General features: G+C 40.0%; 11 protein-coding genes, 1 long non-coding RNA gene and 3 other non-coding genes across 19 annotated transcripts; 7 read left to right on the plus strand and 8 right to left on the minus strand.

Moving 5' to 3' along the window:
• Nucleotides 1–18,675: 18,675 nt before the first annotated feature.
• On the plus strand, nt 18,676–23,455 carry LOC105038250 (uncharacterized). Its single transcript, XM_010913994.4, has one exon. It carries the CDS (start codon nt 19,080–19,082, stop codon nt 21,399–21,401), a length of 2,322 nt encoding a protein of 773 aa, XP_010912296.1. The 5' UTR covers nt 18,676–19,079; the 3' UTR covers nt 21,402–23,455.
• Nucleotides 23,456–24,351: 896 nt separating this feature from the next.
• LOC105038251 (uncharacterized) lies at nt 24,352–25,091 on the minus strand. Its single transcript, XM_010913995.3, has one exon. The coding sequence runs from the start codon at nt 24,984–24,986 to the stop codon at nt 24,540–24,542; it is 447 nt and encodes a 148-aa protein (XP_010912297.1). The 5' UTR covers nt 24,987–25,091; the 3' UTR covers nt 24,352–24,539.
• Nucleotides 25,092–41,711: 16,620 nt separating this feature from the next.
• LOC105038255 (alpha carbonic anhydrase 1, chloroplastic) lies at nt 41,712–45,359 on the plus strand. 2 transcript variants are annotated; one of them, XM_010913999.3, is made up of 6 exons: nt 41,712–42,049; nt 42,655–42,866; nt 43,775–43,881; nt 44,442–44,544; nt 44,703–44,885; nt 44,977–45,359. In XM_010913999.3, exons 1-6 carry the CDS (start codon nt 41,971–41,973, stop codon nt 45,124–45,126), a joined length of 834 nt encoding a protein of 277 aa, XP_010912301.1. In that variant the 5' UTR covers nt 41,712–41,970; the 3' UTR covers nt 45,127–45,359. The 2 variants fall into 2 exon arrangements, with proteins under 2 accessions (XP_010912301.1, XP_010912303.1); XM_010914001.3 differs by having other exon boundaries at nt 41,720–42,049; nt 42,658–42,866.
• Nucleotides 45,360–45,506: 147 nt separating this feature from the next.
• On the plus strand, nt 45,507–47,198 carry LOC105038254 (uncharacterized). The gene has a single exon (XM_010913998.4). The coding sequence runs from the start codon at nt 45,610–45,612 to the stop codon at nt 46,915–46,917; it is 1,308 nt and encodes a 435-aa protein (XP_010912300.2). The 5' UTR covers nt 45,507–45,609; the 3' UTR covers nt 46,918–47,198.
• A 2,739-nt stretch (nt 47,199–49,937) lies between these two features.
• Nucleotides 49,938–53,719, minus strand: LOC105038253 (small ribosomal subunit protein eS25). The gene is made up of 4 exons (XM_010913997.4): nt 53,564–53,719; nt 53,393–53,467; nt 53,169–53,303; nt 49,938–50,238 (listed from the first exon to the last, which is right to left on the minus strand). Exons 1-4 carry the CDS (start codon nt 53,564–53,566, stop codon nt 50,125–50,127), a joined length of 327 nt encoding a protein of 108 aa, XP_010912299.1. The 5' UTR covers nt 53,567–53,719; the 3' UTR covers nt 49,938–50,124.
• On the minus strand, nt 52,241–52,365 carry LOC114913944 (small nucleolar RNA snoR86). Its single transcript, XR_003800072.1, has one exon. It is a non-coding gene; the product is annotated as a small nucleolar RNA snoR86 (small nucleolar RNA).
• Nucleotides 52,393–52,512, minus strand: LOC114913945 (small nucleolar RNA snoR86). The gene has a single exon (XR_003800073.1). It is a non-coding gene; the product is annotated as a small nucleolar RNA snoR86 (small nucleolar RNA).
• An 895-nt stretch (nt 53,720–54,614) lies between the features above and the next one.
• On the minus strand, nt 54,615–62,208 carry LOC105038252 (signal recognition particle subunit SRP54, chloroplastic). Its single transcript, XM_010913996.4, has 15 exons — nt 61,975–62,208; nt 61,743–61,875; nt 61,302–61,369; nt 61,095–61,196; nt 59,489–59,641; nt 59,318–59,395; nt 58,889–59,014; nt 57,935–58,037; nt 57,631–57,731; nt 56,727–56,864; nt 56,489–56,632; nt 56,215–56,290; nt 55,599–55,684; nt 55,318–55,443; nt 54,615–54,959 (listed from the first exon to the last, which is right to left on the minus strand). The coding sequence occupies exons 1-15, from the start codon at nt 62,158–62,160 to the stop codon at nt 54,852–54,854; spliced, it is 1,728 nt and encodes a 575-aa protein (XP_010912298.1). The 5' UTR covers nt 62,161–62,208; the 3' UTR covers nt 54,615–54,851.
• An 84-nt stretch (nt 62,209–62,292) lies between these two features.
• Nucleotides 62,293–66,384, plus strand: LOC105038256 (uncharacterized). Of its 4 annotated transcripts, XR_012141610.1 has the most exons (4): nt 62,296–64,549; nt 64,942–65,101; nt 65,287–65,373; nt 65,499–66,384. It is a non-coding gene; the product is annotated as an uncharacterized lncRNA (long non-coding RNA). The 4 variants fall into 4 exon arrangements; XR_012141616.1 differs by having other exon boundaries at nt 62,293–64,549; nt 64,942–65,373; nt 65,952–66,384; XR_012141608.1 differs by having other exon boundaries at nt 62,294–64,549; nt 64,942–65,373.
• A 774-nt stretch (nt 66,385–67,158) lies between these two features.
• LOC105038257 (uncharacterized) lies at nt 67,159–68,265 on the minus strand. The gene has a single exon (XM_010914002.3). The coding sequence runs from the start codon at nt 68,113–68,115 to the stop codon at nt 67,372–67,374; it is 744 nt and encodes a 247-aa protein (XP_010912304.1). The 5' UTR covers nt 68,116–68,265; the 3' UTR covers nt 67,159–67,371.
• A 1,957-nt stretch (nt 68,266–70,222) lies between these two features.
• LOC105038259 (rho GTPase-activating protein 1) lies at nt 70,223–76,408 on the minus strand. The gene is made up of 5 exons (XM_010914003.4): nt 75,735–76,408; nt 72,571–72,691; nt 72,373–72,492; nt 71,208–71,438; nt 70,223–71,025 (listed from the first exon to the last, which is right to left on the minus strand). The coding sequence occupies exons 1-5, from the start codon at nt 76,163–76,165 to the stop codon at nt 70,423–70,425; spliced, it is 1,506 nt and encodes a 501-aa protein (XP_010912305.1). The 5' UTR covers nt 76,166–76,408; the 3' UTR covers nt 70,223–70,422.
• Nucleotides 76,409–78,720: 2,312 nt separating this feature from the next.
• TRNAP-CGG (transfer RNA proline (anticodon CGG)) lies at nt 78,721–78,792 on the minus strand. Its single transcript has one exon. It is a non-coding gene; the product is annotated as a tRNA-Pro (tRNA).
• A 23,853-nt stretch (nt 78,793–102,645) lies between these two features.
• Nucleotides 102,646–107,974, plus strand: LOC105038260 (beta-fructofuranosidase, insoluble isoenzyme 4). Its single transcript, XM_073258349.1, has 7 exons — nt 102,646–102,873; nt 105,097–105,105; nt 105,196–106,052; nt 106,530–106,692; nt 106,833–107,070; nt 107,353–107,446; nt 107,602–107,974. The coding sequence occupies exons 1-7, from the start codon at nt 102,696–102,698 to the stop codon at nt 107,791–107,793; spliced, it is 1,731 nt and encodes a 576-aa protein (XP_073114450.1). The 5' UTR covers nt 102,646–102,695; the 3' UTR covers nt 107,794–107,974.
• A 15,453-nt stretch (nt 107,975–123,427) lies between these two features.
• Nucleotides 123,428–126,227, plus strand: LOC105038442 (beta-fructofuranosidase, insoluble isoenzyme 4). Its single transcript, XM_073258354.1, has 5 exons — nt 123,428–124,284; nt 124,762–124,924; nt 125,067–125,307; nt 125,591–125,684; nt 125,837–126,227. The coding sequence occupies exons 1-5, from the start codon at nt 123,433–123,435 to the stop codon at nt 126,026–126,028; spliced, it is 1,542 nt and encodes a 513-aa protein (XP_073114455.1). The 5' UTR covers nt 123,428–123,432; the 3' UTR covers nt 126,029–126,227.
• Nucleotides 126,228–127,509: 1,282 nt separating this feature from the next.
• LOC105038261 (beta-fructofuranosidase, insoluble isoenzyme 4-like) lies at nt 127,510–135,163 on the plus strand. Its single transcript, XM_073258357.1, has 7 exons — nt 127,510–127,817; nt 131,557–131,565; nt 132,383–133,239; nt 133,662–133,824; nt 133,967–134,204; nt 134,487–134,580; nt 134,736–135,163. The coding sequence occupies exons 1-7, from the start codon at nt 127,637–127,639 to the stop codon at nt 134,925–134,927; spliced, it is 1,734 nt and encodes a 577-aa protein (XP_073114458.1). The 5' UTR covers nt 127,510–127,636; the 3' UTR covers nt 134,928–135,163.
• The last annotated feature ends 8,149 nt before the right edge of the window (nt 135,164–143,312 follow it).

A 143,312-nucleotide genomic window follows, 5' to 3' on the forward strand; every position in this document is an offset into this window, starting at 1 on the left:
AGAATCCACACAGACTGTATATAAGTCCGAGGATGGCTCGATCAACTCATATGCACCTATAGGTAGGTTCTTAACTAATTATTTCTTCAAATAATTTTTAATATTTAATTTAGCTCCAGATTTTATTTCAGTAGGTGATGGGCCTTCACTGAAAGTTTTGGTTAGGTCCCACCATTAATATGAACCTACTCAGTGATTCTAGTCAAAGAATGATCAGGCTTGAGGATGGCTTGATCAACCCAACCATTCATCAGATAGTTTAACAGAGTTATCATATAATGAATGATAATTCCATCATTTAAAGAGAATACCAGATGAATGGTGCCTGCAATGTCAATTAGAAATAATGGACCCATTATCATTCATCTTAATGAGAGGCTATGATCTAGTTATCCCCATAACCAGCTCATTTTATGGACCTAATAATTTAAAAGATTTGATTAAATCTTTTAAAAGATATCAGTCGACCTACAAGTAATAAATCCTTCCACTGACTTCATCAACCCATAGAAAAGATTAGTAACTAGCGAGTCCAATCGGCATGTCATAAATCCTTCCACTGATTTCATCAAATCATGTGAAAGACTAGAGACAAGTTGATCCAGAGCACCTAAATCAGTCATACTGATTAATCTTTATGGCATGGGCTAACTCGAATCACTTAGCAATCTAATCAAAATCTAATTCACCAAATTGGTCAGGTAAGTGAGATCGGTGGGAGGATTTGCTAAGCTTGTTTTAGACACAATCGAAATTGTTAGATAAGCCGCTCTCAATTAAAAATCATCGATCAAAATGTCAAACTTACCTTAAGTACCAATTGGTTAACTAGTTTCAATTTGACTAACTTAATGATTCAGATTCAATTACTGAGCTACAATCAAGGTCCATTTGGTCTAATCAAAGATATGGACTTGACCATTTACAGATATTATATTAGAAAAATTTTGATTAATCTAATTCAATATTTGATTAGACTTAATCAATTTCTCTGCATGGTCAATCAATTCGTTGATTCTAACCTTAGGTCTATCCCAATTAAAGAGAAGGACCTGATTTGAGCTAATCCATGCCCCATGTTTTATGCAACGTCATTTGATCTCAAATCATAATTTTAGATCTATTCAGTTTAATACTTAATTCTCAATTAAGTTTTTGCATCAACATGATTAAGGTTTTGAAATAATTTTTTATATAAACCTTTTAGATTAAATCATAAAATCTTTTAGATCAAATCTAAATTTTTATAATGTTAAATCAAAATAATTTTGATTAATCAAGTTTAGATGTAACTAGTTTCTTCGTAACTTGTATCGCATACAACAACATCTAGGATTTCAAGATCTAGAGTTTTATAAGAAAGTAAGTTTTTTTCTTTCGCTTTCTTCTTCATGGGACCTCACAGTGGCACCCCTACATGCCATAAGAGCACCTCATTGAATGGGAAGAAAGGGTCATGTAATCCTACTTGCTTTTATGACCGGACGGTCTGGTAATTACCCAATCCGAATACTTTGCTACTCAGAATATCTAATCTAATTCACATATCATATATGCAAAAATTTAGATCTAATCTAAATTATATTAGATCTGAGTTTATATTAAATTATATCTAAAATCAGATCATAACATATCTCATGTATTACTAAATCTAGATTTCAACTCTACATGCATAAATGTTCATATCATAATGAACATTCACTTTGATATCATTTGAAGGGAAGCGTGGTGGTTTTGTACATGTATTTTTAAAAAATTTATAGTGAAACATACATAGATTAAATAATTTAATCTACAATGCATGCATAGATCAAATCTAAAATTACCATAAAGGAATAATAACATGAACTAATATGCATGTATGTAAATTTGAAATCTAAAATTCAGCAAGTATAGATTATATCTATATGTAATTAGATCACATCTAAATTATATTTAGATCATATCTAAATATAAATTGAGTTCAAAACTTTATACCTGAGCACGGATAGCAGATCATCATATTCAAAATCTATAGTAGTTGGTTCTTCATGTTGCTCAATAACTGCACACTTGTCCGACCTCTACAAGTATCCACACGAGCCCTTATACTGATCGATCTCTTCGAAAGTGCTAGCTCGTGAAGACACCATGCTTTGACTGATCTAAGAGAAATATGAAGAAGATGAAGAATAAGGAGACTCTTTCCTTTTTTTTTTAGATTCATGTATCAGATCTCTATAATAGAGATCAAGAGAAGAATCCTTTCTTCTCAATTTTCTCACGCATAAGAGAGAATCTTTCTCTGTTTCTTTCATGCCTTTTAGAAGAATTTTTTTTTTAATTTTTTATGATAAAAATTAAATCTAATCTAATTTTTTATACTAAAAATTATATAAAATTTTAAGCTTTAGAAGAATCCAAAAGAGAGACCCAAAAGAAGAACCATTCTTCTCTCTTTTTCTCTATTTTTTTCCTTGATCTAGAACTCTGAGAAGCTCCAAACACACAATCAAATTTTTTTAATATTTTTTCTCTAGATTTTCATGTTAAGAATTTGATCCAATCTAATTTTTAGCCTAAAAAAAATTAAAAAAAAAATCTAGAAGAAGAACTCCTTCTCCAAGGTTGCGCATAAGGAAGAAGACCCTTCTTCTTCCTTTTCTTGCTCTCGTTGAGAAGAACTTTTCTTCTCTAATTTTTTGCTGTATAACCAGCAGAAGAGCCTCTCTTTGATGCCTAAGAATCAGCAGTCAAACTCTCACAAAATTACTCCAAGATGGGAAGGAGAAGAGGGGGTTGGCGTGTGGAGTTTGGGGCGTCCAACTCTTGGGTGCCCCAACCCTTTTTGCGATCACAAGAGGGGACACCTCTTATTTTCATGGAAGAGAAGAGAAAGGGGGTGCAGCATTTTATGCGGCATGAGATTTCAACGTGAAGAGAGGTGGGGCATGAGGAATCAATAAATAGATGGGGTTTAAGAATTGGTTCAGTCCTATTCCAAATAGGACTCATGAATCTCGTTCCAACTCTAAGTAATCTTTGGATCCAATCCTAACCAGTTTAGGGATTAGTTATAACAAACTAACTAATTAGATTCTAGCCCAATTATGAAACTAATTAGGCCCTAATCCAATTGGAAAATTAGTTAGATTAAAATCCCATTGATCCAGGGATTGATTTTTGATGGATATCAAGAAAGTTATTTGATAATAGGGCTTGATCCAATCAAGCCTGTTATCCAACAAGATTTGATCCAATCAAAATCTATATAAAATTAATTAAATCCTATTCAACTTAGAATTTGATTTGCATCCCTGAGATCAATTAGAATAAGCCCTATTATCCAATAGGGATGCATCTAATCAATCTAAAGCTAATCTAATTGAATCCAATTCAATTAAATTTGATCCAATCCCTATTACTTAATCAAATTAAGCCAATTAACAATATATTGTTAATTAATTATTTTTTTAATTTATTAACTATTAGTAAATAATTTATTACAATCTTTACAAAAAATTAATTATCAATCAAATTGATAATTAAATCCTTCAATGATTCATAATCATCAATCAGTCATTTGATCAGACAGGTACTTCTATGTGTATGGCTGCCTAAGTTTGAACCTAAGTCGGTAGTACAAGAATAATTTTTATACTAATTGCTGTTACTATATAACAATGGTTTTTGATGTTCGAATAGACCAAATATATGTCCTGCAATACTCTAGAATCTATGTGGATATAGTTACCGTATAATTCATCCTGTTGACACTTGATGCTCAAGGATGACTAAGGGTTAAACTGTCAATCCAGAAAAAGTGGTCCATATTATGTCTCAACTTCAAAAATTCTGTGACTCCTCACTCGGACTACTTTGGTCAAAATTTTGCTAAATTGAAATACAGTGATGCATCATCTCTAATTTTACTTAGAGCAGTCAATTCCATCTTGACTCACTCTCAGATTTCATAAGTACTTGACTATATCCAGTAACCTTCCATCACTAAATTAAAAATTTAGATAATTCAATATTAAAGTATAGTGAGTTACTTGCAAGTCACCAAGGGAGCCTCAGGTCAGAGGGACACTTATACCCATATCTCATCAAAGCAACCCTTGATAGCAGAGTGCTCCAAAAGTGATCACGCTCAGTAAAATATACTCCTACATATCACTCATATGCCATATCCGTGTCACCACATGCTTTGATTAAGAGGACAACCAACTAATATGGCACACAATAACCTACACTTGATACAATTATCATCTTTGTAACAATTGTATTATTTGATCGCGAGTAAGATTTAAGAACCACACGATAAATCCTTCTTTATCATTTTGGAAGTAGCTCTAAGGACTTCATTATAACATATGAGTTCTATTTAGAAGGATGTATTCCTTATGATGAATCTGTTAGATAATATTAATCATTTTATAATTCATATCATGTATGGAGTACAATCATCTACAATCTAGATGCTTGGCTTTAGGACATAATTTTCAACAGCAGTAGAATGAGAATTAAATGATCGAGATCGCATTCTATGCTTGCTTCAGGAGAATCTTAATGAAGCTCAAGTTTGAATGAAGCTATATACTGACAAATACCATTTAAAGAAAGAATTTAATATGGGAGATATAGTATATCTCTGATTACAAGCTTATCGACAAACTACTGTCACTATTGCAATGATCTGAAGTTATCTCCATGATTTTATGATCCTACAAGGTTCTCGAGAAGATTGGATGGGGTGCTTACAGGCTTGAATTACCTCTTGGATCAAAAATTCATCCTCTCTCATGTCTCATTTCTAAAGAAGGTGGGCTTAAATGGAGTAACTGTATCACAACTATCAGATCTGGAAGATGGTATATCAAACATTCAATTCGTTGCTATTTTGGGCCGGCGCATGGACAAGCACAAGTATCAGAATCATGCTATAATTAAGGTGCTAGTCCAATGGGCTCACTTGCCACCCGAAGATGCAACTTGGAAAAGCTGGCACTAATTGTAAGAGCACTTTCCAGATTTTCAACCTTGAGAACAAGGTCAAAATCGAGAAGGTTGGAATGATACGAATCTTTTGATTCATTTTGCTTTTAAGTCTTTTTTCTTAATTATTTTGCTCGGACATTAAGAAAAAGCTAGTTTAGGGCCTCTTGATCAATTTTCTTATCTTCTTGATCCACTTCTTTATTTAGTTTGTTTGTACTGCAAGAAAAAGACGGTCATAGGCCTATAAGTATGTAACCCCTGAGATTTTTTATTAGAAAATAGGTAGGGTTGCATGCATAGATTTCAAAACCTTTTTAAAGTAGCAGTGAAAATGATCTAGATTAAATCTTTTAACCCCACATACAATATATCTAATCTATATCTACCCAAGTCCTGAATCTAATATATATATATATAATATAAAAATATAATAGAAAAAATTGAGATCGGATCTCAATACCTTGCACAGGTTGAAATACACCGTAATCGATGATCCTAGATCTGAAAGTTTCTGAGCCGCACACATGTTCGATCTTTACAAGTATCCATCAGAATTAATCTTAAACATTTCTTCTCATTATAGATTCATCTTCTCTAATATGAATCTTAGCCTTTTGAATCTTTAATCAACTCTTGATCTTTGACCTCAATCTCAATGCTTGAAATATAGCCTTTCTCCTTATTTCTTACTGTAGAAGAGATCACCCTCAACTCGAACGTGTGGGAAGATGGGACATCCAACCTTTGGGCATTAGAAAGAGAGGAGGAAGGAAAGATGGTGTGGCGATGGAGAGAGAATGGATATCTAAATTCATAATTCAATTTTTTTTTTTTGAAATCTTAGGAGACCATCTCTTAAATAGATATTTTCTTGATTCCAAATCAATTTTCTATCTATCTAAAAAGACTAGCCCTTATCTCATAAAGATTTTTACCTTTTAATTTAATTTTTTTAAAAAAAAATCAAATCCAATTAGAAAGGTCCTTACCTCTTACGGTAAGTGGATAGGACGTCCCACATCCCATAAGGCAGATAGAGGGATAGGACGCCCATATCAAACTAGGTAAGCAGTTGGGGCACCGACTCTTGGTGCCCCTTAGGGTTTTATGCACACAAGAGAGGGGGCGTAGCCCCTCTCTCTCTCCTTCCACACCAAGGCAAAAGAGGGGCGGGCCCCTCTCTCTTCTATCCATCCACTCTAAGGGGTTTGCTCCCCTTGGATTTTTCAAAATGGGAGGCATGCGCCTCCTCTCCTCTTTCCAAATATTCCATGCCATAGAAGAAAATAACAAGGGAGAAAATAAAGAGATTTGCTTGCTAACTATTTGGCTTGATCGAATCCTTTTGGGCCCTTAAATAGGTGCCCCTTTAAACCCAAATTAAAATAGATCTAGTTAAGGTTCCAGGGTATAAACTTGATCCAATCCTTATCTAATAAAGAACCCAAGTCTAGAGAAAAATTGGGTTTAACTATGTGCTAACATGACTCTCTTAAACTCAATAGGATTTCATTAAATCCTAATCCAATTAGAACTTTATAAGTCCAATTGATTAATTCAAGATTAAATCTCTTAACGTGTGATCCTATTGGTTTCATTCTATCTGGTAATGAGATATATTATGATCTCCATTACAACCACTCATACTACTACAGCATCGAGACAACCACTGATGAACAACTAGATATCTAAGCAGTTTCTCATATTGATCATGCTCGGTGCAAGTTATTCTCTAACAACTACATGCACTCTCATTCTAGTGTTCCTATACTACAGATCCAATACTCATCTGCCTATAAAGGAGGTGATCTGTACACTGATTATTAAATAGATTGATCACTATCCTCCATAACGATCCTTTGATCGAGAGCATTTAGAGACTAACTACTAATTAATATATGTCTCAAATTCTCGATACCTTGAGAATATACAAATCATCTTTATTAATTTTTAGGACAAATCATAGACACTTAAATATAATTAAAAATAAAAATATCTTTTATTAATAATAAAAATATTATAAGTATAAAGTTAAGTCTTGAAATTATAAAATGTGTCAGCCAACAATTGACTTCTAGGATACTCATCTAACAAACTCCAACTCGACCTAAAGCCAATTGGCCATATACCTAAGATCCATTTTCTTAAAGTGAGCTTCGATCTTTTACTGGCTGACAGGCTTGGTCAGCAGATCCGTCATGTTCTGTATAGAGTCAACTCTCTACACCTCGACGGACTTCTTCTCGAGATATTCACGTATGATATGGAACCACCGCTTTATATGCTTGGACTTCTAGTGAGACCTGGACTTCTTAGCAAGGGCTATAGCATCGTTGTTGTCGTAGTACAGTGCAATGATATCTGATGGCATTACATCCAGTTTCGCGATAAATTTTTTAAACCAGAAAGCTTCCTCAGTAGCTTTAGAGGTAGCAATGTACTCAACTTTCATGGTCGAATCTATAGTGACCGACTGTTTGAAACTCTTCCAGCTAATCGATTCTTCATTACACAAGAAAATACACATTGATGTAGACTTTCATCATTGACATCAGTCATGAAGTCTAAATCGATGTATCCCTCCACTTTCAGCTTTAATCCTCTATCAAAGATCAAGAATAAATCCTTAGTTCTTCTTAAGTACTTAAGGAAGTTCTTCACAGCAATCCAATATTCTTCATCTGGATTCGCCTGATATCTATTCGTAACACTCACGGCAAGGACTATATCAGATCATGTATATAACGTGACATATATGAGATTTTCTATTATTGAAGCTTAAGAAATCTTACTCATGCACTGAACTCCTTAGGTATATCAGGGCACATCTTCTTGGAGAGATGAATGCCATGTCTAAGGGGCAAGAGATCCCTCTTGGAGTTTTTTATGCTGAACCTCTTCAACACCTCCTCTATGTACATCTACTGTGAGAGTCCTATCATTCCCTTAGATCTATCCCTATACACCTTTATATCAAGAATGTAGGAAGCTTTTCCTAGATCTTGCATGATGAATTCTTTTGACAATCATACTTTGATCGATGTCAGCATGAAAATATCATTCTCAATTAGGATAATATCATCCACATACAATACGAAAAATATGATAGCGCTGCCACTGATCTTTTTATATACACATGGCTCCTCTTCATTTTTGATGAAATCAAATATTTTGATCACATTATTAAAGCAAGTATTCCAACTTCAAGATGCTTGCTTGAGTCCATATATGGACCTTTTCAGCTTGCAGACCTTATGATCACTATCACTGGATGTGAAATCCAAAAGCTACTCTATATAGATATCTTCCTCAAGATATCTATTTAGAAAAGTAGTTTTCACATCCATCTATCAAATTTCATAATCACAAAAAGCTGCAATCGCAAGTAGAGTCTGGATAGATTTTAGCATGGTCATGGGTGAAAAAATTTTTTGATAGTCATTGCCTTCGTATTAATTATAATCTTTCACAATCAGCTCTGCCTTATAGGTTTCTACCTAGCCATCCGACCTAATTTTTCTTTTATAGATCTATTTACATCCAATAAATACAATATCTTCAGATGGATCTACTAAGGTCCAAACCTGGTTGGAATGCATGGAGTCAATTTTAACTTCATCGTTTTCATCCATCTCTCAGAGTCAACATCTAACATTGCCTCATCATAGGTCTTGAGATCATTCCTGATGTTCCTATCTTCCATAAGGAATGCTTTCTCTAAATCCTCTATAAAAATACCTAAGTACCTTTCAAGAGGATGGAAGATCCTACATGATCTATGAGATGAAGGAGGCACCACATCTACTGGCTCATTACTGGATTTAGCTTCTTGGACTCAATGCTCTTCAGAGATCTTTCCTTCGAGCTCAATCTTCCTCCCACTACCTCCGTCTTGGATAAACTCTTTTTTCAAGAAGACAGCATGATGGCTCACAATCACATTATGATTCTCAGAAAGATAGAAGTAGTATCCTATGGATTCCTTAGGATACCCTATAAAATGAGCCCTAAAAGATCTAGTCCCTAACTTATCCGTCTACTGTCACTTGACATGAGCCGGACATTCCTAAATCTTGAGATATACAAGAGCTGGCTTCTTATCATGCCATAACTCGTATGGTATAGTAGAAACAGATTTAGAGAGAATTTGATTCAAAAGATGAATTGCAAAAAGTAATACATGTCCTCAGAGAAAGATAGGAAGATCTATGAAGCTCATCATGAATCAGACATATCTAATAGGGTTTGATTTCTCTTTTTGGATACTCTATTGAGCTGAGGCATCTCTAAATGTGTCCACTATGAGATTATATCATTATCCCTGAGATAGGCCTGTAATTTCTCGCTAAGATATTTTCTTCTCGATTAGATCGAAGAATCTTTATAGATTTTTCGATCTATTTTTCTATTTCATATTTGAACTCATTGAACTTTTCAAAGGAATCAGACTTTCAATACATCAAATGCACAAAATGATACTGTAAATAATTATCAATAAAAGTTATGAAGTAGATATAGTCATCTCTAGCTTGTACATCAAATAGACCACACACATCAGTGTGTATCAAGGCTAATATCTTAATGGCCCTTTCCTCTTATCCCACAAAAGATTGCTTATCCATTTTTTTTGAAGACATGACTCACAAATATGATAAGATTCGAAAGTCAATGGCCCGAGAAGGCCATCTTTCTCTAGTTTGTTGAGTCGTTCTCTCTTATATGGCCTAGCTTAAGGTGCCATAGATATTATTGGCTAATCCTATCTCTATGTCTCTTAGACCCTATGACATTCACAATTTGCTCGTTAATATTAATACTCGCATCCATATGCAAATGATAAAGACCATCGATCAAGAAAGCATGTGCAATAACTTTATTTTTAAAATAAATTATACATATATCTTTATTGAAATAAAAATTATAGTTATCCTGTGCCAGCATAGATATAAAAATTAAATTTCTACTGGCTATAGGTACACAATAGCAATCTTTTAATGATAATCTATGTCTCAATGGTAGTCGCAGAGGGTAGGTTCTGACGGTCATAGTAGCAACTCTTGCTCCATTGTCGATTCAGAGAGTGATCTCGCCTTCCCTCAGTCCCTTAATTTCTTCAAGATCCTGCATAGAAGTGCACAAGTGAGCACTTGAACCAGAATCTAAAGTCCAACTAGAAGAGGAGGAAACCATTAGATTAGATTCTATTATGAGCAAATCAGATGTACCTTCAGAAGGCCCATCCTTCTTTCTGTTCTTCACAGTCGCTAAGTAGGCCGGACAGTTCCTTCTCCAAAGACCTTCGATATTACAATGAAAATACTTTTTCTTATCATCGACTTTCTTTAGAACCTACCTCTTGGACTTGACCTTATTTTTTTGCTTCTTTGTAGGATTTTTTTTCTTAAAAAAAAATTCTTAAAGGAAGCCCACTCCACAGTCAGAACTATATCCCTTGAATTTTTTAAGGTGCCCTCAGCTGTCACCAACATGTTCAGCAATTCAAACAAAGTGCTATCAATTTTATTCATATGGTAGTTCATAATGAACTGCCCATATGAATCAGGAAGAGATTATAGGATCAAATCTACCTATAATTCCTTATCCATGATCATCTCGAGCTTCTGAAGCTCTTCGATGTCTTTGATCATTGTCAAACAATGATCATTGACGGACTGTCCATCATGCATTTTTACTCTGAATAGTTTTTGAAAGACTTCAAAACAAGCTGCGTGACTCTGCTCACCATACAACTCTTGTAGATGAGTCAGCATCTCCTTGGCAGTCCTCATGTCTTTATACTGATGTTGAAGATCATTGGACATGGATGCTAAAATATAGCACTTCGCCTTATTGTCCCGATCCATCCACTTCTCAAGTGCAGCTTATTGATCAAGAGATGGACGAGCTAGTAACACAAGTGCATCCTGGTTTAGGACATGACTTACCTTTTCGAACTGAGAATGATACTCAAATTTTGGAGCCAGTCTTTATAGTTTATCCTGATCAACCTATTTGTGTTAAGGATACGAGCTAAAAGATTTGAACTCGACATGATTATCTGTAAAGAGAACAGTTTCTAATTAGATATTTATACTTATTAAATATTTATTCTTAAAATTTTTAAAATCAAATAAGGCTCCCACTATTTTTTTGAATTTCTTACGCTCCTCGAGAGGGGAAACAAAAATCTATACGTGATGATTTCTAGTGGATACTGCGGTCCCATTGATCTATACACATCTCACCTAACAGTTATTAGTGAGCACAGACCAATGAGTGGATAACTTCTTGTCCATTGCTTCGCGTAGCAAGATGCAGCAGGTTCAGTCTCTAAGTCCTGTAGCCACCTAATAGTTATTGGCATATTTCTTAGTTAAGTCAGACCCACCGTTTACCAGCAGACGTAAAGTCATCATTGGATTCCTCATCTAATAGTTATTGGTTCCAACTCCATCTCTATCATGGGACATCTAATGCTAATAAAATGATTGTACCATTTCGATGCAACTAAATCACTGTAACAAGTCGAGAACGATCAATGCCAGGAAGGCAACCGCATTTCTACAATGATGGAAGACCGCTAGACTTAATATTTAGTGAGAAAATTTAAGTTTAGATCTCTTCTAAGTCATCAGATTTGATATCTAGCTGATCAAGTTTACGTCAGCACATTCACATGTCTGATCTACCTAGTCGGCATGGGTGAACTCGAATCGACAAGTAACCTAATTCAAAACTTAATCTTCCAAAATGATCGGTAAGTTAAGACGAGTGGAGATCCCCTGTTGCTTTTTTTAGACACCAACAAATTGATTAAATCAGACAATAGAACCAATTAAATAACCACCATCTAGATACTTGTCTGAGACACCAAATTGATCGATTAGAATCGATCAGATTAACCTATTGACCCGAGTCCGAACCACTGAGCCAAATTAGGTCTTGAGTCAATCAATTTACATCAAAATATGAATCGATGCGATCAACTACAACTAAACTTGACTTTGAGCTTTTTCGACCTAATCCTAACCAATAATTGATTAGGTTCAATCAATTGCTCAAAATCGATAATCGATTCTGGCTAGATCTAATCAATTGATCCTAATTATAGTTTGATCACTAGATCTAATTTATTCAACCCATACCCACATACAATAATATAATTTTTAAATTAAAAAATATTTTAGATTATATTTCATTGCATACATGAGTAGCTTATGATCTTGAAATAGTTTCTGATCTAAACCTAATGTCATATATCACATATATAAAGTTTTAGATCTAAACTATAAGTATATATCACATATATATTTAATTTTATATCTAAAATAAAAAATACACATATCAAATACATGCATAATCAGATCTAAAATAATGATTAAAATATTTTAAAAATATTTTTTTTTTAAAAATGGTTCACATCAAACTAGGACAATCTTTTTAATATAGGAGGTAAATCCTATATCAGAACAACCTTATACCAATCTGATGCGAACTTTTAATTATTCTAATTTTAGATCTAACATGAATAAAGATATATCACATATATCTATTTTTAGATCTAAAAGATTGATTCAAATATTTTAAAAATAGATCTTAAAATCGATCAATCTCGTGCTAAGATAATCTTTTCAATATATGAGATTAATCCTATATCAGGATAATCTTATACCAGCATAAGATCAATATTAAATCATTCAAACTTTCAGATCTAATATGAAAATCAGATTATATATATCTTAAAAAATTAGTGGTTCTGATACCACTATTAAGAAATGGATAGGGTTGTATACATAGATTTTAAATTTTTTTTGAAGTAACAGCAGAAACGATCTAGGTTAAACTCTTTAACCCCACATGCAATATATCTAATTTATATCTGTCCGAGCTTTGGATCTAAGACATATATATAATCTAAAAATAAAATTAAAAACTTGAGATCGGATCTCAATATCTTGCGCGAGTTGAAATACACCGCAATCAATGATCCTAGATCTGAAGGTTTCTGAGCCGCACACATGTCCGATCTCTATAAGTATCCATCGAGATCAATCTTGAACCTTTCTTCTCATTATAAATCCATCTTCTCTAAGATGAATCTTAGCTTTTTGGACTTTTAATCAACTCTTGATCTTTAACCGCGATCTCAATGCTTGAACTGCAGTATTTTTTCCTGTTCCTTACTGTAGAAGAGATCACCCTCAACTCGGGCATGTGGGAAGATGGGATGCCCAACCTTTGGGCATTGGAAAGAGAGGAAGAAGGGAAGATTTCATGGAGATGGAGAGACGATAGAGATCTGAATTCACAATTCAAAATTTTTTTTTGAAACCCGAGGAGACCATCTCTTAAATAGACTTTTTCTTGATTCCAAATCAATCTCCAATCTATCTAAAAAGGTTAGTTCTTATCTTATAAGAATTTTTATCTTTTAATTTGATTATTTTTTTAAAAAAATTAGATTCAATTAGAAAGATCCTTACCTCTTATGGCAAGTAGATGGGACGCCCTACATCCCATAAGGCAGATAGAGGGGGCACCTACATCAAAATTGGTAAGTAGTTGGGGCGCCAACTCTTGGTGCCCCTTAGGATTTTATGCACACAAAAGAGGGGGCATAGCCCCTCTCTCTCTCCTTCTATGCCAAAGCAAAAGAGGGGCGGGCCCCTATCTCTTCTATTCGTCCACTCCAAGGGGTTTGCGCTCCTTGGACTTTCCAAAAAGAGAGTAATGCACCTCCTCTCCTCTTTCCAAATATTCCATACCACAAAAGAAAATAACAAGGAAGAAAATAAGAAGATTTGCTTGCTAACTAATTGGCTTGATCCAATCTTTTTAGACCCTCAAATAGGTATCCCTCTAAACCCAAATCAAAATGGATCAAGTTAAGGTTTAAGCTATAGACTTAATCCAATCATTATTTAATAAGGAACCCAAGTTCAGAGAAGAATTGGGTTTAACCATGTGCTAGCATGGTTCTCTTAAACCCAATAGGATTTCATTAAATCCTAATCTAATTAGAATTTTATAAGTCTAATTGGTTAATTCAAGATTAAATCCTTTAATGTGTGACTTTATAGGTTCCATTCTATCTGGTAGTGAGATATATTGTGATTTTCATCACAATATCATCGAAACTCCTTTCGATGGGTTAGAACAATTCTAACTCTACCCTTCGAGGGTCATCGATCATCAAGACGACGTTCGATAAGTCTCATAATCCAGCAGTGACATCTAGCAGTATGTAGTGGCAACTCAGTAGAATAAAAGTATGAATTCCTGAGTGTAGTTATCGTGTGATTTAGTCCTTTTATTATGAGTCTCAACTTGATGGAGGTCATGAAAAACTCACCAGACCCCATCATCGATCATATACCAGATTAGCTCGATTCGGGTTCATTTGTGAATCTCGTGAAAATTCTTTTTCAGTATTCATACTTGCTTTGGCCCAAGAATTTCTGAACTCAGTCTCGCAAATCATATAAAAATTCTCTTTTCTATCAAGATTTAAAGATTCCATCTAGGTGTATCCTTCTCCTAACAGCGAATTTGAACCTACTGTAGCCAACATACATAGTAAGAACTCAAATGATTAGGAACCAAGAGAACATACAGTCAAACTCAGTAGTCTCGCTGCGAATAGCCGATGACACCGCAAGTCAAAGGACCACTCATATTACTGCAGCATTAAAACAACTACTGACGAGTGAGTAGATATCCAAATGATTTTTCATATTAGTCACACTCAGTGTAAGTTATTCTCTAACAATCACCTGCACTCTCATCCCAGCGTCTCTACACTGCAGACCTGAGACTCATCTGCCCAGAAGGATGGTGATCCATGCATTGAATGGATTGATCACTATCTTTCATGATGATCCTTTGATCGGGAGTATTTAGAAACTAATCACTAATTAATGTAATATACAAAATCATCTTTGTTAATTTCTAGGACAAATCATGGACAAATAAATATGATTGGAAATAAAAATATTCTTTATTGATAATAAAAGTATTACAAGTACAAAGTTAAGTCTTAGAATTACAAAATATGTCAGCCAACAATTGACTTTTAGGATGCTCATCTAATATCTTTTTGAATCAATCAAGAATTATTTTCTTTCCATCTATCTCCTATTCTCTTTCTTCTTTAGAGGTTTGATCCCTTCGAAGTGATCAATGGAGGCCTCCAATCCCCTCGAAGTGATTGGTATCTCTCTGATCTTTGGATACGATTCGGATTCGTAGCATCATCTGAATCAGATTCATACCAGTCTACGTCACCTTCGTAGTTGCCGACGGGTGGGTCCTCTTCTCCCTTTTTCCCCGAATCTCTTCTCCGATACTTGTATCTCATCCTTTTCTCTATTAAAATTTCTATTTTTATGAGGCTGCTTCTGTTTCTCTTGTCGATTGCCCTTTCTTTGAATGCAACCAGGGTTTGGAATTCAGAATTTGTTTCCGTGTCGATTGTTCCCTGATTTTTTTTTTTTTTTTGATATTGCACGGAAAAATTGTTTCTTTAGGAAATCATATGGATTTGATAACACGGATTCTATTATTGTTTTATTTGACACCAGCGATCAAACATTGATGCTCGCAAGAAAATCATAGCCACCAATTTGGGCCAATAGATAACTTCTGATACTGATTTGGAATCGCAAAGAATTACTGGATACTTATGAAATATGCTTGTTTTCCTGTGATATCATAAAACAGGAAAAGTTTCTTTTGTTTTTTTTTTTTTTTGGAAATTGTCTAGCTCTCTCTTTAGTGTGTCAATCTCAGGAATAGGATGATGGGCTTGTAGGATAGATTCTGGAGTCCGAATCAGTAATTCTATTTCGACATTTTATATTGATCAATGTGTATTGATCCTTGCCATCAGCCAAAAGCGTGTCGAATGCCTTAGGCTTGACTTATGAACTGATTATTGGTTGCAGGTAGTGGATTATGGTGTTCACAAGCTATGGGACTACAATAATGTTGGGGTAATAATTTTTTTCTAAAGTTTCTGTTTTTCGAATATACTTAACCATATTTTTTTTCCCCATATACACACACATATATGCATGAAATGTACATATCGTAATCATGATGAGTTATGCCACTGAAAATGTTATTAATACCTAAATATTGAATGTTAAAAAGTTTATGCATCAAATTAAGGTGTAATTTTTAGTTGGACCAAGCCCATAGCTGAGTTGGTGGACCAATCCAACCATGAAGCAACATGTACTAATGGGGATGTATTGTGCTCTTTTCATTTTCGTTTGCCATTGTATGTATCCCTTCATGGTTGAACTGGTCCACCAGCTCAGTGGTGGAGATGGTCCAAATAATAATTACTCCAACTTAAGACTCATATTTGCCAACATCCTCAAAAAGCAAAAAACAGTTGTTTGTTTTATTTTTTATTTTAAAAAAATAAGAACTCAATAAATACTTGTTTGGTTGTGAGTCAGAGGTTATGGTTCATGCATAGAAGCCGGTTACCAACCAAACATTTTATTGATATTCAAATGTTGAATGCCTGAGAAATATATTCTTTGGCTGTGATTTAGTGGTTATGGTTCATATTCGAAAACTCAGTGTCTCATAATCTTGTTCAGGACAAGTGGCATTGAGCGTCTTGACCTTTTATTTTAAAATTAGTTAATTATATTTTTTGAAGGGGCAGAAAAGGGATATAACTCAGCGGTAGAGTATAAGCTTAATATGGTGGCACTTACATGGCTTAATTATGCTAGATTGAAAATTTGGCTAGCAAAGTCATGCGATATTTCCCTAATGCTAGGAATTCTCTTAATCCACTGATATTTTAGCATTTATACATTACATAACGCCAACCTGCTATATCAAGGTAACAATTTGGCTGGTATTGCGTATGTTTCACTGTTGCAACCTCCAATTGGCTTCTACTTTCTTTTCCTTGCTATCATGTTTGCACACTTTGCATTCTGCTTCTGTAGGCATATCAAAATTGAGTGATTATAATTAAGCTTGCCATTCAGAAAATGATAATAAAAGGAAAGTTCTATGTCAGCTGTATGCATGGCTACGAGCTTTATTTCAACTGTTCCGTTCAACTCTATGAATCTTTTCAAAATCTTTGACTGAGATATTTAGTCTATCAAAAAAGAACAAAACAAACGATGTAAAGAAAGGAGACCAATCCCTGCATACAAGCCTGTTCTATCCAGGGTTTTTTTTTGGTCGAACATCAACGAGTGTTTACAAATTTTTTTTCCTTGGAAATTCCAATGAATAATGTCTTTTACGGCGAAAATTTTCAAATAAAGGAAATCCAAAGCTCACTGGTGCAATATGTTTGGGATCAAGAATGCAAGCGGTTTACATATCATCTTGTCTCTCTCTCTCACTAGACAAATTTCATGTCATCCCATGAAAACAATGGTGACGGTTTTTAAGATGTTTATTTTTAAACATGTATTAGGTCACCATTGTCACCAGCAGGTGCTTTCTTTGAAGAAATAACTGTGCTAATTCCATTTCTTCTGGCACTTCCTGCAGAAGAAGTTTGAGGATATTCCAGCATTGGGGCAAGAACAGGTGGAATGATCACCATGGAGCTGCATCTGTTTTTCCAGTTTTTTTTTAGTTTTAACTGAACTATTATAGTTTCTAGAAAGTATTCATATTTCTCTCAAATAAACACTTCTGAGGCTGCAAATCTTATTATTTGCTGAGTTAAGACTTAGTAGATATTGTTATTCTGGGATGTATACCACTCCATTTTTTGAACAGTCAATGTTTAAATTTTTGAATGGCAAGCGAGGTTGTTTGTGCAGCCTTGCATCATAATTTGTTCTACTTGATATTCAAGTATTGTATCATCTGTTTGAGGTGATGAATTTGGCTATGATCTTTAGTTAAATTTTTCCGAACAAATGTGCAGACCATGAAGAGCAAACCAAGGTTTAGTGCATTATATGAAATAACTAATAAATCAGAATATATAAGTTCAGTGACAAAACTTCAGAATACTCCATAATTTAGTAGCATCCTTCCATTTCAAGTATGATAGTCTTTGTTTGGTTGTAAACCTGATCATGGGCCGAGCTTGGGGTCAGAAAATATCAAATTTTAAATAGATCAGGCCTGAAGCTTAATTAAAAATGAATAGAGTTTAGGTCCAAGGCTTAGGAACAGCTCTATTTAGTTGCTAGTAGTTGAAGTTGTTAAAGTGATTATAGCTGCATGGTTCCAGAATTGCTACAGTACCATTTTTAACAATTTTAGAGGCAAACAAGAATGTTTATACCTGCTGCCTTCAGCTGTTTTGACTAGAGGAGTCATTTTTGCATAGGTCAAGTAGCAAGTTTTCAGGTTCATTTTGAATTTGGATTTGCCTGTTATCAAAAACTACCATCTTTTTTACTAGTCATAAACCTATGTAGCACCCTTTTTTTTTTTTTGATTAGCCAATGTGGAATCATAACAATCTTCTCATGGTTGGCTCTTCCACCTCGATGGTGTTGCTATTGGATCCTTCTCGACTCTACCATCCATTGGGGAGAAGTCTACTTGACTAGTAAAATTTGTGATGCATAATGAATTTACCTCTGATACCATTTGTATTATAGATTTACAATATAAGAACTTAAGCTGTTAGAAGGACTAGTCTAGACTAATTTTTATTATTATTATTAGTTGGGACTATAAGACCATGCACTCGTTGCAAACTCCATATTGTTCTCTTCAAATGCTAATACAAAGGTGAGGCCACTTGAAATTTGTGATACACAATGAATTAAGCCCTGATATCATTTGTACCATGGATTTGCGATCCAAAAACTTAAGTTGTTGGGATGAGGGCCAGTCTAGGCTAATACAACCATATGGCATTTTTTTTTTTTTTTTTTTGTTGGGACTATAGGACCAAGCAGTCCTTGCAAACTTCATATTATTTTCTCCAAATGCTAATGCGAAGGAGAGGCTACTCGAACGTTTTAATCATGGCTAACCTGGATGGTGGTAACCGGTGAGGATTGAAGCAGAGTGCTTTGTGTGCGAGCTTGGCAGAAAACCGAACTAAAAAACCCCGGTGCTCCACGCTCTCTCCCATTATCTTCTTCATGGCTCTCACCAGACGCCTTTTCCTCTCCACCACCACCTCTCTCCCATCTCCCCTCCTCCATCGAACCTACGACGAATCCTTAGTAGAAGTAGAAGAAAAGGAGTTGGAAGCAGAAGGGATAACCAATCGCTCCTACTGGACGAAGCGCATCCACTTCCTCTGCTCCGCCGCCGGCGACCCCGACGCAGCCCTCCGCCTCCTCCATCGCCTTCGCCTCCGAGGCTTCGTCCCTGACTCCCTCAACCTCGCCAGTATAATCCACTCCCTCTGCGACGCCGGCCGCTCCGACGAGGCCCACCGCCGCCTCCTTCTCTCCACCGCAGCCGGCTGGCTCCCCGATGACCGCACCGCCAACGTCCTTCTCGCTCGCCTCCTCGACGCCCGCACCCCCTCCCTCACCCTCGCCGTCCTCCGCCGCCTCGCCGACGCCAAGCCCGCCTTCGCTCCCTCCCTCACCAACTACAACCGCCTCGCCGACGAGCTCTGCTCCCAACGTAAACCCTTCGAGGCCGTCAGTCTCTTATCCGACATGAAGGCCCGTGGCCGCCTCCCGGACGTCGTCACCTACACAACCCTCATCAATGGCTTCAGCCGGGCTGGAGAACTGGACGAGGCCCGCCGCCTGTTTGACAAAATGCTTAAAGGTGGCATCTTGCCCAATTCTCTCACCTACAGTGTCCTAATTAAAGGAGTCTTAAGGAAGCGGAGGGTCGACGAGGCGAGGGAGTTGATGATGGAACTTTGGCTGAAGATGGAAGAGGAGAAGGACCCATTGGTTAACAGTGCGGCATTTGCCAATTTGATTGACTCCCTGTGCCGAGAAGGATTCTTTCATGAGGTCTTTAGAATTGCAGAAGAGATGCCACATAGGAAGAGCCTCCAAGAGAAGTTCGCCTATGGACAGATGATAGATTCACTCTGCAGGGCTGGAAGGCATCACGGGGCTTCAAGAATTGTGTATATAATGAGGAAAAGGGGCTTCTTTCCAAGCTTGGTTTCCTACAATTGTATTGTCCATGGTCTAAGCAACAATCGAGGTTGTATGAGGGCTTATCAATTGTTTAAGGAAGGAATTGAGTTTGGATACTCACCTTCGGAACCTACTTACAAGGTCCTCGTCGAGGCTCTTTGCAAAGAAATGGATCTCCACAAGGCCAAGGATGTAGCCGAATTCATGTTACAAAGAGATAGCATTGATAATACGAGGATCTACAATATATTACTGAGTGCTCTGCGTCTTGCAGACAATCCAAGCGAGCAGCTTAATGTTCTCATCTCAATGCTTCAGAAGCAATGCCGTCCCAATGCAATTACTCTTAATACTGTTATCCATGGTTTTTGCAAGATCGGCAAAGTCACCGAAGCTAAAAAGATCATGAGTGACATGTTGAATGGGAAGTTCTGTGCTCCAAATGTGGTGACTTTTACTACCATTATTTGTGGGTTGCTGGATATTGGGAATTCAGAGGAAGCCCTTGATATATTGCAAAGGACAATGCCCGAATGCCATTGCTCTCCAAATGTTGTGACTTACAATGTGGTTCTACATGGCTTAGTTAAGCTTCAGAAGGTGGACAAAGCAATGGAAATTTTCAATGATATGGTCAGCAAGGGCATTACTGCTGATAGCACGACTTACACAGTGATAATTGAAGGCTTGTGTAAAATTGGTCGGCTTGAAGATGTAAAGAGGTTTTGGGATGAGATAGTTTGGCCTTCAAAGATCCACGACAATTATGTTTATGCTGCGATCCTTAGAGGTCTTTGTCGCTTGGGGAAACTGGATCAGGCATGTGATTTTTTGTATGAACTGGTGGATTGTGGGGTTGCTCCAGGGATCATGAACTACAACATCCTCATTGACAGTGCTTGCAAACAAGGTTTAAAGAAAGAGGCTTATCAGATCATGGGTGAGATGAGAAAGAATGGGTTGAAGCCTGATGCTGTAACTTGGAGGATTTTAGATAAGTTGCATGAGAAACAAAGTGAGGAACTAACCTTTGATGGACAAAGTTTAGAATCTAAAGGTCTCAAAGAGGAGACCGTGATGCCAGTAGAATTTGAGGATGAAACTATTTCAGAGATGATTGATGAAGAGAAGGAATACATCAATAAGGTCGAGAATCATGGAGACCCATTGGAAGGCCTTGTAGATCCAAGCCTTTCTTCTAAACTAGTTGGAGAGGATAAGACCAGTGAGGACCATAAATTTATCAATAAAATTGATTCAACTGGAGGTATGGGTAGAGAAAAACCTGTACCACCAGATCTGCAAGAACCACTGTCGAAGATTGCTAAGAGGGTGTTTGGGCTACTCTAAGAAAGCTAGAGATTATGCTAAAATGAGATAAAAGAGAAGTTTGGAGCAAAATGGTTTGCAGAGAGAAGATAAGTCAACATATGAAGGAGAAGTGTGGATACTAACAGCCCTATTTTTCACATTTCCATATTGCAGATTTGATTGGTTTGATTTTTCCTCCCTCAAATGATGAACAGTTTGATGCTGAAAATCTTAAAAGAACAGTTGTTCCAAATGTTATGTGGCAGTACAATGTGGTCTTATGCCATCGTATACAAATTCACAATGTTGATGGAGCAATAAAATTTCCACTGAGGACAAAGGTGCCTGCACTGATAAGACAACCCAGACATTGATCATGTATGGTTTCTGCAGATCGGTTAGATTCAACGAAGCAAAAGAGGATTTCAGATGACATGGTTTTGAACTTCAAAGATCCATGTGAATATGTGGCCTCTTGCTCCATGGATCGAGTTGCAGCATATGCATGCCACTGTTTAGTGCTTTCCAGATGGCCAATGAGTTGAGAACAACTTGGTGGAGACAGATGTGGTGACTGGGAGGTTCAGGTAAGCTTCATGAGATGCTGTTGATCAAAATTCAGGAATTGATGGAACAACAAAAGTTGGAGCAGTAATGCGGAATCTACTGAGATTGAATTTGAAAAATACACCTATCATATTTGAAGTGCATCTGTTCCACAGTTGGACCAACAAGCATGGAGAGCAGGAAGAAATTGTTCCAGATACATTCCTTATGAAAAAAAAAATGTAATAGGACAGCCATGGTGATCACACCATCAGTAAGAGTGATTTTGTTGGATACATCCCGGGAAAAGCCCACAACATCCAGAAAAAATAGAAAAACCATCAAGGATGTCCTCTGAACATTTATGCAGGCTGTCTAGTAGAAGATTTTCCTCTCTTTACCTTGCATAGATGCTTGACAACAGGAGAAACCTCTTGCATGGATGTTATTTTTGACACTCACACTAGATGCAAAGAGAGAAACTGTGTTGAATTCATCTTTCCTCATCACAAATAGGGAGATCTAGTGATCGCATGATAGCAGATTTTCACAGATAGCATGGATTTCTGATTGTGGATTTTGACCTGCGCTGTACTTCTGCAGTTTAACCCCCCCATTTGCACTTCCTTTTACATGTTGCACCGAAATAACACTGAAAGTTAGAAGGAAGACCAAATAGAGCTCTATGACATATGCAAATGTACAGTCCTTCAGATGTCATGGTTGGAGTAATGTCAGGATGCTCCAGATGTGCCCAACTCTGTAGCAAGAAGCAGGTAAAGAAGTTTCCGTGTACAGCTATTATCTGATTGTGTACAATTAAATATACAGTTATATATTGTTGTGAACAGCTGTGGTTCAAATTATTCCAAGCATAATTATATAATGACATCTAGTTGTGGAGAACAGCTCACTAGCGACACCTTTTGAAGATATTTCAGCCCATAATTTCATCCAGATTTCCATAATGGCTAGCTTTGGCATTTATTTTATCCTATTTTCTGTTTCTAATTTGCGCTCTACATGATTTTCACATGATTAATTTGTTAATCCGTGCGAGTATATACATGTTTGTTCGGAATTTGGTTCTGAACTTCAGAGACTAAACTGCAATTGGCATCCTACAATTATAAAATCGCTAATTTTCTCGTCCCCAGCTTATATGCAGCTGATTTAAATAATTTATCAGTTCTATTTCTTTTGCTTTTAACAAGAAAAACTTTTGCAGGGTTACCCCTTTTTTTGGTTTTGATAAGGATTTTGTCTATTGTCTCCCTTGCGGGGCCTCTGAATGCAGAAACTTGCTAGAAACTGAAAGCACATGGAGTTCTTCATTAGAGAGAATGTACTTATATTATGCATGCCTTTTTTTTTTTTTGAGAGAGAGAAAATTATATTTACTTATTATATTGGTTTAAATTGTAAATGCCATAAAGTGGCATTGGTATCTATAAGTTTTTGAACCGAGAAGGGACAAAGCGTGACACTGGCAAATAAAGATCAGACCGAAGTCAGCATATCATGATGGAGGTTAAATATTTTTGTTACATTATTCTTATTCTAATGTTAGGAGCCCATCCACCACAAGTCACGCTTAATCCTCCTATTGGTCAGAAGAGCGGTGTCAGACCAGAGAACCCGAGATTTTCTACCAATCATATTAATTTATTGTTAACTTGTTTCTTATTAGTTCTTTTTGGGCCCACGAGATACGAATCTAAAGTTTGCGGTCTTCACCTTTGCCGACCAGACAGCCACTAAACGCAAAGTGGATATTTTAAGAGCACTAAAAGGTACATCAAACACTACTTTGCCGATAGATAGAGATGAAGAACAAACCAAGTTTAGAAATATCTCTTACCCTTGTCTATTTTGATCTTTAGCGGTGTTCCTAAGATAATTCGTTGTACCAATCTTTAAGTAGAAGGAAATGCATCTGTTTCCACGCTAGAGACCTTTAATTGTTTTTTTTTTTCTCTCTTTCTCTTACAACTAGGGAAAATTACAATTAACTAAATTTTTTTGGCCAGAATTAGATAAGCTCTGGATCAAGTCAATCCAATCACAACTCGATTCACAAGATCAATCTGTCCTTGTCACCACCGCCTGGTGCATGAACGTAGCTACAATTTTCAGAATACAGGCAATAAGTGACACATGGTGGAAGGTAAACCAAATGGTTAAAAACACACAGGACCTCATGAGAAACCAAAGTAAATTATAGGGTAAGTGGTTCATAATAATCACCCAATTGTTTATTATACGTCTAACTATTTTTCCTGGCTAGGTGGGAAACTATTCAGTTAGTTTTTAAACTCGTTTCCCAATGACCAGGTGTGCAAGTACATGCACAATGAAATCTTTATACTTGCTATGGAAAACTTAAAAACGAAGAACTTCATGTAACAATTTCCAGTAACCATACATCAAAAACAATTTCCAGTGACTAACAAGATTTTCATTCAAAAGCTCTGAAGGAGATGGAGTTGAGATAATTTAACTATATGGTTCATGGTTTATCCTCGCCTTTTCTAGACAATCAAGGTAAAGAAAAGAAGAGGAGAACCCCTACCCAGAGCTCATCAGTGTACATGTAAGTTGGCAGGCAAAGCAAAAGCACAGTAGTTCTAACTAGCAATCATTCCCTTCTGGTATGCTCTCTAAAGCAGGCCTCCACCCGATGCACTTCTCTTCACCATCACCACTTGTGCTATTATTATTGCTTGGTCCTCTCTGAACAAGAGATATCATGCTGTCGAAGGTGACCCCTCCCTTCAGTAGTAAGTCCTTCAACTCCTGCTTACTGATAACCAGCTTGATCCTAACAACTCCAGTTCCAGTTCCTCCAGTCTCCTTGATTGGTGTCTTGGAAGGGATGAGATAGTAGAGCTGCCCGCATCTCATGTCGGTTGCAGGATCGAGATGGTCGATCGCAGGAAGTGTATCGGAGATGGCGTGGCCGGGGAATTCAGATAGCACTTGATGAACTATCAAGGGTGATTGGTAGCTAAGGATCTTTCCATCCATTCTCATGATCTTGATCACCTTCTTCTCCTGAAGAACTAGGCAATTCCCCATCAATGCTATATTTTTCTTAGATGCCTGTAAGTTCTGCTGCTGGACTAGAAGGATTTATAAAAGGATGTTGGGTTGTGAGTGAAGAAGGCCTGAAGGGTGGGATGGTGGAGGAGAGGGTTGGTATTTAAAAGAAGAGATTAGAGAAAAAGACCCTAACTTGGTGAAATATTCCAGGGATGCCCTAGACAAAGTATTCCAGTAGACCCCCCGGTATCTTACTCTCTTTTTTTTTTTTTTTTTTGATGGTCCCCATATCTTACTTTTGTTTCACAGGAACTGAATTTAATGGTTCGGACCTAGGGATGGCAAAATCGATCCGATCTGATGGGTATGTACCCTACTCAAATCCGATCAAACTCAAAAAATAGAGTTTGATCGAATTTGGATAAAATCCGAAAACTATAGCATGGATATGGGTAGGATATGGGTTGTGCTATTTTCTACCCAAATCCGAACCCGAATCCGACCCGAACCTATAGGTATGGGTAATATCCGAATCCATACCCGAATATATATGTTTATAATTCTGTTTTGGTTGATAATATGCATAAAATTATTTTAATTATTTATATATTTTATGTTGAATTGTAATCCTATTTCTATGTTTGATTTCTATAAATCTGAACTTGTAAATTATGTTCTATATTGAATTGATAATTTTATTTTGATTGATAATATGCATAAAATTATTTATTTTTTTTAGTATGGGATAAGCATGGGACGGGTATGGGTTGGGTATGAAAAAATGGGTTATCCATGGATATCTTCGAACCCATTGGCTATGGGAATGGATATATCTTTTCTTATCCGATCGGGTATCGAGTAGAATTTGAGTATAGAGTATTAAGATCGGATTTGAAGATGGATAGTACAATATCCGATTCAAACCTTACCCATTGCCATCTCTACTCGGACTTTTTTTGCTTTTTATTTCTTTTTTTTTGAGAAAATCTTGTAAGTTCAGTATAGTAAAATTTCTGACCTATTATATTTATTTTGGTACTGCTGCAGCTCATGTATGACTCGGCACGTAAGATATTATCCGTTTTGATTTATAGTCCATATCCCGAAGGATGTATGGACCGTTTTTGAATCTTACGGTTTTATTTCTTAAAAAGCATTTCACATGGAAATTAAGAATGATCTCCTCCTATATAAGTCAGAGTTTTTCTTGACTTCAACTAATGTGAGAATAATAATGTCCTTCCTTCTACATCATAATAGATATCAATCTAAGTAGAAATTCATGAAGATGAGATCAATTTATATCCGACTCTTGAGAGAGTAAGAAAAGTGCATCAAAGAGAACAACATTTTGCTTTTCTATTCTTTTTTTGTTTAAAGCACTAAGAACACTTGTTAACTACTCATAATTAAACAAGGCCAAGGTCATCAGTGACTTGCAATGTAAAGAAACAAAAGACAATAAACCAATGAGTGGGTCTACCTTTCAATCTCCATTTGCCTTAGTGGGAAGATGGTTGGGCGAAGAGGGACCACTCATCGCGCGCACGGCTAGTGCTTTGACCGACAATATACGAATGGGGCACTAGTGTTGACCAGTCATCATTGATTTTTTTTTTTTTTTTTTTTGATAAGAGTCATGCTTGATGTGGACTTCTAGACCGATCCATTTGATCTCTTAAAAGACATCTAAATGCTTGTTTTGCATTATAAAGGAAGTAATTCCTTTTTGGTTTGAAGGAGTGTTATAGCAGTGTTACAAAGTTAATTAGGGCCAGCACTATTATCAAAAATAATTAAAAAAAAAGTGTTAGGATCAGCACTACTATCAAATTGTTAATACTACTAGGGGTTGGTTATTCTGATATTGGAACATTTTTTCAGATAACAAACAAGAGACATACATTACAGAAGTGTGATAAATTATGTGTACCAATCATGTCAAATTCTAAAACACTTCTGAAATCATTTCGATGGATTGGTAATTTCCTCTCCCATTCCTTTGTTCGCTTTCACTTTCAATTTTGCACCTACAGTATAAAATACTTTCCTCGTGCTTCTTTTTTTTCATCATGCCCAATTTCGTCAAGTGTGGTCCACATAGATTATTCGACAAGGATACTGCCTGTCACCCTCGAAAGATGATGATTTAGAGCTTATCTTTTTTTTTAGAAATTATGATTTAGAGCTTATCAAATGACTTGAAATATGGCAATGTGAGAGCTATATATATATATATATATATGTGGGTATAATGGAAAGATGGGGGAGTGGTATGAGGTTATAAGGTGGTCCAGATGAGATCAGCATGATTCCTGGTGAATTTGTTGGAAGATGGTTCTGAGTGGATGGTGGGATTATCTTGTCAACAGACAGCACGCATGCCTCAAAGAGGCTGCTTAGTGGAGGCAGAAAACGATTCCCTAATAATTTATAATAATTTATCTACCATTCAATGAACGCTCTCATCTTCCATGGTTTGGCTGATTCAGTAGTTATCTTTTATATCAATCATCTATAGAACTGACATCAAATAATAAGATTCATAGCACAAGAGATAATCTATATTGCAGAGCTAACTAATCAAATAATATATCATCATAACATGAAAAATAATATTATCGTGATACTATATGCATCAAAATATATGACTGATTGAATGGATCAAGCATATTTTGCCAGTCACCATATTTGCAAAACCTGCAAGAGAATCAAAAGTCCACGAGTGAGGAAAGACAGGGATTCTACATTTTGTCCTCTTGCTTAATGGACTGCTACGCCACACACTTCACTTTTATTTAAAGTCTCCAAAGCTCAATTAATTTCTATACACCATTCATCTTTACCAATGTCTGCATGTTTTTGTTTTTTCTTATTGAAAGGGTGGAGTAGAAGGATATGCTATCCGGCTTTCGTTAAATGTTTGCATGTTTAAACAAATTTAATCAGAAACAGTTCAGAAGTAACCCTTTGCTATCATTAAAAAAAGTTAAAAGTGTCATCGATGTTGGATCTCCTTCTAGCCTACCCTGGCTTCCCAGCCTTTAACCACACTCCAAAGATTTCATTTTTTTTCTCCTTTCATTAGAACAAAGCAAACTATATTGAGACAAGGTGATGGAATTCATGACGTTGGTACAACGCATTCAAGGAAGTTTCTTGTTTCAGCAAGCACAAAAATACGTGAAAAAGCATCTCCCCTTTCCAGCCCCCCTAAGAATTTTAAGTTTTCTTATCATTGTCCCGTTAAGAAACCTCTGCGGTACCAAAGACTTCAACAATGGCCCTCCCCACCGTTACTTTAAGAGCATAGATCTTCTGTGGTGCATGTGGCACACACATACAATACCCTACCGCCGTGGATGACTCCTATCAAAAGATAGATAGCCATCAAACGAGATAATAGATGAATGCATACCGTGTCAGTATATTTTGTTTGATAACCATCCATCTCTTGATAGCAATCATCCATGGATGCACAGCATCCTGCGTTGCATGGGCCGCACAGCAGAGGATCCTGCGCATAACTTTAAATGGTGAGCTTTTGGCCATATGGACCCTGTGGGGCCATGAATACCTGATGTGGCATCTCATCTATGGATGTTTCCTCTGTGGTAGTGGGGCGGCACCGCCTGATAGACTTTGGTAAGCTTGCATGTCACAGTCAGGACTGAAAAGAACCATACAAGCATGAAACTGAGTTCTAAATTCACCTGCTATACCTACCAAAAGATCACAAGCGTGCACCACCACTTGTTCAATTTTGGTTTCTCCCGAAGACTTACCTACCCATACACTTTATAATCTCCATACTAACAGCTGAATTGTGAGGCAGGTTATGGCTATGCCTAGTTGCCACAGACCTAAAAAGATTTCTTTGGTACAGATCGTAGTCATGCAAATTCCTTGACACATAAGTTATGCCACTCTTCTTTTGCATTGAACCCTGCTCTAAACTTCCGAGCAACTTCTTGTTCTTGTTCTTTTTTCGTTTTATTTATTTATTTATTTATTTTTTCTGCATATGGTTCAGTCCTTAGGAACACTGCATAAACCCACGTACAGGACCATCCGAGGTTTGAAGTGAAGATCTATTTTTATTTATTTAGTTATTGGGCTAGGCTGATGATAAATTCTGGGGAATTTTTGTCTATGATCTAGGCTTCCCTGGGTCCTCCGGCTTGCTTGCCTTGGAACCCCTCGCCGGCATCATGCATAACATGCCTTGATCAAAAGCTATGTCAACAGTGCATCCAAGATGATGAGCATGAATCCCTACATGATGCTTGTCCTACAACATGTTCCAAATAAAATGGCATTTTCTGCATGCTATCATTCATAACTCAAAATTTAGCATTTATCTTAAAATTGTTATGAGCAGAACATTGGGAAAAACTCACTACATATTTTATTTCGTGGCATGAAATGAATAAAACACTAGAGTCAAGAGATGAGAGAAAACAAGAGCAAAGAATAAAAGCAATTCAAAGGACAGAGGAGCCCAGGCCATGTAAGCCAACCATCCGGCCCGCCTCCAACAAAACCGACCACACCCACCGACCCACAATTGTTTCAAGAGCAATTCTTTGTGCACCGCGCACAGTGCAGAAAACCGAACATCATACACGGTGATTCGCTCACATATGGGCCTGGGGACGTTAGTAAAATTTTTTTTTTGCCGGTCCCACGTGAGAGCAAATCACCATGCTTGGTGCATGGTTTTCTGCATCGCACGCGGTGCACAAAGAATTTTGCTTGTTTCAAAACCATTTCAATTCGAAAATGGGCGACATCCAAACTGGGCAGCCCATCTTCAATCCAATAGAACTCCTCACTCACTGGTCTTGCTGCATCGCATCAAGAAATTATTTATGCACCATTCACGGTGTAGAAAATCTAATATAGAGCACATCACTTCATCTTATTAGATCACATAGTCACTACTTTTTAATATATATTTAATATCTGTAGTCACTACAACAAAACAAGTTATAAGTGATGAAAATTTTTCGTCGCTAATAACATATTTTCGTCGTTAATAGTTATTAGCGGTGAAATTTTCATTGCTAATATTTTATCGTCAATAATCACATCGTCGATAATATTTTACGAGAGAAAAAAATTTTCATCGTTAAAAAAATTTATCTTTTCGAAAACTATTTATGATAAAAAATTTTAATCATAAAAAAAATATTTACGATGAAATTTAACGTTGCTAATAAATAATAGATTAATAGCGATGAAAATATTTTCATCGCTATTAATTTAATTAAAAATTTTTATGAAAATTAAATTTTTAAAAATTTTTAGCGACGAAAATATTTTTATCGCTAATAAGAACATTTATGATGAAAATTTTTTATCGTTATTAATTTAATTAAAAATATTTATAAAAATTAAATTTATAAAAATATTAGCGACGAAAATTTTTCATCGCAAATGTCCTTATTAGCGACGAAAATAATTTCATCGTTATTAATTTAATATAAAATTTTAATATTTTTAAATTTGTTAAAAATTTTATTTATGATCAATTTTTCATCATAGTAAAATATTTTTGACGATCAATATTTCATCGAAAATAATTCCATCTCTAATAATTTATAAATATTTTTTTAAAAAGATAATTTATAAATATATATTTTTAATTTATATTTATAATATTTTTTATAAATAAAAAATAAAAAATAAATTATACAATAAACTCACAAATAAATTTTATTATTTTATTATATTAAATTAAAATTATAAGAGATTTGAAATGAAAATAAAAAACTACATAAAGAGGCTGTCAAGTGTTGGCATTTGCAGAAGGAGAACGAGCTGGAGAAGGAAAGCGCTTGAAAGAGTTCGGACCGGCCTGTTGCTATCTCATCAGCTGTATCGTCTGCTCTATCTATGCCATCTGCTCCATCATCTGAATTTGGAGCCGCTGATGTTTGTCGATGCATGTAGCCAACTCATGAGCTCGCTGTCGATCCTCAGTAGCCTGTCTTTACACCTTCGTCAGTCGAGCATCACAGACAGCATGGATGTCAGCCCTAGACGAGCGTGAAAATGAGGGAGCAGTGATCCCATATCCTAGACCCCTAACATAATAGGATCTCGTACCAAGCATCTGTGGGTGCGGTTGAGCCCTCAGAGATAGGCTGGGATCTCATGTCTGTCATACGGTCTTGAAAATTAAAGTTATAGCTATTTTAATTTTATAATAAAAATTAGATAGTGAATAAAAAATATAATTGAAAAAATTTACAAAGAGCTCCTGCCTCCCCGTCCTCCACTCTTCTGACCGTCGCTGGTGGGTCCAATGATAGATATCGATCCTATCAGGAAGTTTGCCACTCTCAGCATCTCTCTGTAATTTGAGAATAATTAATTAAAAAAAATTTAAATAGCTAGAGAATTATGTACTAATTAAAAATTACTCACCATTTGCTCCATGTGATGAGTGAATGATCTCGAACCTTCATAATGTGATATGGTCTGTCTCGTCTGATTCGCGACGTTCTGGACACATCTTCTCTGTACAATTACTAGTCAAATCAGTAGATAACAAATTTAATTTAAAAATAAATAATTCAATAATTAAATAAAAAAAAAGTTTGGATGTCTCCAATGCTCTAGAGCGAGGTTCTTCGATGGATCTCGCCCTCGCCTCACTACCGGTGGAGATTAATCTGAAACAACAATAAATAAATCATTAATATGATAGCTATCCAAATAAAAAAAATTAAATTTATTATATAAAAAAATAATAATATCATTCGGATCCATCTCACTTGAACCTGTCTCATTGGGACCTACCAGTGCAGGACCTTCTGATGATGGAAATAGTGCGGCAGTAGAAATCGGTGAAAGCACCTCAGCCTCCAAGGTAGACAGCGAACAGGAATATTGTCGTCTGTCTCCTAGTGCCATACCTACAATTTTTGATAAATAAATTAATATAATATTAAATAATAATAATGAAAATTATAAGTAGTTGAGCATGCAATAAATATAAAATAAATTTATGTAACAAATATAAAATAAACTATAAGCAGTTGAGCATGTAAAATAATATTAACGTAAAATAATAATACGAAACCTAATCCCGATGACTCGATGGTTTTTTATTTTTTTCTAAAATATTTTTAACCTAAATTTTATTTTATAATTTTTTACTTTTTTAAAATATCTTTTATCTAAAAATATTTTTTTTCTAAATATTTTTTTTTTGAACAAGCTTCGGATTCGTTCTCCCATGGCCCCTACTCCCACGATGCCGGCATCGTCACACATCCTGTACCACCCGGACTCGACCCCCGCGACTTTCGCTCCCATGGTGTCGGTGCCGGTGCTGCCACACACCCCATGCCGCTCGAACTTGGCTTCCCACGGCCCCGTTCTCACGGTGCTGGCACTGTCACAGACCCTGCGCCACCCGGATCAAATCTCGATCTGGATCCTAATCCAAATCGAGGTCTCAACCCGGATCCCAACCTCAATCCAATTCGGATCGTAATTCAGATTTTATTTTTATTAATAAAATAATAAAATATTTGATTTATTTTTTATTTTTTTTATTTTTTATTTTTTCTCTTTTTTCTTTCATTTTTTTCTTTTTTTCCCCTCCTTTCTCTCTTCCCTTCCTCTCTCCCCATTGTGCAAACCCCTCCCCGTTGCCGCCCCCTCTTTGGCCCCATCTCCCTCGGCCACCGGCCGCCCCTTCCCCGGCCCCATCTTCGCAGGCGACAGCCTCCCTGGCCCCGTCTCCGTCGCCACCGGCCGCCCCCTCTCCGGCCCCATCTCCCATGGCCCCATCCCACCCCCCACCCCATCCCACGTGCCTATGCCCCAGACCCCCTCCCCGCCGACTGACCCCCTCCTCGGCTGCATCTCCGTCACCGCCAGCCGCCCCCTTTCCGGCCCCATGCCCCCCTCTGGCCCCATTCCGCCCCGCCCCCTCCCTGTCAACCGACCCCTCCCCGACCCCACGGCGCCATCGGCGGCCCACGGCACCCCCCCCCCCACCGTGGATGGCTTCGCCCCTCGGTGGCCCGATTAACACAAAAGAAAAAAGTTGAAAACCTTACCTCCAGTGGACGGCGGATGGTGGGCGGCATGGTTGGCGGACGCAGTCGGACAGTGGGCGGCGCGATCGGATGGCGGACGGCGGCGATGAAGAAGGGCTTGTTGGCGGGAAGAGACAGAGGGGAGAGCACGGAGAGAGGAGAGCTCAGGGAGAGGGAGAGAGATCAGGGAAAGAAGAGGGGGGAATAAGGGATTCGCATGGTTTCGCGCGAAGAGACATCGATTTGATATTGATTGAAAGCAGGAGTATTAGCGATGTAATTTTTCGTTGCTAATAACGTTATTAGCGATGGAAGCTAATTTTTATCGCTAATAATTCAAAAAAAATTCTTCGATAAAAAAAATTTTATCATAAAAAAAATTATTTGCGACGAAACATAATTTTTCATCACTAATAACCTTATTAGCGACGGAAAAATAATTTTCATCGCTAATAATTTTCATCAAAATTTTTTTTTTATTTTTTTGCTAAAAAAATTTCCTTCCCACCAAAAAAATTTCTTGGGTAAAAAAATTTTGCCATAAAAAAAATTATTTATGATGAAAAAAATTATCATCGCTAATAACATTATTAGCGATGAAAAAATAATTTTCATCGCTAATAATTTCTGCCAAAAAAAATTACCTCCATTTTTCAAAAAATTATTTGCGATGAAAATGAAATATTTCATCATTAATTATCTTATTAGCAACGAAAAATAATTTTCGTCGCTAATAATTTCTATCAAAAAATAAAAAATTATTTACGATAAAAAATATTCATCGTCAATAATGTTATTAGCAATGAAAACTAAAATTTCATCACCAATAATTCTATCACAAAAATAAAAAATTCTTCACTAAAAATTTTTTCCTCTTAAAAAATTTTGTAAAAAAATTTATTTATGATAAAAATTAAATTTTAGTCGTTAATAATCTTATTAGATTATTAACTAACAATCAAACATAATTTATAATTAAAAAAATTCAACTAATTAGATTTACTTTTTTGGTGGCAACACTGCCATGAGTTGATCGAAAGATTTGAATGGACATCCGAACTCAAATTTAATCTGCGAGTAGCTAAGACTCTTAAGATCCGATGCAAAAGGAGCATAGTAGAAAGGATAATACCTGCTTAAGAGTATGTCAATCTTAGGATAAATCTTGAGTTGGGTAGCAACAATAAGAATTCAGCTAGTTAGAGAGTATCTGCGGCAAACAATCATCGTATACTAATTAAGACCATAAATGCACTCTTGAAAAATAATACTGAAGAACCCAGCAAAGGCCTTCCGCATACAGTTTAGAAATATATGACACAATTTAGTCCATCGAATAATTGATAAAGTCTTATTCTTTATACAGTTGGAAGTTGAAGTATATGAAGTATTTACGACGTTTCTAGCATTTCATCGCAAAAAATCTATAATTTTTATAATTTTTATTTTTTAAAAAATATTAGTAATGAAAATTTAATTTTTGTCATAAATAATCAGTAATTTTTAAATTTTTTATTTTTTTTAAATATTAGCGATGAAAATTTTTTATCGTAAATAATTGAGATCCAGTATTATGTTTTAACATATAAAGATCAAGTACCATGTAAATAACCTTTTTGTAGATCATGTTTTCACGTATAAAGATCCATTATCATCTTCTTTCTATGTTCTTGGGTAGATACAAAGTCTTTGTACTTTATGATCTTTGTCGGTCTATAGAACCAACAACCTATACAAAATTGAGCAATGAGACAGATTCAGAGAAACTTAGAGACGAAAAGTATTATCGTAAATAATGATCAACTTTTAATTTTTTTATTATAAATAATAGATTTTTTATGATGAAAAATATATTTTCATCGCAAACACTAAGTTATTTACGACTCAATATTTTCATCGCAAATAATCTATAATTTTTATATTTTTTAAATTTTTTTATTTTTTTTCAAATATTAGCGATGAAAATTTTTCATCGTAAATAGTAGAGTATTGGTGACGAAAAATAATTTTTCATTGCCAATACTCTAGTATTTACGATGTAATATTTTTATCACAAATAATCTATAATTTTTAATTTTTTATTTATTTTATTTTTTTTACGTATTAGCGATGAAAATTTTTCATCGTAAATAATAGATATTGGTGACGAAAATTTAGTTTTCATCATCAATACTCCATTATTTACGACACAATATTTTCATCACACATAATCTATAATTTTTAAATTTTTTAAATTTTTTATTTTCTTTCAAATATTAGTGACAAAAATATTACATCGTAAATACTCGAGTATTGATGACAGAAAATTACTTTCCATCATCAATACTCAAGTATTTACGACGTAATATTTTCATCATAAATAATCTGTAATTTTTAATTTATTTTATTTTTTCACATATCAGTGATAAAAAAATTTCGTCATAAATAATAGGTATTTACGATGAAAATTTAGTTTTTATCACCAATACTCTATTATTTATGACGTAATATTTTTATCATAAATAATCTATAATTTTTTTATTTTTTTTATTTTTTTCAAATATTAGTGACGAAAATTTTTTATCGTAAATAACTAGTGTTTGCGACAAAAAATGAGCTTTCATCACAAATACTTGTATTATTTATGATGAAACTATTTTCATCACTAATATTTAAAAATTTAAAATTAAAATAAATATTTTATTATTTACGATGATTAATGTCGTCGCAAATAATAGGTATTTACGATGAAATTTTTTTTTGATCGCAGATATGAAACTATTTGCGATGAAAACTAATTTTCGTAGTAAATATTTCATTATTAGCGATAAATTTAATTTTTTATCGTAAATAGTCTTATTGACGAAGAAAATATTTTCGTCGTCAATAAATTTATCGCAAAAACTCTCTTTTCGTGTAATGGGTTCTACTTTTTTATTTGAAATTTTGAATAACGAAAATGTCCTTCTTAAAAATTATGACATTCTTTCTTAAAAATTATGACACCCTTTCATAAAAATTATGACACTCCTTTCTTTCCGAAAAATTATGACATCCCTTCACAAAATTATGATACCCCTTCATAAAAATTATGATATTCTTTCACAAAATTATGATATCCTGTAAAAAAATTATGACATCTTGTGCAAAAAGTCATAATTTTAACGCAAGATGCTATAATATCAGCACAGAATATCATAATCTTTTTTGGATGAGAAAGAATGTCATAATTTTTGTGAAAAAATAGAGTATTTTCATCGTTCAAAATTTTAAACAAAAAAATAAAATTATGGACATTAAATATACGCTAGAAAGCGATAGCTACGTGATCTAATAGAGCGAAGTGGTGCACTCCACATCAGATTTTCTACACCACGGACGGTGCACAAGGAATCTCTAGCATCGCATATCTATTTTACTTGCATAAAATTTATGAATCTGTCCTAATGGAATATCTTCTCCTTTGAACTTTCCCTTCGTCAGGCATAAAATGTGCAAAGAGAAGAATAAAAAAAAATGTTTGTTTCCTGCATGTGTATAGGGGTGTGCTTTTTTCTTGTGTGGGAAAACCTTCACTACAATCATTTTCAATATGAGTTTCATAAACGTTTGACCTAGGCATTTAATTTGTTCAGGAAAGTTTGTATGGATAAGCTTGAGAAGGGTTTAGGCTCCAGGAAATTAAAAGCTTGCCAAATAAAGCAGCTCCTGCAATCCAAAGTCTGGAATAACCCTTGATTTTTAAAGAAGACAAATAGACTATAACATTTCAGTTATGAACCTTTTTCTATTTTTTATCAAGGGTTTGAGTTTCTGCAAGTTGGTTTAGATAGGTAAACGGTAGTGAATATTCAAACTGTCTCTCTTGTTCTATTTACTTCACTATCTTGATATTGGATACTGCACTAGTATCAGCTACTACAGTATCAGTACGATCGGTATGGGCCAGTTTGGCATGTTGAGACTTGATATGCTTTTCGTAATTCGTACTAAGTTGCAATTTGGTATCATTATGGTACAATAAATTACGTCCGATATGGATAATATGCACAATTACAGTGAAGCTTGCTGCTAAGTTGTATATTGTATAGTGGTAGTTATAGCTTCTTGAGTTAGGTTGGCTTAACAAAGGACTAAACAGATTGCTTGATGACTCTCCATATATACTATCTTTAATGATATTTACTGATCTAAAATTTTTGCTGCTTTAAATAGAAAGAATTCTGGTTTGAACCTCACCCTGCAGCAAAGACATCTGAACAATCTCTCTCTTAAATCACTTCTTGGCCGAGATTTTCCTACTTCTCAATTAGTGGATACAAAGTATATATTGTTAAAAGAGTTTTTTAGCAGCACAAACTATAATTATATATATTCTAGCCGTTGGGTAAGGTCTTACAGATTTAATTGTATTTAGAACTTGCTTAAACATCTCCACCGCATCCCTGATTTCACCAAGGATACTGAACAATAAACAGGTCCAGCCCCTAGTTATCGTCCAATAATAGGATGGGCCGCCGTAGACCGAAAATGATAGGATCAATCTATTGTTTTAGACAAAAAAGGAATTTCAAGGCCATGTGAATTGGTAAAATTAATATGTGAAGGCATATACTTGCTAAGGCTATGCAATATTGTAGACTGTTGCCATAGAAAATTTATGAATTAAACAATCAAGAATAGATTGATGCAGGAATAGGTGCTTATAAATCCTATATGAAGTGTCAGAAAGGAGTTTTGTAGTCATAAACGGGACTGATTAGAAGTCTCATTTAAGGATCTGATCGAAAAGGTTAATTTCCATGGACATATGACAAGGATTCACACATGAGACCCTAAGAATATAGGATAAGCTTTGTTAGGTAATGCTTGTGGCATTTTTCCCTGATGACTTAGTTAAGACATGAACATTGGTTCAGTATAAACTAGTACCAATAGATTGTGATAATTCAAATCTCAAAACAGCCAAAATAAAATAAAATAAAATAAAATAAAATAAAAAAGAGAAAGAAGACTCCCGATAGGAGTCTTCTTCTCTGGTGAATCCCAAAGGAATGGGAGTCCTAGGACCACCGAAGCCCTAAGGTTCTCTATAAATAAGTCCTTCCCCTCCTAAGATCTTCCATCGACGATCTTCGAGCTCGATTTCTCCCTCTTTTCTTCTGTTGAAGCTGCGACTTCCCTTATGCCCATTGAAAATCGACGTCGAAGATCCATCGAAGCCTGAGGTAAGCTCCGGCCCTCCTTCCTCTCTTCCTTCTCCTTCTTTCCATGGCGTCGTGCACTCCCGCCAGTCGTCGAATTTGTCGGAAAACCTACAAAAAAAAATGCCCTACTTTTTTTCCTATTCGGTCGAGCCCTCTCTTCCTCATTTTCGACCACCAACGCCACCGCTCATGGTGCCGCACCCCATGGGTCGTGACCCCCACCTACCTGCTACCTTCTCCAAAGGTCTTGACCGTCGATGATCGGCCGATGAGTGGAGAAAAATTGAAAAGGAGTGGATCCCTTATTTTTCATGATTTTTTTATGATTTTTTTCATCGATCGATTCTCGCTGCCGACTGTCCTCTATCCCATCATCGTCGGTCGCCTGCTACCGCTACCCATTTCTAGTCATCCGGCCAAGAACCACCAACCCCCACACATATTCCTCCCTATTCGGCCAAGAGAAGAAAAGAAAAGAAAGAAGAAGGAGAAAAGAAAAAGAAAAAGAGAGAAAAAATTTCTATCTCCTCTCTTGTTTTCCCTCTCTCCTTCTATCTCTAGGGTTTTTCTCCCTCTATTCTCTCTCCATCTGATTCATGAACCCTCGTATGAACTTAAGATGATGTATCCAAAAATATTCGAAACTGGTTTAATATCCGTGCAAGATGTCGGACCCCATCTTGGTCATGTCGAATGCCCTTAAAATCCATATTGATTAACTATATGATTGATTTGACTTTGATTCCAATTCATGCCTCATGATTTCTTGATTAAGTCACCTAGATTTGATTTTCGTTTGAAAAATCTTGAATTATCCCAGCATCCGGACTACTTGTCGAACTGACCATCGATCTACAGTATTCTTTCTTTATGATTGAATTAATAAATAAAAATTAATGATGTTTTTAATATGTTAAATAGGTTTGATAAATTCATCTATCAAAGTTTGAAGAGTTAGGACGAAAAAGATAAGTAATCCCGATATTTCTTATTTACTTTTGAAATTATCGACTATTTTATCATGAAAAGAATTATTCTATATTTTCATAAAATAAGGATCGAACATATGCATTATAAAATTCATGATTTATCATAAAATAATAATTTATAAATATTTTAATATAAATAACTTTTTATGAATATGAACTCCATATTTATGAAATGTATGCCTTGTTATGAAAGAATGATTTCACGATTGTTTTACTGTTAAAGGTTATTTATGAATTATGAACTTTATAAAATTATCTAGTATCTTATTTATGTATGATTTAAGAAAATGTGATTTGATGGAATATGATTTAAGAATGTCTATCTAAAGAAATATGAAAAAAATCTCTCAAATAGCTATATATGACTATGCCTGTAGGTAATAGTAATTGGCATATGATCCTACCAACGGGTAATAGTAGTTGGTATACGATCCTGCCAATGGGTAATAGCAGTTGGTGCATGATTATGGTCCTGTCATAGGTATAATAGTGACCTTAGCATTTACTGTGAAAGAATTATTAAGAATCATGATATGAAAAAAATGACAAATGATTTATGACTTTATATACGAAGTTGATATAATTTATGAATTTATTTATACTATATATTAAAAATTATATTTATGTAAATTATATGATTTATACATATGCAAGAGCAACATTAATTTATAATATATTATTATTTTGAAAATCTTATGTTGCAATGATAATCATTTTTTCTAAATGATTTATTGATACATGTATAAACTTATGCTTGATTTGGATAAGATAGTATAATGTTTACTTATTAAGCTGGTGTAACTCATATCTTTTTCTTTTTTTTTTTCTGTCCAGATAAATAAGATTAGGAAGCAAGGATGATCTAGACTGGAGGGTCTACATCGGTGAGCGTGAAGATTTGTAGTTGAAATTGAATTTATAGGATTGTTATGGACTTGTAATCAACTACTAATGAATTTTGAATACGAATTTGGTATTATCTTTTAGATTTATTCGCTCTGAACCAATATTGATTTATTTACTTAATGAATAACGGAATTGAATCTTTTATTATAACTTATTTTTGATGAATTTTAATTGATTTTGATTGATTGGCTTTATATTATCATTGGCCGATAATATGACTGTGTTATACCTCGAATTTTAAAAAAGAAAACAGTTTTTATTCATGTTCTCTCAACATTCCTATCTGCATTACCAAAGGAAGTTGTGAGATATCGCACTTGGATTATTTCAGTTATCTGTGTTAGAGTGTTCGACCACGAAGATCTCATATCCATGCACTCAATGACTTCTGTGGTGGTAATGGTAGTGCTGCCGCTGTACAACATCTGACACATGCGTGTCACCTATCATAAAAAGTATGCAGGTTTCCTGGAGCCTTATTGCTTGGATCCACATATTTAGTGGCTTTCACTCTAACTTGCAAAGCTAGTGGTCCTCATGTGGGATCAAGTGGGATGTCCCTCGAGTCCACATCTCGACCTCCCAAGCAACCTGTGCCAGGTAAAGCCTTCTGGAAAAATGCATATCTCCTGGAAAAGCTGACCTCTCGATCTATGGTTGGCTGTCAGTCCTCCCGCTTTTAGCTTTGGAGAAGGAATAAATCTTTTGGTGAATGACAAGAAAAGATGTGGTATCTATCAATGTTGTTTTTGTCCTCCAAACATCAATTCGTCTGCTCGTTATAATGAAATGATTAGCCATAGATGAACAATGGTTTTATTGTTGACTTCTGTAGTATAATTCACTCACTTACCTACTTTAAGTCTATCTATTTCCGATCTTTACCCACCATGCATCATGCCAAGGTGTTATATCTGATCTATATTAAGCTCTTATTTTCATGAAAGTGGGATGTGTCCAAACAAAGCAAATTGAAGGAATACGTTGACAAATGTGGCTTCTCCCATCGGTTACCTCTTTGCGATTCTGAACTAACAACAGTTTTGATTCCTAAGATGATATGTATCATGAAGGATCAAACAATATTTCAGATTACAGTATCCAGGAAGCTCATCTTGATAAAGAATTTTAGATCATGTTTACCATTTCATATTTTTGTTCTCTTGATAACAAGAGACCCCAGTGGAGTATGTTTTCCCAGTTTCAGTTCTTCAACTTTTCCTTGTCTAGTGTCTTGTCATGGCATTACAGCTATATCTTTCATCTATCACGTTGCAATCAAAGCATTTTGACGTGGCTTCTCTTAAAACCATCTTTACTGATAAAGTGAACCTGCATGTCATGTTGTCGGTTTATACGTGCATCAATCCATCCAAGTCACTGTGTGGAAAAGAAAAAGCTTGATGAGAATCTAGTCACACATCCGCACACCCAAGAAGCTTTGGCTCTAATCAAGGAACCAGAGGAGACTGTCCAAATCTATGTTCTTTCTCTTTACCAAAGTAGAAGCATCAATATTCTTGCCAAGATGCTTTGGATATTTTCAAAATAATAAAAGAAATGAACTTCTGTTTTAAATCAAAAGCTGCAGCGTGGCGTCATCACAACTTGGCTAATATAAAGAACACCCAGAGTTGTCTTGTGAAGTGGAAAGCCCACAACCATTTTTAGTGTTCCTTCCTTCCTATTGAGGTGGGAGAAGGGAGGGAGAAGTGGGGGATAAACCTTTACTATAAAACAACACCCTTAGATTAAGTGCTTTTTTTAGCTTCAAATAAACCAACCCACACTCCTTTCTTTCCCTTCCTCCTCCGAGAAAGGTTACATATAGATAAGGCCACCCTCACAAGGACAAGGGAAGAGAGATAAAGAGGGAAAAGAGATGATAATGGCTGCCTGGAGAGCTATCTCTGCACTGGCATTAGCATCCGTTCTTCTGGCGGATGCTGACGATACACATGGTATGAGACCTCATTACACGCACGCACGCACGCACACACACACACACACACTTTGGGTTGCATGTTCTTCTGATTTTGTCATGAAAGAATGAATGAACTGGTGGAGGATAAAAGTTATTTGGTTTTTATTTTTTATTTTTATCCTCCAAATAAGTGGGTGCCATGTTTCAGCTTCCACGTTACATTTGTTGTTTACTCTGGATTCTTACTTATGATCCTCTCTGTTTATAGAGATGCCTTTCCCTCACTTCAGTAGAGAGAAGAGTTTATAGTCATACTGTTGATTTATAGAAGACACTGTTTTAAATATTATGAGCCCTTCTTGCTTCTGATGATTTTTTTATAAATCTGGATATAGTAGATTGGTTGTCGTTAATGTGACATTATTAATTGATATCATCATTGTTGAATCTGGATATAGTGGTTAAAAAAAATCTGTGATTCATACCATATTTGCTGTTGTTTTTGGAAGAAACAGTCATTGTCATTGATTTTATAGTAAGTGTTAACCATAATTAAAAGAAAAAGAAACTGTTTTACACAGTTAACATCTATTTATTTCTCTTGATTTACCATTGTTTGTTCTGTTTTCATTTTATGGTCAGCAGGAGCAGTTAAGTTTGGATATAGTGGATCAAATAGTCCTGACAAATGGGGGAGCTTGAGCCCTGACTATCGAATGTGCTCAAAAGGAGAACGCCAATCTCCAATCAACATCGAAAAGAGTAAATTGGCTTATAACCCGGGTTTGGAAGCTCTGGAGAGGAATTATGTTCCTGCAAGTGCCACCCTTGTTAACAAGGGCTACCAAATTGGGGTTTGTTCCTAAAACTGATCGTTTTTTTCCTCAACTGATGATATAAAAACAAGAACCTAAAAGGGGAACAATGAAGACCTCAGTGATGATTCCTGTGAAAGCAATGCATGTTTTAACTAAAGAACAGCATATTAGATATTCTGTATTAGTTATTCTTTGGGTCTCCATTTTTGGGCACGTAATTGATTCGGCAAAAGTTTGAGGTAACTCCAGGGCCAGCTGCACAAGTTATAGGTCTCATTAAGGTCTCATTTTGTTTCTTGAAGTTCTTGAATCATTATTATGTTTTCATTCTTTTGATTATGTGGAGAACAATTTTGTGTAATTAGTTTCCAACCAACTACCAATTAATAACAAACATTACATGGTAGACATTAATCATCCACAACTTATCCTCACAACTAATCCATGGTATACTAATGAAAAGCTGCAGTTTTCACCATTAAATGTCATGTTATTTAGAGTTATTCTTGTCTCTCCCATCCCAGGCCTACTACAAGTGCATGCACTTATCGGTTATTATTTGTGCTCTCTAGAGCTTTTTTAAAATTGTTAATTTCCTGAACTGTTTCTAATGTTGGGTGTTCTTCCCCAAATGTCAAACCTGAACATTTACATAGGTGCAGGACTTGGCTTAGGACTTGCAGTCCATTGGCCCTGTGTTGCTGCATTAGTGTAATATATAAATGAAAGCTTCTTTGTACAATTACTCTTTACATATTCTGCTACATAGTCACCATGTACATATGCTTGATATGGGTGGATCATTAAGTCTTTAGGATCCTAATATTGCAGCCTTTTTAAAGGGGACAAATCCGGCTTCTTCGATCTATGTTTGACGTTTGTTAATCGTACTGGAAAACAAAGTTAATCGACTGTAGTACTAAGATATCTGTTCTTTCTTGTAGCTGCTATTTGACAAAAATGTGGGGACTGTGCTGGTAGATGGAAAGAACTACAGCCTGAAATCTGTGCATTGGCATTCACCTTCTGAGCACACCATTGATGGTAAACGGTATGTACTGCCTTTGAAAAATGATAACAAACTTGATGTCGTGTTAAAAGAGGATAATTACCAGGTTTATTTCTCTTTGTGAGAAGTGTAGTTTCGGATCAAACTGTAGATGTGCCCGCCGACAGCTATTGTCTTAGCTGGTTGGCACTCTTCTGTTAAAGGCTTGCTCATGGGAGAAATCCAGAAATTGCAGAACCCTGAAGCATATGCAGATAAATCCTAACGGGAAAAGAATCATACACAGTTGAAATGCTGTAACTTTTGAGTGGAAATACTGGTGAGGAATGGACCAAGTCCTAATTTCACAATCCTTTTCTTTTGTCCTATCGAACTCAAAGGCCATGATAAAGAGCAAGAAAACAAAGTGAAGAGCTATTGTGTTCTTCTAATAAAAGAGGACTATGATGGAAAATTCAAACTGCACCCTTATCAACAGTAAACATTAATGAGTTAAAACTCTTCTTAGGTACCTCTGGCATACCAAATGACATAACAAATCTTGATTTGGTTTTTCCTACGCTGCTGCTTTTCTTCATCATGTTATAACCATTTCAATACAGATTCCCCGTAGAGCTTCACATGGTCCACATGAGTGACAATGGTAAAATTGCTGTGGTGGCAATTCTGTATCAGATCGGCCGACATGATCCTTTTGTTGTCCAGGTATAAGTACCTCTAATGAGTTACAAGTACTTAAAAACCAACTTATGCTCAAAATATCAAAGGTTGGAGAAGATGCATTGAGAGAGATTTTGATCAGAGCACTGGTTCCTCTCTGATGGTTGTAATTTGTAACCGACCCGATTTGTGGCGGATTGCAGATAGAGAGGAAGCTGAAGGAATTGGCCAAGGAGGCTTGGAAAGGAGATAAAGAGGCACACATTCCAGTTAGAGTTGTGCATACAAGGTCCCTAAAACTCCACAGCAGCAAGTATTACAGATATTTTGGATCCCTCACCACACCACCATGCACCGAGAATGTCATCTGGAGCATCCTTGCAAGGGTACGTGTCTCCCACCTCCAACACAGTAGAAATAAGTGGTTCCCCTTCCACTAATTTGCATGTTTGTTGAACTATGTTTTGCTTGTCATAGGTGAGAGGGATGACCGAGGAACAAGTAGCTGCACTGCAAGCACCACTGAGTCAGGAGAACCGAAACAATTCGAGACCCATACAGCCATTGAATTACAGGGCTGTGCAGCTCTATCATGAGTCAAGAAAACATAATGAAGACTCTCACTAATCATATGATGATTATAATGTTGTGAGACATAACATGCAGCATTAAACACACAAGGGTGCTATATCTACGTCGACCGGAATCTTCTTTGTGGATTAGCTTGTATTTGGTTCTTGCATGGACTACTCTTGGAATGATGCACAAGTGTTAAACCATTTTGATCCAAATGGATTAATAGCTCTTGATCTGCAGCTCTTTTGTTGTCAGTAATAAAGCGTCTGTGGGGATTTGTTTCATTTGATTCTTCCATACATTTTGATTTTCTTGTAATTGTGGTGCCAGCCACATTTTTCATTAGAAATAGCCTCAAAGAAGCCATACCCAACCTCCAAGGCCCAAGCCTCTGTGCAAATTTTACGTCAAGCTTTTGAGCGATCGGACGGCCAGCCCATTGGGACCCATCCCACCGAGACCGAGGAACAGCACGAAGAAATTTCTGACCGTTGGAAGGCATCATTACAAAAGTAATATAAAAAGACAAACCCCATGACCGTTACATTTCAAACATATAAAAGATCGCCACCAAAGAACACGGAGAGAGAGGAAAAAAAAAGAGCCACAGGTAAAAACATGGGTTGCATCTCCTCCAAACTTCTGGCCACAGCCGATCTAGATAGCGAGGTCCGCTGTTATGGCAGCAAGGCAGCCGCCGGCGATTCCCCAAACCACGTCGTCTCGCTCACTTCAAGCACCTATGGACTACTAAATCTCGACAGGAACGAAGCCAAGGGGAAAGAAGAAGAAGAAGAAGAGGCTGCGACAAAGAAATGGAACAGATCTCCTCCTGCTTCAATCATTCCTCCATTCAAGAGAAGTGTTCTGAAGGAAGAGCCCTCGGAGATCATCAATGCATGGGAACTGATGGGGGATCTCGACGAGGAGATGTCCATTTGGTCTCCATTGAAGAAATGCACGAAATCCCACGCCCCGATGCGTCTATTTTCTCCGGCTAAGGTCACGGCGTCGCCCAGGAAGCAGAAGAAGAAATCTATAGGGAAGGAGAATAGCCCACTTGGACAGGGTTCAGAAAGGTTGGATCTTGATTCCAACAGGGTCTTGAGACCCTTCAGTTCCGTTGAGAATACGCAATGGATTGGATCAGTTTCAACAATTTCGAAGAAAAACACCCCCACTGCCAACATGCAGAAATCAGGGAGAGATCGTGGGGGTTCGGGGTCGAGACGAAGTCTTAGTCCTTTGTTCGATCCGGAGCTTCTTGCTTCCCTTGAAAAAGAGCACCATGAAGAGGGAGAGCAGATCAAGAAGATCATCGATCCTGTTCGAAGACGCCAAAAAGGCCATGATTTGGGCTTGTTGGTACAGTCCTTTGAAGAGAAATGCCCGCCAGGTGGGGAGAACATTGTGGTTTTGTATACAACGACTCTAAGGGGAATCAGGAAAACCTTCGAAGATTGCAATGCTGTGAGGTGCGCAATAGAGTCTCATGATGTTAAGATTGTGGAGAGGGACATCTCGATGGACTCGGGATACAGGGAGGAACTAAGGTTGCTGATGGGGATAAAGGAGGTGAGGGTCCCTGTGGTCTTTGTGAAGGGGAGGTTGATTGGTGGCGCCGAGGAGGTCTTAATGTTGGAAGAGGAAGGGAAATTGGGATTGTTATTGGAGGGGATCCCGAGGGCAGAGGTGTGCTGTAAGGGCTGTGGAGGGATGAGGTTCGTTATGTGCATGGATTGCAATGGCAGCTGCAAGGTGTTGGACAGGGAGCAGAAGAAGATGGTGAGGTGTGAGCAGTGCAATGAGAATGGATTGATTCACTGCCCCCTATGCTGCTAAGAAATTGATGGACAATATACCTCTGTTTTGCTATTTTGATAGGTTTGTTTAATCCAACTTACCAATTCTTCTGTCATTTCTTAATTCATTATGTATTTTGTAAGACCAATAGACTGTCAGATTGGGTCGATGTAATGCCCGCCCTCAAAAGAGATCAGATATCTCTGTTGTACATCAAGAGGGATCAGGTATCTCTGTGGTATGTGTTTGATTAATTCTGTGTTACTTTCAAGTATTCCATATAATTCTCCTTCTATAAATATTGCTATTTGCATTGATTATCTAGTTTACTGTTCTTTGTCAGTATGACGGTTTAGAAAGGCAATGATAATGGTGGAATTCCTTCTTGTGTCTTTCATTCTTTCCTTTGGTGTAGGGGAGAAAGAACTGCTATGGCACATCTCATTTATAGTGAAATTAGACCATTTTCATTGCACACTCAGCATTACATAGTTCACCACTTTGCAATAATTCTTGAATCTCTATCCATTTTTCAAAGTTAAAACTCAATCCTCTTCTCAGAAAAAGAAAGTAAAAATTAAAATAATGTTTGATGGGGTTTTTGCAGTGATTTGGCTTATTTTATTGCATCATTCAACATTGCATTCACCGACCAGCAATGCTCACTTTTACTTTTTCACCCTTAATTTTTAAGGGAATATCATTTTGCCCTTGTTTATTCTTTCTTTGTTTATCTTTTTGATTGAATTTATGTGGTGGTGATTACTTACCGATAAACTAGATTAAATATATCCTTTGTAATATTTTCTCAATTCTTTCCTCATACCTGTTTGTTCCTATCATAAGATGAGTAAGACAAATAATGAGCATGTATCAGAAACTCCGAGTCACATAGTGTAATGTTGAATGTTGTTGGTATGTTATCTGTTTTCTACGAGTAAATAAACATGTAATCTTTAATGTAGAGCATTGATCTGCCACTCTCATATGACTGCCTTATTTTTTGAGCAAGAACATGAATGTAAAGTTGATGTTCTTATAATCTTTATGAACTGCTTAGATATATGAAAGTACATTAACAAGCTTGCACTAAGAATGACTTTGCTGTTGCATTTGGTAGCCTATTGTCACTAAGAAACTGAAAGAAACCTCAGAAATGGAAGAAAATTAATATTTCATGTGTAACATCTGAAGAGCAATATTCTATGTCAGCAGAAGAGATGTTCTTTGCCTACAAGTACTAGTAGTGGATTTCAGCAGGTGAAGTATTAGGTCATAAGGCTTGTCCATGCAACATGCGCACACATTTTCTCTTTTGCCTATTTGGTGCGGATTCAGTGCTGATGTCGCAAGTCAGTTGCACCAATCTAGTATTCCATCTCAATATTGGCATAAGTTGACCAATAGTAATCAATCTACTATAGAATACTATGGGGCTAGATGTGCCTTTTGATGAGATGCCTGAAAGAAACATAGTTTCATGGAATGCAATGATTAATGCTTTTAGGATCCATTGCCAGGGGAGGAAGGGATGCAGTAGAATGGTTCACAGTGATGCAACTCAATGAAATGATGCCAAATGGTAGCACATCTGTTTCAGCGATCTCTGCCTGCAGTCATGCAGGGCATGGTGGCAGAGGGATTGGAGTGTTTTTTTAAGTCCATGAGCAAGGATCACAATCATATTTCCTGAAATGAAGCATTATACATGTGTGATGGATCCACTTAGGTGTGTCCGGATGATCAAAGAAGCTTGTGAGTTTATAAAAGCCATGCCTTTTGAACCTGATGATTCTGATTGGGGCTCATTGCTTGGTGCTTGTAGAATTCACTAGGATGTCGAACTTGAGGAAATGCAGCATGGAAGGCTCTCAAGCTAAAGCTAAGTGAACTTTGGGTATTATGTTCTATAGAAGGGAGATTATTTATTGAACATTTTCAATAAAACTTTTGCATAGAAATATTTTAATAATGTTTTTAGTAATATTAGTAGATGCTTTTTGAACCGTTGGACTTATATTGGTTTCATTGATTTGAAGGTGGCAAATGTTCATGCCAGGATTACTGGTGAAGGGAAATTGCAGGATGGACAAAACTGTAAAATCCAGCAAATAACTGTAAAATCCAGCAAATTAACGTTGCCCAACCATCTACCACTAATCCCAGGTCAAAGTAGTTGATAACATGGCATGTAAATTGGCATCGTGTTGCACTTTTAGAGATTATGAGCCACTGGCTCACGTTTCTATCATTAAATTATGTTAAAGTCAGATCAAGAACAACACCGGAGCCATGCAGCATAACAACAAACTGCAATTCCGTGTGCCCTCACACGCCTTAAAAGATACAGACGCTATGAAAAACTAGTCTTCAGGCATTGGTTATGGATGACACTTCCAAACACTACAGGAAGCTGGTGCCCTCCATCACCCAATCAATGTATGATAAGTAATTCTCCATAACCAGTTAATTATCTCATAGATGCTGATGAGAGACCAAACCGAAGCAGCCAGATGAAGTCTTCTGCCCTCATTTCAAGATTATTTTCTGTATTATTACTTATAAGTATTCTCCTAAGGGCATTCCAGCTCGAAATGCTTATTACCCATAGAATAAATCATAAATGATTGTTTATAAGTTACTTAGGTAGCTCTAAACATTAAGCTGCGTTAACGTTAATCTTCAGGTGGATGGTTTCCAGGTATACATTAGCCTATCCAGCAGAAAGACTGGAAAAACACTCGTCTTATTAAGTATATTTATATTTTTCTCTGCCAATCCACAGGTTTTGGCCAAAACGGAAGCAAGTCGGACACTTATCAGCAAGCCCTGTGAAGCGGATAAAATGTCAAAGATGACTTCACTTAACAAGCACCATAAAAATAAATCAAACTACAAGACATACCCAGTGCACCTGCTTCATCTCATAAACCTTGATAATTAACATCTTGGCAAAACTCTCTTAATGGCACCATTCTTCACTTCTAGACCAAACATACAGGTATTCTTTTTTATTTATTGGTAAAACATAGCATAAAATATTAACCTAACAAAATAAGTAAACCAGAAGTGTAGCTGCCACATATTTGGTCAACGACAGAATATAGGATCCAAAACACAAGCATTGTTTTGTTTCGAGGACAACAAAAAGCACAAGTCACTAACACTCTTGAAACATGAAGAACATCATCAACTAAGAACAAAACCGAGAACTGAACCCTAGAGAATCTAGCGAGCGGGTGTCCTCTAGGTGTTGGTGGCTCTTGTGTAAATTTGTTGACTGGCATGGGCAGATACCATCCTAATGGAACCCCTTGCCATCAGATCCTTTATTGCCCTTCTCGCCAGCGATCCATTGATCTGAAGGAAAAAAAAAAAAAGGAGAGATACAAGTCAGATAAGGATAATGTTTGTGCAGAAAAATCATTAATAAATAGATGACATCCCATTAGTAGATATATTGACAGAAGCATTTCAGAGAGGGATCAGGACGATTCTAGCACCCATATCAACCAACACTACAACCAGTTTTGGGATGTGCAAGCATGGATGATTGTGATTCCTCAAAAATACATTTTCAATTATTTATTTAACTTGTTAAACACACTCCAATATTTAGGAGGTGCCCTTTTCTTCTTTCTGTTCTTTAAAAGATGACCTGTATTACATGTATTTGTTTAAGATGGAATTAACTTTAGAAATTGGAGTGCTCGATACGTGATAAATGATGCTTGGTCTCATATTTATATTAGCAAAAAGCACGATAACACCACCTGACATGAGAAGCCAGATTCAAAAGCTTTTCATTTATATAATGGTAGGGATAAAATTTCTGATACTTGCAATTTCTTCCTCAACAAAGATATGCGCTAAATGACTCAACCAAAAATAACAAATGAAGAGAAGAACTCTAAACTTGTTTTGTCTAAGTTGCCTGTCATGTTTGGAAAAAAAAAAAAAAAGCAACTACAAAGCCATGCTTTTGGATGCTAATTTTATATAAAATATGAACGCAATTCAATATAAAAAACTTTGGCTTGTTCACCGTCTAGAGCTATTGGGCATTAAAATAAAGCATAGCAATAATCATCATCCACATTTACATCTGCAGGTAAAATTATGGTCTCTGACTCGAAGCCTCAAGCTATCACAAGCATGGAACCCATAAGCTAACTTCTTCGGAGTAGAAACCCTTCTAGTCAATAAATAGTGAGCCATCAGCCAAGAACCTAGTGATTAGTTCACATACATAACTTTTATCTCAGCCCTCCACCACAAATCTACGTGTTGCAGATGAAGATCGATCTATCCATTAATAAATTTAGATCATCAGATTTCCAATTTGCCTCTTTCATTGAAATGCCAGAAAAAAATGTCCTAGCCAAGGAAGCAGAACTACAAGCTTCCACCCAAAAACCAAATTTTCTGGTGCAGGCATGCTAAGCCTGTTTTGCCATATACCAAGCTTGCACCCAAAATTACAGTCTGAGCAGCGAAGCCATTCCCCTTGACATAGGTAGTCAAATTCAGAGAAGGCAATTTCTAATAGATCTTATTGTTGTTAACAGTAGATAAGACATAAATAATTTAAAATACTCCTGTAAATCAGGGGGTATGTACTAGGCTTAGTATAACAGCTAAACTAAATTATGGATTAAAAAGTAGGATTTTTAGCTTTCCACATATAAAACAAGAATGTGGCATCAATCACAGCAACAAAAAACGTATGCTGCATTACTAAAGTAAAACACAATGATAAACAATAACCTAACCATGAAACTTTAAATTATAGGAAATCGGGACCATTAGATAGGATGCACTTTACTGCTCAAGGAAACTAGATTGAGAAACAGCCTATAAATTTAGTTGACTAGCTAAGGCATCAATACATGATGTTAGCTCTCTTTTTTATTCTCTCTTACCTACACTGTTCAAACTCAAACAAAACACAATAAGCACGCACTGAAAGCATCCAGCTCAACACTGATATATTCCCTCTAGTTGATTAGTTCTTGCTGATGAAAATGGAGATTAGTTTAGTCAGTGGTTGTGCACAGGTTGTCAGTCCAGCAGTGCTAAACTAACATAAAATCAAAATGCCTTAGGCAAAGCAAAAATGGAAGTCAGAATGCTGAAATATCGTTTTTGACCATCTACAAAATGATAATTCAAAAAGGATGTTCAGTGAAAAAAGTTCTAAAAAAATCAGAAACATATAAGAGCGTGGATTGATGTTTAAAGACAGGACAAAAAAGATTTTCTTGAAATGATCTTTGATCCATGATCGCTTTCAAAAATCCAAGTTAGAATAAAAAAAATGTCATCTACTATCACAAACAACTTTTGTACAGACAAGAATTGCAATGTACCAATTTGTTCGAGGCCATCTTCAAAGAGAAAAAATTTGAGAGGAATGGGAAATTGCACAACTACTATTGCCAACCTTTATCCAAAGTATTTGCCATTTTAATTTGCAAATAACAGAAAATATGAAAGCAAAATAAGGGGAATCAAAATGTAGCAATTTGTTGAGGGCTTCTTCCACCAAGGAAATTGAGAGGCATGGAGAATTGAAAACCATTATCTCCAACCTTCATCCAAAGTATATGCCACTTCTGTCAGGTCACTTTTCTCTGCAGATTAAATTACTAGCATTCTATGAGAACAATTATAGAAAAGGAAAATAAGGTTTTCAATAACCATTAGTTTCAATCAATTTTTAGATATAAAATGTATTAAAACTCATGAAATTAGTCAATCTGGTTCAGAACTTACGAAATTCTGAAACTACTTCTACCTCGTACTATCTCTCGTCCTTTATCCTCTCCTAACGTCACCTCCGTTTTATTTCCAACTATGTACCTTATGTTGATTTCATTTACTTAATGAAATCACGGATGGGTGCTTCACCCTCCACTCTCTTTTCCTCAAAAGAAAAAAAAAAAAAAAAAAGGATCCAGCAACATGTCCATCTGTCATTTTTCTCGTCTCCTCATCTGCGTATTCTACTATGCACAAACTGTGAAAAAGATAGGCTAAACAGTAAGAAAATCCTAGGAGATATCCAATAGTTCCACCCAGAAATAAATCATGCAAACATATATACAACAAATAGCACCTTAAGCACTAAAAACAAGAGTTCATAAATCCACCAAAAGAAAGCAGATTAACAGGTTCTAAGAATTTATGAAAACAAGAAAAGCAACGACAGATTAATCTCACAGAGATACTCATATATCACAATTGAATTCAGAAGACGAAAGACCGATAACAAAGTTGAGATTTTTTACCCTCAATCTGTCAGACAGCACAGAGGGAGTGATCATCTTGTACTTGGGAACCTCGGAGAGCATCTTATCATAGCTCGCCTGATCGAAGAGCACCGCGTTGTTCACCTTCTCCTTCTGCTTTCCCTTGCTCCACTTCTGCATTCCAAACCCTAATCACTTAGAACCAATCGAACATCAAAAACCCCCTAATCCCAAAACCCTGACCGTAAACTATATCGCGTTACCTTCTTCTTCTGCTTCCCTCCGCCGGATTTGGCCGGCTTCGAAGACGGAGGAGGAGCCTTATCCTTCTTCGGCGCCTGCCTCGGGAATCAAAGAACATATCAAACATCAGAACATCGACTATCATGGAATCCAAGGGAAAGGAGGATGACAGAAAGGCGAGATCTAGTTACCATGCCGGAGGGGAAGTTTGGCTTCTACCGCTAGGGTTTCAGCAAAAGTAGGAAGCAGCGGCGTCCAAAAGGGCCTTACCGATCCAATGGGAGTCGGATCGAAGAAATAGAGCCCTCCGCAAGCTAGGGTTTCGCCGGATTGGACTAACGTACGCCAGGTCCGATTAAAATATTCCTCCGACCCGACTTTGGTCTCTTAAGTGTCTCCATTCGTGCGAAAGAAGGATTCCCTTCTTTCGAGCAAATCCACCGTTGGATCGTGAAATGGTCGCTTGACGATCTGTGCAGGAGAAGGGGAGTTCTTTGAGATTCGTGGGTATCGCAATCCAACGATTGATATCGCGAAAGAAGATAAATCGTTCTTTCGCTCGGAAGATACAACCAACTCTAGCCCAAGACTAGTCCAAAAGGGGGGCTGGGCCCGTTTGGCTGCCGTATTTAGCTTTTCTTTATTTTCGTTTGCCGACTTTATAGCTTCTGTGAGCAGAATACTATCTCAGTTCACATCCAAAGGCTAAGTGTGACCATAATAACATGGATGTAAATCCGACAACCACCCCTGAATCATTTTGCTCCCAATTGTTGCACATGAGATAGCCATGATTTCCCTGGCATGGGAGTTCATTTGAACCCCATTCAGATGAGACCAGAACCAAACTGAACCAGCGCTTTTTAGCTAACAAGCAACCATCTGGGAGAAAACTGCCTCTTGGCATCTGGATGGATGCCACTTCTCAATAAATGGTGCACTCCTAGCAGGTTGCATGCAGGATGACAGTGCGATTCACAGAACACTTGGATTCTGCTCCAAGCTCTGTGGTGCCTACTGGCAAGCAGACCACACCAAAGAAACAGAGAATCTGTGTTCGATGACTCCTGATTGATGTATGAGCTCAAATATCTGTTATATAAGAGACAAGCCTCACTTGATTCCTCCCACCAATACAAATGAGATCCTCTGGTAGATTAGGAACTAGGTTGGCACCAATTATGCAAGTTAGCAAGTCACCCTGCCCTCATCCTTCACATTTCAATCCCAAAGAAAGAAGAATTTCAGAATTATGGTGGAGGAGAATTTTTTCCCTTTTTTTAAAAAGAAAAAAATTACATTCTAGGCTGTTGAATCATTTTGTATCAAGGACTCAAACTCAAGGCACATCCTCAAACAGATTTACTGATACAGCAGGAAAATCCCCCCGCTTTTTTTTTTCTGATGTCAAATACAATCTAGCCTGCAAGAATAAAAACGGCATGTTTTATGGCCGCACATTTTTCAACTTGACAGTCTTCAAGTTTTGGATCCAAAACCACGCGGACTCGGCCTTGATGATGCTGAATCTGCAAACTGCCTCCGTGACTCTGATCTTCTCTTTCTCCTTGCAGTACCAGGAGGTGCCTGATAGACATATATTATGGTGAGCAAATTGAGAATGTATTGATCATCAACTACTAAACTTGAAGTAAACAAGCAAAATTTATCTTGGAGCATAGTTGGTTACATCTAGATGGAGTAGGTTAAGACATGATCCAATTAAGTCTCTGTAATATTAAAGGTCATCAAGGAGCACACTCTCAATGAGGTGAGAGATTTGCTCTACTATTAATGTCAAGTGTAGATAACTTTTTGGATACATTAATTAAACTTATTGTCCGAGGAAACTGCTAACTACCAAGTAAAATTAAGATAAATAAGTATGAAACCACGAACCCAAGAAATAGGTCTATTTTTTAAGAGAGAGAGTGAACAAGAGTACCTTTTGTTCAGCTTTGAGTGATTCCTCAAGATTGCTCAAGGCAGGGACGGACCCTCCTTCCATGACGCCCATTAAATTCTTCATTCGGATGCGCATCTGGAAAAGCTGAGCGACAAGTTGGCTGACCTGAAACAACAAAATGCTCTCTCACTCTCAACATGAACAATAAAATTTGTTGTAACGTTCCCGGAAGAATACTCCAGTTACTTCTATAGTAGGTAATGAAAACACAAAGTATATTGGAGAAACATCCTAAGCGCAGAAACATTAAGAGAATAAACCTGTTGTTCTGTTTTTCCAGACTCCGTAGCAATTCTCTTCCTCCTAGTAGCTGATTCAGCTAACAGTTCTGGCTTTTCCCGTTCCTCTGCAAGTTAAATGACAATGAATCGACAGTAAAACATATGATAAGGAATTCATAATGACACTGATATTGGAGCAATTGGATATATGAGACCCTACAAGTGCAAACTGTATATTAACTGTTTTTCTGTTGATGACCAACTTGTCACTGATGCACTATTTTAAAGGAATCATTGTAGTCCTACAATTTTCCATAAGTTGCACTGAGATAACACCCCCCCACCCTCCTTTTTCCTCTTTAAAGTAACAATAGTTCTCAGCACAATCTATCATACAGAGGTAAGTTGTCCAATTGAAATAAACAACAAACACAGTAAAACTTTTAGGGCACTGTTCTCAAATTCAGATCAATGCTTCCAGATATACAGCAAGGAGCCATGGACAAAGACCACAAATAGAATACGTATATTAATGTGTGGATGTGATGCACATGCAGCATAAATGAACCATTAAAAAAGAAAAGTAAATAAAAGAAGTTAGAGAAGAACCACTTGATTTAGTAAATTAGAAATTGTCCTGAGGTATAATACATACCGGGGATCATCACATTAATCATTGATTCCATAATTTTTAAGCTCTTTTCTGCTTCACGAATTTGAGCTGGAGTCACCTTTGTCAGAATAAAATGTCAAGGTAAGTTGCTGTGTTATTTTCTACAATACACACCAATGAGCTTATGCTATATGCTTCAAATTCAAAATTGGATGGCCCATATCAACGACCTCTCAAATTTACTTCCTTATTAAAAAATTTATTTTAGAGGAACAGAGAAGGAAGGTTTAACAATAAGAAAATCAAATATACTTACCTTTCCCATGCCTGGGATCATTCCAATTACACGGCTCATAGATCCCATTTGTGCAACAGCACGTGTTTGCTTAAGAAAGTCATTGAAGTCAAATTTTGCACTCATTATTTTCTTCTGTAATTCCTCAGCATCTTCTTGTCGCATCTACTTGAACAATTTAGGTTGAAACTCCTTAAAATAACATCATTTCACCAGGAAAGGAAAAAAAAGGAAAAAAGAAGAGAAAGCAGTAACTAACAACTTCCTGTGCCTTCTCTACAAATGAAAGAACATCTCCCATTCCTAATATGCGTCCTGCCATGCGGTCAGGATAGAAAGGCTCAAGGTCTTCCAAGCGTTCCCCTCGACCTACAAGCTTGATTGGCTTTCCTGAAACCTGCCATGGCCCAAAATTATTGCTGTGTAAAGCCAAAAAAAAGGGTTCACATGGTGCATGCATGAAGTATGAAATTGATATGATAAAGTAATTAGAGGATTTTTCTGCTAATGCTCCATAAAAGTAACAAGATATAATTAGATTAACAAATAGCACAATAAAGGCAGATGAAATAATATTGCACTACAGAAAATTGTTTGTCCTTCATTCTACACACAAATAACGAAATAGTTGAGCACCATATTGTTTATACTTGGATTCTAAATCTAGATTTTAATGGAGCTGCACTGTCAATCCATGGTTGCATACACAGGTTTACACCTGTTACATTATTCCACCAAGCTATTAATACAGATTTCTAATATTCAACCATTCAATAAATGTGCGTTATTTCCAATAATCGTATTAAGCAAGCTTTGGAACACTTGAGATGACAGTTGAACCCTGAGTCCACAATTTGAGAGTACATAGACTGTAATCTACCCCAGGTGAAATTAAGAATGTACCGGCATAAAATAACATGGAACAACTAGCAGAATATAAAAATGAAAAATATGGAATTATTTATGGCTCAAAAGATTCAGAAACAAGCATTATATAAAGATAAATATAATAGGTGCTGGCCATGGTTTATTCAATATAAGTTGGAGCACCAATGCAGAATGATCAGCACCCTAAGACTGCATGAAGAAAGTTTTCTTCATGTAAATGATCATGTCCGAAAAAGAAAACATGATATCTGCTGAAATATTGGGAAGATAAAAACCTCTTTAACACTCAAAGCCGCTCCACCTCTAGAGTCACCATCCAACTTTGTCAGTATAGCACCAGTAATACCAATCTCAATATTGAATGTTGTGACCAAGGCTGAGATGAAAAATAAAAAAGCAAAAAAAAAAAAGGAAAAGAAAAGAAAAAAGGAGTAAGATGGAAGATAAAGCAATTGAGGGAGAAAACCATAACATGTTAACAACTACCAAAGCAACCCTTTCCTAGCAGCTTCTTGGCCAGTCATTGCATCCATATTGGAAATTACTCCATCAAAGCAAAGTAAAATAAATCTTGAATACCTGCAGCTTCTTGGCCCGTCATGGCATCCACTACAAGCAAAACTTCTGTAGGATTCACTGCCTGCTTTACTTCCTTTAATTCATCCATCATTGTTTTATCTATCTGATTCAAAGGAAAATCAGCTAAGATCAATCAATAATGCTTGATTATGAAGTTGATACAAACATAGCCTAAAATAAGATAAACTATGGCTTCAAAATATGGAAAAAAAAATCAAAAGGCACAAGTGCAAGGAATTCACACACACAAAAAAAAAACAAGAGAGAGAGAGAGAGAGAGAGAGAGAGAGAGAGAATATATTTATTTCTAATTCCATCATTGAATACACCTGCATGTACAACCCTTAATCCAATGCACTAACCGAGATCAACAACCATATCCCTGAGGAACAATAGCATGAAAATCTTTTCATGTAAATAGATTGTGTAAAACCTTATTTCTGATGGCAAACTGCAAGGACCAGGACCCTGATCTCAAAGATATGATTTAGGCACCTCCTTATTTTGAGGAGAAACCAAGCAGCTTCTGATCAAGTAACAAAAGCAGGACAACTCAAAAAGTAATTCAAAGATGAAGAGTCATGGCCTCCCAATAGCTGCTGTGCTATAGAGAAGCATCCATCCAACAGCTTGTTACATAGAATTAAAGTTGTAATATCACAAGGATATAATATTGCAGCTTGTCCAATAATTGACTTTTAATATGGCCAAAAGACTTCATAGTTCTATGTGTTTCAGTATGCCATAACCAGTTGCAGAACCAGAACTCTAGAAGTCTGTTATTCTAGTCAAGCAATATCATTCTAATTTTTACTTATCGAAAATCATGTAAGAAAGTCCATGGCTGAATTGAGCATGTTTGGTGTTCCTAGTCAAAATAATTCACCCACGTAGATACATAACAAAAATGGAAGGAAAAATTAAAAAAGACACATATGAAGGGTATCAAGTAACCTGCAATCTTCCAGCGGTATCCACTATAACCACATCAATGGTCTTCTTTTTAGCCTCCTCGAGTCCATGCTTAGCTATTTGTGAAGGCTTTATATCAGTACCTTCGGTATAAACAGGTACCCCCACCTGTGACAAGCTTATTATTTAGCATAAAGATAAACAAGATGAACAAAAAAAAGTTGCTAGACAAGAATGTTATATCATGTTGAATGCCACAATAAAGAAATAACTGAAATAAGAATCTTAATTATGTATATTTCGAGATGCTTTTTTACAAATAGATGCAGCAAACATGGAAAGAAGTTCCACAAATGAATGCCTTCTGTATGACCAAACTTGCTCAAGTTTGCACATTTGTAACTAAAAGGTAACAGGACATCACAAATGATACATTGATTACAAATCAGACGTAGAACTCATTGCAAGTACCTGCTCACCCAAAATTACAAGTTGGTCAATAGCTGCAGGCCTGTACACATCTGCAGCAACCAGAAGGCAACTTTTCCCCTGTAACCTGCGTCATGTCTATCAGTATCGATAGTTTACAAAGAATTCCTCTCTCATAAATTGGCAGTAAAAAAAAAAAGAGTCGAAATGCACCAGTTTCTTAAGGTAGAAGGCAAGCTTTGCACAAACAGTAGTCTTCCCAACACCTTGTAGGCCTGCTAGTAATATCACTGTGGGACCAGACTTTGCAAATGCCAAATCAGAAACTTCACCACCCATCAGTGTCACAAGCTCATCATGTACAATCTGCAATTTGGAGTCACGTCAAATTGCTGGCTTTACACAGGTTGGTTTCCTAACAAGATTAGCATTTGAATACTAATCATTTCTTTCTCTCGCAAGGAAATAAAGGTTTATGTAAACATTTAAATTTAAAATTTAAAAAAAAAATTGAAAGACCGATGCTTAGAAAGAAAGCACTTCCAAAGGATGGAAAACAAGGAGCTAGATACACATATACCCTCTTTCCAAGCAAAGTTGATAACATATTTCATTCCTACTAGCGGTAGAAAATGGAATTCTCCTATGTAGTGGTGACTTTATCTTACTGAATCTATATCTTTCTTGAGATTATTCACCACTTTCTTGGAGACACTTATAGCTAGAAAATCCCTTATCTGAGATACTCACCTGGGCTTACCCTAACTTATAAAAGCAAGCATGCAACATGACCAATGTGTAACAAAGTGCAGATTTTATTCAGAAAACATCATGTACAAACAGCAAGGCTGCATATATTTCATTATTTGTATGAACCAAAAGTTTTCCAATGTTGTCAGCAAACTTTATATCTGTGTCTATGTTTACATCAGCCCACCACCGACTGTTCCACTAAGACCTCTGTATTCTTCACAGCCTATCTGAATTGGTTCTCCATTACCCAAAAAAGGCAGCCTGGGTGCATAAGGCTCCCACCATTGCAGGGTCTGGTGAGGGTCAGATGTTGTACTTCCTAGATTTACTAGACTCTGATATATACAGCTATTGAGGTTCCTCCAACATAATCATTTCACATTCTCCATTTCCAGATTTAGCAAAACCCTCTTTAGGATCCTAACCTACTAAGCCCACGCTGTGTTCATAAAACCATCTTTCTTGTCAAGGTTTTGATCCAGACAGCATTGGTAAGTTTCTCAAACTTTTTGCTCCAAGAGAAAGTTTTTCCCTTTTACAACTCTAAAAGATGTGCTGGTTGATTGTTTAGCAACTGTTGCACACAACCCAAAACATATCCTGTCTTACTGTTTTCCAATATGAGCTGTATTATCTATAATAACAAAAAATTTATGGTCTCCCTTACCCCTCAAGAAAAAGGGAATATATATGAACTGTATCCTTCTCTGTTATCATCTTATCAACTTAAAGTAACCTATCCACAATTAGAACAGAAGGTACTAAAGGTTTCAAAATTAGAGCTCCTACGCACATTCCATGTTTCTTTTCATCAAGCCTAGTTGCTAAAATTCCCACATGATGAGCTTAAAAATTTTGCAGTTTCACATTTCCGAGAATCTTAAGCTGCTGGGGCCTTGGAATTGAGGAGGAAAAAGATCATGACGATTATTGGTAATTGAATTTGTTTATCTTGAACATAGACCAGATTGGTTCGTAAACCAACCCAAACTGAGTCAATCAACAAGGTCTTGTGCCCATTAATGATTGGCTATTGATAAATAATGCCCAACACTCAACCTACTACCTTCACTAATTGTTGATCTGGTCGCACCCCTCGAATTAAGCCAACACCAACAGCTTGTTCGCTAACAGACTGCACAAACCTTCTCACAACCGGCAAACTTACCTGCACAAAAAGGAACAATTCAGGGTTATTAAAGATGATGTTAGAAAAAGACAGATACAACCCAATGACATATACCAAATCTCCAAAGCTTAACAATCAACTCACATCTGCTTCCAAAAGGGCCCTCCTAATATCTCGCATTGGTTCAGCAATATTCTCCTTTGTCAGAACATCTGAAGCATAATAAAAGTGCACAGAAGAAGGCATTCCTCTTAAATTCTATAAAGCAGGTATATAGTAAATAACATGTGCTTTTGAAATCATTATACTCAGTATGATACCAAATAGAATGGCATAAAGATTGTTGGTATGGTCATTATTCTTTTGCTTTCTGATAGTAATTTAATAAACAGTTCACAACTGAAATGAGCAGTAACTAGCACAAAAAGATAAAGTGAAAATTAGGATTTTGATAAGATTAAGAGAAGTTACAAGTATCGCAATGCATTAAAGGAATGCAAACTTCAATAAAATGATTAACAAAAATAAGGAATTTAAAGCAAGAAAGAACAACAATAGAGAGAAAATAGCTGACGAGGAGCAGACCTACTCCCCGGAGTTTGTTCCATGCCGATTCGAGGCCACTCGTCAACTGTCCAAACATCTCAGCCCTCACTATGAAACTGCTTTCTCTGCTTACATTTCGAGAGTTGAAATTAACCCAACCCCACACCTCCCTCTGAGACCAAACACAATGAGAAGTTTTGCATAAGAAATAATTCGAGGGACAAACGAAAAACAGAAACTTTCCACTGGAATGGAAAGCGGATGAGCTTACAGTGAAGGGATTCCTGGGCGAAGATCCCAGGGACAGGGTCGAGCCGGTCCACGAAGAAGCGCAGTTGGCGGAAAGCCTCCGCCTTCCCGCGGTCCTGGACGTACAGAGGGCGACGCGGGGAGGGAGGGAGGGCGCGGACGGAGAGAGCTGGCGGGAAGAAATGGCCGAGAAGGAGATGGCTTCCATGTTGAGAGGGAGGGAGGGAGGGAAGGAGAAAAGGAAGTGGAGAAGAAAGGATAGGATAATGGGGAGCAAAAAAACCCATCTTTACTTTTTTTTTTTATTTCTAATTTTTACCTGTAGTCACCGCGGAACCGGTTAACATTCTATGGTCACGCAGGGGTAAAATTAGCGAAAGCGTCCTACCAATCGTTGGTGGCTTATTTGAACCCGACTCCCCTTTCTCTGTCGTCTCTCTTCCCAAGGCCTCCGGCGATCCCTCTTCTCGCCGGCGGCCATGGAAGCTCTCCACGAATCAATAGGCCGACGGACGGTGGACATCCCTTCTCCGCCTCCTCGGTGGTCGCCCATTCCTTCCTCTCTCAAACCCTAGGTTCACAGAAAGGAGGCAGATCGACAAAGGAGGAACTCAGAGAAGGGAGGGCGCGGACTCCGCTCTCCAGTTCTCTTACTTTGTATCCATCTTCCAGAACGCCGACACCGCGGAGATGTATCACCTTCCCGGTTTTCTGTCCTTTCGCTATGATCAAATTGTGTTCTTTGATCGAACTTTTCGTTGATAGCAATCGCGATTTTATTGTGTAGTCCAATTTGTAATCTTGATTTAGCTCAGATTGCAGCTTGCGGAATGTTGTAATAGGTTCGCAGATTCTTCCATTAATTAGTGTTGCCTGCCGTTTCTGTTCTGTGCATTATTACTTGAGTGATAGAATGTCAATGAAGAACAAGAGTAGCATTGTAGAAGTCTAATAGTGTTTAGATTGTAAGTTAAAGAACCTTCTGTAATTGAAAGCAAGGCCAGTAGGCTGGTTACTGAATTTTTCATCTTGAATTGAGAAGTTAGTGGGACGTTACTTATGAAGGAGTAATGGGCACAGGAGTAGAGCATTATTCTTTGTTATTTGCAGGAAATCTTTGTGCTTCTGCGTACCTGCAGTAAGGGTTGGACATAGTTCTTGCTGATTGATTTTCTGATTGGAAATTCAGTTTTAGCATATAAACTATATATGATATCAAAAAAAAATATCATGAAGTATCTCTTGCCACCTCATTGACAAGATTATCTATCTAACTAGTGATGGTGTGTAAACTCTAATATAGTGAAAACCCCTCCCACAAATGCAGAAGGTTTTTGGGCTTGTCTTATCTCCACATGGATTCTCATTTTTTGGTTTGTTTATTTGCCTTGAGGTAGAAGCTTTCATACTCATCATTCTGTTTAGGGAAATCATGATTACATGGCATGATTATCCTATGTCATCAATGAACAAGTTCAATGACTAACTCAAGGTGAGAAATATACTCATAATACAATCACCATGTAATGTTTAAGTTTTGATCTGAGAAGGTCCTTTGAGGGTAAGAATTTCCAAGCTTCGTGATGACCACTATTTTGACAAGCCTGTAACTCTACCCATGAGTAAATAACCCTCTAATTGACTTGTGGATTTTTGGCGTGTTCACAACTTCAAATTTACCATATATAACGGGGCCCTTCTTGAACTACAGTTAATGTCTACTTCCTGCATCACTTTGTGATTTCACTCTATTTGCTTCCCAACATCTCCATTACCTTATATTTTATTGACAATGTTGAATCATAGTTCTGCTTCAGGGAGCTTTCCATAATAGAGTATTCAGTGTATGGCTGATTGTTTCAGGCAGTTATTTAAGCATAATTCATCAATTCCATCAATTTCTGCTGGAGAGATATCACACTGTCTTATAGCGTGCTAGGTAGGATGTGTCAGTGATATTTCTGAGAACAAAAATTTTTGTTCTCTCAGAAGACTTCTGTTTTAATTCTTGAGGTTTCATTTCACAGTTAGATATGGTATGGCTGAGGTTCCCAACATAACACCCGTTTGAAGCATATTTATAAAAGAAATGATGATGCCCGGATCTTGCAGATTTAAATGTGATATGTTCATGCTGGAGCAAAGTGCTAGACATGCAGAAAGGATCAAAATGGCTTTTTACAATTATAAAAACATTCCTCAATATTTTTTTTCTTTTATTTTTTTAAGGAAAATATGAGGAAGTCCTATCAAATTTATTTCAAAGAGAAATTGAAATGGAAAGAGTGGACAAATTCAATTATTAATTCAAGAAAAGAAACAACCTCATAATTTAATCACTGTGCAGTGTTTCAGATTTAATGTGAGAAAATCATCAAATTATTTGATTTTTCGCCTTTGAGATTTGTATTTTGATAACCATAGTTGAAAAATGTGTATGTACCCTATGTCAATGCTTTTATATAAGTTTTTGCAATGTGCTGGTTAGACCAATTTGTTGCTAGTGTCCTATATTAGAAGGTACAGTAGCAGAAAAATATAAGGTTTGGGCATGCTACAGGTCTGCCTGCTGTCTTAATATGCAAGCTGTTTTATAGGTAAAGCTTTTGCTATGAATTTTCAGATATTCATCATTAGTCATTGTATAGATTTTACTTTAGATATACTAAAACAAACAAACTGTTATAGGGATCCTATCTTCTATATATTTGCCGTTTGCATACAAATGCAGGCATCATATTATTTGTTTTATGCATGCTTTTTATGCCAAAAATCAGGTTTCTGCTACTTTATTCACCAGCATTGTAGTTGCTACATCAATTCATGAATCAAAAAAAATTCTGGTTGAACAAATGTTACTCAGAAATTAGGATTGCAATAGTTGTTAAGATAGTATGTGCGGCATGTATGCATTGCATATGTTTCTGCACTTTGCCTAACTAATGGAACTAGTAAAGAAATATCTTCGTTGTGTCTCCTAATCTCTTAGCTCTTCTGCTTCCTTTCCCTGGCAACAATTTTCTGGGAGCCGCTGTTTCCAGAGGCAGTACAGGCTATATGGTTATTCAGGATGCAAAATTATTTTTTTGTCCTACTGCCACTGGAACTGAGCCGCAAGGTGAAGCACGTGACTCTTGTAAAGCTTGAAAGTGAGTAATGTGAGGCCATGAAGGGGTCAAGTTCGTAGCTGTGCCACTTTTAAGTTCGATGCTTTTCAGATATCTGTTAACCTTGTTCAGTAGCTGGATAGCTGGTTAATCTGGTTGATGCATCTTTTGTGTCCTTGTCTTTTGTTTAGCCTTGCTGCTAACCCACTGCATTTTTGATGATGCAGGTTCCTGTTGTAGCTTCGAACTGGATAGGAAAGAGGTCAAAACAGAACATGGTGATAGCTGATAACAAATTATGACGATTCTTGCAGGTACACTTTACATCTTTACCAGTATATTTTGCACTTATCATGTCATGCTTTCCTTTTTCCATGACTCACAATCAATGTCTTATATAATCTTTTTTGGTGTGTGATACTGGTTGTATGGAAAATAGCACCAACTGGAGAAAGAGTGGTGCTTGCAAATGATGGAGACATTTTGATTGCAGAGTTCAGCGTTGATAATATCAATTGCCGGGGGCACTGTTGGGGTGTTCCAGATAGTTGTCCAGAATTATACTTGGTGCTTTGATGTTGTATGGGAGCAAATATTCAGCAGGAGTTTGAAATGTTCTGATATGCCAATCTAGCATGCAGCTTTTTTCAAGGACTAATACATTGAAGTGTCCTAGTGTCCAAGGCATTAACAAAATTTACAATTTTTCTGTATTTAGCCTTACAAAATTTTGCAAGTATAAAGTGGAATACATCAGGAAAAAGCATCAAGATCACGATCACCAACCTGGAAAGCATTGAATAATCTTACTAGATGCCCCATAACTGATGTTCACTTGACTTCATTTGCTTTTTCTTTGTTCCTTTTTTATTGTTTGGTTCTTTCTGTCAAGGACCTTCGCATTCTCATGAATCTCATGTGACAAGAGTTAAAGAGTGCCTGCCACCACGGGTGGTCACAGACCAAGAATCTTGAGAGCTTGAAAGTTGAAGGGGACCTCTTTATCAAGAGAAGATTTATTTGGTCTAAATTAATGGGTGTGAAATTTCTCTCCACAAATTTCTGATCCTGAAGGCTTTTGGATAAGGGCATTTACCCACCATGGAATCCTATCATGTGATTGTGGTTGAGTAGCATACAGAACTCTTTCCATTACAAGATGTTTTTCTCAAATTGTACCCACCATGGTCCTATCAGCAATAAACAATATCTCTGATTTCAATATCCTTATGAAATTTTCTAGTGGATGCCTGTAATTATTGACACATATTTCCAAGGTGTCACAACCTAAGCATCAACTTGTTAAGCATCCCAGCATTCTGTTACTTCTACAATGAAAGCAAGTTCATTGCCTTTTTTTTTTTTTTATTTCATATGATTGTTGCATGAGCCACAGGAAACAAACAAACATTGTTTCTGATGCATCAGTTAGGCTAATTAAACAAGTGTCTTAATGTCGAGTTGTAAACTATAACATACTCGTTTAGATGGCAAGGAGAAGACCATGATTAGAAACTGACACTCCACTCAAAGAGAAAAACAGAAGCTCTGACTCATGATGGAAGATTGTATCGACATCAAAAATCCTTGATTCATTCTTCTCCATATTAGATTGATATTAATACCTGATTTAACATTCGTTAGATTTTCAAGAGTACTTCAAGCTGGGAGGTTATAGAAAGCTTCTATTAATTCCGCAATTTGCTCTTCCAGAATCGAGTCCATTGTGAAACAAGAGACTGGCAGCTCTATTTGTTCATCCCGTGACATTATGAGAATCATATCATCACATATTAATAACATATTTGTATGTATGTATGTATGTATGTATGTATATATATATATATATATATATATATATAGTTTTATTTAGAAAAGTTCTATAAAACTAAGCATGGGCGAGCATCAAAGAGTTTTGCAACAGTGATGTATAAGATACTGTAATTTTTTCTCCATTAAAGTTTGCACCTGACTGTTATCAAAAAAAAAAAAAAAAAAGCTTTGCACCTGACTAACAGAGAATCTTTCAAACCAATTTTACCTTTCATTCTATAAACAAATGTTCACCACGATGTGAACCTGAGGCATAAGCATATCTCTTAAGAAGCGAGAACCTGAAGCTATAATTTATTCACTATCATCGTGCTTAAGAACAGAACAGTAGAAACCCTTTATCTCTCATTATTATTTGCTCTCTGTTCTCCTTTTTGCCACAATCTTTGTGCTCTGTTTCTTTGTTTTCCCTCTGTTTTTCTTCAAAACTACCTCAAGAAATTCTTAACAAATGGCATAGAGCCAATCCACATGGATTACTAATTGCCTTGCCCTTCTTCATCAGCTACTTCCTTCTCTTCTTCTCTTCCTCCTCCATCATCCTGCTCTTCTTCTTCTTCTTCTTCTTCTTGTTGTTGCTCTTCTTCTCCTTCTGAAATGGGTTCTTCTGGGTGGAGCATATGGAGCTTGAGTCGCCCGTCTTCCCTCGAAGCCTGCAAGAACTCATGAGTGGGGATCCTGATCTCTCTTAGAACAAACCTCCCATCCTCCCTATAAGATCTGAAGGAGATCCATGGCTTGCCACTCTTTCCGATGGACGATATCGGCGGCGGGAAGCCCCCACCGCTCCTCGACCGCACCTCCGACAAACCTCTAGAGTAACGACCATGCATACGCCTTTCTGTTTCCTTGTCCTTCTCGAGAGCAGTGCGATCATCACCACCTTCCTTCATCAAGTCGTCGACATCATCCGAGCTCTCGGAGCCGAGCCCTTCAGTGCACAGCTGCAGGGTCTCTGAATTCTTCGCAGAGAAGACACCATTGCTCTTGGGTTCACAGCTGTAGCCATTTCTACCACTCTTTTTTTCTTCATCAGAAGGTGGATTGGTGGGCGGTGCAGGCTTCTCTCGGAAGTGGAGCTCACCAAAGATCTCGGTGAAGGACGAGTTTTCCACTGGTTTCTTGGGCTTGATTTGGTTCCACGAGGACAGAGAATCAAAGAGCGTCGGGTTTTCGGGCAGCGGTTTCTCAAACAATGAGCTCAAGCTACCCAAGGCAGCCATGATCTTGTGGTGAAAACGAAGAAAAATATAAGAATAAATCGAGAGAGAGAGAGAGAGAGGAGGAGGAGAGGGGGGTTTGGAGATTTGGTGAAGGAAGATGGGGAAGCAATGAAGGATGTTAAGATGGTTTTATTTCCAGTTAAGAGGGAAATAAGGATGGGTGGTGGTGGATTGGTTGACATGTGGAGTTTGTTCACCATCGTCTCCTGCATGGCTTGGCATGCGTGTGTGTATATGTATATATTTATGTGACTGCTTCCACTGAAGGGGAGGAGAGTTTGGGTGAGAGTCCTCCACATGGAAGTCCTTTGTGAAACCACAGTTGGAAGATCAGATGGCTACCAGCTTGTGTTCAAACAGATAAGGAGGATGACTCGTGCTGGAGGTCTATTGAATGGCGCTGAGGAAAGGGAGCATCAGTTTCGGTGTGGGGAACCCGCATCCATTAAAGGTCGCTGTTAAGCGACAACTTTGGGGGTATAATGTTCAACTCCCCTGATTGGGTGTGATCTGTATCTTCCGTGCAAAAGAATGATTGGTTTTTTATGGTGCGAACCATTGGATCACAGTTATACATGGTTTGCCCAACACAACGTCTACATCATGATCAGTACTAATGAATAAAAAAACAAAGATTGAAATATTTTTAAAATTGTACAAATCATGATCCAACGGTTGACGTCGTGAAAGAGAATTTATCATGATACAAACCGGATGTGAGGGTGAGTCATGGATAAAGCCTACATGGATTCATCAACCATTTAGTAACAAGCTATGCTGCAGCGCTCCTGCCATGTGTATACAAGCAATCAACATGACATGTGGCAGGAGAGGATTGATTGATTATGGAGTTGCCAAATCAACAATGATGGCTCGTTCAACTTGTCCTGCATCCACAACAAGGTACTACTTCCAAGCATTTTCCTAAAACCATCCTTGTTAGAAGTAAACGATCACTACTAACCATAATTCTTTTTCACAGTATTGCCGAAATTCACCGACGTGATAATAAATGATCAAGATGATGACGAGGTTATCTTATAGATATGGTGTTGATATCATTGGAACATCCAATGCAGATGACGACCGAGTTGCCTTAACAATGACTGCATGTTGAATGGCAGCCACCTACCGATCATGTGTGAACCAAGGAGCAGACGTGTCGAGGCTCGTGCTTAGCATGGACTGATAATGGCCTCCTCCCTTGGCAGCGTTCCGCCTCCGTTCCAGTATCTGTCAATCATGCCTCATGCACATAAAAAAAAAAAAAAAAAAAAGAGAGGAATATAATATACAGCTGTATGAGAATATGCCACTGAGGATAGGTAATCTTGCTATCAAACAAGGGAAGATTATTCTTGATTATTCTAGATGCAAAGAATGGTGTTCTTCTGATGGCATCCTCATGGAGAATTGAAATTGGTATTGTATCGAAAGCCTCTCCAAAAACCAGACCTATACATGGATGAGCCCAAAAATATATAAGCAGCACAAGAACTCTTACACGTTAAGAATTCTTGAAGTGTTTATAAACTCTGACTCATCCATCTAAATGCTCGGACTTTTAGATAAGATCTTGATATGATATCAAAATCTACCGATTCTTCTTGTCCACTGAAATCTTTATTCTCCCACTTACTAATTCACATGTCTCCTCTTGTTTCGGATTTTGCCCCTTGGACTCTATAGATGAGAGATGTTAAGGAATAATAATCTCTCACACGGGATATGTTAAGAACTCTTGTGGTACCTGCATACTCTTAGGTTCATCTATCTAAATACTCTGTTTAGATAGGATCTTAATAACATCCATTTATAAAAATATCGTCATGGAAAAAGTGCCATGTAAAATGGAAGGGAAATGGTTTCCAAGCAGGGTGGAGGCTGCGAAACAGCAGTGGTCTCATTTTCACCCAAACAAGTCACCATGCTCACATGATCGAGACACTAGCTTGATGGATGAAGAGTGATCACACGAGCTGAACACTTTCTGTACATAAGATATTGTTAGCAAAAAAACTGGCCACAACATCAGGTGAAATACTGCACTAAGCAAGCAATCAGTCTCACAGCTGTTCAGTTTGGAAACAGGAGTAAGATATGAAGATTTACAAGAGAAACAAGTACATCTTAATCATCCAAACATAAGTTTTCAGAAACAAGAAACAGTTTACATAGAATGTGTCAACACAGGAAAACATACACCAATCAGAAATCAAAAAAATCAAAGCAAATTCATGATCCCTCCAATCAAAACTATAGTCAAATACAAGTCAGTCAAGTAAAACAGACCCACTTTAACATTTTTCACCTCCATGCTTCTACTCGCTCCACCTTCGAATTTATACGACTCACAATGCTGGCCCCTTTTGATTTTTCAGTCGGCCAGGTTCCTCGAATGGCAGAGTTTCCTTTAGCTTTCCTTGATCCTTTCTTATGACTGAAACTGCTTGACTGCCATGTCCTGGTCCTACGAGAATTTGCACCAACTGCATTAGAGCCATTAGCAGCAATTTCTGCATCAGCGGTCGAACCATCAGTATGTGCTGGAGTCTCACAGAAGAGTTCATCAGTGGAACGCACTGCAGTTCCTTCTGGGGCAGCATTGTCATGGGTGGTTTGAGAACTATCAGCTGCTTCATCCAAGGGGGTATTCTCTTCAGCAAGATGGGTGGGGCTACCCAAAGCGGGTTCTTCAGGAACAAAAACTTGATCAGTGGCTTCTTCCCTGCAACACTCCAGATGAAGCTGAGGGCTGTGATGACCATTTTCATCAGATGGATCTAAATGAGGTACTGAAAAATCTTCCAAAGTGGGTTCCTGTCTTTCCTTGAGTGTCTTTAATATCAGCATTTTGAGAAAATTCATCACTTGCACCGCATGCATCAGTGCAGTCAAAGGATCTGCCATCTACAATTATGAAAATTAATCGATGTCAACCATTCAATTCACGTGTAAGCCAAGCACAAGCATAAAAAAGTGCCGAACAAATGAAACTAGGCCAAACAAAGGAAAGAGAAGATAACTCAGTTTAATATATACCACTGCTAAAGGAATCAGGATCACAATAAGTTGGATTAAGCAAATGTTACCTGGGTCATGTTTGGAGCAAATACCATTGCAATGTTGTGTGCATTCATCTTGTTCAGCTGTTCTTCTTGGACAACATCAGCCATCAAATTAATAGCCCAATCCAGTAAAGCAGCTTCTGTTGGTGGCAGAAGTCTTGCAAGTTGAGCACAGTCCTCTTCTGACTGACATTGCATCACCTGTTCAGGCGAAAGAGAGTCCAGCAGCCCAGTCGGCAATTCTCTAAACCAGGCCTACAAAAGCATCAGCAAATGACATTATATCAGCCTGCAGAGCAGGTTAAATCCATGATGAAAATCATCTTCCTTTCGAAAGAACTATTAACATGGTAATAAAGTTAAAAAATACATACCTTTCAGTTCAATCATTCAGTCACTACATGCAATAGGCAAAAAAACAGAAAAAGAACAAAAAAAAGAGGTGTAACAGAATATGCAGACTCATCATGACATTGTTGCTTCCAGAATTCCATACCTTAGGAGGAAAGAAAAAGAATATTTTGGTTACTTCAGAATTGCCGATTCTACATGGTTTATAGCCATCATGTGTATTTGTTAGCAAATGAAAACAATAGTCAATTTAAAACAACTGGATGTGCTTGGTTTTAATTCAAAGATGAAGATCCAGAAAGTCATATACATGGTATACTATGCGATCATAAGATCAGTGTATATTATAAAACAAATGTTCATCCAACATAGAAAACAATTGATGCCATTAGATTTTATCCTCACATCACCAATAGGTGCGCAGGCTTGTCCGGACATGATTCATGTTAGAGAAGGGGGAGTCACAAATAGAGATATTTAAATTTATTGATCTAGACACAGCCATAGTCATCTCAACTCTCCCTGAGGTAGGAATGTGACTTAGCCACAAAACCTATATGCCAGTCTGGTAAGAACTGTCTCAGGTCCAACATTTGTTACCTGTTGCTACTCATGATAAGAAATTTAAAATGCTTGCTGTAGGTGAACTGTGATGGGAATGTGACTTAGCCACAAAACCTATATGCCAGTCTGATAAGAACTGTCTCAGGTCCAACATTTGTTACCTGTTGCTACTCATGATAAGAAATTTAAAATGCTTGCTGTAGGTGAACTGTCTGAAGATACTGACAAATGCAACATCAGTCTAAATTAGTGCACCCTCCTGGCCATTTATTACCTTGATTAAACCTGCCAGGCAGTGCACATCAATACCATCTGGTACCATCCCACGATTTAGCTGGTCTCTGACATACTCCTCTTGGCTATTCTCGGCATTGATTCTGAAAATCCCTTCAGCCTGTTCAATTAGAAAGGGAATCAAGTGTCAGGCATCAGAAATCATAACATGGTGTATTTAGTATCAGTTGAAGCTTACCTGAAGGCCACCTTGCTCATATAGACGTTTTTGCATTAGCAAGAGTATTGTTGGAATGCTATTCCCTCTAGAGTCATAGGAACATTGCATAGACACAGTAGAGACACCAAACACACTTGCACTGCACTAGGAATTGGATATGGTGTTAAATTCTTTTACAGTGCATGGTAGAAAACTAATTGCAGCAAAAAGAGAATCAAAAAGATCATATCAAGAAATATGCATGACAGAAAGGACTGTGAATTTTGATTTAGAGCTAGATGCTGGATGATGCATTATAAGGAACAGGTAGCCATAAAGCAAAGGAAAAGCAGCATTTTGGCATCAATGAGGCTGACTTGTATACAGAATCCTAGAAAAAGAACAAAACTTGCAACCAAAAAGGCTTAAACTTAAGCACTATCAAGATGTTGTGCTGATAGAGGATTATTAGTGGCAAATTAAGATGCATCAACCTGACCAACCAGTGCAGGATAAAGTTTGCTAATCTTGGATTATAGAGGTTTGAGTTATGGTTAACCAAATCAGATACATACTAACATAAATATCTCTAAGATATAAATATGGTCACTGACCATCTGCTAAAAGAGAACATGCATAAGTGCAGTGTTACATTGCATATTAGAACACATTATACTTATGATAACTATCTATATGAAATGGGATTTAATAATTATTTCCATTTTCAAGGATTTGAATTGCATATGAGTTAATGTCGAAGAAAGATTCACATAATTTACCAAATGAAAAGAGCTTGGCTTCCCTTTTCAGCAGAGATGAGCAAAGCAAGTAAAAGAGGAAGTGGAACAGCACTGGAAAAAAATAATCAAACAAACAAAAAAATAAATAAATATTACCAGAATGGAACTCTAACAGGATAAATCAGAATGTAAGAATAGTTTAGGCATTTTGGTATCTTATTTTGTTTTTGGGTTAATTTCTACTTTGTTGGATTGGATGGATTGGTCATGTCACACAGTCACCTGTGCTGATTTTTTTAAGTCAACAAAAGTAACACTGTTACAGGTAATTTTAAAGTCTCCAAGTGACTTCTCAACTGGCCATGTCAGTTTTAATTGAGTCATGACAGTTCTTTAGCTCAGACTTTTTTCAAGGTCTTCCGCATTTGGAGTGACAAATTAACAATAGAGTGTTGAATAACATATCAAGGATTTGTCTCTTTTTTCAAGGTCTAACTCAAGGATGAAGACTCGAATAGACTGTATGCGATGACTCCTGCATGTGTTGGTAGTTACAACTCCACCAAAACCATCTTTCTTGAAATTACCTCTTTCTCTATCTTCTCTACTTTGGATGATATTTCCTTTTGACCATTCCACCAAAATTGACTTCCAGAATGAAGTTATCATCAATTTCTCTCATAGCATTAATTTCTATGTTGACAGGTTCTGTTCAACAAGCAAAAGTCCTTGTATTTAGCGTAAGATTCTTTTAAATGCCACTCCAGTCTCCATAGAATTAATTATTATTCAGCCTTTACCATGACTGAAATCATAACCTTACTAACCTCACCCAGCCCAACCTCCTGCTCTTTTCTTGTTAGGAGGGGAAAAACAAAACTGACTTCCAGGTTCAAGCTACTGTCCATTAATTGCTTGTTAAAGTGTCAACCTCCCTATTTATGGGAATCCCTTTATTTTTCTGAAATATTATCAGTCTATTTAGTCCCATTAGAATCAATTATTCTTCAATCCTTACCCATGGGAACAATTCGCGCCAAATTTGCTGGCTCATTAGGGGCGCACTGTGCAATTAACAGTCAGGGAGTAAAGGCACCATCCGTCCCTCGGCAATGATCAACACAAAAGGCAATATTTTTAAGGTGGTATTACACACAAGGATAGATGATTATTATGGAATTTAAGGAAAAAAATGTATCTCTTCAATCCTTAGTTGGATTAATGCAATTAAAGACTAATCCAAATGGCATGATTCAACAGATGAAAGATCAGTGCACTTTGCAAGACAAAAGTGAAGGGTAACACTTTGTTGATGGAGTTGTGGTAGATTAGTTGCTTGTATCAGGGAACCACATCATGCAGCAACAGGAGATGAAAGCGAGGCCAAAGAGATGTAGAGATGTGCTTACAGCCTATTGGCAAGTGCATAAGAAGGTTCTGAAATTGATCTTTCAAATAATAAAGATCATAGCAAGCCCCTTCATGCTTCAAAACCAGCCTTAGATCTAAAATGCAGCAATATGACCACTTTGTAGCCTTATGAATTATCCAGTGATTAAGAGAATGCAGAAACCAATGAAGCAACCATAAGCACTTCCACCAATTCCTTACTAGAAGGATCGGGGCTAGCATTTATATTAACGAATCGAGGAAGTGGATGTGATCATCTGAAATAACATGGGTCAGAATTGGAAGAGTTTGCAATACTGTTATACTACTGTTTGGTGAAAAGGTGGAGGATTCAGAAAAACAAAAGCAAAAGCTAGATAAACATTGATGGATATGGAGTCCTCATGGACTGGAGAACTAACGACACTTGTATTGCTTATTGCAAATGAGTTGATGGATTAAAAACGTTATATTAGAAGTGAGGCAGGACATAACCGCAAGTTTCTGTTGATTATCTATGAGATCTACACGGATGATTTTGATCTTTTTAAAAAATAAAACTCATAACCATCCCATGATGACTCCAGTTACCAAAAATTGGCATTCTCTATATCTATTCTGTCTTCAAGAAGACACCCGCACGTGCCAACTCTTTAATTATAAGCACTCATCACCACAACATATTAAAGTTTGCATACGTTTGTACTTGAAATCCAAACTCTCCCTTTTTTTTTTTCTTTTTTTTTTCTTTTTTGATACAAAAGACTGGGTCAGCAGACATCTATTGCATTAAGAGAACTAATTAATGTGGAAATTAAACCATCTAAACTCCAACGTGATAGACCTGAAATATCGACTCAGAACCAAAGATTAAATAAAAAAAATTAAGAATCCTTTATACATCCAGGAAAAAAAAAAACACTTTTTAACAGCATTACGGAGGAACATAAAAATGAACCACCGTCCACCTTGTTTCAAAATAATTCCATTTTTGAAAAACCAAATCCCGTTTCAAGCTCAAAACTTTTGCAACAATCCAGTATTTTTAAGACAAGATAAGAGAAGAATTTAGACCTGGCACTGGGTGGTCGCCTCGGGACCTCTGGCTCGAACTCGATGGGCAAACCGAGGAAGCCACGGAACCGGTCGAAGGTGACATGGGCGACGTGCCGCACGTCGGTTGGCCACCCGATCTCCATGGCTCCCCGGAGCTCCTCCGCGCCCTCCGTCTTGCACCCCAGCAGCGACTTCCTCACCACCGCCAGCAGCAGCGCCAACACCGGCAGCTGCTCCCCCTCCTCCTCCGCCGCTGCCGCCGCTGCCTCTTCTTCGCCTCGCCTCCGCCTCTCCCTCTTCCTATCTACCACCACCCCCGGGCCCTCCTCCTGTTCCTCGATCCCATCGCCGCTTAAAAGGCCCGGGGAACCATCATTCGTGTCGCAGGAAAGCGAAGGCCGGCTTGGAGAAGAAGGGAGATGGGAGGGGGACCGAAGCACCTCGGTCATGGCTGGCTATGGAGGGGTACTGTGGGAAGACTAGTGGGGAGTGGGCCAAAGAGAGGAGAAGCTGGAAAAAAAAAATGGGATCTTTAGAACATGGGGGCTTCCCCTGGGGTGGTGATCTGAGGAAGAGTGACAGAATTTTTTGGAGTGGAGTTGGATTGAAGGAAGGGTTTGCGGACCTCCCGGTGGGACGTGGGAATCATAACTTTGGGAGGGTTTCAAAATTTTGCGCCCTTTTCTCTCTTTCTTTGCTGGCTCTGGGGGTTTCAAGAAGCAAAGGGAGAGGGAATGAATGGAGAGGGGAGTAATCTACACACCGGGGTTGGAGAATTTTGGTAGGGGTAGACTGGGAAGAGACTGGAAAAAAATCGCAGGATGGTGGATAGACAAGAGGGAGGGAAAGGGAGAGATTAGCGGGAGTGGTAGTGGTGATGGAGGGTACATTCAATAATGTTGGGTTGGTTTTCCGGAAATGCCCCTATGGATTTTTTTTTTGGGATTAGGGAGCAGGACAGGCTTTTTTTTTTTTTTTTTTGATAAGAGTGCTGATGGTTTTTGTTGTGCATGGTCCAGGTGCATTCTAGACTCCACAACATAACAACATAAAAAGTGATTAGTACATGATTATGCTCAAGATTAAGAAGAAATTAACATTTAGAGTATAATATAAATATATTTAAAAGAGGGATGGGTTTAAGAGGGAGATAAACATCATCATCATCATCATCATTGTGGTTTAAAGTTGAATCATGTTAATGATGACATAAGAAATACAAAAGTATGTGATTGATGAATATTGATGGGTTTAAGATTGAAGGCCAACATATTTGAGTATACTTATCTAGGTTTAGCTGCTTTACATATCTTGATTAATTCATAACTGCCAGAAAACATTTTGAAGCTTGAAAATGCCTGTGAGGGAGGAGTGGTACAAACAAGAACAAGAAGTTAAATTACATGCCAGGTGTATGCATTAAGATAAACTAAGAGTCATTCTATGCATCAAGGAGAGCTGAAGTCATGACTTTGATTTGAAATCGGAAATCTTTAGTTCCAGTCTACAACCTCGACAAAAAGATCTTGGGCATTTAAACAAGTACATGCCAGTTCCAAAGTGCCCCTGCTTGTCGAGAATTTGAATATAGTGGGGGCATTTATCTCTATGTTATGTGGATGAGATCTAGCAGCTCATTAACATAGATTTCATTATCACGTGCCACTCATATGCCTTGAATTAGTTATTTTGCAAGTGCGGCAAGAAGGATGGCCGGGCCCGTGGCAGTTTTTTTGTTGAGGTGTGGGCCCAATGGCGGTTGAACAAAGAGAAGCATAGATTCGTTCTTAACAAGTAGACCCATGACCCAACAAACAAGCTAGATGGATGCCAAGAATAAAGATGAGGACCATTGCTGAAGATTGCTTGAGGGATGAGATTCCTTACAAGGGACATTCTTCTTAGTGCTTGGTAGGTGAGCTATGGTCAGAGAAACCCCTATTGCATTATCCCATGGGACAGTGTTGGTTAATTGCATTATCCTGTTGTTAGACTCTTGATCTGATTTTATTTTTGTTTATGTTTTATCCATTAGTTCAACAATAGCTTCATGCAACTTGCTTGCAAATTTCAATTTGTTGGCAAGAATGCTGCAAAATTTCTCTTGTAGAGCATAATATAGATCATTTTTCTGATTTTGTTGTTTATTGTAACGGATCGACAAGAACATTCGGGATCTTGTTAACATGACGAGGGAAATTGGTTCTTCATGAACTCCAATTTGCAAAGCAATGCGTATTTAGATTTTTTCCATTTAATTGACACTTATCAATGCCTGTTCAATCATCTGGATTGTAAATGGATAAATGTATTACAGTATACCATGGATAAATTTAGAGTGCATGACAATGTCATATGATAGGTGGTCCCAAGGAAACCTATAGCACATGCATATCTTGGTATATTAGTGATCTGAAGCTATGGTATTCGACAATACAAGTTGATACATGTGTTAATCTTCAGTTATATCTTAAACAATATGCTTCGCGCTGCACATCAAACCTCAATCTCATATAAGTTTTTTTTTTTAAAAAAAAAGAAATAAAAGTCTGATGGAAACTCCTCTAAAGTCCAAACAGCATTGTTCCACTAGCTGTAAATAATCTACCAATAATCACATGGTTAGTTTGCATATTTTCCTTCTGATGATATCTTATTTCCATGAAACATTGTGCTAAGATTTTAAAACCATCAGTATCACCATGGCTTTTGGTTTGCCCTCGTAATCCAGGACTGAGGAAAAGGAAATCGTCGACATTTCTTCCTCAGTTGCAGAGAAACAAACTTTGTTGGATGTTACAAAAAAAAAACAAAGCAAATACGAACAAAGTAAACAAAGGGAAAAAAAAGGCTGGTCACAGCTGACAGAGAGAGATTCAAATTCAAAAGTAGAAGCCGGGCAGAGGAATTGAATTGGTTGATGACACAAGGGCAAATTGGAAATTCTAAAGAAATACATGAGCTTTTACGTTTTTTTAATAAAAAGAGAGTAGTTTTAATTTTCGGGGCGTTGCGAGAATCGAACTCGCGACCTCTCGCACCCGAAGCGAGAATCATACCACTAGACCAAACGCCCTTTCGTGATCAAACGCCCATAGAATCTTTTGTTATATTAAGATCGTGACGCCGCCACAAGAAGAGATCTGGTCTTTGGTTCCAATCTCAAAACAAGAGGCGGTGATCGTATTTTGTAGTGCTGTAATATGGCTTTCAATGTTAATCGATTCTTTTACCAAAAGACAAAAAAAAAAGTTAATCTACTCAGCATATTATCTAGCTACAATGACAATTTGGGTCTTGGAAAAATACATTTGCATTTCTGAGTTTTTTGTCTCACGTTCATCAAGTTCCTTACATGTCTAAATGATCAAATATTTGGCCTTGCGACAGTGTGCTCTAGGAGACAATTATGAGGCATTCTTGTCTATCAGCTGCCTTTCTGGTTCATATTGCTCGCCTCCATATGCTCATAGAAGAGAAACTGTTCAAAGTTCAAACACCACTTTTCTATGTTTAAGGTTGAAGTCAGCTAAAGGTTCTATACTAACCAGATATGGATTTCAGTGGTGGCCTAAAGGGACTTTTGGTTAATATTGTCTTATTTTCATAAATTGCAATTATATTGGTCATACTTGTTGCGGTCAATCGCCTCGTCGTCCGATCGTCGGGAAGCATGCACCTGCAAAATGAAGTCCGCACTGACCGGAGGCGGCTCCGACGGAGACCCTCCGACGGTCAAGTCAGAGAGGTGACTAGGCAACAGTGAAATGTAGGCAGAGAGCTCTTATCGAGAGGGAGAGAGAGAGAGAGAGAGAGAGAGCCTGTGTTTTTGGGAGAGACGGAGCGGATCGATCCCCCTGCACTGTTGCATTCTCCGATTTATATAGTGGAGCACGGTATGGCGCCGTCATTAATGGCGCGGACAAGTGAGGAACTGTCAACTCACTGTGGACTGTCAGAGTCGCCGTGAAAATGTCATATCGCCGTGCAGCTGTCAAATCACCAGGGTTGACAATGCCCTCGGCGGAACAATGCCCCTAGGTAGCAGTGCCGCATGTCGCTGTCAGAACCGACAAGGTCTGGCGGCTGCACGGCGATTGGAGGAGTCGGCCGACCCTAGGTCGGTGGCCAGCAAAGTGGCGTCGGTCGGCGAGTTTCACGTGAGTCGGCCATCAAGCCTCTGGGTTCAGTCGGTCGGGAAAGATACGTCCGACATATCCCTAGTCGGCGATGGACCGTTGAATGGCCGGTAGTGGCGTCCGTCAGTCGGGCGCCCCCGGCCGTCGGTCGGTCGGTCCCTCCGGCCGTCAGTCGGTCGGTCGGTCGGTCGGTTCCTCCGTCAGTCGGTCGTTCCGACCGTCAATCGGTCGGTACGCCCGTCGGTCGGTCGGGCAGTGGGTATCCCCCAACAGTTGCCCCCCTCCACTCCTAAGTCGTTCGGTGAGCCGGCGACTAGGAGTGGATTCGTCGTATGCGAAGATCCGACCGTACCGTCGGTTGATACGGCGTCAGGCACCTCATAAATGTCGAGAGGCTTGCTGGCGTCCGTCGTCTAGTCGGCATCAGACGTCTCGTCCCATCAGCATCAGGTGTCATGTCGGCGCCGGCGCCCCACCGTGTCGGGTGTCCCGCTGGTGTCAGCGATAAAACCGGTGCCAGGTGTCCCGTCCCATCGGGAAGGGGAACCGTCATCCCCGCCGTCCCTTCGGGAACACCAAACGTCGCGTCCCGTCGCGTCCCTCGCGCCACGTGGCGTGCGGCCATTGGTTCATGTTCGGTGGAGCGGATGGAGGTGACGTGGCGCAATCTGAAGGGGGGTGCGTCGAACCGTCGGACCGTCGGGCGGCCCTGATGACGCCACGCGGCAAAATCTGGGGAGCCTTCGTTGGTCGTGCCTTCATCTCGACCGTTGGGGGGCACTATATATACAAAGTTACCCCCAAATGGTTTTTTTATCCTTCTCGTTTTTACAGTCGAGACTCTGCTCGCGTGAGTCTCCGTTCCAGGTACTTCTCCGCTCCGTTCTCCATTTGCGATTCTTTTTCTTTCAAGGGTTAGAATAGCCTTTGTCTTCTTTCTTTCCTTCCTTGCCATTTCCTTGAACTCATGGCTAGGACGTCCCCATGAGGTAGTCGGTCGGGAGAACCGACCGAAGATACTCGGTCGTCCTCGAAGGTGGAGGCTTCTTCACTTTCGGGGCCGAACGTCGATCGGCTCCGGGAGCAGTACCGCGTCCCGGAGCAGTTTCGGCTGTTCGCCCCTGGCGCCGATGGTCGGGTCAATAGCCCGCCCGAGGGTCAGGTGGCGTTCTATCTGGAGGATCTCCGGGCCGGCCTTCGATTCCCGGTTCCGGAGTTCGTCCGGAATATTCTGGACTATTACGGGCTATGCCCGGCACAACTTGCACCGAACTCGGTTCGGCTGATAGTCAGTTTTGCCCTCTTGTGTCGGCTTTTGCCGACCGAACCTCGGATCTCCCTTTTTCGAGTTTTCTTTGTCCTCCGGCCCCACCCTAAAGCCCGAGGGTGGTGGTACTTCGTCCCTCGGAAAGGGCTCTCCTTTATTACTGGTCTTCCAACGTCCATTCACGGATGGAAGAACCAGTTCTTCTTTGCGTCGTCCTCTGCCCCTTGGGGGTTTCCCGTCCGTTGGGGGAATCCCCGAACCGATCCAAATGAGAACAGTCGGGTGGAGGCCGATGATCGGGAGGACTTCCACCGGTTAAAGGACATCTCGGTGCCGAAGCAGAGCGAGCTCGTCACCGAGCAGGCCTTGTACGACGCCGGCCTTAGCCCGGTCCCCCGCTTAGGTCGGTTTGCATTTTTCCGACATCTACATTTTCTTTTCTGCCTTTCTCTTCAGCTCTGACCGTTTGTCGTCTTTTTCAGATATGCCGTCGAGGATGCGACTGTCGGCTGCCGACATTCGCCAGCATGCCGTGAGAAAGAGGCCGACGGCAGGCGTCGGGCCGTCGCAGCCTCCCAAGAGGCCCCGCGTGGTTCCGCCGAGCGAACCAGCCGGGTCGGAGGCGGAGCCGGTGATTGCACTGTCAGCGCCGACAGTGCTTGTAGATGTCCCGTCCGAGGGACCGTCGGTCGGGGGAGCCGCTTCGCCCGACCGACGAGCAGCCGATTCTGCAGGGGGCACGCCGACCGCCCAGCAGCCTCCGGAGGTTCGGGAGGAGGTCCGCGAACCTGAGCGGCCGACGCACGCCACCGCCGCGCCGTCGGCCGAGACTCGGTCGGGGTCGAGCTTGCCGTCGATCTCCGACGTCAGGGCCTGGACGACTAGTCGAGGTAAGGCCCCCATGGCGTCGGGTGACGAAGGTCGGTCGGCGGGCGGGTCGGCTGACTTTCCGCTTCCTGAGGGTGCGTCGGGTCTGGCCAACCACGACTTGGCCAGAAGACTATGCCAAGCACTCCTTCTTCCCGCCGACATCGAAGCGATGAAGAACCAGCGTGTCTCCGACATGCTGTCGTCCTTCTACCCGATGATGATCCGGGTAAACTCTCCTTCCCTTTGTTTTTAACGTAGCCTCGCAAGTTTGGCTTACTAAAGGTCGGTTTTATTTCGTGCAGCTGGTCTTCAACATATCCGAGCTGGAGGCCGGATATCGAAAGTTCGGGGACATGCGCGCGGCCTGGAGAGATAAGGTCGCGGGCCTCGAAGCCGAGAAGGTCATCCTTGTCGATCAACTTCAGCAGTCGGTCGACCGGGAGAACCGACTCGAGGGGGAGGTCTCCCGACTTTCGGAGGAGGTCTCCGGACTCAAGGAGACTTTGGCGTCGTCAGAGTCGGAGCTTAAGTCGGCCAAGGATGACGCAGCAAAGAAGTCCCGAACCATCCGTCGGCTCCGACACGAGCGAGACAGTGTCGGCAAAGAGCTGGAGGCCGAGCACGAGCAACTCCGAGCAAGTCTCGGGGACCTCGCCAAGGCTGAAGAAGGCTGGGCCGCCGCCCAGGCCGACACAGACGTCGCCAAAGCCGAGGCAGAGTCGGCAAAGGAGGCTTTGGGTCGGGCGATTGAAGTCTTCCGGGACTCGGAGGAGTACCGCGAAGAGCTTCTGGAGAGCGGCTACCTTTCGTACCGAGTCGGGTACGAGGATGCTCGGGAAGCCGTTCGAGGCCTGTTCCCCGAACTCGATCTCAGCAGTGTGATTCTGCCAGAGTCGGAGGCCCCAGCTGCGGAGGAGACGGCCGGACCAGCGTCGGAAGGTCTCTCCACCAGGGCGGAAGCCGAAGACGTCGCAGAGCCGGTTGCCGAAGATCAGTCGGCCCCGACGGCTGAAGTCGGAGCAGATCCGCCGACCAACTCCAATCGTCGTCCCGTGGAGGATGTAGACTCCGACGACTAGTCATTTTTGCTTTGACTTGCAGTCGGGCTTCGGCCTTTACTTGTAAACTTTCTTTTATCTATGGATGAAATTTCTTTAAGTCTTGAATGAAATCTTCTTTTACCTTCTCCCTTTGTTTGTAATGTCGAGCATTTCTGCAATGTCGAACGTGAGTCGCCAACTTAAGTAAGTCACCAACTCACGTAAGTCGGTAGGACTTCAGCAACTTGTGCAGCCCCAAAAGTAGAGTGCATTCCGACTTTAGGTCGGCTTCCGATAGTCGAAGTCGTCAGTCGGGCGCATCTGTTGAGTCGGGAGCCGACCGAACCTGGTAAAGGTTTGGTAGTCAGGCCTCCATAGATGTGTTTAGTCGGTCGTCGTCCGACGCAGTGTCGGGGGAACGACAACAAGTCGGATCCCCATGCTCTTGCGTCGGGTATTCGCTCTTTACCTTTCGACATACGGTGGCAAGCCGAATGTCGTCCAGCCGGCCGTAGGTCGGTCGGCAAATCGTGGATGCGACTAAAGTCGCATTGTGCGATAGACGGTGGTAAGCCGAATATCCCTCGATCGGCCGTAGCCTGGTCGGGAGTCGCGACGACAGTCGCGTGGGCTTTTAGCCTCTCTTCGGTCGGGGCCCGATCGGCCTGTCGGCCGATGGTTCGGCTCGAAAATTCGACCGTAGAAGGAGTATGAACTCCCGCCGCAACAGATGCATCGGCCCTTGTCAAGGGTGGATGTGTTGCTGAAAGTCGAAGGAGTGCAACTCCCGTTGATATGGATACATCGGTCCTGGTAGGGGTCCGATTTATCATCGATCGTCGAAGGAGTGCCAACTCCCGTTCTTGTAGATGCGTCGGTCCTCGCAAGAGTCCGATGCTTACCGATGATGAGGTCATCGGTTTTAGGTGGATGCTAGGTCCACGTCAATACGTTGGGGCTGAGCGCCGATCATTAGTCGAAGAGTTAAGACTCCGAGATTTTAAACTGAATTTGTATTCCAACTACTGAATTACAAAATTCACTGGCAATACAGCTTCAGGTTGTCAGCGTTCCAAGTTCGGAGAATGGGCTTCCCCTCAAGGGTCTCCAGCCGATAGGCTCTCGGCCCGAAGGTGTCTGCAACCTTGTAGGGTCCTTCCCAGTTTGGAGCCAACTTCCCCTGATCCAAGGGCCTCGAGACCTCCGCCTTCCTCAAGACCAAGTCACCAGGCCTGAAGAGCTTTGGTCTGACCTTGGCGTTGTAATACCGGGCGACCCTCTGTCGGTATGAAGCCATTCGGATTTGAGCCTCGTCTCGTAGCTCGGGGAGGAGGTCCAGGTCGGCCCTCTGACCCTCGGAGTTGTCCGGCTCTTGGTATTGCTCGACTCTTGAAGATGGCAGTCCAATCTCGAGCGGGATCATAGCCTCTGTCCCGTAGGCCAAACTGAACGGCGACTCTCCGATCGGGATGCGGGGGGTCGTTCGGTAAGCCCACAGAACGGAGCCCAGCTCGTCGACCCAGAGACCTTTGGCTTCATTCAGTCGGGTCTTGAGTCCGTGGAGCAAGGTTCGGTTGGTCACTTCGACCTCGCCGTTGGACTGAGGGTGCCCGACCGAAGTCAGTCGGTGCCTGATGTGGAACCTGGCGCAGAAATCTCTGAAGTCTCGATTGTCGAATTACCGTCCGTTGTCGGTGACGATGGTGTGCGGCAATCCGAACCTGAAGATGATGGACTTTTGGATGAAGTCCTCCATCTTCCGCTCGGTGATCTGCGCCAAGGGCTCGACCTCGACCCACTTCGTGAAGTAGTCGATAGCGACAACGATGAACTTCCTCTGGCCCGATGCTGGCGGGAAAGGGCCAAGAATGTCGACTCCCCACTGGGCGAAGGGCCACGGAGCGACAATGGGAGCGATTTGGCTGGCCGGTTGGTGCTGAATATTGGCATACTTTTGGCATGGCTCGCACCTCCGGACCAACTCCGCCGCATCCTTCTTCATGGTCGGCCAGTAGTAGCCTTGTCGCAGGACCTTGAAGGCCAGGGATTTGCCCCCCAAGTGGTTCCCGCAAATCCCTTCGTGAACCTCTCGGAGAGCGTAGTCGGCGTCGGTCGGCCCCAAACACCTGAGCAGGGGAAGGGAGAACGACCTTTTGTAGAGTCGGCCGTCCAAGATGACATATTGCGAGGCCGACCATCGGAGTCGCTTGGCCTCCGTGGGATCTTCGGGACTGATCCTGTCGGTCAGGTACCGGACGATCAGGTCCATCCAACTTGGTTCGGACGTTAGCTGCTGCACTTTCTCGACCCGATCGATGCTCGGCTGCTGGAGGTTCTCCACGAACGTCCGACCCAAAGAGTCGTAGGCCGACGTTGTCAATCTGGAGAGTGCGTCGGCACGGGCGTTCTCCGACCTAGGGATGTGAGAAATTTCGAAATACTCGAGGTGCGCTATGAGGTCCTTCACTCTCTGAAGGTAGTGATCATGGTCGGATCTCGCACCTCGAATTCGCCCTTGACCTGCCCCACGATCAGCTGAGAGTCGGAGAAGGCCCGGAGGCTGCCGATGCCCACCTCTCTCGCCATCCTCAAGCCAGCGAGGAGTACCTCGTATTCGGCTTGATTGTTGGAGGCCTTGAAGTCGAATCGGAGGGCGTATTCGGTGACCACCCCGTCCGAATTCGTGAGCAGGAGCCCGGCCCCGCTTCCCTGAGCGTTTGAGGCTCCGTCGATGTGGAGTACCCAGGTGGAGATCGGGTCTGGCTCAGAGACCGCATCTCGTCCCGGGTCTTCAGCTCCCGACCCTTGGTCGGTCGTCGGGCATTCGGCGATGAAGTCGGCCAAGACCTGGGCCTTCAGGGCAGGCCTTGGTCGGTACTGAATATCGAACTCGCTAAGCTTCATCGCCCACTTTGTGAGTCGTCCAAATGTGTCGGGTCGGCGCAGTATCACCCTCAGGGGCTGGTTGGTGAGTACCACTATGGCGTGGGCCTGGAAGTATGGTCGAAGCCGTTGCGCGGAGACGGTCAGGGCGAAAATCATCTTTTCCGTCTCCAAATATCTGGCTTCGGCGCCGTGGAGCACTTTGCTGGTGTAATAGATGGGCTGATGAGTTCGGCACTCGTTTTTCCGAACGAGCACCGAACTGATCGCCTCGGAAGATGTGGCCAAGTAGAGATACAAGGTCTCCCCGACCTGCGGCTTTACGAGCAGCGACGGGGAAGCCAAGTACTTTTTCAGGTCTTCGAAGGCCTGCTGGCACTCATCCGACCAAGAGAAACCGTTCGCCTGGCGCAAAGTCTTGAAGAACGGGAGGCACCTTTCAGCTGATCGGGAAATGAATCGGCTAAGAGCGATGATTTTTTCGTTCAGCTGTTGGACCTCCTTCTTGGTGTTCGGATGGTGCATGCCGAGGATCGCCTTTATTTTCTCAGGGTTGGCCTCGATCCCTCTCTGCGAAACGAGAAATCCGAGGAACTTCCCTGAGGTCACCCCGAAAGCACATTTGGTCGGGTTGAGCTTCATTCGGTGTCGTCGAAGGGTGCGAAAGGTCTCCTCGAGATCCTGAACATGGTCCGGGATCTGCGTGCTCTTTACCAGCATGTCGTCCATGTACACCTCCATGTTACGCCCGATCTGGTCTTTGAAGACCTTATTGACGAGTCACTGGTAGGTGGCGCCGGCGTTCTTCAATCCGAAGGGCATCACCCTGTAGCAATAGAGGCCCTTCGGGGTCATGAAGGCAGTGTGCTCCTCGTCTTCAGGCGTTATCCGGATCTGGTTGTACCCAGCGAAGGCGTCCATGAAGCTGAGCAGTCGAAATCCGGACGTCGCATCCACCAGCTGGTCGATCTTCGGAAGTGGGAAGCTATCCTTTGGGTAGGCTCGGTTTAGGTCGGTGTAGTCGATGCAGATCCTCCACTTCCCGTTGGCTTTTTTGACCATGACAACATTGGCGAGCCAATCGGGATACGTGGACTCTCGGATGAAGCCTGCTTCAAGTAGCTTGTCCACTTCTTCGTCGATGGCCCTCTGCCTCTCTGGGGCGAAGGACCTTTTCTTCTGCCTCACCGGCCTCATCGTCGGGTCGATGTTGAGTCGGTGAGTTATTGTTTCTGGGAGGATGCCCGACATATCTGCTGCCGATCAAGCAAATATGTCGGCATTGGCCGTCAGCAGCTCCGTCAGTCGGCGTCGTTCGGTGTCGGGCAATTGAGTCCCGACCCAAACTTTTCTGTCGGGATTTTCTCCTATCGGGATCACCTCGAGCTGCTCGGCCGGCGAACCTCGTTCTTCCTCCTCCCATTGGTCCAGCTTGTCGATTGTCAGAGATCCCCTCGACTCGTCGCTTTGAGCGGAGATTTGGAAGCATCGTCGGGCGAGCTGTTGATCTCCGCACATCTCTTCGATTTCGTTTTTGGTCGGAAACCGAACAAGGAGATGGTACGTCGAGACGATCGCCTTAAGGGCGTTCAATCCGGGTCGTCCAAGTATGGCGTTGTAAGTCGAAGGAACTTGAACGACCGTGAAAGTGAGGGAGACCGTGCTTTGCCGTGGTTCGGTACCGACCGTCACGGGCAGGATGATTTCTCCTTCTGTCGTGATGGCGTCTCCGGCAAAGCCGATCAAGGGCATGGAGACCCTCTTGAGTCGGTCAGTTGACAGTCGCATTCGGGAGAAGGTCGAGTAAAACAAAATATTTATCGAACTTCCATTATCCACAAAAATTTATTTTACATCATAATTCGCTATCGTCGCCGACACAACAACAGCATCATCGTGGGGAGTTTGGATGTCCCGAACGTCGTCTTCCGTAAAGGTGATTACGTTGTCCGGGCGTGGCCTTTTCATCGGCTCTCCTCCCGCAGATGTCCCCGGGCCCAGCCGCTTGGAGATCATGTTGATGACTCCGGCCGTCGGCTGGTTGGTCGCCGGCTCTTCAGTCGGCTGGGGGCGTCGATCGGCAACTGGCTGGGTCGGCGGACCCTTCCAAAATTTGCCGAGGTACCCCCGGCGGATGAGAGCTTCAATCTCATCCTTCAACTGGATGCACCGCTCGGTGTCGTGGCCGTAGCTTCGATGGAACCGGCAGTACTTTCGTCGGTCGAGGCCTTTTGCCTTCAAAGGCGGAGGCCGTCGCAGGTATTCCTCTCCCTCGATCTCCATCAGGATCTGCGCACGGAGAGCGGGGAGAGGAGTGTAGGAGTCATACCTGGGACGCACCGGCCTCGGAGTCTGTCGTCGGGGTGATTTTTGGATCCGTCGGGGCGGCGAGACCCGACTATCGGTCGGGGGCCTGCTGGGTTCGGCGGGCTCCCGACCTTTCCTCCGCTTCTCTTTCGGGCCTCTGGGCTCGGCCAAGCGTCGGTCGGACGCTCCTTCGTCCGCGCGCATATATTTGTATGCGCGCTCCAGTAGCTCGGCATAAGTTCGGGGGAGGGTCTTGTCCAGAGAATAGGTGAATCGGGACGCCCTCAAGCCCCGCTTCATGGCTGAGACAGCCATGTCCTCGTTGAGGTCCCGGACCTCGAGCGTGGCCGCATTGAATCGCGCCACGAAGTGTCGGAGCGTCTCATTTTCCCCCTGCTTGAGGGAGAAAAGGCTGTCCGACGTTCGCGGCGGCTTTCGACTGGTGTTGAAATGGGCCACGAACGAGTGCTCGAGCTGCCCGAAGGAATGGATACTTCCCGATCGGAGACCGGAGTACCAGGCCCTGGCAGCCTTGCGGAGTGTGGCGGGGAAGCCGATGCAAAAAAGAGCGTCGGTTGCCCCATGGATCATCATGAGAGCTTTATAGCTCTCGAGGTGGTCGACTGGGTCGGTGGAGCCGTCGTATGGCTCCACGTGCGGCATTTTGAACCGACTGGGAATCGGCTCATCGAGGACCAGTCGGGAGAGAGGTTGGGCGGTCTGGAAGTCGACGTCGTTCGAAGACTTCTGACCGTCCATCTGCAACTAGGCGAGTCGGCGGTCGATTTCCTCAAACCGTCGCTCGTAGTCGTCCGCTCGTCGATGTTGGGAGACCCCAGGAGTGGAGTCTCTGAAAGATTCTGAAAGGGAGGCCGACGGTGTGCGCGGCCGCTTTTCCTTCCTCGCCCGTTCCAACGGAGAAGGGGAGGGCCGCTGGGACCGTCGGTCGTCGCGCCATGGTCGTCTCTCCTCTTCTCCATGGGACTGCTGTTGGGGGTGCTCGCATGGAGGCGACAAGGATCGGTGCGGTCGTCGGCGGCTGCTCCTGGAAGGCATAGGTCGGGCCGCCGGTTGCTACTGGAGGCTCTTGACTGCGTCGGTCAGTACGGTCATCTGCCGTACGATAGCCACAATCTGGGCCTCTGTGGTCACCGCAGGGCGCGGAGAGCTAGGCTCCGCCGTCGGTGGGGGTGGGGAGGCCTCTTCCCGACGGGAAGAGCGCCTCGCCGACCCAGTGATTCTCGATCGTTGAGCTCTTGTCTTTGTCATGCTGTCCCCTACCTGGCGTGCCAATCTGTTGCGGCCAATCACCTCGTCGTCCGATCGCCGGAAAGCGTGCACCTGCAAAATGAAGTCCGCACTGACCGGAGGCGGCTCCGGCGGGGACCCTCCGACGGTCAAGTCAGAGAGGTGACTGGGCAACAGTGAAATGTAGGCAGAGAGCTCTTATCGAGAGGGAGAGAGAGAGAGAGAGAGCCTGTGTTTTTGGGAGAGACGGAGCGGATCGATCCCCCTGCACTGTTGCATTCCCCGATTTATATAGTGGAGCACGGTATGGCGCCGTCATTAATGGCGCGGACAAGTGAGGAACTGTCAACTCACTGTGGACTGTCAGAGTCGCCGTGAAAATGTCATGTCGCCGTGCGGCTGTCAAATCACCAGGGTTGACAATGCCCTCGGCGGGACAATGCCCCTAGGTAGCCGTGCCGCATGTCGCTGTCAGAACTGACAAGGTCTGGCGGCTGCACGGCGATTGGAGGAGTCGGCCGACCCTAGGTCGGTGGCCAGCAAAGTGGCGTCGGTCGGCGAGTTTCACGTGAGTCGGCCATCAGGCCTCTGGGTTCAGTCGGTCGGAAAAGATACGCCCGACATATCCCTAGTCGGCGATGGACCGTTGAATGGCCAGTAGTGGCGTCCGTCAGTCGGGCGCCCCCGGTCGTCGGTCGGTCGGTCCCTCCGGCCGTCAGTCGGTCGGTCGGTCGGTCGGTTCCTCCGTCAGTCGGTCGGTTCCTCCGTCAGTCGGTCGGTACGCCCGTCGGTCAGTCGGGCAGTGGGTATCCCCCAACAATACTATATCTAAGGATTATAGTCAATTTTGATGAAGCTTAAACTCCTCTTGGACAGCAATATTGTGTGATTTGATTATCAAAGTTTGATTAATATCTCTTTCACTCTTTCATTGATCCAAATTGGTTAGAAAAGGTTTGTTTATTATAATGATGCGCATATGCTAATATTTTTGTGTGGTATGCATGCCAAATCAGATTTGACCAAGGGAAATTTAGTTTTTTTACCAACTTCCATGGAGATTAAGCCAACAGAGATTGATTCATCAAAGCCAAATTTTTAATTCCCAAACCTTCTTAATTGTCTTTGTGAATATACTCCCAATTTACCAAACAATGAAATCCATTGATAGAGTCTTGTCCTTTCGACAAGAACGTATCTCATTTTATCAATGCTATCGCATACTATTTAGAAAATTTGAAAACTAACATGTGGTAGGAGGGAAGAGTTAACAGGGCGACATTAATTAATGTGAGGCTTCCATCTAAAGATCTATTTAGATAGTTGGGTCCAAAATTTTATGAGATTCATGATCCAAACATAAAAAAAATAGACTATAAGTAGGTCTGACCATTTATTTACAAGTATGCAGAACCACTTTTTGAATGGACTAGTCCAAATCCTATAGGAAAAAAAAATATTTTTTTCTTCCTATGGGATCCGGACCAATCTACTCAAAAATGATCCTAAATATTTATAAATATAAGATCTGACCTACTTATAATCTAATATTTTTTATGACTAGGCCACGAATCCCATAGAATTTTTAGATCTAACCATCCAAACGGACCCTAAGAAGAGAAATTTATCATTTCATGATGCAAATCTTGCTGAGCATTGTTTGAGCACTTTAATGTCACATAAAGAAAGTTCAAGATTGGTCATTGGTAATTTGACCATCTTGCAATTCATCATAGTACATAAATAATCAAATAATAGAGCTTATACTAAAGTCGATTTTCAATCTAGAGGTTTCTCAAAAGTTAGAAGAATTGCTTTCATAGTAGCCATACTTTCTCTTTTTCCAATACAAAATAGGAGAGTATCATTGGTAAAGTGAAGGTTTTGATGCTTCAAAAACACTCCTTATGGGATTGAGGCCGGCCTACTCCAAAGCTATTTCTAGATATTTATGAATATAGGGATAGCCTAATCTATTGTTGCGACCAATCCCATGTTGCGCTTGTCGTCGATGAAGAGCATCTACAAAATGAAGTCCATACTGATCGAAATTATGTTCGATGGGACCCTCGATGCTTAAATCAGTGGGAAGTGGTGAACAGCAGATGAAGAATATTTAAAATGGTAGAATTTCAGCCCAGAATTATCTTATCAATACTATTCATTTACCTCCCTTTTATAGATGATTCAGATGTAACCGTCGAGCACGTAGTTTTGCTTTTTATCAAGCCATAATCATGGAGTTAATGGGCTATTTATGCCCATTAATGATCAGGCTATTTATGCCCATTAATGATCATGACATATAGTCGATAACCGTTCATAATAGTTAGACACATGGGTTCCGCACATTCCAACATTATATGATCGTGGAATGGGCGGTTATACTTACCATTGATCACATTCTGGCCTTCTACGCTGGCAGTTTCAAGTACGCCAACTATATGTCGGTAATAGTAGTATGTCAGTAGTCGTGGAGGTCTGAATGAGAATCGATCGGTAACTCTGACATGCTGATGATCTTCCATCAGAGATTAACCAAGTTGTCTGTTGATGATTGAGAAAAACCGACTGTCGGTCAGTCAACTGATTGTTAGTCGGTATGTTGTGTTTATGAGATCGATCTATAGACGAAATTGGGGGTCGGTTGAATTATTCCAACAGTTGCCCCCCACTCTCAAGTCCAAGGTAGTCTGACGTGCATATTGTCACGTGGTCTATCGCATTGGATGAAGGGAGTTATCACGTACTGTCTCGAGCTCCGATTCGACTGCTGGCATTAATAAATTTTTGAAATATGAGAGGTCTCTAGCTATTTTATTATTTCGATAACTGTGAGATCATTATTGAGCTATCATTTCGAAAAGATAATTCGGCATCCAGAAAATCCGGACGATTTGATTCTGATTAATAGATCTTAGCCACGTGTCCAAATACCATTGGTTCTGTGTCGTTCATGCGGATAACAGTGAGGTGGCATGATCTGAAAGCAGGTGCATGAACTGTCTGACCAACGATCGATCTTGATGTCCTCATGTATTGACATCTGAAGAGATCCTGGTTTAACTGATTTCATCCGGACCGTTGAGGGGTCCTATTTATATAAAGTCACTTTCATCCAAGCTTTACTTTTGCATTTGTCGCCTCTCTGCAATAGAAGATTCTGCTGCCCCAGTACTAGGAGCTTTCTAGGTTCTATCTTTCACACTATCTTTGACTTCAGATCGAGTTCTCCTTCCTTCTCTTAGGGTTTTTCTCTTAGGATTTTTTCTCCTTTTTTTAGTTTTTCATTTTCGATTGCCAGTAAGAAGGCTTCATCTTCTCGAGATAGTCGATCAGAGAATCTGGCTGACGACTCTCTTTCAGGTCTAGAAATGAAAGTTTCTTCCTTATCTGGACCCAATATTGAATGGCTCCGAAAATAGTACTGTATCCCAGAGCAATATCAGCTTTTCGCTCTTGGTCCGGATAGTCAGGTGAACTCTCCTCCTCCGGACCAGGTTACATTTTATGTCGAGGACCTTCGGACTAGTCTTCGATTTTCAATTTTGAAGTTCATCTGAAATCTTCTTGATTACTCTGGTCTCTGTCCTGCTCAGCTGGCTTCGAATTTCATCCGGCTGATTATTAGTTTTGCTTTGTTATGTCGGCTTATCCTGACTGAACCTCATCCTTCTCTCTTTCGATCTTTCTTTGTCCTTTATCATCATCCTAAGGCCAAGGGTTGGTAGTTCTTCAATCCGAAGAAAGATTTTTCTTTCATCTCCAATCTTTCATCGTCCATTCATGGATGGAAGAATCAATTTTTTTTTGTCTCTTCTTCTTCTCCCTGGGGCTTTCCTTCATGCTGGGGCAATCCAAGAACTAGCCCCAATGAGAACAGTCGGGTGGATGCCGATGATTGAAAAGACTTTCTCTGACTAAAAGACATGAAAGTTCCACCGCAACAAGAGCTGATGACCAAACAAGCTCTCTCTGATACCGGACTTAGTTCGGTAACTTCCTTAGGTATAATATAGTCGGTCATTTCATTTTTTCTTTTTATTTGTTCTGAATTATGTACTGATCTTTTCTTTTGATTGCAACTATGCGGACAAGGATCCGAGTTTCAACTACCGACATCCGCTTGCACACTGTTAAGAAGAAGGCAGTAGCTGAAGCTAGACCTTCCTGACCGCCGAAGAAGAGTCAGGTCGCTACTCCATCGGTACCAGCGAGAGAATCCGACATTTGATCGGAGATAGTTCTCGAGTCGGTCCTAGTGTTGTCGGCCCCGACAATGCTTCTTCTGACTGTGGCACTATCTACTGAAAATGAGACAGCGAGAGACGACGGAGTTGTGGTAGAACCATCGGCAGCTCCATCGGAGGAGGTTCGGACTGGAACGGGAGTCGCGGCCAAATCCAAGCAGTCTACGACTGCGCCAGCTGTTTTTCCAGTGGAACGTTCTCGGGTGCAGTCAAGCATCGACTTTTCGATGGTCTCAAGCACGGGATCGTCGATCGGAGATTGGGGGAAGGCATCGATGACTTTGACTGATGATGGGTTGTCTGAGGGCCTTCCCATACTTTTTGACATCAAGATTTTCAAAGGTGAGTCAACCTTGGCCAATTCGGCATTGGCCAAGTGGCTTATTGAAACTGCTCTTCTCCCGACAGATAGGGAGAACAGAAAGAATCAGACGGTGTTCGAAATATTTTCTTCCTTCTATCCAGTGATACTTGGGGTAATCTTCTGACATTCCTCCTCCTTTTTTTTTAAAATCTAACTTGACTTGTCTTCTATTTTCAGTGGGCGCACGATATGCATGCTTTGGAGCGCGGGTATCGAAAGATTGCTGACTTTCATCGATCTTGGATGGATAAGGTGGCGGCCATCACCGCTGAGAAAAATACTGCCGTCGAAGAACTGCAGGTGGCAACTGAACAGGAGAAAAAGCTTCAAGAAGAAGTCTCCCATCACGGCCGACCTTCAGTTATCCAGAATCGAGCTTGAGTCAGCTCATCAAAATATCGCATCTTTCGAGTCTCGGATCAGGAGCAAGAAGCACTCTATCAGTTGACTCTGGAGAGAGAGAGACGGCCACATTGAAGAGCTGGAAGCAGAATGCGGAAGGCATCGAACCTCCCTGGAAAGGCTGACACTGGCCGATGCTGAGTCGGCCTACATAAAAGCTGAAGCTGAGTTGGCGAGAGATGTCCTGAGTCTGACCATCAAGAACTTCAAGAATTCGGAAGAATTCAAAGAAAAAATTTTCAAAGGCAGATTTACTTCCTACTACGTCGAATATGAGGACGGTCGAGATGCAGAAGGTAAATTGTATCTGGACTTGAATTTGAGCAGCATCATTCCTCCTATTTCAAAAAAACAAGCTGCTGAAGAGGACACCACACCGATCAAAGATGACGCACTGACTGTACTAGAATCTGCTCCAACTATCGAAGCTGTACCGGAGTAAGATGATGAAGAAAATGATTGGTGATCAATGTAGCATTTTTACTTTTTTTTGTAATTAAATAAATTTTGTAATTAGATAACTTTTCCTTCAATGAATAAAAAGAAAAATTTTCAAAGTATAAATTCTCTCTTCTTTATGTATACTTTCAATGTCGTAGAATCATAGTCGGACTACCGAATATCAATCGACGAATCGAATATTCAATAATAATTATTGTAGAATTTATCTATTAATCAAATATCGATCGACATAATTTATCTTTTAGGTATTTGGATAGACGGTGATAAGACGAATATCCTTCGACTGACCGTAGTCAAGTCGGTATGTCTAGATATTTAATAAACAGTGATAAACCGAATATCCTTCGACTGATCGTAGTCAAATTGATATATTTTTTATTCGATCGAAGTCGAATCGGCATAATATTTTGCTTAGTTAAAACTAAGTCAGCATAAGTAGTTGTTTGATTAGAATCGATTTTTATAGTGAAAATCAAAATATAGTCGGTGTGTCGATTTTTACAGTGAGAAATCGAGATACAGTCGATAAGAATTGACCATTCATTTATCGGTCTACTATCATTTTGTAGTTGGCTGAAGCTTTCATGATTCTAAAATTCAATATTTCATTCTGAATATTGTACATATGAACAACTTTATTGATAATACATCTTCAAATTATCGATATTTCAGGTCCAAGGAATACATGTTCCATCAAGAGTTTCTAGCCGATATACGTCCGATCGAAGTATCTCAGTTATTCTGTAGGATCTTTCTCAATTTAGAGATAATTTTTTCTGATCCAAAGGTTTTGAGACTTCTGCCTTCTTAGGATCAGATCTCCTGGACGGAAGACCTTCGATTTAACTTTTGCATTATAATATCGGGCTACTCTTTACCAATATGCTGCCATCCGAACTTGAGCTTACTGTCGGACTTTCGAAAGTAAGTCTAGATCGACTCTCTAACATTCTGAATTACTCGGCTCATTGTATTGTTCCACCCTCGCTGATGGTAATCTGATCTCAAGTAGAATCATCGCTTTTGTTCCATAGATCAAATTGAATGGTGATTTTTTTGTTGGTATGCGAAAAGTTATTCGATATGCCTATAAGATCGGATATAGTTCTTTCACCCAGAGATCTTTAGTTTCATTCAGCCTGATTTTGAGACCATGCAGGATTGTTCGGTTTGTTACCTCCACCTCACTGTTGGATTGCGGATAGCCGACTGATGTGAGCTTGTGCATAATATGAAATTTTACACAGAACTCTTTAAAGATCTAATTATCGAATTATCGATCATTATCAGTAATGATGGTGTGTGGTAGATCGAATCTGCATATGATCGATTTCTGAATGAAGTCTTCCATCTTACTTTTAGTGATTTATGCTAGAGGTTCAACTTCCACCTATTTAGTGAAGTAATCAATGGCAACCATTATGAATTTTTTCTGACCAGATGTCAGAGGGAAAAGACCAAGTATGTTAATTTTTTACTATGCAAAGGATCATGGTGTAACAATTGATGTCAGCTGACTGACCGATTGATGTCATATATTTGCACACTTCTGACATGGTTCACATCTTCGAACAAGTTCAGCTGTATTTTTTTTCATGGTGGGCCAATAATATTCTTATCGTAAGACTTTATAAGTCAGAAATTTATCCTTCAAGTGATTTTCATAAATCTCTTCATGAACTTCTCTGAGTGTATAGTCGGTATCTGCTGATCTCAAATATTTCAGTAAAGGAAGAGAGAACGATCTTTTATAAAGTTGGTCATTCATCAAAATATATTATGTGGCCATCCATCTAAGTCATTTGACTTCTGAAAGATCTACAGATAGAGTTTCATTAGTCAAGTACTAGATGGTGGGGTCCATTTAACTTGACTCATTATTAACTTTTGGCACTTCTTCGATTTTATCAATACTCGATTGTTCAAGGTATTCAACGAATGTCCGACCCAGCGAGTTGAATGAAATGATCACAAGTCAGAAAAGTGCATTGCTCAAGCATTTTCTGTTCTTGGGATGTGAGAGATCTCAAAATATTTTAAAGTCGACATAAGATCTTTCACTTTCTAAAGATACTTCATCATAACAGAGTCTCGGGCTTCAAACTCGCCTTTAACTTGTCTAATAATCACTGTGAGTCGGTGAAGGCTTTTAGGTTGTCAATGTCAAGCTCTTTGGCAATCTTTAAGCCGGCTAGGAGTGCTTCATACTCAACTGATTATTTGAAGCTTTGAAATTGAATTGAAGGGCATATTCCGTTACAATCTCTTCGAAATTAGTGAGGATGAGACCGGTTCCACTGCCTAATGCATTAGATGCTCCATCAATATGTAGCACCCACGCCGATGTTAAGTCTGGCTCGAGAGTTGCAACTTATTTTATTTTGTCATTGGATTCATCCTCAAGATTATTATCAGGTATAGTACACTCGATAACAAAATCGGCCAAAACTTGTACCTTTATCGATGGACATGGACGATATTGGATATCAAACTTGTTAAGTTTTATTATCTATTTTGCCATTCGATCTGAAGTATCAGGTTGGTATAAAATTATCTTCAACGACTGATCTATCAAGATGACAATGGATGTGCCTGAAAGTATGGGCGAAATCGCTGTGATGATATGATTAGAGCATAGATCATCTTCTCGACCCTTGAATATTTTATTTCAGCATTATGAAGCACCTTGCTAGTATAGTAAATCAATCATTGAATTCGATTCTCATCCTCTTGGACGAGTACTGAACTAACTGCTTCAATCGAAGTCGCCAAATAGAGATACAAAATTTTTCTGACCTTTGATTTTGTAAGTAGCGATGGAGATACCAGATATTATTTTAGATCTTCGAAGGACTATCGGCACTCATCTGACCATATAAAGTCCTTTGCTTGTCTTAAGATCTTGAAGAAGGGCAAACATCTTTCTATCGATCTTGATATGAATCGACTGAATGCAGCGATCCTTCCATTAAGTTGTTGTATCTCTTTTTTAAAACTTGGATGCTTAATATTGATGATAGCTTTTATTTTCTCAGGATTGGTTTTGATTTCTCGTTGTGACATAAGAAATCTAAGAAATTTTTCAGAAGTTACACCGAATGCACACTTGGTTGGATTTAGTTTCATCTGATATCTTTGAAGGGTGCCGAAGGCTTCTTCCAAATTTCGAATATGATCAAAAGTTTGTGGGCTTTTCACTAGCATATCATCCATGTAGACTTTTATATTTCATCTAATTTGTGCCTTGAATATTTTGTTGACTAGTCATTGATAAGTAGCTCAAGTATTTTTTAAACCAAATGGCATTACTTTGTAATAGTAGATGCCTTTATCGATTATGAAGGCTGTGTGCTCCTCATCTTCGGGTGCCATCTAAATCTGATTGTAACATACAAAGACGCCCATGAAGCTTAAGAGTCGGTATCCCGAAGTCGCATCAATTAGTTGATCGATCTTTGACAAAGAAAAACTGTCCTTCGGACAAGCCTCATTTAGATTTGTATAGTTGACGCAGATTTTTTATTTTTTATTAATTTTTCTCATCATCACTATCTTGGCGAGTCAATCGAGATAATTAACTTCTCTGATGAAGCCAGCTACGAGGAGCTTGTCGACTTCTTCGTCGATGATCTTTTGCTTTTCAGGAGCAAAAGATCTTTTTTTTTGTCTCATCGCTCTAACTTTTGGATCAATATTTAGTTGATGGGTTATTATTTTTGGAAGAATGCCGGGCATATCAGTTGCTGATCAAGCAAAAATATCGACGTTTGCTTTTAATAGATTTATTAATTATTGTCGCTCCGGATCAGATAGCTGTGATCCAATTTAGACCGTCTTCTCAGGATCTTTTTCTTTTAGTGGGATGAAAACTAGTTGTTCGACTGGTTCATCTCTTTCTTCATTTTCTCTTTGGTCTAATTTATCAACGGACAAAGAGTCTTCAGATTTATTATTTTGTGTAGAGACAAAGAAGCAATATCGAGCAAGCTATTGATCTCCACGCATTTCTCTGACTCCATTTCTAGTTGAGAATCAGATCTGCAAATGGTATATTGAAACTACTGCTCTCAAAGTATTAAGTCCAAGTCGTCCAAGTATGGCATTGTAAGCTGATGGAACTCGGACGACAATGAAGATTAGGAGAACAGTGCTTTGTTGGGGATCTGTTCCTGTGGTTAGTGGGAGAGTGATTTCTCCTTCCATCGTAACTGCATCTCCAGTGAAATCGACTAATAGCATCGAGATTCTTCTAAGTTGATCAGTCGGTAGTCGCATTCGGAAGAAAGTCGAGTAAAAAAGAACATCTGTTGAGCTTCCATTATCAACTAAAATTTTTTTTACATCATACTTTGCTATCATCACCGAGACAACGACAGCATCATCATGGGGAGTTTGTATTTTTTGAACATCATCTTTCAAAAAAGTAATTACATTATCGAGTCGTCGTTTCTTTTCCAACTCTTCTTCGAAAGTTGCCCCCCAGTTCTTTGATCGTTTGGAGATCATATAGATTACTCTCGTCATTGGTCGATTGTTAATTATCTCCTCAGCTTACGACTGAGGTTGTTAGTCGGTGGGAGGTTGAGTCGAATGATCGCATCAAAATTTTTTAAGATAGCCTTGTCAAATCAGGGCCTCTATTTCATACTTAAGCTGGATGCACTATTCAATATCGTGACCATGATCACGATGAAATCAACAGTACTTCTTCCTGTCACGGCTCCTCGATGATGCTTTTATTGGTGGGAGATGTCGAAGATACTCCTCTCCTTCGATCTTCATCAAAATCTACGCATGGAGAGAAGAAAGAGAAGTATAAGAGTCATACCTGCCATAGCTGTTTAGTTTTGGACTCCGTCATCGAGGTGAAGCTCACTTATTGGTAGTCGGCCTATTTGATTCGATCGGAGCTTCACTTTTTTTCTGCTTCTTTTTCTGATCTTTTTCGTTAGTTTGGCATCGGTCAGAAGCGCCCTCATCTACACGGATATACTTATATGTGTACTCTAAAAGTTCAGCATAGGTCCAGAGGAGAGTCTTGTCTAGAGCATAGGTGAATCTGGATCCCCTCAGACCCCTCTTCATGGTCGATATGGTCATATCTTTATTGAGGTCCCTGACCTCAAGTGTGGCTGTGTTGAAATGAGCCACAAAATCTCTCAACGTCTCTATCTTGTCCTGCTTAATGGAGAAGAGATTGTCCGATGTCCATGGTACTTTTCGGCTAGTGCTGAAGTGGGCCATGAAAGAATGCTTGAATTGCTCGAAGGAGTTGATGCTCTCCGGCTAAAGCCCAGAATACCAGGCTCGAGTAGCTTTCCGAATAGTCATCCGGAAGTCGATGCATAAGAGGGCGTCGGTTGTCCCCTGAATCATCATGAGAGTCTTATAGCTCTCTAGATAGTTGATCAGATCGGTGGAGCCGTCGTATGGCTCCATCTACGATATTTTAAATCGAGACAGAATCGATTCAAATAGAATGTGCTAAGAAAAAGGTTGGACAGTACGGAAGTCATAGTCATTGGAGGACTTCCGACTTTCCACCTGATGTCGAGCAAGCTGATGGTCGATCTTCTTGAACTTGCACTCGTAGTCGTCGAGCCATCATTGCCAGAACAATTCGAGGGTAGAATCCTCCGAATAATTTGAGGATGGAGAAGCAGAAAGTGTACGTGGCCTTTTTCCCTTTCTGATACTATGTACACGAGAAGGAGAGGGAGAATGCCATGAAGAATGGGCAGCACGATGGGAGTGCTGAAAATACGGTTGCTCGTCTCGATGAGAGTGTCGAGATAGTTGCCGCTCTGGAGATGAAGAAGGTGAACGCTGTGGAGGATGGCGACTGTGCTTAGACGGTACTGAATGAGCCACCGGCTCCTCCACCGATGGCTACTGCTGCTGAGTTTGTTGCTACTGGAGGCTTTGGACTGCCTCTGTTAATATCTTCATTTGCTGTATTAATGCAACAATTTGTGCGTCTGTGGTAACCACAAGATGCGAAGAGCTGGGCTTTGCCAATAGAGGTGGAGGAGGAATATGTTTCCGATGGAAAGACTGTCTTGCCGATCTTGTTGAGTGTTGAGCTCTGATTTTTGTCATGATTTCTCTCCTACCCGACGCGCCAATCTGTTGCAACCAATCTCCTATTGCGTTTATCGTCAGTGAAGAGCATCTGCAAAATAAAGTCCACACTGACCGAAATTGTGTCCGACGGAGACCATCTGATGCTTAAATCAGTAAAAAGTGGTAAACAGCAGATAAAGAATATTTAAAATGATAGAGTCTCAGCCCAAAATTGTCTAACCAATGCTATTCATTTACCTCCATTTTATAGATGATTCAGAAGTAACCGTCGAGCACGTGGTCCCACTTTTTATCAAGCCATAATCATGGAGTTAATGGGCTGTTTATGCCCATTAATGATCGTGACATGTAGTCGATAACTGTTCATAACAGTTAGACACGTGGGTTCCACATATTTCAGCATTATGTGATCGTAGGATGGACGGTTATACCTGCCATTGATCACATTCTGGTCTTCTACGTTGGCAGTTTCAAGTAACCCGACTGTATGTCGGTAATAGTAGTATGTTGGTAGTCGTGGAGGTTCGAATGAGCATCGGTCGGTAACTCTGATATGTCGATGATCTTCCGTTGGAGATTAACCAAGTTGTCTGTTGATGATTAAGAATGGCCGACTGTTGGTCGATCAACTGATTCGGCATGTTGTGTTTATGAGGCCGATCTATAGTCGGAAGTGGAAGTCGGTTGAATTGTTCCAACATCTGTAATTTTTTAATTTTGTGGATTGTACTAACTTAATTTGTGAGTCTTATAGAATTTTTAGTCCAATTTATCCAAACAGGCCCTAAGTATTATATTTTCTGTCGATCATGCTTGCGAGGATATGATGTGGCTGAACTGAACGTCTCTTTAATAATTTGGGGTTTGCGTCTTCTAGGTTCAGTTACAAGTACATCTAATGAACTGTTCCGCATTTTTCGTTGGAGCACCATCATACTGTCTTCATAATATTCGCTACTTGGCAAGGAATCTCAAAAGATATTCCTTTCCCCTCATTCTGCCATATGTTTATCTACAAGAAAAGCCAGCTAAGTTACAGCAGATGTATTACTTAATGATGGATTAACAGGTATTGACTTACCCTTAAAAAATGGGACAATCTGGATAACTTATGGGTAAATAATTCATGCGAGTCCTACATGCAATCTCACAAAGTAAAACACGTTTATCTAGCAGCGAACTATGCATCAGATAAAACCAAAAACCAACATCTTGCAAGCTCTCTATGAAAAGTTAATTGACGAGTTCTTGTCAAGGAGACTGAGAAGTTGAGAAGTCTCGCCATCAGATGGGGACCAAAAAAAACGACCCCGTTTTAGTCAACATCCGAAACTCAAAATTACTGCGTCTTTTTTCTAATAGAAGCTTTAGGTGTCATTGTCATGCATTGCCATAGACTCGGTAAACAATTTGAATTCCATGTGCAGGAGTCCCTTTCTACGCGGAAGATAATTCATAGCCATTGGTTATTGCATCTTTATCATGTTGTTTCCAATGAGAACACATGGAATCAGCTGTCAAGTCATCTCCATGATCCATTATTAATATTTTCTTCTTCCAACCTACCTAATAAAAAAAACTCTTCTTTTGTTCGTTTTATGCAACTTGTCTTCCTATATAAGTCCTCATTTTTCTTACCCCTTCCCCTATTATCTTTTTCATCATGGCTTCTCTTCATTCGATCCTCTGCTTCTTCTGTTACTCCTTTGTGTTAGCGAGCAATGGTGCGGCAGCTTCTCGCAAAGTCTTCACATTTCAAGAATCTCAGGAGAACTCTTCTATTGCTAGCAACCAGTATAGAACTGCATACCACTTCCAGCCTCCTAAGAACTGGATGAATGGTATGTTTTCCCCAGCCCATCTTTAGGTCTTCTTTATCTTTCAAGGTTGTCTTGTCCACAGTTAACATAGCCTACATCATCACTTTCTGTGAATTGTTTCTCATTCTCCAATTCATCAGTCTCTATTATTTTTTCTGGTCTCTGAAGACTTTTGGGCTGTTCAAAAATTTGAAAATTCATTAGCAATATGAGAATACTATTGGGCACTTTCTTGCGAGTGAGTTTGATATAAAAGATGGACTTGATAATTGATTTTGTAGAAAAAAGTGGGTTAGATTTTATTCTGAGAATAACACATATTTTGGGATCCACAGACAATTTTGCCCTAGATATGAGTTTAAGATGGGGATGCATATTTATTGAATGCCTAGTACATACATATTGAATATGTAGTATATATATTTGGAACATCCAATACATATTTGTTTAGTTTTTGCATGTCTCATATTTGGGCTTATGGATGAAATTGTTGAGAAATCCTAATGTGCTTTGTTTTGCAGCAAATAATAATAATAATAATAATAATAATAAATAATAATAACAATAATAATCTTTTTATTTTCTTGCAAAATCAATAACTACAAAATTTTGAACAATTGATTTCTGCAAAGAATATGCTGTTCTTCCAAAATGAAAAAGGAGTTATCATATTCTCTTTGTTGGTGCTAGAATGATCAATAAGAATCACCCAACTGCATTGCCTTTCATACCTCATCTTGAATATGTTCATCATCTGGCTTACTAACAGCCAAAATTTGTGAATTTACCAAAAAATTTGTCATTCTCGCTAGTCACTGCCGTAAAGAACGTTTACTTTTGGGAGGGCTCGAGGTCAGCTCTTCTTGGACGCTTGACCATGATATACAAGGTTATCAAGAAATAGCTTTAACACTATGTTAGGAATTTGGTTTAGATCTATTTGTTTTTATGAATCTTGATTATTTTTTTATTTTCTGAAATTTTCATACTGATCAAGATAAATCAAGATCTTTATCCATGTCGATATGAGGTAGCTGCCAAGATAGTCGAGGTCTCCATAATTAAAAGCCTTACGCACAAACAGAATTGACAAATCTCGATTGAATTGGCCTGAAGATCTAAAAAAATATTTGGTTTTGAGAGCCGGGGGAGGGGACGGGGGTGGGGATCAAACTTTGAAATAAGAATAGGAATAGAAATGGGGGGTGGGGATCAAATTTTGAAATAAGAATAGGAATAGAAATGAATAACTTCCATTCTAACTGTTTGATTAGTAAAAATTCTATTCTCGTCTTTCAATTGTAGAGAGAAATGAGATGTCTCAATCCTCTAAAATTTAATAAATATTTTTTTTAGTATTTAAATCTCATTCTAATTCTAATTATAATTTTAGATATGAATCAAATATTTTAAAAAATATAATTATTTTAATTTTTATTTCAATTTATTTTGATTCTAATTTTAATCGTAAATTAGGTGCGTCCAAAATAGCAAACTATTTAGGCCATGTCCCAAATCGCAAACTGCGCAATATCGTCTTCTCACACTAAAATTGAAGCAACATATGTTAGCCTTGGCTAAGCTATAGCATCAGCCCCAAGAACTCGTCTCAACGACTCAACCTCGTCCCCATTGGGAGAGCACAGAGTGCATATCGCGATACCACTAAACTCCAAAAAGCCATCTTTTCTCGATCATTTAATCGAACAGATGCTGTACATCGCTAGCCCAACCACTCTTCACAGAGATCTCACCACCTTTGACACCCACCGGCCCTTCCCCAGTTCGCTGGCCGCCGCCACGACCACCATGTCCCGCCATCGAAGTTGACTGCTCGATTGCCCTCGTCGCCACCCCATTAAACGACCCAACTCCACCTTTCGAGCATTTTGGTGGGATGAGGTCACGGGAATTGCCGGGAGGAAGCAGACGCCGGCGGCATCGGAGTTGGAGTTGGTGCCGGAGGTTAGGATGCTTGGCGGGGTTGCGGACGAAGGGACGAGAGGCGCCGCCTGCGCGCTAGAATTGTGTGAGCGTACGGATTTTATATACGTTCGTCCGCATATATCTTTCTTTCTTTTTATTTTTTATTTTTGGGTAAAAGCACATATATTTCTTTTTGGTGTATATTATGTTGGAATAATGTGATAGATTTGTTACGATTTTGCTAAGCTCTGACTTTGTCTTTATATTTTGCATGCCATTGCCACCCAAACACCACTTGGCCCATCAACTGATCCAAAGACCCAAATGGTATGTACTACTTTATTCCCACAAATCCGTTCCATGTTCCCTCTCCAACTGAAATTTGAAAGGTTATAACCACCTCCAACACCAAACCAGGACCCATGTACTACAATGGCATCTACCACCTCTTCTACCAGTACAACCCCTTCAGCGCAGTGTGGGGCAATATCACCTGGGGACACTCCACATCCACAGACCTCATCAACTGGACACCACAAGATCCTGCCATCAAACCAAGCAAGCCCTTCGACATTAATGGATGCTGGACGGGTTCCGCAACAATCCTTCCTGGCAACAAGCCTGTGATCCTTTACACAGGCAGTGACACACAGAACCGGCAAGTCCAGAATGTCGCGTTCCCGAAGAACCTGTCGGATCCATTCTTGAGGGAGTGGATGAAGCCTGATTACAACCCGCTTATGGAACCGGTCGATGGGATCAATGCAAGCCAGTTCAGAGACCCAATGACTGCTTGGCATGGCTCTGATGGCCATTGGAGGGTGGCTGTGGGGGCTGAGATCGAGGGGAATGGAACGGCCATCTTGTACAAGAGTGGTGACTTTGTGCATTGGATGAGAGCTGCATCTCCCTTGCATACTTCGAGAGGCTCGGGCATGTGGGAGTGCCCTGACTTCTATCCAGTGCTATCAAAGGGAAGGCAAGGCTTGGATACATCAGAGAATTCCAAAGATGTGAAGCATGTGCTGAAGATGAGCTTGGGCGAGACGCACAGTGACCATTATATGTTAGGAAGGTATGATCTTGAGAAGGACATTTTTGTACCAGACAAAATGGTCGATGATTATCGGGCATGGTTAAGGTATGATTATGGCAACTTCTATGCTTCAAAGACGTTCTTCGATGTAAAGAAGAAGCGGAGGATCTTGTGGGCTTGGTTGAATGAATCGGACACCAAGGCTGATGGTTTGTTAAAGGGGTGGCAAGGAATTCAGGTGAGTCCTTATCAAACACAAGTAGGTAGAACTTAGAAGTTCTATATATTAAGATGAGATTAATTGTATCATTTTTGATGATAACCAATAGTTAATGGAAATCAGTATCTTTTATTTTTTTTATTTGTGTTGTAATAAGAGGATCTCATTTTAGAAAGGAGATCAATCATGTTGCTAGTCATGCATATCATATTCTTTCGAGCTTTGCATCACAGTATTGGTGCTTTTCTCCCTTTAGAAAATATCATGGTTTCTTTCTTTTACTTTCTATTAATGTGTGCTTCTTCCTCTAATAATTCTCTCGACAGTATTTTGAGGTATATCATCTGGTTATCAGCTAGCAACTCATAAGAAATAGAAGTTCATATTGCAATAAAAACATCTATATTTTATTCAATCTCTTGCTTGAGGAAGTTCAATTTCTTTTTGACTCTGCAAATTTATACCAAAGGAACCCTTACTCCTGGTGGATTTCAGGCAGTTCCCAGGACTATCTGGCTAGATAGCAATGGAAGGCAACTGGTACAATGGCCTGTTAAAGAGCTTGAATCTCTTAGAAGAAATGGAGCCCATTTGCATAACACAGAGATCAAAACAGGAGGCCTCTTTGAAATCAAAGGAGTAAAAGCTTCACAGGCTAGTCCTTCATCTAATATCTGATTTGGTGTTAAAAAATACTACTACTTTAGCTCCTCAAAATAATACTCCAATGCTATAGATGTTAGCCTAATGTCATTTCTGTATGGTGGTTTTTGTTGTGCTGATCTTCCAAACAGGCAGATATTGAAGTAGATTTTGAGCTACCAAACCTAGAGATAGCAAAGCCCTTCGATCCTTCTTGGCTGATAGACCCTCCAAAGCTTTGTCGTGACGAGGATGCTTCTGTTCAAGGTGGGCTTGGGCCCTTTGGGCTGTTGATCTTGGCTTCTCATAACCTAGAGGAACACACTGCTGTCTTCTTCAGGGTATATAAAGCTCACAACAGACACATGGTTCTTTTGTGTTCTGACCAAAGGAGGTAACTGATGCAACTTTGTCTTACTATGAAACATGTAGGAGGAAACTGAAACTACCAAAAACTTTACACCAAACCTACAGTACAACTTTCTTGGCACTAAAAGCATTTTGTTTTATGATAAGCCTATAGCAAAATTATTTTGAGGCTTCCCCTGTATCAAAATCTTGTCATGCAATCAGTCTGCTTTCAAATTTATAATGACCCATGTGTTTAGTAAGATTGGCACATATTGCTGAGTTTCTGCATGTTTTGTTACTGTTCTATTTTTGATTCCAAATGCAGATCCTCTTTGAGACCAGAAGTTGACAAGCCAGCATATGGGAGCTTTGTGGATATAGACATAAAAAAGGAAGGAAAGATTTCTCTGAGGACCTTGGTGGGTTGATGAATTTTTAGTTCTTTGATCTTTCTGGCTAGTTTGTAATTAGAGTGCTAAATAAACATATGACCATATGTCATCTGAACTATGTTTTATACTCCTCAAAAACATGTAATCTGAAGGACTTCTGACACTGAGGATTTTGAATACAGATTGATCATTCAGTCGTAGAGAGCTTTGCTGGTGGAGGGAGAACATGCATCACTGCTAGAGTTTACCCTGAAGTCCTTGTGACAGGCGACATCCATCTATATGCATTCAATAATGGAACCGAGACCGTAAAGGTTTCGAAACTTCAGGCATGGGACATGGCCAAACCTTGGATAAATGTAGAAGGTGAATAGATAGTCATGAGAAATCAACATGGAGGAGACTAATGGGTCATATTCTTAATTTGTCTGAAGCCTCATTCGATTCATGTGAACAATGTGCTTGCTGGGCATGCTTAGGTTATACAAGGAATGCTCAGGCATCCACACGTTGTATGTAAACTTTTCAAATAAAATTTGATAAGGTTGAAACCTAGATTCCATATTTTCTTCTGCTTTCTCTTCGTTGCATTCTTTATGCTAGCCTGCTGTACCATGTTCATTTCATTTCCAATTGAAATGAATGGATGGGACACATCCTTTTTCTGATAAATGAAATCTAACTTTCATCAAAAAAAATAACCATCCAACTTCCCATTTCTTATTCCTAAACTACTATGACTTTTTTGGCACCACATGATTCTTAGCAGAAATTGGGGGTCATCACAACTGTTGAAACAGGGGAGAAATTATTAGTTAGAATGGTTCTACCACGTTGTAAGAGCCACAGCTGACGTGAAGAATCCGCGAAACAGGGGAAATGAGCTGGACTGACTTCCATGATTGTTCACGCTCTTCAGAAATTGAGTTTTGTTGCAGAGGGAGCGGGACTTTATCTCCACATCAGTTGTTTAGTCCGGCCATCTTGCCTTAAAAGGCTTCGATACCCTCTAGTCCTTTGAGAGGCGTCTTTTGGCCCACGCAATGTGGCTCCGAAGGATAAAGCCATGCAGGAACCCCACAGGGACGCTCAAAGCGGACAATACCTCACAGGTAGGTGGGGCCGCATTACGCCCACGTGGCTATGGACGTGTCCCGAAAGCTGGTCCGACCTTATGAGTCTGACTGATCGGATCATAACACTGGTAGCCCATATAGGTTTCCCCCCAACAGGCTCGGTCCCCTGATTAGGGGGGCCACTGTTGCGGAGGGAGCGAGACTTTTGTTCCACATCGGTTGTTCAGTCAAGCCACATTGTCTTATAAGGCTTCGACACCCTCTAGCCCCCTGAGAGGTGCCTTTTGGCCCACGCAACATGGTCCCAAAGGACAAAGCCATGTGGAGTCCACTCCCCAAAGTGGACAATACCTCCTAGACAGGTGGGACTGTCTTACTCCCACGTAGCTATGGGTGCATCCCGGGAGCCAGTCCGACCTTATGAGCTTGGCTGATCAGACTATAACAAGTTTCATGGCTAGACTGACTTTCATAGATGAGGAGGAAGTCTAATTGCTTGATCCATTTGCCAAAGCACCATAAATATTGTTTTTATAATATTCACTACTTGGCAATGAATCTCAAAGGATAATCTTTTTTTTTTTTTATTCGGCCATATGCTTATCTACAAGAAAACCAGTAGCCAACTAATTTATCGCAGATGTATTACCTCATGAAGCATTAATAGGTATTGGCTTACCCTTAAAAAAATAGGCAATCTGAGTATTTTGTGGCTAAACAATTCTTGCAAGTTTTAAATGCAATCTCACCAAGTTAGACAGGCTATCCGGCAGACAACCATGTATGATCAGACAAAACCTACAACTAATATCTTGCAAGCTTGATATGAAAAGTCACAAGTTCTTGTCAAGAAGATCGAGAAATTAAGAATTCTCGCTATTGGATGGAGACAAAAACAACAACCCTATTTTAGTCAATGTCCGAAACTCAAAATGACTATCTCTGAAAAAAGATCTTTTGCAATGCTACTTCTGCACTACAAGATATGGTATCATCAACGTGCAGTATTATTATGAATAGCTACCATGTTATCTATCTTGGAGATAGACGGCGCTCTTTCGTCATCATGATATATCATATATTGCATCAATAATGCCTCATCGTATGCTGGAAATAAATAAGGACTATCCATCATGATATAATAATTATCCATAATGATACCATAATCTACAATACAAAAATATAACAATTATCCATAATGATACCATAATCTACAATACAAAAATTGTACAAGAGAGCTGTTGACAGTTTTGAGAAACAGTTCTTCAGGAGACATTTTGACAGCTTGGAATACTGACCTCACAATAGGCAGGCCTATTCATAAAGGCACTTATTCCATCACTACAACAAAATCTTGCCCGGACCATTACGAATGTATACGGTCCGCACGACAACAAAAGTCGGATATCTTTCTTTGAAGAGCTGAGGAATATCAGAACCTTCACACCAGGTCTTTGGATCGTTGTTGGTGACTTCAATGCCATCAGATTTTCTTCAGATCGTTTTGGATCAACTGACAACCCCATGGCCTTCAGAATGTTCAACGATCTCATGAATTCACTGGAACTTATTGAGATTAACAGCCCTTCCAAGAAATTCACCTAGTCCAGCCTTCGAGAGAACCCGAGTCTTGTTAAATTGGATAGGTGCTTCATCTCAACCGAATTCTATAAGCTATTTCCCATGACCTCATTGAACACATTAATCCGAATCACTTCAGATCATGTCCCCATGTTGCTTTCTCTTCTACCTCAACAGAGTCGTTTCTCAAAGGCTTGCAAGCTGTTCCGTTTTGAAAATCTATGGTATTCTTACTCCGGATTCGATGATCTTATTAGATCATGGTGGGTAGGTGCACCAGGTCACACCGATGCTGCTGCAAACTTGGTTCAAAAATTGAGGTTTCTTCGGTCCAAATTGAGAGAGTGGAGTCATAAAATAATTGGGAACTTATTGGAAAAGAAAAATATGTTGGAGTTTCGCATTGGACAATTAGACGAGGCTGAAGAAGGTAGAGGGTTATCATCAGAAGAATTCGAAGAATGGTATAAGCTGAAGAACGAACTGGAATCAATACTGACTCAAGAAGAGATTATGTGGAAACAGCATTCGAGGAATTGGTGGATCCGTGAGGGAGACCGCAACATGCGTTTCTTCCACATCTCAGCAAGCAATCGTAGAAGAAAAAAAATCTCAGAGATTCAGCATGAGGGAACTATTCTATCAAATCAAGACGAAATTCAGAAGGTCTTTTGAATTTACTATAGTAGAAAGGTTGGAATAGAGCATCAAGAAATTATTCAAGCTGACTGAAAGAATCTGTATCAAGATGACACAATCGAACTTAAAAACCTTGAAGAAGCCTTCTCAGAGAAAAAAATCAAGAACGCCGTATTCGACCTGGCTTGTTGATGGATATCTAGCCAGAATACCACCTTTTAGGATCTTTTCGATACCACACATTATAGCAGAAAAAAAGAAAAAATAAAACAGAAACAATTAGAGACATGGATCAGCGAGAAAAAGACTCACCTCCATGGGGCATGCAAGCTTTACTATAAGAAAAGAGAAAAAATATAAGAGGAGATCACACCCTCAACCCTCGTACACCCAATCTTTCTCTCATAGAAAGCTCTCTCTCATAAAAGCTCTTTCTCTAGGAAGACTCCCCTGAACCTCTAAAGCGACCACTGTCCGCTGTCCAGAAGTCCTACTCCTGCTCCTCTCGGCACTGCGTCACCTCTCTGTTCTTTGGGTTTTCCACCTAATGAAACCGCGCCACGGCTCCTGTTCACGGATTAGGACCTTTTAAAGGCTTAAATCCATCAAAGAATAGGATTAGAACTCCTCACAACACCCAAAGAACTCCCCTGAACCGTCGGATCGAGACCGACAGCTCCTAGGGCCATCCGATCGTGACGTGGTCCACAGAATAAGGCGTAGACCGCGAGAAATGAGAAGTGAAATGCGCCCAGTCCACGGTGGACCGTGAGAAACCCCTGGGAAACGTCCATGCGGTCCACACGCCCGGCCATGGATTGCTCGGTCCACCATGGATCGGGATATCAGGGAACTGAGCCCGCGCTGTGCATGTGCGTGGGCCTGGGCCGCACCCGCATGCCTGGGCATTGGCCGCGCCCCGCCCGAGCGCCCTAGCCTGGAACGTGCTCCGTGCACTGGGCTGGGCTTTGCGTGCCTGGACTGCGCGCTGTCGCGTGCGACCGCACCACCGCCGCTCCGCCGGCCACCGCCGGTCCTCCACCGCTTCGAATTTCGTGCCAACTTCAATCAGACATATCTCCTTCATCCGGACTCCGTTTGAGGTGATCTTGGGCTCGTTGGACTCCATTCATCGTCACAGACCTCGCTGTAGGCTCCATATGGATCAAAATTTAAGATGTCAAATCCTAACAATTTTTACCTCAACTCGATATTCGGTCTCCTCCTAACTCTGAAAGCTTCTGGATCTCCTCGTCCTCATGCCCTGGGGCATTCGCTTGCTGATCATGGATGGGCAGACATGGGAGTCAAGCCAGGCCACTCGATTCCATCTCCATCGTATGCTGTGCTCCTCCTAACCTGAGATTTGCTTGGGATATTATCCTACGACAATAGAAATCTCATCTTGCGATATCGTCTTTCATCCTCCTGAGTCTCACGTCTCGTGCCCGATCTACCTCCACTTGGAGCTCCACCTTGCTTTGGGCTCCAAGTGGTAATGTCCTCCTCACACTTGGAGCTCCACCTCGCACTGGGCTCCCCAACAGGTAGTAATGTCCTATCGTCTTCTTCTTCTCCTCCAAAAAATCCTATCACCATGCAACACCTTCAGGATTCCTCCACCAGCTACTATCCTATAGCCTCTCGAATCCAGTCTGCTCAGTGAGATAAGATTTCATCTGAAATTGGGTATGTATCGGATCTCCCCCAATTTTCTCACTGCACCATCATGTGTCCTCCAGCTGACTGTCCCAATGTCTTTGATTGCACAGCTCGATCCATCCGACAGATAAACAGTGCCCTCACTGCTCTCCAGGGAGTTAAACTTCTCTTCTCTGCAACATACATGATAGGTGCATGTAGAATCTAAAATCTACTACTGAAAAGAAGTAGATACCTCATCAGATATCTCCAGGATATTTCTCTCTGAATCGCTACTGGCCATCGCTACGGTAGCCATCATCCCATCTTTGAGTTGAGAGCAATCTTTGGCTAGATGCCCCAATTCGTCACATCGATAACATCTGATCTTGCTCAAGTCCTTCGTCCTAGACTTGGACCGCCCTCGTCGCGATCTTTTGTCGCTCCGTCTACCGCCTCTTGCTCCTCCAGAAATCACTAAAGCTGAGCTGCCACCATCTGAGCTTGAAGCTAGATTCTCCCTCCTAAGAACCTCATTCTGGAGAATCACTGCGATGACCTCATCCATCTTGATGGTGCTCTTCCTCACTAGAAGAGCAGTCACTAAGGACTCATACGAAAGGGGGAGCGATGCTAGCAAGACCAGCATCTTGGTCTTCTCCTCAACTTTCTTGCCAACGCTGAGGAGATCGATGAGGATCTTCTGGAAGTAGCTGAGATGCTCCTGCACGTTCTGTCCCTCAGTCATCCACAGTTGGTAGAACTGCCTCCAGAAGAAAAAAATATTGGTGAGAGATTTCGTCATGTACAACTCCTCGAGCTTTGACCACAGTACCATCAGAAAGTCTCGCCAAGTATATGGATCACCACCTTATCCACTAGATGCATGCGGATGGTACTTACCACCTTCATCTGGAGCCGTCTCCAATCCTACACCTCTATGATGGTCGGCTTCTCCTCGCATAAGAGAGCATCGATCAACCCTTGGTGGATGAGCACGTCCTTCACCCCTGCCTGCCACAAGAAAAAATTACTCTTTCTATCAAACTTGTTGATCTCCATCTTGATTGATCCTATCTTTTCCATCTTCAGTCTTGCTCACCATCGCTGCAATCTACATCCTTGTACTGTCTCGCTCTGATACCACTGTTGGTGGATGTCTGGCCAGGACAGCACCTCCCAAGATCATTTTGATACCGCGTGTCGTAGTAAAAAGAAAGAAGAAATAAAACAAAAATAATCAGATATGTGAATCAGCCAAAAAAGGGCTCACCTCCATTGGGCATGCAAGCTTCACTATGAGAAAAGAGAAAAATTACAAGAGAAAATTATACCCTCAATTCTCGTACACCCAATCTCTCCCTCATAGGAAGCTCTCCCTCATAAAAGCTCTTTCTCTAGGAAGACCCTCCTGAACTCCTGAAGCGATCGCTGTCCGCTATCCAAAAGCCCTACTCCTGCGCCTCTCAGCACCGCATCGCCTCTCTATTCTCTGGGTTTTCTGCCTGATGAAACCGCGCCATGGCTCCTGCTCACGGATCAGGGCCTTTTAAAGGCTTAAATCTATCAAAGAATAGGATTAGGACTCCTCACGACACCCAGAGAACTCCTTTGAACCATCGGATCGAGACCGGCAGCTCCCAGGGCCATCCGATCGTGATGTGGTCCATGGAATAAGATGTAGACCGCAAGAAACGGGAAGTGAAACGCGCTCAATCCATGGTGGACCATGAGAAACCCCTGAAAAATGTCCACACGGTCCATGTGCCCGGCCATGGACCGCCCAGTCCACCATAGAACGAGATATCAGGGAACTGAGCCTGCACGCATGTGCGCGGGGGCCTGGGCCGAGCCCGCACCTGCACGCCTGGGCCTGGGCCGTGCCCCCGAGCCTAGGACGCGCTCCGCATGCTGGGCCGGGCTCTACGCACCCGGGCCACGCGCTGCCGCATGTGGCCGTGCCACCGCCGCTCCGCCGGCACGCCGCCGGCCCTCCACCACTCTGAATTTTGTGCCAACTTCAGTCGGATGTATCTCCTTCATTCGCATTTCGTTTGAGGTGATCTTAGGCTCGTTGGACTCCATTCGTCATCGCGGACCTTGCTGTGGTTCAATGTGGACTGAATCTCGAGAATCAAATCTCAACAAAAATACAAATTGTCTGAACTTGAAGGATTCCTTGTATCCTTCTATCAAAAGTTCTGGGAAACTCTTAAACTCGATATATTCAGACTCTTCGACAGCTTCTATAGACAAAATATTGATATCTTTAGACTGAATCAAACCTACATCATGTTAATTCCAAACAAAGCTGAGGGTTTAACGGTTGCAGATTTCAGACCTATCAGTCTAAAAAATGGGATCATTAAAATGATTTCCAAGGTGCTTGCTAATAGGCTCAAATAGAAGTTAGAAAAACTTGTCTTCTCCTCCCAATCTGCCTTCATTTCTAGAAGATTAATCCATGAAAGTTTCATCTCTACCATAAAAATCATATCTTTCTGGAAAAGGAAAAAGAGTAAGGTTTTATTTGTAAGGTTGACTTTGAGAAAGCATTCGACAGTGTATCCTCGAGCTTTCTACAAAATCTTTTAAAACACCATGGCTTTGGCTCTAAATGGTGTTCTTGGATATCTTCCATCTTATTCATCAAATCCGCCATTCTCCTAAATGGACAGCCAGGGAGCTGGTTCCGAAATAAGAAAGGACTAAAACAAGGTAACCCCCTTTCTCCAATGCTTTTTATTCTAGTTGCTGATCATCTTGCTAGGGTTATGAAACTGGCACAATCATCCAAGCACATCAATGGTATCGGCCATATTGAGGTAATAAAACAATGCCAATGCTTACAATTTGCTGATGGCACCCTACTCTTCTATGATGCATCCACTAGAAATGCAAACATTCTAAAATTTATCCTTCTCTCATTCAAGCTTCTGATTGGGTTAAGGATTAATTTCAACAAATCACAGCCGGTAGGGATCAACCTCTCCGACAATAAAATGAGGAATCTAATAGAAATTTTGAAGTGTCAAACCATCCAGTTACCCATCAAATATCTGGGGTTGCCATTGCATCATTCTATCCTTCCATCAAGTCATTGGAATTTCCTCCAAGAAAAAATCATCAAGAAACTAAGTGGTTGGAAGAAAAACTCTCTTACATTGGCAGGTCAAATTACTCTAGTAAATTCCGTATTGAGAGCAATTTCAGTGTATTGGATGTTAGTTCTAAAAATTTCCAATTCAATCATCCACAATATCAACAAGATCAGCAGAGATTTTATCTGGGGAGATTGTCGTACTACTCAGGATCTGATAAGCAAACTAAAATACCTTGCCAGTTGGAATAGTATCAGCCGACCTAAAAACTATGGTGGTCTTGGAATTATTGATATCAAAACAATGAATGAAGCCCTCCTAACAAAATGGTGGTGGAAGTTTTTCATAGAGCATGACAGACAATGGAGGAGCTTGATAAATCAAATTTACTACTCAAGAAAGTCCCCTTTAGAACCAATGCAACATCTCTTTCAACTTGCTTCCCCATTATGGAAAGAAATACTAAAGGTCTTTAAAATCTTCTAACAAAGCTCCTTCCTGATCATCAGGGACAGGAATCAGATCTCCTTTTGGTTCGATAACTGGATTGATGGAAACATCTCTTGCAATCAGTTTCCTACATTATTCATACTCAATACTAATAGAGACATAAGCTTAATAGCCTTTCTCTCAAGGAACAATTTGTTAGCAAACTTCAGATCTCCAATGAATTCTTTGGCATTGGCAGAAATGCAATTATTATCCTCTCTTTTCAGCAAAATCACATTGATGGATAACGTCGATTCAAGGGAATGGAGATGGACAACAAGTGAAAAATTTTCTGTTCAGAGTTTTTATCATCTTTTAAAGCATGGTGGAATAGTCTCTCGAATTAGGCTTATAGTCTGAAAGCTGTCTCTATCGAAAAAGATCAAAATCTTCATCTGGTTGTGTTACCATAACAAGATCGATCCTCACTGCAGAAAACCTAAGGAAGAAAGGAGTTCAGTGACCAAAATCCTGTCCGCTGTGTAACAACCATTCAGAGTCAACTGATCACCTATTCACATCATGCACGTATTCGCTTAAACTTTGGGAGTCAATTTCTCATGGATGCATTTGCGGTGACCTACTATATAATTTTAAAGATCTCTGGAGGCCATGGAGATCAAATGGGATTAACAGAGATGAGAACCAAGCATGGGATTACCTAACAGCTATTTTCTATTGGTGTATATGGAATGAACACAACAAAAGAATTTTCATGTTCGAGGCTAAGATTTTTTCAGAAGTCAGAAAAACAGTTATCTCTCTGCTAAAAGAATGGACAGCAGAAGCAAAAAATGAAAAAATTAAGTAACTTTTCTATAGACCTTACATAATATAAGGGCTTTCAAACCTCTGTTCTAATGGGACCAGTCGGAGCACTCCTCCAAATCTATTTTCTGAGTGGGAAGCAAATGCTGAAGTGCTGCTCTTCGTGACTAGATAGGATTTCTCAATGTGAAAAAGTGCCATCATGGATTTTGATCTATTATTTGCTGCTGCTTAATCCTGTAAATCGCCTTTTAGCTACAGCAGGTGGTAGTAGAAAACTCTACCTTCTCCTACTTCTGAATTTTTATAATGAGTGAGGAATATCATCTAATATCCTCCATCTGAACTTTTATATCGAGTGAGGATTATTGTCTAATGTCCCTTTGGAGGAAAAAGAAACAGGATTGGCCACCAGCGATCAGAAGCTCAACGCAAAGTATCGCATGAATGTCCGAAAGACGTGCACGGGAGTTCCAATGGCTTTCGTAGTATGGTCTATAAAGAACTCTCTGCAGATCTACAATAGGCCTGTACATATTCTTTGTAACAGGCCTATAAATAATCTTTTTGTCACAAGTCTTTCAAGTCATAGTGAAATCTATCGGTCGAGTGATTAGATTAGATAATTGAAGATTGAAGTAAGAAGAAAGACTAAAACTCCAACTCGAAGGCTTACAGAGCTCAAGTAAGACTCGCGGCCAACCTTTATTCCAGATCTTATGCCATGCTTATTCTCTTATTTGAGATGGGGCTTGAATCCTTTTTCAGGACCGAGATAGAGTGGAGTGGCAACGACCCGTCACACAGAAATCTCCGCCAGAACTTGTTTTGAAAAATGGAGCTCCGATGTACATGGTACACGATAATTTTATAACCATAGCTCTTTCTTCTTCGGATTCTCCCAACAAGGGCTATATATGGTCTTCTTTCGGAAAGGAGTTTTTGTAATGGACTTTGATTCACAGCACCATCTGATGAGACCACATCCTAGTGTGTGTCTCCATTTTTATAACTTACTATTATTATTTTAATTAATATATTAATCGCTGGTGGAAGTATTTTATTTCTTCCATTTAAAAAAAAAAAAATGGACAAGGGAGATTCTGAACGTCTATAATCTTGTTTCTAATAGAAACTCGAGGAGCCATTGCCATGGATAGCCATAGAATCGGTGAGCAATTTGCTTTCCAAGTGGAAAAATAATTGATAGCCATTGGTTACTGTGTCTCGATCGTGTTGTTTCTGATGAGAGCACATGGAATCAGCTGTCTAGTCATCTGACCATCTCCGAGGTTCTTTGTTAATATTTTCTTCTTCCAACTACCCAATAAAAAACCCTCCTTTGCGTATTTTATGCAACTTTGTCTTCATGCATAAGCCCTCATTTGTCTCACCACTTCCATATTTTCTTGTTCACCATGGCTTCCTTTCATCCGATCCTCTTCTTCCTCTGTTACCACTTCGTGTTTACTAGCAATGGTGCAGCAGCTTCTCGCAGAGTCTTCCTATTTCCAGAATCTGATCAGGAGACCTGTTCTATTGCCAGCAACCAATATAGAACTGCATACCACTTCCAACCTCCTAAGAATTGGATGAATGGTATGTTTTCCTCAACCCATCTTTATGTCTTACTATATATATCATTCAAGGTATCATGTCCCAGTTAACTTAGCCTACATCATCGCTTTTTATGAACTATTTCATTCCCCAATTCATCAGTCTCTATCATTTTTTTCTGGTCTCTGAAGACTTTTGGGCTGTTCAAAATTTGAAAATTCATTAGTAATATGAGAATACTATTGGGCACTTTCTTGCGAGTGAACTTTGTATAAAAGATCGACTTGACAATTGATTTTGCAGAAAAAAGTGGGTTAGATTTTATTCTGAGAATAACATATATTTTGGGATCCACAAACAATTTTCCCTAGATATGAGTTTAAGATGGGGATGCATATCTATTGAATGCCTAGTACATATATATTGAATATACAGTAAGTATATTTTGAACATCCAATACATATTTGTTTAGTTTTTACATGTCTCATGCTTAGGCTTATGGATAAAATTGTTGAGAAATCCTAAATGTTTTTTTGTTTTGCAGCAAATCATCGTCATCATCATCATCATCTTTTTTTTTTTTCTTGCAAAATTAATAACTATAAATTTTGAACAATTGACTTTTGCAAAGAATATGCTTTTCTTCCAACATGAAAAAGGAGTTATCATTTGCTCTTTATAGATGCTAGAATGATCAATAAGAACCACCCAACTTCATTGCCTTTTATACCTGATCTTGAATAGGTTCATCATCTGGCTTACTAACAGCTAAAATTTGTGAATTTACCAAAGAATTTGTCATTCTCGCAAGCCACTACCACAAAAACGTTTTTTTTTTGGGGGGGCGGGCTCGAGGTCAGCTCTTCTTGGATGCTTAACCATGATATACAAGGTTATCAGGAAATAGCTCTAGCAATATGTTAGAAATTTGGTTTAGATCTATTTGTTTTTATGAATCTCGGTTATTTCATTATTTTCTGAAATTTTCATGGTGGTCAAGATAAATCAAGATCTTTATCCATGTCGATATAAGGCACCCAACGAGATAGCCGAGGTCTCCATAATTAAAAGCCTTATGTGCAAACAAAATTAACAAATCCTGGTTGAATTGGGCTAGGGATCTTGTAACATCCCGGCCCAGAATCAAGCCCAAAACCCAAACAAACAAAAAAAAAAAAAAAAAAAAAAAAGAATGAAGAAGACTCCCGCTGGGAGTCTTCTTCCACCCAAATCACCGGTGGAGAGGTTGAATCTGAGGCGGATTCGACCTCCCCTAGATCCTATAAAACCCCCTCTCCTTCCCTCTAAGGTTGGTCACGACGAGCACCGGATTTTTCTTTTATTTTTCTTGAATTTTTCTGTTGAAGCCGCGGATGTCCTCATCGTGTTCATCTCAAATACTCGCCGGAGACCTCACCGGAGTCGGAGGTAAACCCGTCTTCTCCTTCCTCTCTTCTTTCCTCTCTTTTCCACGGCTTCGTGCACCCTCGCCGGCCGTCTGGATCGCCGGAAAATCCATGAATAAGATGACCCCTGTTTTTGCTCTGTTTCGGCCGGACTCTTCCCTCTCTTTTCCGGCCACCGGCACCGCCGGTTGCGGCGTTCCATCCCCGAGATCGGACCCTCATCTCTCACTCTTCCTTCCCTGAAAGTTTTGGCCGCCGGTGACCGGCCAACGACCGAAAAAAAAAAAAAAAATGGGACGGTCCTCTGTTTTTTTCGTAAATCCTTCGGCTCGCTGGCCGAACCTCGCCGCCGACCGACCTTGCTTTGTCGCCGTCGAGTGGATGTCGCCCACCTCGTTGGAGCCCGGCCAACCAACGAGCGGACCTCACGGTCCCCTGTTTTGGCCCAACGGAACCCACGGGAAAAGAAAAGAAAAGAAAAGAAGAAGAAGAAGAAAAAAAGAAAAGAAAAAAAAGGAAAAAGAAAAAGAAAAGAAAAAGGAAAAAGAATATGCAAGGCCCCGAACCCAACACCCGGGTCGGATACATGATGGCCACACACTCCTTAGAGCAAGCCCTAAAGAATATGCAAGGCCAAATTAAATCATTATAATCTTATCAACCATAATATTTAATTTCAACAATAATTCATAAAACTTGCATAATTACAATTAACATTCCTTCAATCCTCTGATCAAGTATCAACGGTACTCTATCTATGCATCCGCTCACTCACAAATCCATACCATAGCCAACCATGGACATCTTGTAACTCTGAGAAGAAAAGAAAGATAAAGGGGTGTGAGCTTTACAGCCCAGTAAGAATTTCCATATCACACTGATATAGTAATATAGTCTGAAAATAAAGAATAGCAATAAAATATAAAATCTCATGTTCAATGTCCAGAATAATGCAAACATTCATAAATTTGCTGTCTTGTCAAAATAGATGCATCATCATATGTTAACAGGTGAAACACTTTTGTTCAACAATTGTTTCATGCCTTATATTTCATTTCTCTTTTCATAATCACATGATTTTTAACATTTTCTTTCTGGCTCTGGACTATCCAAGTCTATACCTCAGTCATCATCCGGATCGAATCCATTTAAAAAGTCTTTCAAGACTGTCCCAGGATGAGCTCCTGGCCGGCTGTCCCACGTACCAAAGCCCGTGAGAGGCTGTCCCAGGCATAAGCTCCTGGCGGGCTGTCCCAGGCATGAGCTCCTGGCCGGCTGATCCACCTGTAAGCCAATGGGGGCTGTCCCAGGCATAAGCTCCTGGCGGGCTGTCCCAGGCATAAGCTCATGGCCGGCTGTTTCACATGACAAGGCTAGTCCATACCATATATCTCTTTCTTTTCATTTAATCATTATGTGTTGATTTCATCAATCAATTCTGTCTTGCATTATGATCAATTCAGATAGGTCATATCCATATAATCATGTCATCAATCTCTGATACATATATATTGACATAACATACTCATGCTCAAAATCAAATAACAGTATCTCAGGTATAATAAATTCATCGATCTCAAATCCGACGATGCAAAACCAACGATGCAAGACCAACAGCAAAATAGCATATACATAATAGTGATCATGTACAGGGATTCTTACCTTTACCGGTGACTGATCCAAACACAGAAATCAATGTTCTTCTTTGATTTATGAATTTCTTTAACAAAATATTCCACTCGATATCATTTGCAGACAATCATCTCTTCATAACCCTGATCAATATAAAAATCACATATATGGAAAAAATTATCGATAATTGATCCTAATACACAGATCGAGGACCTCTCTTAGGATTAACCAAAATTAGGACTTATCTATGTATCTGGATCTTCCACTGATCCATAAGACTTCTAGAGAGAAAAAAAAATCCATGAAGAGAGAGAAAATTCTAGAGAGAGAAAGTAGAGAGAGAAAGTGGAGAGAGAAATTTTCATATCCTTCCGATGAGGCACTCATGATCGAGATCATCAGAGGTCCTATCAGGGTGACTCAATATGAATCAAGTGTTACAATTTTGAATAGAATCGGACTGGGATCAGATTTACCGCATGAATTTCGGAGCAATCTCAAATCATCTTATTTTCATCTTCAAGTTTATTCTAGGATTCATGATGCAATCAGAGAGGAAGAAAAGATCCTAGAGAGACAAAATCCGTAAAGAGAGAGAAAAGTCTAGAGAGAGAATCTAGAGAGAGAAAATATAGAGAGAGAAGGTAGAGAGAGGAGAGAGAGAAAATTTTTTCTCTCTTCTTCTTCTTTTTATTTTATTTTATTTTTTTATTTTTCTCTTTCTCTTTTCCCCTTTTTTTTTTCTTTTTCTTTTTCCTTTTTCTTTTCTTTTTCTTTTTCCTTTTCTTTTCTTTTCTTTTCTTCTTCTTCTTCTTTTCTTTTCTTTTCTTTTCCCGTGGGTTCCGTTGGGTCAAAACAGGAGACCGTGAGGTCCCCTCGTTGGTTGGCCGGGCTCCAACGAGGTGGGCGACATCCACTCGACGGTGACAAAGCAAGGTCGGTCGGTGGCGAGGTTCGGCCAGCGAGCCGAAGGATTTTCGAAAAAAACAGAGGACCGTCCCATTTTTTTTTTTTTATTTTTCGGTCGTTGGCCGGTCACCGGCGGCCAAAACTTTCAGGGAAGGAAGAGTGAGAGACGAGGGTCCGATCTCGGGGATGGAACGCCGCAACCGACGGTGCCGGTGGCCGGAAAAGAGAGGGAAGAGTCCGGCCGAAACAGAGCAAAAACAGGGGTCATCTTATTCATGGATTTTTCGGCGATCTTGATGGCCGGCGAGGGTGCACGAAGCCGTGAAAAAGAGAGGAAAGAAGAGAGGAAGGAGAAGACGGGTTTACCTCCGACTCCGGTGAGGTCTCCGGTGAGTATTTGAGATGAACACGATGAGGACATCCGCGGCTTCAACAGAAAAATTCAAGAAAAATAAAAGAAAAATCCGGTGCTCGTCGTGACCAACCTTAGAGGGAAGGAGAGGAGGTTTTATAGGATGTAGGGGAGGTCGAATCCGCCTCAGATTCAACCTCTCCACCGGTGATTTGGGTGGAAGAAGACTCCCAGCGGGAGTCTTCTTCATTCTTTTTTTTTTTTTTTTTTGGGTTTTGGGCTTGATTCTGGGCCGGGATGTTACAGATCTAAAGGCATGTTTGGTTGGAGAGAGGTTAGACTTTGGATTGGGAATAGGAATGTCAACGAGTAACTTTCATTTTAGCCGTTTGGTTGGTGGGAATAGAAAGAGATAATTTTAGATTTTATTTTTTTTCCCTTCCCATCAGGTTTTATAGGATATATAGAACACAACAAATCAAATCATGTAAACAGAGCAAAGCAAATGACTAACATTTACATATTGCAAATTCGTATATTTCCAACATAATATCAAGATAATATGGGAAACTTGGATTAAGTCCTCATACAGGCCTCATGTTTTTCAGGAAAAAAAGAAAAAGAAATGAAGATAAAAATTTGGTGTATATTATGTTGGAATAATGTGATAGATTTGTTACGATTTTGCTAAGCTCTGACTTGTCTTTATGTTTTGCATGCCATTGCCACCCAAACTTGGCCCATCAACCGATCCAAAGACCCAAATGGTATGTACTTCTTTATTCCCACATATACGTTACATGTTCCCTCTCCAACTGAAATTTGAAAGGTTATAACCACCTCCAACACCAAACCAGGACCCATGTACTACAATGGCATCTACCACCTCTTCTACCAGTACAACCCCTTCAGCGCAGTGTGGGGCAATATCACCTGGGGACACTCCACATCCACAGACCTCATCAACTGGACACCACAAGATCCTGCCATCAAACCGAGCAAGCCTTTCGACATTAATGGATGCTGGTCCGGTTCTGCAACAATCCTTCCTGGCAACAAGCCTGTGATCCTTTACACAGGCGGTGACACAGAGAACCGGCAAGTCCAGAATGTCGCGATCCCGAAGAACCTGTCGGATCCATTCTTGAGGGAGTGGATGAAGCCTGATTACAACCCGCTAATGGAACCGGTCGATGGGATCAATGCAAGCCAGTTCAGAGACCCAATGACTGCTTGGCATGGCTCTGATGGCCATTGGAGGGTGGCTGTGGGGGCTGAGATCAAGGGGAATGGAACGGCCATCTTGTACAAGAGTGGTGACTTTGTGCATTGGATGAGAGCTGCATCTCCCTTGCATACTTCGAGAGGCTCGGGCATGTGGGAGTGCCCTGACTTCTATCCAGTGCTATCAAAGGGAAGGCAAGGCTTGGATACATCAGAGAATTCCAAAGATGTGAAGCATGTGCTGAAGATGAGCTTGGGCGAGACGCACAGTGACCATTATATGTTAGGAAGGTATGATCTTGAGAAGGACATTTTTGTACCAGACAAAATGGTCGATGATTATCGGGCATGGTTAAGGTATGATTATGGCAACTTCTATGCTTCAAAGACGTTCTTCGATGTAAAGAAGAAGCGGAGGATCTTGTGGGCTTGGTTGAATGAATCGGACACCGAGGCTGATGGTTTGTTAAAGGGGTGGCAAGGAATTCAGGTGAGTCCTTATCAAACACAAGCAGGTAGAACTTGGAAGTTCTATATATTAAGATGAGATTAATTGTATCATTTTTGATGATAACCAATAGTTAATGGAAATCAGTATCTTTTATTTTTCTTATTTGTGTTGTAATAAGAGGATCTCATTTTAGAAAGGAGATCAATCATGTTGCTAGTCATGCATATCAGATTCTTTCGAGCTTTGCATCACAGTATTGGTGCTTTTCTCCCTTTAGAAAATATCATGGTTTCTTTCTTTTACTTTCTATTATTGTGTGCTTCTTCCTCTCATAATTCTCTCGACAGTATTTTGAGGTATATCATCTGGTTATCAGCTAGCAACTCATAAGAAAGAGAAGTTCATATTGCAATGAAAACATCTATATTTTATTCAATCTCTTGCTTGAGGAAGTTCAATTTCTTTTTGACTCTGCAAATTTATACCAAAGGAACCCTTATTCCTGGTGGATTTCAGGCAGTTCCCAGGACTATCTGGCTAGATAGCAATGGAAGGCAACTGGTACAATGGCCTGTTAAAGAGCTTGAATCTCTTAGAAGAAATGGAGCCCATTTGCATAACACAGAGATCAAAACAGGAGGCCTCTTTGAAATCAAAGGAGTAAAAGCTTCACAGGCTAGTCCTTCATCTAATATCTGATTTGGTGTTCAAAAATACTACTAAATTAGCTCCTCAAAATAATACTCCAATGCTATAGATGTTAGCCTAATGTCATTTCTGTATGGTGGTTTTTGTTGTGCACTGATCTTCCAAACAGGCAGATATTGAAGTAGATTTTGAGCTACCAAACCTAGAGATAGCAAAGCCCTTCGATCCTTCTTGGCTGATAGACCCTCCAAAGCTTTGTCGTGACGAGGATACTTCTGTTCAAGGTGGGCTTGGGCCCTTTGGGCTGTTGATCTTGGCTTCTCATAACCTAGAGGAACACACTGCTGTCTTCTTCAGGGTATATAATAAAGCTCACGACAGATACATGGTTCTTTTGTGTTCTGACCAAAGGAGGTAACTGATGTAACTTTGTCTTACTATGAAACATGCAGGAGGAAACTGAAACCACCAAAAACTTTACACCAAACCTATAGTACAACTTTCTTGGCACTAAAAGCATTTTGTTTCATGATAAGCCTATACCAAAATTATTTTGAGGCTTCCCCTGTATCAAAATCTTGTCATGCAATCAGTCTGCTTTCAAAGTTATAATGAGCCATGTGTTTAATAAGATTGGTAGCATATTGCTGAGTTTCTGCATGCTTTGTCACTGTTCTATTTGTGATTCCAAATGCAGGTCCTCTTTGAGACCAGAAGTTGACAAGCCAGCATATGGGAGCTTTGTGGATATAGACATAAAAAAGGAAGGAAAGATTTCTCTGAGGACCTTGGTGGGTTGATGAATTTTTAGTTCTTTGATCTTTCTGGCTAGTTTGTAATTAGAGTGCTAAATAAACATATGACCGTATCTCATCTGACCTATGTTTTATATTCCTCAAAAATATGTAATCAGGACTTCTGACACTGAAGATTTTGAATACAGATTGATCATTCAGTTGTAGAGAGCTTTGCTGGTGGAGGGAGAACATGCATCACTGCTAGAGTTTACCCTGAAGTCCTTGTGACAGGCGACATCCATCTATATGCATTCAATAATGGAACCGAGACCATAAAGGTTTCAAAACTTCAGGCATGGGACATGGCCAAACCTTGGATAAATGTAGAAGGTGAATAGATAGTCATGAGAAATCAACATGGAGGAGACCAATGGGTCATATTCTTAATTTGTCTGAAGCCTCATTCGATTCATGTGAACAATGTGCTTGCTGGGCATGCTTAGTTTATACAAGGAATGCTCAGACATCCACACGTTGTATGTAAACTTTTCAAATAAAATTTGATACGTTTGAAACCTAGATTCCATCTTTTCTTCTGCTCTCTCTTTGGTGCATTCTTTATGCTAGCCTGCTGTACTTTGTTCATTGCATTTCCAATTGAAATGAATGGATGGGACACATCCTTTTTCTGATAAATGAAATCTAACTTCTTTCATAAAAAAAAATAACCATCCAACTTCCCATTTCTTATTCCTAAACTACTATGACTTTTTAGGCACCACGTGATTCTTAGCAGAAATTGGGGGTCATCACAACAGCTGAAACAGGGGAGAAATTATTGGTTAGAACGGTTCTACCACGTTGTAAGAGCCACAGCTGACGTGAAGAATCTGCAAAACAGGGGAAATGAGCAGGACTGACTTTCATGGTTGTTCACGCCCTCCTGGAAACTGAGTTCCATGGCTGGATGACTTCCGTGGATGAGGAAGTCTGATTGCTTGATCCATTTGCCTCAGCACCATAAATATTGTCTTTATAATATTCACTACTTGGCAATGAATCTCAAAAGATATATATATATATTTTTTATTCGGCCATAAGTTTATCTACAAGAAAACCAGTAGCCAACTAATTTATAGCAGATGTATTGCCTCATGAAGCATTAATAGGTATTGACTTACCCTTAAAAAAATGGGACAGTCTGAATGGTTTATGGCTAAACAATTCTTGCAAGTTTTAAATGCAATCTCACCATGTTAAACAGGCTGTCCAGCAGACAACCATGTATGATCAGACAAAACCTACAACTGATATCGTGCAAGCTCGATACGAAAAGTCACAAGTTCTTGTCAAGAAGATTGAGAAGTTAAGAATTCTCGCCATTGGATGGAGACAAAAACATCTATCCTGTTTGAGTCAACATCCGAAACTCAAAATGACTCATCTCTAAAAAAAAAAATCCTTTGCGGTGCTACTTCTGCACTACAAGATATGGTACCATCATCGTGCGGTATTATTATGGATAGCTACCACATTATCTATCTTGGAGATAGATAGCTCTCTTTAAGATATGCTGGAAATAAATAAGATATGAGGCGCTGGAAATAAATAAGAACCATCCATCTCGATATAACAATTATCCATAATGATACCATAATCTGCAATGCAAAAATTGTACAAGAGATATTCTGTGCGTCTATAATCTTGTTGTTTCTAATCGAAACTTGAGGAGCCATTGCCATGGATAGCCATAGAATCGGTGAGCAATTTGCTTTCCAAGTGGAAAAATAATTGATAGCCATTGGTTACTGTGTCTCTATCGTGCTGTTTCTGATGAGAGCACATGGAATCAGCTGTCAAGTCATCTGACCATCTCCGAGGTTCTTTGTTAATATTTTCTTCTTCCATCTACCCAATAAAAAACCCTCCTTTGCGTATTTTATGCAACTTTGTCTTCATGAATAAGCCCTCATTTGTCTCACCACTTCCATATTTTCTTGTTCACCATGGCTTCCTTTCATCCGATCCTCTTCTTCCTCTGTTACCACTTCGTGTTTACTAGCAATGGTGCATCAGCTTCTCGCAGAGTCTTCCTATTTCCAGAATCTGATCAGGAGACCTCTTCTATTGCCAGCAACCAATATAGAACTGCATGCCACTTCCAACCTCCTAAGAATTGGATGAATGGTATGTTTTCCCCAACCCATCTTTATGTCTTACTATATATATCCTTCAAGGTACTCATGTCCCAGTTAACGTAGCCTACATCATCGCTTTTTATGAACTGTTTCATTCCCCAATTCATCAGTCTATATCATTTTTTCCGGTCTCTGAAGACTTTTGTGCTGTTCAAAAATTTGAAAATTCTTTAGTTATATGAGAATATTGTTGGGCACTTTGTTGCGAGTGAATTTTGTATAAAAGATCCACTTAATAGTTGATTTTGCGGAAAAAAGTGGGATGAGTTTTATTCTGAGAATAATACATATTTTGGGATCCACAAACAATTTTTCCCTAGATGTAAGTTTAAGATGTTGTGTATCTATTGAATATACAATGCATATATTTCGAATATCCAATATACATTTGTTTTGCATGTCCCGTGCTTAGAGACTAATGGAAAAATTGTCCAAAGATCCTAAATGTATTTTGTTTTGCAAATAATAATAATAATCATAGTAGTAGTAGTAGTAGTAGAAATCCTTTTTTTTTTTTTTTTTTTTTGCAAAATCAATAACTACAAAATTTTGAACAATTGGCGTCTACAAAGAATGGTTCTCTCTATTCTTTTCTCCCAAAATGAAAAAGGAGTTATCAAATTTCCCTTTATAGGTGATAGAATGATTGATAACGACCACCCAATTGCATTGCCTTTCACACCTCATCTTGAATATATATGTTCGCCGTCTCGCTTACTGACAGCCAGACAACTAAAAATTGTGAGTTTACCGAAGAATTTGCGGTTCTTGCTAGCCACCGGTGCAAAGAAATTTTTAGTGGGGGGTGGAGGCCGGTTCTTCTTTGGATGCTTCACCATGATATACCAAGTTATAAAGAAAGAGCTTTAACAATATGCCAGGAATTTAGTATAAGTTTATTTATTTTTATAAATCATAGTTATTTCGATGTTTTCTAAAATTTTCGGGACGGTCGAGATAAATCAAGATCTAGATCCATCTTGATATAGGGGCACCGGCTGCCGAGATGGCTGAGGTCTCCACAATTAAAAGTCCTTGGACCAAAACAAGATTAACAAATCCTAGCTGAACTGGCCTGAGGATCTAAATAGCTAACTATTAGAGCTCCATGATTATTTGGCTTCCATTGAAGATGGCACTAGCAGTTACATTTCTACTGCATCCTTAGAGGAAGTTTTGAGCTGCCTTCGTATCTTGCTTACCTTGTCATGGCAGATGCTTCTTCAACGGCCTTCAGGTGTCTTGTTTAAGAGCTCTTCGCTCTTTGTTTTACCCCCACCCCCCCCCCCCCCCCCCCCCAAAAAAAAAAAAAAAAGAAAAGAAAAAGGAGTGCTAACCAGCATGACCATGTCCCTGATCTCAAGCTTCACAACCTTGCTGATAGTACGAAGCAATCAGGTCCATAACTGATGCATGTTGTATTTTTTGTGTGAAAAAATGATTGATCCTTTTTCACAGCATGGACCATTGATTCTTACATTGCACAATTTTCAAAATATGATATTTATCTCATGATCTGTGTCGATGGAAGGAGGCATAACATGATGAAAGAAGATCAATCAGTTTTTAGCATGAAGGATACAACCCAAGCCCATCCATAACATCTTCAACTACACACATCAACCTCCTCATGGTAAAATTGAAGCAACATATATTAGCCTTGAACCAGCTATAGCTTTAGACCCCATCAGCCTCAAGAGCTCGTCCCCACGGCCCAATCTCGTCCCCGTCTGAAGGGCACACCATACATATCTCGATACCACTGAACTCCGAAAGCTATCTTTTCTCGAGCATTTAATCGAATAGATGCCATGCATCAGTAGCCCTACCATACTTCTCTGAGATCGCACCGTTTTTGACACCGGCCCTCCCCTTGCCCAGTTTGCTGGCCACTGCCACGACAACCATCAACCACCACCAAAATCGACTCATCGATTGCTGGCGTTGCCACCCCATTAAAGGACCCAACTCCACCTTTCGAGCCATTTGGTGGGATGAGATCGCAGGAATGGTGGGGAGGAAGGAGATGCCGATGGCATTGGAGTAGAAGTTGGTGCCGAAGTTTAGGATGTCCGGTAAGATCGTGGACGAAGGGGTCGAGAGGTGCTACTTGCACTGAAATTGTGTAAGCATACGGATTTATATATACTAGTATATTAACCTGCGCGATGCGCAGGCCTCATCCATCTTCCTCCTCCTCCTCCACAGACCGAGGCTTCCCCACCCCACCCCTCCACCACTCCCCCACGGTTCCCACCTTGATCCAACGGTTCCCACCACGGCTGCGAGGGCGCCACGGCGGATCCGGACGCCGATCCCCTTCAGCATGGCATCGGCCTCCCCTGCCTCGTCGTCCCAAGCGAACGCCTCATTTCTGACCTCGATGGCGAGTCCGTCCCCGTGATCATCACCGCCGTCCAGGCACTGGACCGCGCCCTCCTCCAGCTCGCCGTCAGTCATGTACGCGTCGAGGCGTTCCAACAAGACGATCGCCTGCGAGGCCGTGATGAGATTTTCCTAATAAACCACGTGTCGAACGAAAACTTTTCCGTTGAGAGACTTTCATTTATATATATATATATTAAATTTATCTATATATACATATTTTTTTTTTAAATTATGTAATTATTATAATATAATTATTAATTATTATGATAATATATTATTATAAATATATATTTATGATTATAATAATAAATCTAATTGTTATAATACCAAGTTATTTTAGAGTTATAAATTACTTTAGTAATTATTGTTATGACAAAGCATAACTATTATCATTATTACTTTATTACAATTATAAAAATAATAATTATTATTATAATACAATACGAAGTTATCATATATCTCTTTCAATGTCATGCAATCAAATATAATTATACTTATATTTTTAATTATAAAAAAATTGAATGAAAATTGTTTTTGCAGCTGCTGCAATTTGAACTGTAACATACATTGAAATTGCATGTAATTGAATTATAGATAAATAATCACCTTTTGAGAGGCGCTACTTAGATAAACACGGGGAACACCATTGAGCCAACTCACTTTAAAACAAAGGCCATGATGGTGTTCCCTTTAATAAGGAAAGAAGATGAGAGAGTTATTTACCCAAAAAAAAGAAAAAAAAAAAAAAAAGAGAGAGAGAGAGTTAGCTAGCAATCAGTACGGTAAAAGTACTTTTGTTTCACAAATGAATATGGAGAAATTGAAGGGGTAAGGATGAAATTGATTAATAATAGAAAATTAGTCTTCTGCGCGTTCTACTGAACGTGGCACTTGGGCGAACTACAGACCGTACGTGTTGTAAATTACAGCCCAGCCCGAACTTGGCACTCGAGCGAACTGGCCCTCCCTAATGTTTTATTATTTTGTAAGGAATGTAAAAAGAACTTTCAAGATTTTAGTTTTTTCCCCTTCCCATCAGGTTTCATATTATATATGGAACACAACAAATCAAATCATGTAAACCGAGCAAAGAAAATGATTAACATTTAAATACTGCAAATTCTTATATTTCCTTCATAATATCATGATGATGTGGTAAACCTTGGATTAGATCCCCATTCGGGCCACGTGTTTTTCAGAAAAAAAAAAAAATAATAAATTTGGAAAGTATCATGTTGGAGTAATACGATAGATTTGTTACGATTTTGCTGAGCTCTAACTTGTCCTTGTTTTTTTGCATACAATTGCCACCCAAACTCGGCCCATCAACCGATCCACAGACCCAAATGGTATGTACTCCTCTTATGAGAAATTCTTTGTGCACCACGGGCGGTATAGAAAATCCGACATGGAGCATACCATTTTATCCCATTGATCTATATAGCCAACATTTTTTATTGCGCATTTAATGCATGCAGTTTTATTTTTTCGTTTTAAATTTTGAATGATGAAAATACTCCTATTTTTTGAAAAAATTATGACATCCTATATGCATATTATGATATTTAGGATCCAGAAAGTCATAATTTTTACTTAGAAGATGTCATAATATAACGCTGGATGTCATAATATGCACAGAATATCATAATTTTTTTCAAAAGATAGGGATCTTTTTGTCATTCAAAATTTTAAATGAAAAAATAAAGTTACAGGCATTAAATGCGCATTGGAAAGTAGTCAGATAAAAATATGTCTTTCATATTATGACATCGTAGCCCATTTTATAACATCCTAGATCATATTATGACATCATGCATATAGGAAGTCATAATTTGATGCAGGATGTCATAATATATCGCAGAATGTCATAATTTTCTGAACTATATTATAACAATCTGCATGTAGGAAATCATAATATGGTACATGATGTCATAATTTTTTTAAAAAAATAGAGATATTTTTATCATATAAAATTTTTAAATAAAAAAATAAGATTATAAAATATTAAATATATATTAAAAAATAATGACTATATTGACGAATTATATAACGGTGACTTCCCGCAGCGCCCGCGATGCACAAAGAATTTCTCTTATAATTTTACGTTCCACGTTCCCTTTCCAACCCAAATTTGAAAGGCTATAACCGCCTCTAACACTAAACCAGGACCCATGCACTATAATGGCGTGTACCACCTCTTCTACCAATACAACCCCTACAGTGTAGTGGCCGGCAACAAGTCGTGGGGGCACTCCACATCGACTGACCTCATCAACTGGACACCACAAGATCCTGCCATCGACCGGAACAAGCCCTACGACATCAATGGATGCTGGTCCGGTTCTGCAACAATCCTTCATGGCAGCAAGCCTGTGATCCTTTACACAGGCATTGACACAGAGAAACGGCAAGTCCAGAATGTCGCGATCCCGAAGAACCTGTCGGATCCATTCTTGAGGGAATGGACGAAGCCTGATTACAACCCGATAATGGAACCGATCGATGGGATCAATGCAAGCCAGTTCAGAGACCCAATGACCGCTTGGCATGGCTCTGATGGCCATTGGAGGGTGGCTGTGGGGGCTGAGATTGAGGGAAATGGCACGGCCATCTTGTACAAGAGTAATGACTTTGTGCATTGGGTGAGAGCTGCATCTCCCTTGCATACTTCGAGAGGCTCGGGCATGTGGGAGTGCCCTGACTTCTATCCAGTGCTATCAAAGGGAAGGCAAGGGTTGGATACCTCTGAGAATTCCAGAGATGTGAAGCATGTGCTGAAGATGAGCTTGGCCGAGACGCAGAGTGACCATTATATGTTAGGAAGGTATGATCTTGAGAAGGATGTTTTTGTACCAGACAAAACGGTCGACGATTATCGGGAATGGTTAAGGTATGATTACGGCAAATTCTATGCTTCAAAGACATTCTTTGATGAAAAGAAGAAGCGGAGGATCTTGTGGTCTTGGTTGAATGAATCGGACAGCAAGGCTGATGATTTGTTAAAGGGGTGGGCTGGAATTCAGGTGACTCCTGATCAAACACAAGTAGAACTTAGAAGCTTCTACATATATATTAAGAAAAGCTTAGTTGTATGATTTTTTGATTAATAACCAATAGTTAATGAAATCAGTATCTTTTTTTTTTTTTTTTTTCTGTGTTGTAATAGGAGAACCTCATTTTAGAGAAGAGATCAGTCATGTTGTTAGTAACATATATCAGATTCTTTCAAGCTTTGCATCACATTATCAGTGTCTTTTTTTTTCCCCTTCAGAAAATATCATGGTTTCTTTCTTTTACTTTTTATTGATGTGTGCTTCTTACTCTCATAATTTTCTCGACAGTATTTTGAAGTATATTTTATTCAATCTCTTGCATGAGGAAGCTCACATCCTTTTTAACTCTGCATATTTATACTGAAGGAACCCTAACTTTTAGTAGATTTCAGGCAGTTCCCAGGACTATCTGGCTAGATAGCAATGGAAGGCAACTGGTGCAGTGGCCCGTTAAAGAGCTTGAATCTCTAAGAAGAACTGGAGCCCATTTGCATAATACAGAGCTCAAAACAGGAGGCCTCTTCGAAATCAAAGGAGTAAAAGCTTCACAGGCTAGTCCTTTATCTAATATCTGAATTGATGTTCAAAAATACTACTACATTATCTCCTCAAAATAATACTACTATGCTATAGATGTTAGCCTGATGTTATTTCTGTATGGTGGTTTTTGTTGTGCACTGATCTTCCAAACAGGCAGATGTTGAAGTAGATTTTGAGTTACCAAACCTTGAGATAGCAAAGCCCTTCGATCCTTCTTGGTTGATAGACCCTCCAAAGCTTTGTCGGGACGAGGATGCTTCTGTTCAAGGTGGGCTTGGGCCCTTTGGGCTGTTGATCTTGGCTTCTCCTAACCTAGAGGAACACACTGCTGTCTTCTTCAGGGTATATAAAGCTCACAACAGATACAGGGTTCTTTTGTGCTCTGACCAAAGGAGGTAACTGATGTAACTTTGTCTTACTATGACACATGTAGGCGAAACTGAAACTACCAAAAACTTTACACAAAACCTGGAGTACAATTTTCTTGGCACTAAAAGCATTTTGTTTCACGATAACCCTTTACCAAAATCATTTTGAGGCTTCCCCTGTATCAAAATCTTGTCATGCAATCAGTTTGCTTTCAAACTTATAATGACCCATGTGTTTAGTAAGATTGGTAGCATCTTGCTGAGTTTCTGCATGTTTTGGTACTGTTCTATTTTTGATTCCAAATGTAGGTCCTCTTTGAGACCAGAAGTTGACAAGCCAGCATATGGGAGCTTTGTGGATATAGACATAAAAAAGGAAGGAAAGATTTCTCTGAGGACCTTGGTGGGTTGATGAATTTTTAGTTCTTTGATCTTTCTGGCTAGTTGGTAATTAGAGTGCTAAATAAACATATGACCATATATCATCTGACCTATGTTTTATACTCCTCAAAAATATGTAATCTGAAGGACTTCTGACGCTGAGGATTTTGAATACAGATTGATCATTCAGTTGTAGAGAGCTTTGCTGGTGGAGGGAGAACATGCATCACTGCTAGAGTTTACCCTGAAGTCCTTGTGACAGGAGACATCCATCTATATGCATTCAACAATGGAACTGAGACCATAAAGGTTTCGAAACTTCAGGCATGGGACATGGCCAAACCTTGGATAAATGTAGAAGGTGAATAGATAGTCACGAGAAATCTACTTGGAGGAGACTGTTGGTCATATTCTCAATTTGTCTGAAACCTCATCTAATTCATGTAACCAAAGACATAAAAATACACCTGCCCTTTTTAGTTCATAAAGAATGTGCTCGTTGGGCATGCTTAAAGTTATACAAGGAATGCTCAGATATCCATTCATTTGTATGTAATCTTTTCAAACAAAAATTTGATAAGGTGGAAACCTTGATTCCATCCTCTTCTTTTGCCTTCTCTTTGGTGCAATTTTTATGCTAGCATGTTGTGTTGGGTGAATATCTGGCCAGGACACTACTTCCAAAGATATTTTCGATATCGTGAAAGAGAAATAAAATAGAAAATAATCAAATACATGGATCAGCCAAAAAGAGCTCGCCTCCACGGAGCATGCAAACTTCACTATGAGAAAAAGAAATATTACAAGAGGAGATCTCACCCTCAATCTTCTTACATCTCATTTCTTCCTCACAAAAAGTTCTCCCTCACAAAAGCTCTCTTTCTAGAGAGACCCCCTGAACCCCTGAAGCGATTGCGGTCCGCTGTTCAGGAGTCCTGCTCCTTCTTCTCTCAGCATCGTGTGCTCTCTCTTTTCCTGGGTTCACGGCTTTCCACGTGAAACCATCCGTGTCCGCATCCCACATCCACAAGTTACCAAGCACGGATCCTCTCTTGTGAAAGACCAAGCCACACCCTCTCTATTGGTATACAGGCCTTTTATAGGCTTAAACACGTCTTAGATTAGGATTAAGAATCATAATCAAGCCCAGAAACCTCCCCAAGCCGTTGAATCAAGATCGCAACATCCCAGAGCCGTCCGATCACGATTGATCCACGAAATAGTGCCGTGGATCGCACGAAATGCATGAAAAATGCTCATGTGGTTCATGTACCCGGCTGTGGACCACTCGGTCCATCGTGGATCGAGGTACACGGGCTGCTGAGCCCACGCGCATGAGCCGGCCTGCCCTCGCACGCCTAGGCCGGCCCGTGCACCCCTCGCACACGGGCTTGGGTTGGGCCCACCTGCTGGGCCGCGCCATGCGCGCGCCACGCCCCGCAGCGTGCGGCCACACCGCCGCCTCTCCGCCGGCCCACCGTCGACCGCCGGTGGTCCTCCACCATCTCGAATTTTGTGCCGACTTCAAATGCACGTATCTCCTCCATCCGAGTTCTGTTTGAGGTGATCTTGGTCTCGTTGGACTTCATTTTTCATCGCGAACCTCGCTGTGGGCTCAATATGGATCAAATCTTGAGATATCAAATCCTAACAATCTCCATTTCGACTCAATATTTGGCCTCCTCCTGACTCCCAGAGCTTCTGGATCTTCTCGCCCCCATGTGCTGGAGCAATCGCCTGTTAATCATGGATGGACAAACATGGGAGTCGAGCCAGACTGCTCGATCCTATCTCCGTCGTATGCTGTGCTCCTCCTGACTTGAGACTTGCTCGGGTTATCATCCTACGGTAATAGGAATCTCACCTTACGATGTCGCCTCTCATCCTCTCGAGTCTCCTGTCTCGTGCCCGATCCACCTCCACCTGGAGCTCCACCTCGCTCTGGGCTCCTCCTGGCTCCTGAAGCTCCACTTCGCACTGAGCTCTCCGCCAGATAATAATATCCTCTCCTTCCCTTTTTCTTCTTCAATACAATCTTATCGCCATGTAGCACCTTCAGGATTCCTCCACCAGCTACCGTTCTGTAGCCTCTTGAATCCAATCTCCTCAGTGAAATAAGATTTCACCTGACATTGGGTATGTATCGGACCTCCCCTAATCTCTTTACTGCACCATCATGTGTCCTCCAACTGACCATCCCAATGCCTCTGATCACACAGCTCGATCCATCCGGCAGATAAACAATGCCCTCGCTATTTTTTAGGGAGTGAAACTGCTCCTCTCTGCAATATACATGATGGGTACATGCAAAATCTAATATCTACTACTGGAAAGAAGTAGATACCTCATCAGATATCTCCAGGATATCTCTCTCTGAATCGCTACTGACCGTCGCCACAACAGCCATCGTCTGATTTTTGAGTTGAGAGCAATCTCTAACTAGATGCCTCAACTCGTCATATCGGTAACACCTGATTTTGCTCAAGTCCCTCCTAGATTTGGACTGTCCTCGTCACGATCTTCTGTCGCTCCGTCTACCGCCTCCTACTCCTCCAGAAGCCACCAAAGCTGAGCTACCGCCACCTGAGCTCGAAATCGTATTTTTCCTCCTGAGAATCTCATTCTGAAGTATCACCGCAGTGACCTCGTCCATCTTGATTGTGCTCTTCCTCACTAGAAGAGCAGTTACCAAGGTTTCATACAATGCTAGAAGCGACGCCAGTAAAACTAGCACCCTGGTCTTCTCCTCAATATTCTCACTAATGCTGAGGAGGTCGGTGAGGATCTTCTGGAAGTGGCTTAGATGCTCCTGCACGTTCTGTCCCTCAGTCATCCGCAGCTGGTAGAACTACCTCGAGAGAAAAAGAGTATTGGTGAGAGATTTCACCATGTACAACTCCTCGAGCTTCGACCACAGCATCGTCGGAGAAGTCTCGCTAAGCACATGGATCACCATCTCATCCGCTAGATACATGCAGATGGTACTCATCACCTGCATCTGTAGCTGTCTCCAATCCTGTACCTCCATGGTGGTCGACTTCTCGTCGCACAAAAAAGCATCAATCAACCTTTGTTGGATGAGCATGTCCTTCACTCTTGCCTGCTATAAGGAGAAATTATACTTTCCATCAAACTTGTTGATCTCTATCTTGATTGTTCCTGTCTTCTCCATCTTCAGTCTTGCTCACCACCGCTGCAATCTGTGTCCTTGTACTGACTCGCTCTGATACCACTTGTTGGGTGGATGTCTGGTTAGGACACCACCTCCCAATATCTTTTCGATATCGTGCGATGCAGTAGGAAGAAAAAAGAAATAAAATAAAAAATAATCAAATACGTAGATCAGCCAAAAAGGACTCGTCTCCACGGGGCATGCAAATTTCACTATGAGAAAAAGAAATATTACAAGAGGAGATCTCACCCTCAACCCTCGTACACCCAATTTCTCCCTCACAGAAAGTTCTCACTCACAAAAGCTCTCTCTAGAAAAATCTCCTGAACCCCTAAAGCGATCGCTGTCTGCTGTCTAAGAGTTCTGCTCCTTCTTCTCTTAGCATCGCGTGCTCTCTCTCTTCCTGGGTTCATGGCTTTTCATGCGAAACTATTCGCGTCCGCGTCCCGTGTCCACAGGTTACCAAGCACGGGTCCTCTCTCATGAAAAACCAAGCCACACCCTCTCTGTTGGTATACAAGCCTTTTATAGGCTTAAACACGTCTTAGATTAGGATTAGGAATCCTAATCAAGTCCAAACAAAGCCCAAAAACCTCCCCAAGCTGTTGGATCAAGATCGCAACGTCCCAGAGCTGTCTGATCGCGATCGATCCATGGAATAGTGCCGTGGACCCCACGAAATGCATGAAAAATGTCCACGCGGTCCACGCACCCAGCCGTGGACCACTCGGTCCACCGTGGATCGAGGTACATGGGTTGCTGAGCCCGCCGCGCGTGCGCGTGGGCCTGGGCCGGCCCGCACCCGCGTGCTCGGGCCTGGGCCGTGCCCGGGCCTAGGTCGGCCCACCTGCTGGGCTTCGCCTTGCGCGCGCCTAGCCCGTGGGCTGGGCCGCGCCCTGCCACGCATGGCCGCACCGCTGTCGTTCCGCCGGCGGTCCTCCACCACCTCGAGTTCTGTGCCAACTTCAAACGTGCGTATCTCCTCCGTTCGAGCTCCGTTTGAGATGATTTTGATCTTCTTGGACTCTGTTTTTCATCGCGAACATCGTTATGAGCTCAATATGAACCGAATCTCCTAGCATGCTGTATTTTGTGCATTTTATTTCTAACTGAAATGAATGGATGGGCCACATCCTCTTCCTGAAAAATGAAATCTAACTTCCAATTTCTTATTGCTAAACTACTATGACTTTTTCGGGTGGAGAAAAAGATGGGTAGGCCCATCAATAATCATTCCAAAGAGGAAACACTTCAATTCTTTTGCGCCGCACGACGTGCCCCTGCAAGCATCATGCGATGCTTACATGTAAATAATCTGTAATTCTTCAACCGAAAACAATGAATGTTTCCTTAACAAAGGAAACATACTCAGTTTGGGAGGGGGGAGGGGGCGCAACTTTATGTGATTCATAAAGGTTTTCACGTCAAACATAGCTGGAATGTATTGCTTTGCTCCATTCTTATACCCTTACCTCCGAAAGAGAAATTATTGGTTAAGACCATTCCACGAGGTGTATCTTGGACCAAACAATAAAAAATCATTATATTATTTTGCTCCATTCAAAATAGTAAGAGTTGTTAGTTGGCCAATTAGTAAAATTTTTTTCATTCAAAATTTTCCATCAAATTTGGATAATAGTGCATCTCTTTCCAACAATAAATGATGCAGTGGTTTTTTATTGGATGGTTTAAAGTACGTATGGTAGGACTATTCTAATCAACAATTTCTCCACCGAAAAAAAAGACTTCTATACTTTATTGAAGAAAAACCTTTTTCATACTTGCAGGATTGCAAAATTCTCCCTGGTTGCAAGATATTAGGAAGTGGAGGGATTTATTTCATACTTTTAACGTTCAGCATATTTGTCGAAAAGGTAATCAAATAGCTGATTGGTCTACTGCTTATGCTCTGTCATGAGATTTCTGACGACATCCACCATATCCAATTCACCCAGATTTGCTCATATCTTGGCTGCTGATGCTTTTCACATGCCATCTATATCTGTTTATCCAGTTTCAGATCTATGGTGAGGCGCTCCTCAGTTTTGCCTTCCTTTGGTTCTTGGATACTTGGTCTACTGGATTCTTGGTCTTGATGCTACATGACTCTGCGTCTCAGGGCCTCCTTGTCTACTCTAAACATTTCACACTTTGGATGAATATTTTATACCTGCTGTCATGTTTTCTATGATTCTCCAATCCCATGTTTTGTACCTGTTATTTCCACTTTATTCTTATATTGCATTTGATAATTGACAATCTATCCAGATTGCTAGTAATTTAATATGATAATCTGAATTACTGTATTTGGTATGCTTTTTAGATGGTAATTCAGATTGCATTAGCCATCCAGATTGTGTCATGGGAAGCAAGCTGAATTATCTTGGGGAGGAATGGCTATCTAGATTATCACTTTTTTTGGTAGTGTTACAATAAAAATTTTGGATAAAATAATCCTCCAAAAAAATCACATAAAATTTATTGTCCAACCCTCCCCCTCCCTCCTACCCCCCTCCGCGTGCGCCCCTGACACGCGGCTCCTCCATCTCCCTTTGCTTACCCGTAGCTCCTTTGCCTTTGTCTTCCACCACCACCCTGTGGCTCCTCCACATCCGTCCTCACCATCCCTATGGCTCCACATGCACCCGACCCCTCCCCACCTCTTAGTGCCTGTGGTTCCCCACATCCCTCGACCCGCCACTTCTTCGCGCCACCACCACACTCACATCACTCCCATTATTTCTCATCAAGGAAAAAAAGAGCACAAGGGCAAAATTATTGAGGGTATTTTAGGAATTTAATTTCACATTATTGATAATCTGATTGTCATACCAAACATGTCAATCAAGATTTTTAGTAATTTTACTGCAACATTACCTGCGTGTACCAAACATAATAATCAATATTACTGATAATTTGATGGTGGCAATCTATTCTGAAGGTAATTCATATTATCTTCTAAAATTGCCTCGCAATGCACCAAATGCAACCTTAGAGTTTTGAAGCATATTTCTGAGCTGTTGGCAGGGTCTGTCTTACGTCTCCACTGACTCTTTAGTTTTTGTTTAGTTCTATCTTCTTTGTGTTAACTCTGTTCTATTTCCTTCCTTTTCACTCTCGCGTGACTCTTTGGCTTTGCCTCCCCTAGAAGCAGATATACTCAATTTGTCTATGGTAAATAAAGTTATTGCTCCCCTCCAAAAAAAAAAAAAGAAGAAGAAGAAAACATTTTTCATACTTATACACCATTAGCTTATCAATGAATTGGGATTAGGCTTTGGATCTAAGATTAATTGATTTTTAGGTTATGACCATCAGTATAGAATTACATCGACCACGATTTAGTTAATAACTTATGTCATCACACTTGGAGAGATCATAGTTGGCTACTTGTCACTTATACAGGAGAATGTATTTGGAAGGCTAATCATGGGAATTAATTACCGAAAAGTAGCTATTAGGATAACAGGGAGTTATTCATACAAATAACTACAAACAATCACCAAAAAGGAATATACCTTTTTACCGAAAAAAACAAAGAAGGAAGATACCTTGACAGGGAACCATCCAAAAGTGAAAAGCCCGGTAGTTATTGCTGGAAATAATTATTGATCTGTAAAATAAGAAAAGAAAGAAAACTTGGAGATCTCTCACACTCTATACACATAGATAGATTGCTTGATGTGAGCAATGTACTAGGATGAGTACTTGGAAGATTCTGCATTTCTGACCTTGGTTTAGGATTATCCAATGTAAAGGCTCATTCTACCATGGAGAAAATCAGCCGAGCATTGTGAGAACTCTGCATCCTTGTTCTTTGGTCCTAATCTATATGTTTAGTTCGATGGCATGATGACCATTCCACCCCGAAGAATATTTTTGTTGTATCCAATTAAATTTTCCTTCATGTAATCAATCTTCATCAGATACTTTCTCTACTTGCGAGTTATCACTCCCTTGCTTTATATTTCATTAAAAATTTCTCATTATGTAAGAAAGTTTAAGCTGTTTTACTAAGTTAAATCGAACTCTGCTTTCTAATCGACCTAATTGTACCGATCGACTTGCTTGATCTGGCGCCAACTCCATCAACTACTACTTTATATTTCTAGATAACAACTACAAATACTTACATTATGTTAGAAAACATATGCCCATGCATATGCAAACCCATACCCATATTTGCACTTTGTATATATTGTCATGCTCCAAACCCAACACCCGGGTCGGATACATAACACGGCCACATGAACCCTAGATTGATATCGTAGAGATCATGTAAGGCCTAAAATAAATTAAATTCAAATATTTTCAAAATAGCAAAATAAATACCAATTATGTCAACCAAGTCAATCCATCAAAATAAATAGCCAATTTATTTAATTACAAATATTCAAATGTCCTATGTTATCAGAAAATTTAACTAAGAGTTTCGGTATTTGACTTCTCACCCAACCGATCTGAACTAAGCTTTTAGAGTCTCTGAAAAAACAATATAAGGATATGAGCTTTTCCAGCTTAATAAGAATCACCGTACATCTATGTCAGAATCATAAATATATTAAAAATATATCAATAAGCATATCAAGATGAAATCATAAAATCTCATAACACATATCTGAAATAACTCAAATACTGGCAAAACCTGCATCGAACACATAATCAAAGAACAGACCATTACATGCCATCAGGTAAGGTCTTTTATTTTAACATAAGTCCATCTGATCTTAATATTGATTTTCTTCTTTCTATAATTTCAGTTTGATAACCTTTAACTTTCCGACTTTGGACTATTCAAGACCATACGACGATCTTTTATTCAGATCAATTTTTCATGATCTTCCTCGAATCAACTTTTTATGATCTTTCTTGGATCAAGTTTTTATGTTCTTTCTCGGATTATATTTTTCATGATCTTTCTTAGATCACATTCCCAAGCATAAGCCCTAGGAGCTATCCCAGGCATAAGCTCCTGGTCGGCTATCCCTTGATCTTTATTGGATTGAATTTTCATACATAAGCCCATAGAGGCTATTTCAGATGACGAGGCTAATACAAATCGCATCCTTTTCATCAAATTATAATATGTTGACTTCATTAATCAATTTTAATTTATAGTGTGATCAAGATGAATATATCATATCCATATAATCATATCATTAATTATTGATACTCATACATAATCAATACATAATATACTCATGCCGAAAATCATACAAAAAATAATAATATCTCAAACATGATAAATCCATCAACATAAATCTCTCTATGCAAAACCAACGATACAAATCCAATGATAAAAATAATATATATATAATAGTGATCATGTACAGAGATTCTTACCTCTATCGGTCTTAACCTTAAGTACAGCTATTGATCAATCCTTCGATCTATGAACCTGACATCAAGATATTTTTACTCAATATCTTGTATAGATAATTGCACTTTTATATAATTAAGATCAACATAAAAATTATATGCGATTAAAGATGATGAAAAATTATAATAAACGACCTCAACATCATAATTCCAAGACCCCTACCAAGATCTGGGTCTATCTAAGTACCTCGACCCTCCATTGA

Source organism: Elaeis guineensis, chromosome 1 (genome assembly GCF_000442705.2).
Source record: "Elaeis guineensis isolate ETL-2024a chromosome 1, EG11, whole genome shotgun sequence".
NCBI lineage: Eukaryota > Viridiplantae > Streptophyta > Magnoliopsida > Arecales > Arecaceae > Elaeis > Elaeis guineensis.

Bases quoted from the DNA above. Each gene is read 5' to 3' on its own strand.
- LOC105038250 (XM_010913994.4), top strand. From the start codon at position 19,080: ATGGCTCTCACCAGACGCCTTTTCCTCTCCACCACCACCTCTCTCCCA.
- LOC105038251 (XM_010913995.3), bottom strand. From the start codon at position 24,986: ATGGGGAATTGCCTAGTTCTTCAGGAGAAGAAGGTGATCAAGATCATG.
- LOC105038255 (XM_010913999.3), top strand. From the start codon at position 41,971: ATGATAATGGCTGCCTGGAGAGCTATCTCTGCACTGGCATTAGCATCC. The intron at 42,050-42,654 runs GTATGAGACCTC...TTTTATGGTCAG, and splicing joins GGATGCTGACGATACACATG to CAGGAGCAGTTAAGTTTGGA. The intron at 42,867-43,774 runs GTTTGTTCCTAA...TCTTTCTTGTAG, and splicing joins ACAAGGGCTACCAAATTGGG to CTGCTATTTGACAAAAATGT.
- LOC105038254 (XM_010913998.4), top strand. From the start codon at position 45,610: ATGACCGTTACATTTCAAACATATAAAAGATCGCCACCAAAGAACACG.
- LOC105038253 (XM_010913997.4), bottom strand. The intron at 53,304-53,392 runs GTAACGCGATAT...TTTGGAATGCAG, and splicing joins GAGGGAAGCAGAAGAAGAAG to AAGTGGAGCAAGGGAAAGCA. The intron at 50,239-53,168 runs GTAAAAAATCTC...TTTTTCCTTCAG, and splicing joins TGCTGTCTGACAGATTGAGG to ATCAATGGATCGCTGGCGAG.
- LOC105038252 (XM_010913996.4), bottom strand. From the start codon at position 62,160: ATGGAAGCCATCTCCTTCTCGGCCATTTCTTCCCGCCAGCTCTCTCCG. The intron at 59,642-61,094 runs GTAGTAGGTTGA...TCCAAATTGCAG, and splicing joins CAGATCAACAATTAGTGAAG to ATTGTACATGATGAGCTTGT. The intron at 56,865-57,630 runs GTTTTTATCTTC...GGGCCATGGCAG, and splicing joins CGGCTTTGAGTGTTAAAGAG to GTTTCAGGAAAGCCAATCAA.
- LOC105038257 (XM_010914002.3), bottom strand. From the start codon at position 68,115: ATGGCTGCCTTGGGTAGCTTGAGCTCATTGTTTGAGAAACCGCTGCCC.
- LOC105038259 (XM_010914003.4), bottom strand. From the start codon at position 76,165: ATGACCGAGGTGCTTCGGTCCCCCTCCCATCTCCCTTCTTCTCCAAGC. The intron at 72,692-75,734 runs GTCTAAATTCTT...TTCCTAGTGCAG, and splicing joins AGGCGACCACCCAGTGCCAG to TGCAAGTGTGTTTGGTGTCT. The intron at 71,439-72,372 runs GTAATAAATGGC...ATGCTTTTGTAG, and splicing joins GCCTGGCAGGTTTAATCAAG to GCCTGGTTTAGAGAATTGCC.
- LOC105038260 (XM_073258349.1), top strand. From the start codon at position 102,696: ATGGCTTCTCTTCATTCGATCCTCTGCTTCTTCTGTTACTCCTTTGTG. The intron at 106,693-106,832 runs GTCCTTCATCTA...CCAAACAGGCAG, and splicing joins AGTAAAAGCTTCACAGGCTA to ATATTGAAGTAGATTTTGAG. The intron at 107,447-107,601 runs GTGGGTTGATGA...TTTTGAATACAG, and splicing joins AGATTTCTCTGAGGACCTTG to ATTGATCATTCAGTCGTAGA.
- LOC105038442 (XM_073258354.1), top strand. From the start codon at position 123,433: ATGTACTACAATGGCATCTACCACCTCTTCTACCAGTACAACCCCTTC. The intron at 124,925-125,066 runs GTCCTTCATCTA...CCAAACAGGCAG, and splicing joins AGTAAAAGCTTCACAGGCTA to ATATTGAAGTAGATTTTGAG. The intron at 125,308-125,590 runs GTAACTGATGTA...TTCCAAATGCAG, and splicing joins TTGTGTTCTGACCAAAGGAG to GTCCTCTTTGAGACCAGAAG.
- LOC105038261 (XM_073258357.1), top strand. From the start codon at position 127,637: ATGGCTTCCTTTCATCCGATCCTCTTCTTCCTCTGTTACCACTTCGTG. The intron at 133,825-133,966 runs GTCCTTTATCTA...CCAAACAGGCAG, and splicing joins AGTAAAAGCTTCACAGGCTA to ATGTTGAAGTAGATTTTGAG. The intron at 134,205-134,486 runs GTAACTGATGTA...TTCCAAATGTAG, and splicing joins TTGTGCTCTGACCAAAGGAG to GTCCTCTTTGAGACCAGAAG.